The sequence below is a fragment of the Sabethes cyaneus genome, chromosome 2 (genome assembly GCF_943734655.1).
Source record: "Sabethes cyaneus chromosome 2, idSabCyanKW18_F2, whole genome shotgun sequence".
NCBI lineage: Eukaryota > Metazoa > Arthropoda > Insecta > Diptera > Culicidae > Sabethes > Sabethes cyaneus.
This window is the reverse complement of record NC_071354.1, coordinates 214,946,877-215,077,386: the sequence shown is the minus strand read 5'-3', so window position 1 is coordinate 215,077,386 and position 130,510 is coordinate 214,946,877. Positions and strand designations below refer to the sequence as shown.

The 130,510-nt window shown below is 39.8% G+C and overlaps 7 protein-coding genes across 9 annotated transcripts; 3 read left to right on the top strand and 4 right to left on the bottom strand.

The window, feature by feature from the left end:
• Positions 1 to 76,735: 76,735 nt before the first annotated feature.
• On the bottom strand, positions 76,736 to 77,817 carry LOC128737577 (uncharacterized). The gene is made up of 2 exons (XM_053832249.1): positions 77,735 to 77,817; positions 76,736 to 77,675 (listed from the first exon to the last, which is right to left on the bottom strand). The coding sequence occupies exon 2, from the start codon at positions 77,665 to 77,667 to the stop codon at positions 76,933 to 76,935; it is 735 nt and encodes a 244-aa protein (XP_053688224.1). The 5' UTR covers positions 77,668 to 77,675; positions 77,735 to 77,817; the 3' UTR covers positions 76,736 to 76,932.
• A 205-nt stretch (positions 77,818 to 78,022) lies between these two features.
• Positions 78,023 to 82,725, top strand: LOC128734073 (trafficking protein particle complex subunit 8). 2 transcript variants are annotated; one of them, XM_053828074.1, is made up of 8 exons: positions 78,023 to 78,199; positions 78,328 to 78,532; positions 78,596 to 79,049; positions 79,104 to 81,605; positions 81,667 to 81,884; positions 81,949 to 82,363; positions 82,423 to 82,563; positions 82,631 to 82,725. In XM_053828074.1, exons 2-8 carry the CDS (start codon positions 78,367 to 78,369, stop codon positions 82,695 to 82,697), a joined length of 3,963 nt encoding a protein of 1,320 aa, XP_053684049.1. In that variant the 5' UTR covers positions 78,023 to 78,199; positions 78,328 to 78,366; the 3' UTR covers positions 82,698 to 82,725. The 2 variants fall into 2 exon arrangements, with proteins under 2 accessions (XP_053684049.1, XP_053684048.1); XM_053828073.1 differs by having other exon boundaries at positions 78,593 to 79,049.
• Positions 82,726 to 87,488: 4,763 nt separating this feature from the next.
• LOC128736982 (mitochondrial carrier homolog 2) lies at positions 87,489 to 89,248 on the top strand. Its single transcript, XM_053831506.1, has 5 exons — positions 87,489 to 87,786; positions 87,845 to 87,929; positions 87,984 to 88,557; positions 88,622 to 88,732; positions 88,791 to 89,248. The coding sequence occupies exons 1-5, from the start codon at positions 87,658 to 87,660 to the stop codon at positions 88,861 to 88,863; spliced, it is 972 nt and encodes a 323-aa protein (XP_053687481.1). The 5' UTR covers positions 87,489 to 87,657; the 3' UTR covers positions 88,864 to 89,248.
• Positions 89,249 to 89,414: 166 nt separating this feature from the next.
• On the bottom strand, positions 89,415 to 104,634 carry LOC128736382 (multiple inositol polyphosphate phosphatase 1-like). 2 transcript variants are annotated; one of them, XM_053830859.1, is made up of 5 exons: positions 94,169 to 94,244; positions 90,892 to 91,096; positions 90,737 to 90,831; positions 90,436 to 90,672; positions 89,415 to 90,375 (listed from the first exon to the last, which is right to left on the bottom strand). In XM_053830859.1, the coding sequence occupies exons 2-5, from the start codon at positions 91,082 to 91,084 to the stop codon at positions 89,449 to 89,451; spliced, it is 1,452 nt and encodes a 483-aa protein (XP_053686834.1). In that variant the 5' UTR covers positions 91,085 to 91,096; positions 94,169 to 94,244; the 3' UTR covers positions 89,415 to 89,448. The 2 variants fall into 2 exon arrangements, with proteins under 2 accessions (XP_053686834.1, XP_053686833.1); XM_053830858.1 differs by lacking the exon at positions 94,169 to 94,244 and adding an exon at positions 104,195 to 104,634 and having other exon boundaries at positions 89,416 to 90,375.
• Positions 104,635 to 112,747: 8,113 nt separating this feature from the next.
• On the bottom strand, positions 112,748 to 114,374 carry LOC128737062 (multiple inositol polyphosphate phosphatase 1-like). The gene is made up of 4 exons (XM_053831613.1): positions 114,162 to 114,374; positions 114,008 to 114,102; positions 113,712 to 113,942; positions 112,748 to 113,645 (listed from the first exon to the last, which is right to left on the bottom strand). Exons 1-4 carry the CDS (start codon positions 114,346 to 114,348, stop codon positions 112,803 to 112,805), a joined length of 1,356 nt encoding a protein of 451 aa, XP_053687588.1. The 5' UTR covers positions 114,349 to 114,374; the 3' UTR covers positions 112,748 to 112,802.
• Positions 114,375 to 114,768: 394 nt separating this feature from the next.
• On the bottom strand, positions 114,769 to 117,441 carry LOC128737061 (heat shock protein 83). Its single transcript, XM_053831612.1, has 2 exons — positions 117,308 to 117,441; positions 114,769 to 117,152 (listed from the first exon to the last, which is right to left on the bottom strand). Exon 2 carries the CDS (start codon positions 117,150 to 117,152, stop codon positions 115,005 to 115,007), a length of 2,148 nt encoding a protein of 715 aa, XP_053687587.1. The 5' UTR covers positions 117,308 to 117,441; the 3' UTR covers positions 114,769 to 115,004.
• Positions 117,442 to 125,242: 7,801 nt separating this feature from the next.
• Positions 125,243 to 128,912, top strand: LOC128738010 (heat shock protein 83-like). Its single transcript, XM_053832809.1, has 2 exons — positions 125,243 to 125,435; positions 126,471 to 128,912. The coding sequence occupies exon 2, from the start codon at positions 126,471 to 126,473 to the stop codon at positions 128,616 to 128,618; it is 2,148 nt and encodes a 715-aa protein (XP_053688784.1). The 5' UTR covers positions 125,243 to 125,435; the 3' UTR covers positions 128,619 to 128,912.
• The last annotated feature ends 1,598 nt before the right edge of the window (positions 128,913 to 130,510 follow it).

The following is a 130,510-nucleotide window of genomic DNA, read 5'->3' as shown; positions in this document are numbered from 1 at the left end:
CTATTATTTTTCAGTTGACCGATTTCTCGCCGGATCGCTTCGAAATCCCCTGTTCTCGTTTCTAAGCACTCCTAGATCAACTTCCGTTGCGTTTCCTGTTATTTTACCGTTAAGATGCTCATCGAAGAACTGCTTCCAACTATCGACCATCTTGGGTTCGTTTGTGATTAGATCCCCTCGTCCCAACTCATGTCAGGTTTAGGTCTGTCTGTAGCTCTTGCGAGTTTGGTTCACCTTCTCGTCAAACTTGCCCGTGTCATTGGCCGGAATAATTGATCCAGCTCCTCACGATCTCTGTCCTTCCGCATGACGATTAAAATCATTTCAGAATGCGAACTATTTCGTATTTGACAGATTGATAATTGTTTTGCTCAATGAGAGCATATAAGGTGAGGATGAAGATATGTCTCTGTTATAGCGAATTTGTTTATTCAGTCCGGGCTGGAATTGGATGAATTTTTGGTGTTTATTGGCGCCTATTTGATAAATAAAATTCATCTCATTTCAACCCGGATTGAATTAACAAATTCGTTATCCAGCTTTTTACGAGCCATAATGGCGCACGTTCCTTTAGTTTTACTGTGAACGTGCGTGTATTTAGGAAATGTCAACAATGCTGTTCAAATATTACGAACACAGATAATGCGGTCCGCCATTATGGCTCGTAAAAAGCAAGATACGGTAAGCATTCATACATTGGTAAAAAAAAATCCAACGAAAAATCAGTGAAACACATCGAAGCTCTTTTCCTCATCTGTGCATATCTCATTGGCTCTTAGAATAATTATCGAAATGTCAAAAATAACCATGCTTCAGAGTAGGGATATTTTCGACAGAAGGTGAAATAACTGTTGAACTGTTAAATTTTAACTAGAAAGTTAAAATTTTCGCGAAATGGTTCCCAGCCTATGAGAGATGTCGTGTTGTTTCGGACGGGCGGCCTTCGAATTCGTTCTCGTTCTCGGATAGTTTTCGTTGTCGATGCGTTAAACTCACGATGATATCACAGTTTCGCGCGTGTAGTTAAGAGGAGACGCTACTCTGGAAGGTCGAATGAATTTTTGAAAAAAATTTTATGGTGCTGGAACTTATGTGTTGGGATATTCTGGTTATTGGTGACGGTATATTTGACGATATATTTTATATATTTTGAATGCCAAAATAGTGATTGTTATGCTGGTGGCAGCTGGGCGTGTGGATGCCCTCTAGAAAACAGTTCCTTGCTGGCGGTACGTGTCGGCAACCAACGAAGTATCGCGGGCGTTATAATAAAACCGCGCATAGCTTTTGACAGATTACTTTATCCATTAAGATGGATTTTCAGCTAGCACACTCCTTCTACTAGTGCTTGTGAACATGCAGAGGATTTCCTGGTCGTTAGTAGCATCAAATATTCGACTAACATTCCTTTTCATCCCAGCAGGACCCGCATTCGGACGTGGCCGGCGTCGGTATTGATCAGCAGGCAGGGACATGATAAGGTTGCACAACGAGGAATCGGCAAGGCCGCAGTTTGCTCAACTTTCACACAGTACGCCGATAACAGTTAGGCATCTGGATACTCCAAATCATGGACAGTGCTTGGTGCGGAGTTTGACTGGGGCGGTACATCTCCAAAACAATAACGGAAGTGTCGAAAGGTCAGCTCAGTGTGGACAGATACCACAGGCTGAGCATAAGGACAAAAGCTGGCTTGATCCCGATGTTCAGTACATATTTATGTCATCCTGGTCAATAACGGATCACCGGGTTAATGCATACGTAAACTAGCCTGGCAAGTCAATTAATGCATACGGCAGCTAGCATAATGGTCAATAGCCTCGCCAAGACCATAAGTCTCTCGGATTCTATTCGTCATCAAGGTGGCCTCCAATTTCGTCTGTTTTCTGTTAGTGGATGGTGGATGGCCTGCTGATTGCAGGCTATTTGTGGGTGATACGATGAGGGCCAAACACTTCCCACTTTAACATTTTACAATAAATTCTGGACGAAGGCTACCAAAGCTTACACAGTGGTACAATGACAATAGCGTCACTGTGTTTCGCAACGGGTGGAATTCGACCATTACTCCGGAGCTGACGACGGTTGAGAAATACTGGTCGATCGTGAAGGGAAAACTGAAAAATAGAGGGTAAATAGTAAACGACGAGAAGGAGTTCAAACAAAAATCGTATTTGATTAAATGATTACCAAACAAACGGAAAAGCAGCAAAATTTCGAACAGTGGCCTATGGTAAGACAATAGTTTTAAAATAATAGCACATATCGCAGTAATATACAAGGAAAATTAAAACGCATAATTTGACTCCAACGACATTGACGGGTCCGAATTTTTTCGTGTTCAACCTTTCAACCGTAAAGCACTGTCAAAAGTTTTCATTGAGCATACAAGTCCAACACGCTGACAACCGCAGTGCGAGTTCACAAAAAGGTACTAAAACAGAAGAATATGGGAATAATGTCGCACCTAACTCGAACGAATATTTATGAAGCACGGCTTTTCTCTTATCTTGTCTAACTAAGGGACCTTGAAAATGGTGACATCCGGGTTGCTGGCTGCTTTATGTAGTGTTCAAGCCCCTTACCGATGATGTCCAACTTGAGAAGGGTTGAGAAGGCTTTGCGTTTGTACCTCACATTGTGTTAACACTAGATCATAGAAGTTCCATTTGTTATTTGTTGTTTGTATTGAGGCAAATTAGCAAATGCTTGTTCATGGTAAACTTTTGCACTACATGCGGAAGGTAAGTTTGAGACTTCACTTTTTTTTATTTTCATTGAAAAATCCAAGCATCTTCTTGATCTTGAATAGATAGTGAAGTCACCAGAGAAGACTTCAATTTAAAAGTTTTTTTAAGTCAAGAATTCCGTTGAAAACCATTATGCTTTTTTTAAAGTTCGTTATGTAATCGTAGTTATTCAAACTAAACGGCAAAACAGGATTTATAAAAATTTGCGTTATTGCACCTGGCAGCAATTTAACGAGTTCTACGCAAATTCTTTTTTAATAATAATTATCCTGTACTTACTAAATACATTGAAAATATGCTTGTCAAGCAAGGAGGGGTGCAGTGGGGAGTCAATAACGAAAAACTGATGGTTCAAATTGCTAAATTGCAAACATGCGTGGTAAACGCAAAAAATAACCACGCTAATAATTTTCGCGTAGGGCTCTAAATAGGTGGAAACTCCGCAATAATTGTTTGCATTCATGTGTGCTTTCTGTTATATATTCCAAATATCGAGTTCAAAAAATACGCATCTGTTGCACTCCGTGATTGGTTGAACTAATATAAAAGTAAAACTAACTAATGACATGATGTTTGGGGGGAACCTCAACAATGATTAAATTCGTTCGGAAAGAATGACTAAAGTCCGTTTAGCTGAAGCTATAATTGACTCTATGTATCTTTAATACCAGTATTTTACCAGCGTTATTAGAACGATTACCCTCCGGACACGAAATCATACTGTACTGTAATTCATTCAGTGAAGAAGGAGAAAAAACAAACTGTTAGGATAATGGTTCCAACAAAAAATTCCAACGAAAAAAAATTCACCATGACTCGGTCGTTTCAATCGGCAATCCGGTTCGGAACTGGTTCCCAAAGATAGGAACCATTACGCTGCACAAACAACAGCATCCAGTTTATTTTTTCCTCCTTAAAATCTGGCTGGCTTGTTGATGCTTCCTCATTTCATGCATGCACTTGAAGGAGGAAGTTGTTTAGGCTTGTTTTCCGTTCATTCATTGAGCTCTTTTTTGTGGTTTCGCCTGTGAGCCGAGGTGTGAAAAAGAGTACCTAATTGAACAAATTTGTTTGTCAATTATTCTTACACAACCAACATGTGTCGGCTGTCCGCCGAATGAAGCTCTAACCTCACTCACAGCCAAATCGTCATACGTTTAGAGGCTGCTACTGGCATAGATTCTGGTAAAGTGGAAATGGCGCCGATTGCGACATGCATTTTTTGTTCAAACTAATATTCAAACAATTTAGGTACCTACCGGTAGAAGGTTATATTTGGAAAAGATGTATTACCGAGGCATTGCTTACGTTCATGTATTTTGAGGCAAAAGCTTAGCTGATATGTCATACATCTAGCCTTGAAGGGCTGACAATGCGATAGAGTATTATTTGGATTAGCTGACTTCACTGTTAGTTTATCAGCATAAGTTCATAAAATATATGCGGTATCTCCATATATTTACATTGATTTTAATTTGTTTAGAAATTGACTAGTAGACTAGGATCAGAAACGCAGAAGGTCAAACAATGAAATTGTCGCGCTCTTTCAAAGCGAGTTTTAATTTCTTCCAACATACAATTTCCGTTACACTAGTCAATCTATGAAGTCGCTCTTGTATTAGCATAAAACTAACAGCCATCGAACTAATTTGATCATTTTGGACCTTTGCACAAAATGTTATTCGGCTAATGAAATTCACGTTCGTTTTGTTTGTTTGAGATTTGAGTTAATCTTATTGCACTCAGCTTTTGAGTCAAAACAAACTTGTTGCACAAGTTGTCTCATGTTTTCAGAATAATTATGTTTCTTCTCCATCCTGCATTGATTTCCAACAGCGGGGTGCTATCCGTATCTTAACGAACGGTGTTTGACAGTCCACTTAACGAAGGGCGCTATTTCAAAAAATGCAAGAAATAGCGCCCGTCTGACAGGTAGATTTGCTGCCAACCTTTGTCGAGATGTGCTGAGATGTTGGCAACAAAAACATGGCACCCATCGCAAGCCCCTGATTTCCAAGCTAGGTGCATCCAGTGCAGCACAAGAAAAATGATCTTGGTTTTCTGTTCTGACGCGTTTGTTCTGGTAGTTTCCGTCAGAATGAAGGTCACTATTGTTAATAATTATCAGATAAGCAATTGCCCGTCAGTACAGTACAGTGGTGTGATAGGCACACCACATGAACAAAGAGATGAACTTTTGCACTTGCTTATCTTGTTCTCTTGACGTGAGGTTAAGGTCGGCGTAATTCAACGTCCATTGACCGAGCCGAATGGCTACTGCTGGAATATCAATTGACACCGAGTTGATGTGGAAAAGTCCTGCTTTTGATGGTAAATTAATGCTTTCGAAGGCACATGTGGTATAAGCACAGACAATTGTACGTGACTTGTGCTACCACAACCACATGCGTCGGTCGGTGGTGACTCTGTTGTACGCTTAATGAATCACAAGACAAGCGAAGGGACTTGCGCAAATTTTGCGAACTCATAATCATTGGTAAAACCAATTTAATGCAACATGCTGGCCGTGTAGCATTTTTAAATTAAATACTGCTTCGGAATCAATCTGAAAGTTTGTGACGCACGAAGGCAGTCTTGCAAAACGAGTTCGAAAGAAGAAATGCAGTGAATTTTTCCCTAACTTGCTTGACCAGGTCTAGTTTTGCGGCATGTTATTAAAATGACGCCTTGTAGCGCGTCTTTAAAGCATTCTTCGGTGATCCTCATATGGGTATACAGTAGAGTGGTCTACATTATGTAGAAAACCGTAAATCGGTCAAGACTTCAGCGAGCTTGAAGTTAATTTTCTCAGAATATATGCTAGAAAATATTCTGTTTTAAGAAACATGAAAAAATAGTGCTAGTTGTCAAGGAGACCAACTTTTTTTTATTTATTATTACTAGTATTCGATAATATCGCACAGACAGTTCCTAACATATGCTTATTCTAAATTTAAGAGTCACTAATATTAAAATCTTAAGAGTTAGCCACTCATTGAATTCACTATAATACACGTCAATAAGATTGTTCTGGTCACTCTCTGTGCGATGCATTGGAAGTCGAAAGAAAACTGATCGACGGGTAAGCCTAGGTTGTACGTTGAGGTGAAGCCGCTCCAGCAGTACCTTGTAGTCGATATTGTTTCCAATATTGTTCCGATATTGTTTCTGTTTTAATTAGCTTGACTAAATGTCGTATGCATTTTAGCACATGAGATGGATGTTGACTCTCATTACTGATGACTGTGTTTTTTCTGACTTTCCTAACAAATTCCAAGACCACATATGAATAATGCATATACGAACCAGATAGTTACTGTGGATCAATCTTTGTATGTGAAATGATCTACAAAACAGCAAAGAAGTATAACGTGTGGTCTGTGGTGTACTGTTCAGCAACCACTGCAGTTATTGTGCTGAAAATATCGATGTTATCGGCAAAGCAAAGGAACTGACTAGATTTGATATCAGTTCGCATATCCGATTAGCACTCTGTAGCGCTATATTCAGGCTATAGCAAGCTTGACGAAGCACCCTTTGGGAAGAATCGAATAAACTGGGCAATTTATCCGGTTTTCGCACACAGCACTGCATACCATCCATCGTAGCTTTAATAAGTATAATCAGCTTTAAAAGAAACCCGTTCTCGTTCATGATTTTCCACAGCCCTTTGCGACCGATTGCGTCATATGCGGCTTTGAAGTTAATGAACAAATGGTGCATGGGAACTCTGTGCCTTTTTGGAAGATCTGCCGCATCCGTACATATTGTCCGTCGGCCGTACATCCGTCGTGAACCGTCCGTAAACAAAACCGGTTTAATAACTCACCACAAATCTATTCGCAATTTGTGAGAGTCGGTAGAAGATGAATTGGGATTGGAGAGCACTTTGTAGGCAGTATTGAGAGCGGTGTTGTAAAAATTGATGATCGGAGGGCGATTTAGAAATACGCTGCATGTCCGATAGGAGATAGATCATGAAAAACTCTCTATGTAAAAATAATTATTATGTATACATATATATAAAAGTGAACGTGAGAATGTTTGTATGTTCCGTCATAACTTCAGAACGCCTTGACCGGTCCACACCAAACTTTTTTTTTTCCATGTGTGGACTCATTACTGCGACCAGTATAGTTGATCTATTGTAATATTGCCCGGGTGTTTGCTGTATGACCTGCACTGCATTTCTTTTTGCTATAATCGCTATTGAGTGAGCGATATGCTTATTTTAAATTGTATGCGTGCTTGCGTGTATTGGGGTTTACCCTTCCTTCAAAGCTTGATCTACTTTACCCACTTATTCCTCGCTGCCAGCACTATCCCATATTATAGCCGTCCCTGGCGAGGACTCATTCGTACCTCTGACCAGTACACTTAACTATAGGAGGGACATTTGCACTGTCAAGAGGCTTCAGAGGGTAAATATAGAATTCAGCACGAAGGAAGGGTAAATGGAGGGGCCTGAGAATAAACCCATGCTAAAGTCACTTGACATCGAATGGCTTGATTCTACTAAGATTCGAACCCACGACCACTCGCTTGTCAAAGCAGACTCGGTAACCTTGCGGCTACGGAGCCCCCCACACCAAACTTGGTAGACACCTTCCTGGGCATAAGGGGATCAGCAGTGAGGGGATAACCGAAGGGGAATGGTCCCGTTCGAGAGAGGAAGTCCAAATAAGTAAAAGGGGCTGCGTTTCTTTTGTATTTAGACCGTAATCTCTTCCGTTATAGGTATTTTCAAAGAGCAAATAGATACCTAATTGGGATGACAAGAGCTGTTTGAGAAGGAGCTAACAGGGGGGGATAATATTGGTATGTTTCGCCTTAACTCCAAAACGCATGAATGGTTCTTCATCAAATTTGGCCCACATGTTCTTGCATTTAGACCGATTGCAGTTGGAGTTGGTTGCATATGGAAAAAAGCTTTGTTTCACGTGCATTATATGGATTTTCAGAGAGATGCATAATTGGCTACGTGACAGAAGGAGGGTTGATAAAAGGGGTAGGCGGTCGTTTGGGGGAAGGAAGGTTCAAATGGATACAAGAGAGCGTTTCTCTTGCATTTGGAACCACAGAAGTCGTACAAGTGACTGGACGACAAGAGAGGATTTCTTAAAGGGAAGAATAGGGTAGCCATCGACAAGGGGGAAGTCCAAAAATGTAAAAATATACAAAAGGCTTTGTCTCACTTTATACGGATTACCGAAAAGAAGACAGATTTACAAGTGGCTGGTGGACAACAGGATGGGGGAGCTGACAGAGGGTAGATACATTGAAATGAAGAAAAAGGGTTCTGTTTCTTGCATTATGACCATTTTCGTTACAATGGTTGAAAACAGTTTTCAAACAGCTGGCTGAAAGATAAAGGGTCCCGAGTAAGATCAGGCCATCAACCAGTTACTTTTAATTGTTAAAAATATTAAATAAATGTTATTTTAGTTTTAAGCTGCAAAAATAAAAGGCTGCTTTAAAAATCTAGTTCGTTCATGACCCGAGCACAGCCGTCTATCAGCCACGTTAGGTTGGGGTGCACGTTCTCGTTGTTTTGTTGCATCTCACGCATGCTGGCTGAAATCTTACAGCCGCAGACGTACTGGATGAGTTCAAGGAAGGTGTCACTGCGTAGGGTAAAGTGGTGCAGAATGCACCGCTTAAGCAAAACATCACTTTGCAGAGCACCGGCGTGTTTGTTCCACGTTTTTCAACTTCTAGAAGACTTTGGGATCTTTTTTACACTTACTTTTATACTCCTGGTGAAATTTCCTATCAAAAACCAGTATTTTTTGTTATTTTTGACGATTTTCGGCAAGAGTCAAAATCATTATGTGGGGCAGAACGCCAAAGCCCGTGGACAAAACGCACCAAGTTTGCCCAGCTAGGCGTTAAACGCAACCAGAAAATTTACATTTAATCACGTGTTGTATAAACTCCTAAAACTAGGCTGCAGAAATGGCGGAAGCGTTCGTTATAGCATTTGTTGCATACACTTGTTTGCTGGGATATAATGGGTTCATATCTCAACATAATTGGCAATAAAATTTAATCATCTACTTTTTTTTCCAACTGATGTGTGATGAAATATTGTAAGTTAAACAATGTACAATTAGGTTTAAGGCAAATTTTAAGTCCTATACAATACATAATAAAGCTACATTTTTAATAAATAATCCGAAACAAAAGATGTACTCCAAATTAAAAATATTTAATAACTGTTCAATCCCGCAGTGATGCATTCTATCCCTGTTTTGTATTTTGAAGTTTTTTGAAATATATGTGAAAACATGCCTAGTTAATGCCGTTTTTGTGATGAATCATCGAGTATGACCTGTATCAATTAGATAGACTGTATTTATTATGAAATATGCATACCGACTAGTGGTAAAAGCTTAAGAGAAACCCGTGATTTCTTACATGTGGAATGAGATCGCGGATAATCGTTTGATTTTATTGGATGTGGCTGTGTTTGATGCTTTTACATTCTACACAATTATGAATTAGCTTGTTTTACACCAAAATAAAATGCACATTCATAATTTTATAAAATAGTTTCCGCGTTTTTAAACAATTAATAGCATGGGCAATTCTACCCTCCCCCCCCCTCCCCCTGCGTTCTGGATAGTCTTCCCCTACATAATATACCAGTATCCCGGGCGGCCATTAGCCGATGAAACGATAGATGTCAGCATGTTCTTCAGCTCCTGGCCTCGTGATGTTGGTGATCAGCTGTTTTTCCCGTTTAGGCCCGAAATTATTGGAGTAGATCCTCTATTTCAGGTTCGCTCAAAAAAATTCTATCGGTCACAGCTGGTGAACGTTGGGAACCACCACGTGCACCACGTGATACATCTGGATGAAGGCTGCAACTTCCGGTAGGCATTTTGAACTTCCCTTTCTTCCTTGCGTGCAAGCAGAACCGAGTCATTTAGCACATTTGGCACATTGTGTAACGACCCATTCCGCTGCTGCCCGCCTATGTCTTGTCCAGCGGTCACTGTCGAGCCAGGGAAGTGAGTGTTTATTAGAACTTTCAGAGTTTCCCTGGTGGTAACAGTGAGAACCCCATCTTCTTTTTTTAATTGCCCTAGAGCCTAGACCATTGCAGTGGTCCTTGGAAATCGCTTTCTGCAGACACGTAGCCTCTGGCAGAGTTTGAATGCTTTCGCAAAATTTAACTCGTAATTTCCTTTTGACTTTGCATAGCTCAGCGTTGTATTTGGTGAGGGAAGCTCTGTAGTCTTCCCAGTTAGAGGTGATTTTGGCCCTGTCGAACAGACGCCTAGCCTTCCGACGGAGATTGCTAAGCTCATTCCACCAGGGCATATCACGGCAAACTGTTCGCGTGTTTACGGGACAGTTTGTGTTATACGCGTCTGTGATGCTACATTGCAGGTCATTAGCGGCGATATCCAGCTCAACTGGAGTTCGTATATTATTGTGACAAGAGTTACGTGAGGCAATCAGATGTTCCCTAAAGGAACTTCAATTGGGTTTCCTCTGATTCCTGGATTGTTTTCTCGTAAGAGGATTAGCCTCGACGTCGAAAATGAATAATCCCAAGAATAATCCATTTACGATATACACTGCACCAAAGTATGCACAGTTGAATAACGATTCAAAATAACAAGTTCTTTGTAGTTTTATTACATGTGCTGTAGTAGGACTCCTACATTCATAGGAATAGTTGGATCCAAATTTTAGATCAATCAGAACGAAGTACATAGGTATCTCCAAAATCGAATGGAGCAAAGGAAGAAAGGTTCAAAAGTTGAAAATGGTAGAAAACAATAATAAGGCCATATATTCAACCTCTTTATTCACCTTCGTTTGAGCGAAGGTGAATAACAAGTGGAGTCTCTTACTAGAATACAGTAGTAACCCGATTTTGTCACTCCCCGATTTTGTCACTCCCCGATTTTGTCACGTTTTTGACCCGATTTTGTCACGTTTTTTACCCGATTTTGTCACGCTTTTGATTTATCAAAAGATCGCTTATACACTGTGAAAAGAACTGTGTTCAACAAGTTGATTATCGTGGAGTTTCCACAAAAGCTGTTTCTTATCTCCATAACTATAATAGCTAGAAGGTTACTTTCTTTGGAAAAGTTCTTTATAATAATCTTCTCAAAAGTTTTGTAGAACATTGTTTTGCTATATCTCTTAGTGCCTGAAAAATAAATTTTCTATCTTACTCTTAGGGGGGTTAATCAAAGAATCGTTCATACCATAAGAAAGAGCTTTTTACGCTGTGAAATTTCTCTGAACATAGTTAACCAGTATAATCAACCATTTCGGCGCAATTAAAAAACGCATGTTTTCATACCTTTGGGAGTGCTGTGAAAAGGTGACAAATGTCCACAGAGAGGTAGAAGGAAGTGCGACATGTCCTAAAAGTGATCAGAATGAAGTATATGTAGTTTGTTCTAAGTTATCTGCAAAAAAATAAAAATTGAAAAAATACCCGGTTTTGTCACTGCCCCGTTTTTGTCACCCCTAAATTCATCATGGGGGTGACAAAATCGGGTCATTACTGTAATACAACTCATAAAAGGTATGAATCAAAAAGGTATATATGAAAAGGTAACTAATTGTTTTTCCTAAATCAATCTTGGATCAGAGTTGCAGACTTTTTATCAAATTAACCTGATTCAATTTACTCCTTACTGCAAACGAATGCATAAATTATTTCTGACTGACATTTCCAGATTTGCGTCTTAACCTGAAACAAACCCGAAAGAGACTCTATTGGCACTGTTAATTCTGTCCACGGTTCAGAAGATACCTATTAATAGCCAATCCAGAATCTCTCATAATAATAACGGCCTTGAAAGAACGAAACCCGTAAAGACGCAGAACGAGACAACGCGAGTGCACTTAGATTGAGCGACAGACCGTCGTGATCGCAGTCTATTTATCAAGCACGACGGTTTACACTTGATGACCGCCTTTGCGGAAGTAAACTATCGATGGCCAATGAAATTTATAATGTCTTTTTTTTTCGCGGTTCCCAATTCAGTGATTTTTTTACCGTAAAATGGGGTGCATTCATCACTTTGAACTTGTTGATTAGAGCAAATATAGCAAAAGCACGGCATAATTGCGATAAAGTTTATCATTCAGGACGAAAAGTTTTTTATATCGTTTGAAATTTGTTGGACTGTGCTCAAAGTTACCTCAATGAGCAACGGAATAACGATGCATCATTTCGAGGTGCCTAATGGCCATTTACTCTGATTCGGAAATGCCGGCATGTGCATTGAAGGTCGCATTTTTATTACAAATAAGCTGCTCAAAGCTTTTATAATTGAACGCTTGGAGCGTGATCACCATTTGTTTACCAGATCAAATTATTTCAGTTAGGTATTAATGAACACCAAAAATAATTTAAACGATCCGCTTCGGTTGTCTGAAATCAAATTAGAAGCAATGGATTTTGAAATTGTGTTTATTTTTCCATAAACGACATCGCAGTAAAAAATCTTCGCCGCTTTTTCGGCGAAGCCCTTCTTCAGCAAATTATGCTATTGCACAATACGTGCCCAAAAGTCCAGTCGGCGGCACACTTAGGGATGGGTACTAGTTTTCGACAAGTCGGTCAACAGACGGCATGAGTTTACTTGGTCACGTTTAGACCGCGCTTGTGCTCAAAACGATCTTCGTCATAGGTAAATACTGTCCCGAAGTACCTGAGGACTATCACTGCCGTAGTCGTGAAATCTTACGTGGAGGAAAAAAACCATGCGGGGTGGGCACACCAAAACAAACAATTTTGTGTCAAGTGCCGTCCGTCCGTATATTATGCTGGCTAGCTGGCGGGTTTGCTGTGAGTGGTGGCGGACTCTTTTCGGTTTTTTCTGTCTACTGTTATGTGACGACGACTGGAGGCAACACTTGTCGATTCACAGTGAACTCGTGCAATAAGTTTTGCGATCAAAATGGACATGATTTATTCCCTGTCAAATCATAGGCTCTAGATGCATATTTTGTCCCACTGATTTATTCAGCACGTTCTCAAACTGATAATGTTAGTCAGAATTGAATTTTGGACTATATTCTATTCAAGCCTTGCTCCGACTGTTTCCTGATTGTTCACTTCATTTTAAATCTTTATTTTCATTTCCTTTCGATTAATTTACATTTTTTTCTTGAACAGCTGGAATAGTTTTGAACCAATCATACACCAAGTGTACGCTATTGCTATCTACGCTCCTTGCTCGCCAACTGCCACCGGAGTCCATTTCGGTATCGGTTTGCATCTTGCGGCCGGCCGGTCAAGCACCATCACCCGTCGTCCGGCGGTTTTCTTCCTTGTAACGATTGGATTACCGCAGCCGTAGTCCACGAAACCTTTACCGGGTAAGTGATGCATTGGATATTGGAGATACGTACGTCGGTTGTCTAGCGGTAATGTGTGTACCGTAAATCCTCCGTTTTAGGTCTGCGTACTATCACTAAAACTATTACGAAAAGTATAATGTTTCAGGAAGGTGACTTCCTTATCGGAAAAATGGGGTCTTCATTCCAACGCCCATGAAAGTTATAGTTTTGGAACTGATAAAAACTATTTATTCACGCCAAAGATCATTAAATTGTACTTCGACGGTGGATACCGGGTACACAAAATAGACAAGCGTGACGATGAACGGAAAGATGTGGCATATTTGCCCCTTGTTATACACCGGGTATAAAGTTCAGCCGGTTGCCGAAACGTATAGGTTAGGTACGTAGGAACGGCGTGATTTTTCGTTCGCCTTAGATTGACCGGGTGCGGTGCGGCGGAGCCACCCAACAACGGCGATTTGTTTTCTCTCTCCATCGGATGCCGGTTTCGTTTACATTTTCTTTCGCCCAACTACGATCACACGGGGATGTTCATTCGGATCGTTGTTTGAAAGAGTAATATTCAAACAGATTTTTATTACACATAAGTACCGACCAAACGCGGTGACACCCAATAATGGTGGTGACAACGACCAATAACAATAAATAATTCAGTCGTTGCCAAATAACCAATGAGGCGAGAAGGGAGCAAGGGGGGGGGGGGGGACGATGTGGTACTGTGGGAATCGAACCTAGGGAGGCAAATTTGTCTTCGGGGTGTAGATTTTAAGCCGGTGTACCTACTAAATAATTTGTTTCCACCACTGCTGTCTATAAAAACCGCATTGCTTTTACTAAACTCTATCAGTGCTAGCGAAGTGATCAGTGCAATAGCAGGCAGTACACAACATCCTTGGAGGAGTCTATCAGTGAAAATGAAGTTTCTAGCAGTGGTACGTAGGTTTAGTTTTTCAATTGTGCACAATTGTGCAGTGTTATGGAAATTCTTGAGCGTAACGTGATACATCGCCATATTTTATTGGCAGAAGTCATGCGCTAAAAATAAATGAAATGCGAACAGTTAAGAAGGAAATGTGCTAGGAAGTTGGTTGCGTGTTACTTGTGTAGTGATTAGGAAATGTATCAAAATATTAAACTAACCTGTTCTAAATCAACTGCTTCCAAATTCTTCAAACCAATTTGTGGCCGTTCAATTTTAAAACCTTGTACCTCGCTAATTGACATTGTTCTTTTGATTGAAAAAGATGAAAAATGAATTGTTAATATTAACTATCATAAAAGACTTGTTTTATGACAATTTTGGTCATATTCTCAACAGCTCATTGGTTAAAATTTATTGAGAAAGTAAGCTGTGGGGTTGCAACTTGATGCGTCTTAAGTAACTCAGTAATTTTGCACATGATTGCTGTATATTTTCAACGACAACCTCGCCAGCTTACATTTATGGCAGTCCTTTAACGGGAAATTAGCAGTCATTAACTTTTCGTCGCAGAGCCCAAATTCGGAAGCAGTTTTTGGGCCCAAAAGCGGGGTTCTGTTTATAAAAATGTTTTCACTGCATTCTTCTTGCCAATCTGAACACAGCGAATGTATTTTCATGAACAGAATTTTTGTTTCAACCAAAAAAAAAAACACTGCTTTTGAAATTGGCATAATCAATGACGACTAATTTTACCTTAACGGGAAACTAGCCAGCATTAACTTTTCGTCGGAAAGTCCGATTTCGGAAGCAGTTTTTAGGCCCAAAAGCGGGGCTCTGTTTATAGCAATGTATTGACTGCATTCCTCTTGCCAATCTGAACACAGCGAATATATTTTCATGAACAAAATTTTGGTTTCAAACAAAAAAACTGCTTTTGAAATTTGCAGAATCGATGACTGCTAATTTCACCTTAAACTCCCCCATTCGCATCCCTTCCATTTTTACAGTTATCAACATAGTTCCATTGCTTCAGAAAACCAGGGCCACCTACTTACCATAAAATCATTTGGTATAATGCTCTTTGTCAGCACTCAGTTTGGCATAATTCTTTATAAATCATTTTATGTCTTTATTTCAAAGGACGTTATGCCAAATTTCGTTATGCCATACAGATTAGTCCCCAGAAAACCATAAAAAAGTAAAAGTTACTAGAAGTAGGAAGCAACGCAGTGACCGTCGATATACTAGAGAAAAGCGCTTGTCGAATTATCGACATTTTCTTATGAATCCACGGCACTAGTTGTTTACACGTAACCAAGGAAACACTCGTGAATAGGAAGTAATGCTCACCTAAATAATCAGGCAGGAAATTGTCTAGATCGCTATTAAAATAACGATCGTATAGACCATCAACAATATGCTAATAATATTCATTTTCACCGTAAGCTTTTTATATCATGAAAACACTATCAAATCTAATTTGACAGCAAAAATAAATATGTGATATGTGATTGTCTATAAAAGAATAATAAACTTCCCACGTAGCTTTCTAGATGCAAATTTGTAATTTTCAACGCAGCAGAGTAGAAAACGATTCCTTCTCTTATTTATGTCGTTGAGCGGGCAAGGAATCTAGCTTTTTACAAGCTATAATGGTGAACGGCATAATCCCCGTTCGTAATATTGGAATAGCGTTTATGACATTTTCTGTATACATCGCACGTTTTCTTTCCTCTCGTTCCTTTACCCTGAACATGCGGAAAGAAAACGTGCGATGTACACACAAAATGTCAAAAACACTTCAAGTATTACGATCGTGGAGTATACCGTCCTCCATTATGGCTCGTAAAAGGGGCTGGACTTGAACGTTACGCATAGCCAAGAATCTCAATACACAAATGTTCCACCATTCTCATAAATAAGTGAAATTAACAGCTTCTGCCAACTTTCCTCAACTGATCAATGTTACCTCCGATGATCAATGTTACCCCGTTTTACGGTACCCGCTTTTTTCTGTGCAGACTTATTACCGCGATCGGTATCTTGATCTATTGTGATATTACTTGGGTGTATGCTGTATTCCGCACTGCATTTCTGCGATTTTTCGTTATTGAGTACGAAGGCAACATACTCATATTTTATTTTTATGCGTGCTTATGTGAATGAGGGTTTTCCTTTCCTTTGAAGGATTTCTCTACGGGGAGTTACGTGACTTTCAGTTGAACATTATTTTATTTCTACGTAAATGCACGCATACTAATGCAAACTACGTTAAGGGGGCATAGTACTTTTTCAATTTAAAAAAATCGAAATTTTTTTTATTGATTATATCGAAAGATTAACATTTTGACCATATGTGTTTTAAGTAATTTCGATGAATTCCAAAAATTGACAAAGTTACAGTTATTTGTGCCGCGCATGTCTGGAGCGATTACACAGCGAATAAAAACTTCAACGTCGTTTTTCTCGAAACCAGGTTTTCAAAGTCAGTACCATAAATATCTCAAGAACGGCTGAAGCAATTTTCATGATTCTTTTTTTGTTTGCAAGCCAACAAAATTATTTAATGTTTGACCAATCCTTTTTTCGATATTGCAATTTTTGTATTTTTTAGAAATGTTTGAAGTCAATTTTTTCGACTAAAAACCTTACTTTTATGTTTGAATGTCCGCCATTTTGTTATGCGTTCGAATTCAAAAAGAAGGATGGGTCAAACACGAGATAATTTAATATACTTTCATGTCGTTTTGGAATTTTTCAATTCGGATAAGCCCCCTAGCGCCAATCCATGGTACCGCAAATCATGTTTTTTTCGAATGATCATGTTCAAGGAGCCGTAAGGGAAAGAGGTTCACATATGCAAACAAAATTGTCAATATTAGTATAAAGTGCAATGTTTAGAATGCAAAAAACCCGAATCGATTCGCTTTTCGCGTTATCGTGAAAAAATATTTGAAATAAGGCAAAAAATATGGTGTAAAAAGTACTATGCCCCCTTAAGTTCACGTAAATAGAACGGGAAAAGTTGGATGGAAAATATTCACATAACTTTTCCCGTAATTGGACGTGAAAATTGTTTTGAGTGTACTATACTAAGCTTGTTTCGCCTCGTTATATACTGCCCATAAACACATAACAGTCCTATGTGATTTCTCACCTTTTTTTTAGATAAGCCTGGGAATCATATTTAAATTATTTATTCTTTCAATATTTCAAACTAATTTTATTTCCAAAATGTTGAAAAAAAACCAAACTATGTCAGTTCCATGTTACAAATAAACGCATAAGAGTCTCAGTAATAGTGACAATATATCAGTAAACATTTGTTTTCTGGAAATGCCTAAATCGATTTGAACACAACAACTACCAAACGGAAGGTCATAAGGCCCAGAGGAATGCTATTGAAGAAAATTTGGATCGGATGTACGGTTCCAAAGTTATAGCCGGAACAAGTTTCGGAATATATGAAACTGGCACATAGAAGCATCTTGAATCATAACAAACCCATCATACCACACCTCTAAGTACTCGGAATTCAAGATGCCATTGGTCATATCTGAACATGTCCGGGAATGTTCCGGATACATCGACGGCGACGGGGATCAGTTTTTGAATTGAACTAAAATACAACATGTGACATCGCTAAGTACTCGGAATTACAAAACTAGTTCATTTATCGTCATATAAAGTGTCCAAGACATTGGTTACTCCCGGACACATTCTGGGAGCGTTCTGGAAACACCCGGGAGAGCGACCAGTTTCTTAGTAGAAACAAAGAACAAACCCACAATCCTTTATAATATGGCACGCCTCGTTAGTTTGCTAAAGTATTCGACGTTGCCCGAGGCAGCAATCTCGGCCCGCTTACAGCTCAGCGTACAGCTGAATTGATTTTAAATTTTTAATAGGTACTTTCGGTCTAGGTCTAGAACAGGACGTGACATATGGCTTCTTATTCTTCTTTAATTAGATTTTGCGGTGCACTTTCAAAACTTACTACGACAACGATAAGAGTTACTAGGAATATCTGAGTTTCAGCTGCAGTTTATAGTAGGAACCACTTGTTATGTCCTGCTCTAGATCCCTAATTACACAAAAATTGGTCCAATCTCGCCGAATTTTCGTGTCTGTAATCGACGCTTTACGGTTCATTTCAGTATGTCTTATATCAACACGTAACAAACCCCAATAAACCAAGTAATGTTAAAAATTGAAAGTTTCGTGTAGCAAGACTTTTGGGCTTTCCTGGTGAATTAGCATGCCTGAAATCGGCCACGCAATGAAATCGGCTCCTTGTCCGTACGATTTGTACGATTAGACCAGGGCGTGTCTAGTTTTACGCAGATTATTTACGTAGATTTAATTAACCTGGATTTTCCTCTTTCTCTTCATTTCAGACCATTGCACTAATAGTCCTAGCCGTAGCGCTGGTGTCCGCCATGCCCGCCGTCAACGATGAGTCCATCTTCGGCGGTGGTGAAGTGTACGCTGCCGAGCTGGACGACAGCTTTAACCCACAGGACCCGCAGTCGTTCTTTAAGCTGAAGAAGCTGAAGAAATTGCTCTTCCTGGGTTAATCCTGCAACCTTACCGTCCCATTTCCGGTGGTACATAGCCATCCAAAGCCGCCGAAACGCGCCCATTAGCTTTATCGTTGTTGCTGCTGTCTTAGTTTACAAAAACGCTCTGGTTTGGTTTGACCAACCGGGCTAAGGAAATAGGTTAGAACCGGATACACATCAGGTTAACGCAGACACGGATGGAGTTCATTCTAGTTCATTAAAGTTAGTTTTGTTTGTTGAAGAAAAGAACAAAAAACATAGATTGATTCAATGAAATATCGATTGAAACCGAAAACGAATGCTATGGATTTTTCCAGTTTGTCAACATTTCTACAGGACTGTACAACACGTGCTTAATCGGAGTTCGATTGCCAAACCAATTAAACATATCCACTTGTAAATAAATTATACAGTTAGACAAAAAGTTTAGATTTTATTGCATCCCGAAAACAAATCTTTAAGTAAATATGCTTTTATTTTTCAAACATATAACGGGGAATTCCCAGCTGAAAACGACGGGAATTAGGTTAGCGTCTAGCACCTGCACAAAGCTTTATTCGGCCGAATTTTTGCATATATTTACATAAAATTTAAAAAGCAAACATCATCGTGAGACGGATCTAAACCTTTTGGCAAAGTTACTAATTTGCATTCCCGAACGGATCACAATCTGACAATCTGAGCGACAATCTGCAGATTTAACATAAGTTCCATTCCGGTTTAAAGGATTCATGTGTTTCATTGAGCGAACACGCGCTGAAAACATAAGTATTCGCCGAATTTGGTTGTTTACTATTTCGGGAAAGTTAATTTAAATCCGGTGTATCATTTGTTGAGAATGATATACCTCTCTATCACAACCGGCTGAGCTAGCCGGCTACTACTACTCAGAGAATATTTCATAAAAAAAAATGTTTTTTGATTGAAAAAATGAAAAAATATTGATTTTTCTTCATTGAAATAGTTATGAATTCTTCGAATTTACACTTAATTGTCCGGTAAAATAAAAAATTGCTTTGAAAATATGGCATAAATGACGGATTTTACGCCAACTAGGTAGGTCAGCAGTCGACCTTTGAGAAATTAATGAAACTTGGGACCTATACACTTCAGAGTAGTTTTTTTCTTTTTTTTATAAAAGAATATAACTCGCAAATTATAATACCAACAAATCTATGAGAGACGTTTAGAAAACATCATGAATTTTTATAAAAAATACAGGAAAATTAAAATTAAAATCGTTCACTGAAAAAAAAACATCTTAAAAACTAAAAATCAGTTTGCCAAAAAACCAACTCAGATTTTTTCTAAATAGATAACAACATGCCCTACAAGTGGTCCATGCATCGCAAGATATGCACGTATTTAACCCTTAAAAGGCGGTGGCAACTATATTGCCACCAACGAAAAATATTGTTTTTGCTTTTCTAACAATATCGTTTTAGCATATTATGTACTCAATATGTTCTAATAGCCTTTGGCAACATTCTCAATGTTTTTAAATCGCTGAATTTGTAAAAATGGTAATTTACGAACCACTTTTATGAAAACAAATCTGGGTTTTTGAGTGTCAACAGTAAATTTGGTTTAAATTCGTAGAAAAACCATTAAATTGGAAACTTTTTGAATGGTAATATTCAGTTTACGGCGTTTTGTGATAGATTATGCGGATTTATCCAAAAACTTAGAACCAATATTCGAGAACATGTTTTTTGGGCTTAACGGGCAGCGGCAAACTTATTGCCACCAATTTTTTCAAGTTTTTCAGCAATTTTCTTATCAAAAAGAATATAAATGGGTTCTACCGAATGTTAACATTATGTTTCGCTGAAGTTTGTGTTAATTCCACGTGTAGTTACCACGGCCTTATAAAGGGTTAAGCGAAAAAAGGTTTTTGAAACAAAAGTTTTTCATGTTTGCATTGAAAATAAAATAACCTTTTACATTACATCAGTGCAATAAACTTTTGATTTCGCGTCGACATTATACAGCGAAAAAAGGCACTTTATTTTCAGTACATATTGACATTTAAAAATTTTCGTTAGAGGTTTTATTCACTTAAATATGGACATCTCTCGATATGCGGAGAACTTGTAGGCCACATCCTTGTGGTTTGTCTTGAGAAAAAATCAATTCTGAGATGCCAACTTTTATCAAGAAAAATCGACATTTAATTTTTACAACACGTTTTTGCGAAGAATCTCGATGTTATTTTTTTGTATTTTTTATTTGATATTTCCTATGTATTTAATATTTCCTAAAACTCTTCCATAGACCATATAAACGATTATTGCTAAAATTGTCAAAGGTGAATCTGGACCAATTCCGAAAAAAGGGGAACCCCAAATAAAATGCCGTTTCTTAAGACGTTCCGGAAACTTGACAGTTTTTCCATGGGTTTTCTGTCAAATTTGCGGATCGCACTAAAGAAAAAATGCCTAAGATTTGGGCCTTATATCTGTAAAATTGCTTATTTAGGTAAATTCTTTGGTCCACCGAGCTTCATCGGATTATGAGAGGGTGCTGCCAACTCCATTGTCGAATTGCCGTGAAATCCGTCAAATAAGAAAGAAACAACCACTTCACTAGGGGAATGGTAATAAATTTACATTTTGTGCCAAACAAGTTTGAGATGCGGCGGGCGCATCTGTAGGCAGGAACGAACGATGAGATTTAAAACAAATATGTATTGCCAATATCTGCTGGTAGCCGACCACCCTATGGGCTTCCGTCGAGGATGATTTTTCTATATAAGATGACAGAATTCTTTCCTGATGCTTCAGTTTGACGGTGTAACATCAGTAGGAGACGATTAGCTACAGTTTGCAGCAAAAGAAGCGGAAATGAAGTTTGTTGTGACGGTACGTGCGTTTTCTGACAAATTTATAAAAACAAGTAGGCCTAGTAGTGACTGTGTAGTAAAATGGAAACTTCAAGAAAATTATTCACTTTGTTATTGTGTAAATGAAAAATCAAATTTATCACTTTTTGTTAAAAAAATAAAGCAGTGATAATATGTGTGTCTAAACAGCATAGTGCTCTGTTTGGATAACTTTAGTCGGTAGTTAAGATTAATATAAGTAAAATGAACTGATCCTCGCTGATTGATGATCCCGATTAGCAGAACATACCAAAATTATGAAAGGAACTGTTGTTTTGTTACCAACTTTACTAAAAACGGTTGTTATGAATTGGCTGTGAAAAGTGGTTAAAAGAACAAAAATTCTAACTAACCCTCTTTTAATTAAAGGGTTTTAGTAATCAGCATCTTTGGCTCGAGCAGCACATGGTTTTTAGTAAACCATGTGGTAATTATATCTGAAATATAACAAATTGTTTTAAAGACTAGGTATTTGCCGCAATATTCAGATTATCTAAAATAAAGTGATAGTAAACAAATATAAATCAACAAATTTGATATCTGTGAAATGACGTAGTTAGCTTCTAAAATCATAATGGAAATTACAGTGGGTTATTTTACTTGTTAATATAACATAATTCACGACTGTATAATCTAGTTTATTCCTTCGTTCTTGATTTTTAACGTATTTTACAGCCTGAGCGAAGAAGAATGCCAGCAACTGCATTTTTTATTTCTATTCAAATGTAAAAGTTAAGACAATTCCCGAATCATTAGCAATTATGTAAAATTTTTAGGTTTAATAACCCAACTAACCCTTTCTTCTCATTTCCAGCTCGTCTGTCTTGCCGTTCTGGTGTTAGGCCTTGCCTACGCCATGCCTGCTGTAAATGATGAAAGTATCATTGCCGTACCATCCGATGCCGTCCTAATGAGTGAAGCTGAAAATCCACAGGATCCTCAGGGTATCCTGAAGCTGTTGCTGCTTAAAAAGAAACTACTGCTCTTTGGATAGACAGGCGCTCGGTTAGTTTCTATTTTAGTTAGTAGGTACTTATTGAAAAAGAAGGCTTGAATTATAATTTCTGTTCTATGAAATAAAAGTCCACGAAGCCGAAACTTGTGAGTTTTTGTTTGCTGTAAACTAGGGAAAAATTGTACGTTGTTTGGTTTCCGAAAAAAGCTTGGAGTTCTGAAGTTGTATGATTTTAAATGTGTTCACTTCTCCTGGTCCGATCGTGATCATTAGTATCGAAATAAGCGGAAATCTCTACAGAATTGAAATTGGAATCTTCCTAAACAAGCGAAAAGCAACCAGTTTTGATTAGTATGGTATAACTGGTTATTGATCCCTTTCTGATAGCTTGCATGCAGAGCTACTTCATTAGATTGTGATGTAGTGACTTTTGTTCTAGTCCACAATATATAGAGGTAGATGTCTATGTTTTGCATCTAGTGTCATGAATCTTTGTTATTGTAGTCGGATTTATTCTCCTACTATTAATTGATTTTGCATACTAAAAGCTATGACTAGAGTAAATTCTATAAGTTTCAAATTTATTGATTGAAATTTGAAATCAATTAGTTCAACTTCGTTTATTGGTTTATGGATTAATCGATTTAATGGATCAAGAATGCTCGTCGTGAAGTTTAAAAACAGGCCGGTTACAACGAGGATAGCGGGTGAACATAAAACACCGAACAACCATCTAGGCTCCCAAAGCGGATTTATTCTAGCAATTAGCGACGAGACACAAAGACCCGACACGAAAAATGCGGCTTGCTTGTTTTTTCTTTGATGCTGAATCAATTTGTGTGCTCCATTTTTGCAAGATAAGTGGAACGAATTGATAAACAAAATATTATCAATATAGAAATTCAAATTGACTAAAAGCAATGGAAATTCACCTCCAAATCATTAGTTTTGTCATGGTTTGAAAGCTCTAGATCTGGACAGCTAGTTTTTCCTTTAGAATGTCAGACAACTTCCCTGATGGCTACAAGCGATCGATTTGCGGATTTTGGGAATGTTGCTGCAAAAACAGTTCTTCGTCAGAAAACCAAAAGTCGCAAGCAGCGTGCAGCTCAAGCACATATTTACATCTAACTGTTCTAGCTTATTTGTGCTTCGCTATAAAATCATCAATTTTTTGTTTTTTATATGCACGAAGTCCCCAATACAAATTGCTGACATTGAACAAATGTTCTTAAAACCACATCAATGTTTGATACTGCTTATACAAGAATATGACATACGCACCAGTGTCACGTAGCGATAAAATTCTGAACTAACATTGTGCTTATCTGGAAAACCTTGAACTACTGAACAGTTTTGCCGAAGAAATTTCTACACGGCAGATTATTCCATATTGAAACAAACTGAGTTAACTCCAATATGATTTGATGTTGGCTCTAATAACGTCGTTGATCGCCTAAAGGAATCACTCGAGAAACATTCTTACACTGATTTTTCAGCAAAGGCGACAAGCTAGCAGCATGGTTTACACAACGTTGCAAATCGAGAGAGAAGCAAACGATGCCTACCCGTACGTAAGCGAGTATGAGAAGCTAGCATAGCTATCTTCACCGATGCAAGCGTATGACAAACAATCGCTGTGTACTGTGCGCGAGCGCACAGTCTCGTAGCGTTGCTCTGCACAGCCCGCTCACGAAACTTACAGCTTGTTAGCTGTCAACAGTCCGCGAGTATGGCTGCAGATTTTGCATTAGTTTTTCTTTTCTTCTTCACCTTATGCCCCCACCTTACACGTATGAGTGCGGGTCCTCGTGAGCGTTCGGTATCAACTGCTCGGGTTACAATGACGAGCGAGAGCGACGACCGCTGATAGCTAAATACCCACTCGCAAAAACTCGTCGCAGGGCAGCGAGAGTCCGAGGGAGATGCTCATGCCAATGTGTTCGTTAGAACGAGAACCGGCGTGCGTGAGAAAATTAGACCACAATTCCTCAGACACCCAGTACTCTCGTAGTACTCTTGTAGGGTAGTTGTCCGGCATTCGCTATACACGCTATCGTATCCCTCCAGCTTTTGGATAATGGGTTCGCTATAGAGCTGTGCGAGTTCATGGTTCATCCTCCGCCTTCATCCTCCGTTCTCCTGTAAGCCACCGAAGATCGCTCTTAGCACTCGTCTTTCGGAAACTCCGAGCCCTCGCAGGTCCTCCTCGAGCATTGTCCATGCTTCATGCCCGTAGAGAAAAACCGGTCTAATAAGCGTCTTGTGCAGGGTACACTTTGTACGGGGGCTTAGTCTGCTTGACCGAAATTGAAATTGATTGATTGCCTCGGTTCCGCAGGCCAGTATGTACTTTGGTTTAGACGTATTTAACTTTTACCCGATCTTCTGCTTCGCGCTCTAGTCTGGTGTACTGTTCGGCCACTGTCACAGATTTGTTGAAGATATCCGCGTGTTGATATCCGCTCGGTTCATAACACCTTGTAGCGCCATGTTCAACAGCAGGCATGACGCATGAGAGACCATTACCTTGAAGAAGCCCTCTGTGTGATTCGAAATAACTTGACAATCCACCCGGAATCTGAAGAGAGCACTCGTAGATTGAATCAATTTGATGAGCTTTCTGGGGAAGCTCTTCTCGTCCATGATTTTCCATGGCTCTTTCCGGTCGATGGTATCATACGCGGCTTTGAAGTCAACGAACAAATGGTGCGTAAGAACTCTACTCTACCTCACACTCTCGAAGTTTAACACTATGAGCAGGGATGATTCCTCCTCAGAATAAAAAAAGAGAAGAGAAAAATTCACACTTTACTCAGTCGCGAATTATTGTGCTCCGTTTTGTTTTAGCTTTTCTCTTTTTTGCTGACTGCGATTGCTCAGCAACCTGCACACTGATGTTCTACCTTCTCGAAGAGTGAACTGAGCAACAAAACGTTACTACGCTTTTTAGCTGCCCAAGTTATGGGACCGAGTATGGGACACAAAATACTGTTTTGATTTCTCGCAGCGGCAACAGCGCAAAAAATATTGCATAATGACGATAGTGGATGATGGATAAGGCAACATTGGAATTCCCGTGCAGTTGCTTTTTCGCTCAATGAAAAACTAAAGTTTGTTTATATTTCTCTTTATTTTTGGCCTGTTTCGCTTTACGTGGATGGATTTCTCATTTGTAGTAGCAGTACTGCTCATTGTATTGAACAAAAAAGGTGCACTTTTTGCACAATGAGTGAGGAAATAGCAAGACTTCACTTTTAGTAAATAAATATTGGTTGTGCATTTTATGAAAATTGTTACAAAGGTTTTGAAACCAAGGGGTGCACCACCGTTGCTTGAAACTGAAGGTCAAATCTCATCTTTTTTAGGTATATTGAGTGATAACACCTAAAAGTGAATCATAGATAACAAATAGCATCTAGTCAACTGAATCGGTATTAGAAAGCCGATTGTTCCACTCCATGTCCACAAAAGTAGAGTTCAACATATCATAGTGACATGCAGAATAGTCAAGTTTGATCTACTGAAGTTTTTGGAGCGTCTTAGTAGAATACGAAACCTGATTTTTAATTTAATTTCAAGTTTGATCTGTTCGACTTGGTCGTCAGATATTGACGCGTCCATTTCGTCAAGTAGTAAAATGAATGCTGCGTGGTGACAGTCGACAGGGAACAGTGGAGGAGGTAGTGCTAGGTCTAAGAGTCTACCATTCATGTTGACAATATAATTAATCTGTCTCAACCCGTTCGTAAACATTGCGTCTCTAAAGTGTAACTCAATTTCAGCTGAGGCATTCAAAGAAATATACCCGTTAATATCATCTTCGACATACCCCCTCTGAATAATTAAAGTCGCATATTAACAAGATTATGTCCGGTTCTGAGAGAAAATCCACCACAAACGTGTTACGTGAACTGAGTATAGTTCAGTTCTCGAATTGGGCGGAAGATATAAAACGATTGTGTACATCGAGCGATGCTGCATTTTAATACAGACTGCGTTTTGTTTAAGTTTGAAAAAGTTATGGATTCACATTCCAGAGAGTTCTTAATTGCAATCAGCACTCCACCACCCCGTAAGTGATTGCTGGTCATATTCCCTACTAGCACAGTTGTTACAACTCAGTTGTGGCAACCGATTTACGACTGATTTTAGTCATAAATAAGTTTCTGCAACCATAATTGCGAGAAATGTGCTGCTTGGACTCGCACTGCCCATGCTCATATGTGAATGTGAATAAAGAGTGGTTCAAAATCTCTCTATTTCTTGCCCTCTTTGACAAATTCCTATCCTTAATTTATTCATAGACTAAACTTATCCAGGTGGTAGCACCTTACCTTCGTGGCTGCGACATGCTGGTGCGCAAGCTTGTCATATTCACTACTAGATAAGATTAGGTGAAGCTGGGCAAACCTCTGACGTTCCGATAAAATGCAAAAGGCACGTGATCAAGTACAAGCGTCCTTGCGATAGGCACGCCAGAATGCGCCATAACACTGTTTGCCGGCGTACTACGGATGAAAAGTGAACCGCTATCACTATCAGTGAAGCAATTGTCGGGCCAAGAAGCCGAACAGTTAGGACGTAAAGTAATATCAGGTATCGGAAGTTCAGAATAGTGAACTTACGTCAGTCAAGTATTCTGTGGTACTAGAAAGCTGTAAACTTATAGACCTGGTCAAGTGGCCACCCCGCATATTGACTGTCTGTATGCACTTGAAAGCGTTGACATACATGTCAGAATTCGTATCGTGCTCTTTTCTGCACATACATACTGCACGACGACTTACTTACTTACTTAGGTGGCTTGCCGTCCTAAGACAAAGCCTGTTGAACAAAATTTCTCCATGTAACTCGGTTGAGGGCTACCGCTCTCCAATTCCTCGGACACCGAGTACTCTCCGCCAGATCTCGCTCCACCTGGTCTAACCATCTTGCACGCTGCGCTCCTGGTCGTCTTGTTCCTACCGGATTTGAGGCGAACACCATCTTTGCAGGGTAGTTGTCCGGCATTCTTGCAACATGCCCTGCCCATCGCATCCGTCCAGCTTTAGCCACCTTCTGGATACTGGGTTCGCCATAGAGCTGTGCGAGTTCATGGTTCATCATCCGCCTCCATACTCCGTTCTCCTGTACGCCGGCGAAGATCGTTCTTAGCACTCGTCGTTCGAAAACTCCGAGCACTCGCAGGTCCTCCTCGAGCATTGTCCATGTTTCATGCCCGTAGAGAACAACCGGTCTAATAAGCGTCTTGTACAGGGTGCACTTTGTACGGGGACTTAGTCTGCTCGACCGCAATTGCTTGTGGAGCCCATAGTAAGCACGACTTCCGCTGATAATACGCCTCCGAATCTCACGACTGGTATCATTGTCCGCCGTTACCAGTGAGCCAAGGTAGACAAATTCATCGACTACCTCAAACTCATCGCCGTCGATCAATATACTACTGCCCAAGCGGTGTCGTTCGGCCTCGGTTCCGCTGGCCAGCATGTACTTTGTTTTAGACGTATTTACCTTTAACCCAATCTTTTCTGCTTCGCGCTTTAGTCTGGTGTACTGTTCAGTCACCGCCACAGATGTTCTGCCGATAATATCCATGTCATCGGCAAAGCAGACGAATTGACTAGATTTGTTGAATATCGTGCCCCGCGTGTTGATATCCGCTCGGTTCATAACACCTTGTAGCGCTATGTTGAACAGCAGGCATGAAAGACCATCACCTTGACGAAGCCCTCTGTGTGATTCGAATGAACTTGACAATCCACCCGAAATCCGAACACAGCACTGTGTACCATCCATCGTAGATTTAATCAGTTTGATGAGCTTCCTGGCGAAGCTGTTCTCGTCCATGATTTTCCATGGCTCTTTCCGATCGATGGTATCATATGCGGCTTTGAAGTCAACGAATAAATGATGCGTGGGAACTCTGTATTCACGGCCCTTTTGGAGGATTTGCCGCAGTGTAAATATTTGATCCGTTGTAGACCGACCTTCGACGAAGCCGGCTTGATAAGTTCCCACAAATCTATTCGCAATTGGTGATAGACGGCGGAAAATGATTTGGGACAGCACTTTATAAGCGGCATTGAGAACGGTGATCGCTCGATAGTTCTCACAGTCCAACTTGTCGCCCTTTTTGTAGATCGGACAGATAACCCCATCTTTCCACTCCTCCGGTAGGTGTTCCGTATCCCAAATTCTAACAATTAGTCGGTGTAGACAAACGGCCAGCTTTTCTGGTCCCATTTTAATAAGCTCCGCTCCGATGCCATCTTTTCCAGCTGACTTGTTGTTCTTTAGCTGCATGATGGCCTCCTTAACTTCGCCTATCGTTGGGGCTGGTACCCCTTCCCCGTTTGCTGCACCGTCGAAATCGCTTTCCCCGCCGCCATGGTTTTCCGCCTGGGCGCCATTCAGGTGTTCGTCGAAGTGCTGCTTCCACCTATCCGTCACCTCACGATCGTCCGTCAGAATACTGCCAGTCTTATCCCGACACATTTCGGCTCGCGGCACAAAGCCCATACGGGATCCGTTCAGTTTCTGGTAGAACTTCCGCGTTTCCTGAGAACGATGCAGCCGCTCCAACTCCGCATATTCCTGCTCTTCCAGGTTGCGCTTTTTCTCCCGAAAGATTTGGTTTCGCTGCATCTTCTTCTGTTTGTGTCTTTCCACGTTCTGACGTGTGGCACTGCGCATCTTGGCCGCCCGCGCAGCGTTCTCCTCATCCATCACCCTCCTACATTCATCGTCAAACCAATCGTTCCGCTGATTCCGGGTCACATGCCCGATGGAGCTCTCCGCTACACTGCTGATGGCTGTTTTGATAGTGTTCCAACAGTCCTCGAGAGGGGCTTCGTCCAGCTCGTCCTCTTCCGGCAGTGCAGCTTCGAGTGAATGCGCGTAGTTTGCGGCGACGTCTGGCTGCTTCAGCCGCGCGAGATCTAACCGAGGCTGGCGTCGGTACCGAATGTTGTTCACAACGGAGAGTCTTGGGCGCATCTTAACCATCACTAGGTAGTGGTCCGAGTCAACGTTAGCGCTTCGATAGGATCTGACGTCGATAATGTCTGAGAAGTGCCGACTGTCGATCAAAACGTGGTCGATCTGTGATTCTGTCTGGTTTGGTGACCTCCAGGTGTACTTATGGTGGATTCTGTGCTGGAAAAAGGTACTACGTACGGCCATATTCTTGGAGGCGGCAAAGTCGATAAGTCTTAGGCCCATTTCATTGGTTCGCTGGTGCGCACTGAACCTTCCAATCACCGGTTTGTATTCCTCCTCCTGGCCGACCTGAGCATTGAAATCCCCGATGACGATCTTGATATCATGTTTTGGGCAGCGGTCGTATTCACTCTCCAACTGCGCGTAGAATTCATCCTTGTCGTCATCGGTACTTCTGAGGTGAGGGCTGTGCACGTTGATGATGCTTATGTTGAAGAATCGGCCCTTGATTCTCAACCTGCACATTCGAGGATTGATTGGCCACCACCCAATCACCCGTTTCCGCATCTCGCCCATCACTATGAAAGCACGACGCACTATCGACGAATCTACAAAGTCATTTTTTTGCGGAGTTTCCACCTATTCCACCACCTCACGCGAAAATTATTAGCGTGGTTTGAACCATCAGTTTTTCGTTATTGCCTCCCCACTGCAGCCCTCCTTGCTTGACAAACTTGTTTTCAATGTATTTAGTAAGTACAGGATAATTATTATTGAAAAACGAATTTGTGTACGACTCGTGAAATTGCTGCCAGGTGCAATAATAGTTTTTGTTCCAGTTTCGACTTTGACGTTAGCCGAGAACTGCCAAAAAGTCGCTTCTTATCTTGGCATATACTTTTTTGGTTCAGTCTAAGGCTTATTAATATTTTTTGCCAACTAAATCAATTGCAACGCTCACATGAAACGGGAACCAGAAGTTTAATATATCTCTCGAAGATTTATTGTACCGCGAATTAAAATGTTTCGAGATAAGTATGTTGCAGGGTTGCACATTACAAGGGGGCCGAACAAATTGGCCCATTATTATATGCATCCACATCGACGACGCCAGGAGTTGGAATATTTAACACTAGATATACCAGACCAGTCATTTTGACTGGTCGTGCAATTTCAATTTGAAATTTCTACAACATCTAACATTTGATTTTAGAAACAATGTTATGACTTTTGTAGCTATAAGTAGAGAAAACATTTTATGAACTTAATGTTACTTTATATATATTAGTAATAAATATAATTTTTGTTTTTGCCATTTATACCAGAGCCAGTCAAAATGACTGGTGCAAGATTCTATGAAGAAATGTTGCATTTCGGAAGAACGGTGAGTCCGAAGCATGAAATTATTCAGTGAAATGCCGTTCCTAATGGTTCTTGGCCATTTTTGTAGAGTTTTGCCGAGAGTCGGTCCTTTTCGGCGGTTCTATTCTTCAGCTGATCGATTTCTCGCCAGATCTCTTTGAAATCGGAAGTCGAAACGCCCTTAGGCTCTCATACGTTGACTTTTGCTTCATTTCCTTTTGCTATATCAGCAATTGAGATCCCTATCAAAGAACTGCTTCCACTCACCAACCACTATGCGTTCGTTTGTGGCCAAGTTTCCCTGCTCGTTCCTACACATATCAGTCATCGGTGTGTATCTTTTACGAGATTGGTTCACCTTCTCATAGAACTTGCGCAACTCACTAGCCTGAAACAGTGGTTCTAGCTCTCCTTCTGACGTCTTGCGGCCTCACTGATGGACGAACGTATCCTGCTACATGTATCTTCGAGGGTCGAAGCACCTGACCACAGGAGAAGGCGCATAGTATGCACGTAGTTCTCATCACATTCCGGGTTGTCTAATTATCATTTGTTTAACCTAGGGTGGCTTTGTCGTGAGGTATATACCGTCGATGATTTTGAGCGCACGTGTACTGCTACTAGGTAATGATCTGAGTCGATATCCGTACCCCATAGGGAGCGTACGTTGGTGATGTTCGAGAAAACCCGACCTTCGATGAGAATATGGTCGATTAGGTTCACTGTTAGTTGGTCAGGTGATCTCCTGGTGGTTTTGTAGATCTATGCGGAGAAAGAATGTGTTTCTGATCCCCAGGCCTCGGGAAGCTGCAAAGTTGATGCATCGCTATACATTGCTTCCCTGTCGATCTGATCGTTCATGTCCCCAATGACGATGAGCACTCGAGCAGCTATCGTATGTTGCCTCCAGCTGGACATAGAACGCTTTTTTCTCCTCGTCGGGTCTACCTTCGTGTGGATAGTGCACGTTTATGATGGTGAAGTTGAAGAAGCGGCCTGTTATCCTCAACACACATATCCTCTCCCGATCCTGCATTCTGCCCATTACTACGAAGCCCATTCCCAGCTCGTTGGTTGCTCCACCGTTCTGGCAAAATTGGGCCTTGCCGCCACGGATCCCCCAAACCTTCCCGCCTTTGCGACAGATCTCCTATAGTGCCACAATGTCGAACTTTTGCGGTTCTAACTGAACGAGCAACATTCTGTCGCCATCCACGAAATTTGATTTTACAGTTCCAGGTAGGAAGCATCAATTCCAAATCCTTGTTTCATCGCCTGTCCATGCTAAATGTTTCGAGTTGAATTTTCTTGATTTTTCGTAATATTTTAGATATAAAAGGCTTGCTTACTACGGCTATGCTGCCGAGTCTCATGATGGGACTGCCATCGTATAGTGCTGAGACAAGACAGTGCCTCCTTGCCTGTCGGTATACGACCTTAGTTACCACCAGGGTTGGTTACCACATCTCCGCTAAGATTGCTCGTATTCCGGCTGGTAGGGTAATCAACCTATTTTGGACCCCATCTGCAGCTGTACATAATTTGGACACTTACAGCAAAATCAAATGAAAGTGTCCAAATTATGTACAGCTTCAGATGAGGTCCAAAACAGGTTGGTTACCCTACCACGAGGAGGTGGAGATAGAAGTTGCTGGATAAGAGGCTAAGGACCACTATAGGGTCTGTGTTGCACATTATTCAGTCGTTCACCAACCGGTTCTTATCCACCAGTCATTTTGACTGGTTTTGGTATAAATAGGTATATTTAAAATGCTGGTATATCTAGTGTTAAGACCTAGATTAAAAGAACGCGCTACAAATCGTGCGATCTACCTCTTGAATATCCATTACAAAGTGCTCTGCCAAAACATCGTCTATCGACTATCGCTGCTAGCAAATAGATTCGTGGCAAATCTATCAAAGCAGTTTTATCGTAGACGAAAACGGCTTTCCCGGAAGGCTGACTAGACTGATCAAGGTTACGATAGATGTGCAATATATGTGCTCTATCAGGATATCAAGTGGATTGTCGGAATCATTTGAATATCACCGAGATCTTTAGCAAGGTCTCGCTTGCCTGCTGTTAAGCATTGTTGTGTCAGAGGTTGCTACGAGACGAGCGACGTTTAGCATACGGACACCATTTTCAATAGCTCCAGCCAATCAATCTGCTTTGCCGATGACGTGAACTTTGCCACTAGAACATTGGAGGCGCCAACAAAATGTTATACCAGATTAAAATAGGAAGCAGAGAAGATAGAGTTGAAGATTGATGTGTTCAAAACGAACTACATGCCTGCTTGTAATGCGGTTCGTTTAGGCAGTATTGTAGATTTACTCACAGTGCCCTTTCTAAGAGTAAGGATAAAAGGGTTTCTTCCTAATCTTTGAATAGGAATATGATAAGGTGTTTTCCAACTTTCATTAAATTGATGGTTAATAATTCTAACTTCACTAGTCTTGAGCAATAAGTGAAACTATGTTTTAAGAGGAATGTACCTTAAGGCAATATCTGTTTTGTTAAAGTTTCCCCTTACAATTTATCATAATTCAGTCCATTGATCCCATACTTAAAGCTCCGCCGCGAAGGCTAGATTACACCGTTTGCTTAAAACATTAGCAACTATCCATAACTATAGCACAGCCGTGCCACGGCAGTTTTCAACGAATTCATCATTCTAGCAAAGCCGGAATTTCAATTAGCAGTCGATTTTTAGCATTTATGACAAATTTCGACCGGCATTAGTTTGGTCAGACTGGTCGGAGACAAGTTATCAATCAAAAAACTAAAAGGTGCTAGAATAAATTTTCGGGCCATCTGCGGAGTGAATGAACAATCTCCAAGGTGGTCGTACCAATTGTTGGTCAAATAACTCTTTGTCAGCATTCCTGGTCGGGAGGGAATGTTGGTAAATATTGACAAATCGGATTTAATTAAACCTTTAAACCTTTAAATCCAATATTGACTCACTCCGGGATCAACTATCCCACGGTTTTTACCAACGGCGGGCAGTTTTTCGACAATTTGTTTCCCTACCTTTTCTTATCCTGGGTGGTTCTGGTGACATCTTCGGGAATAATTGACACTTGGTCGCGATTTGCCTATAAAAGATGACATTCCGTTGCCGCTGGGTAGCAGTTTCCTCGTACAGCTCCGGTCGAAAAGGTTTTCAGTTTTGTCGTTCGGCAGGATCAATCAACTTCACAAACTAAAAATGAAATTCTTCTTTGCGGTAGGTTTGAGGTGTTAACAGTGTTTTTGGTTATTATGTAATCGGTACGCGCAGCTTTCAACTTTCGCCACATTAGTGCCGGATAATCAAGTGAACTTACATGAGTGTTTGTCATACCTCCTGTAAAAAAAAGAATTTTCGTAATTGAAAGTGATACTTCGGAAAAATACAAAGATCTTTGTCAAAAAGCCATTGTAGGAATCAAAATGGTTGCTTGTGAAGGTTTCTATATGCTAAGTAGGCTGAACGTTACGTTATTTACGTTAATAAGATATGAAACTCTTTCAATGTTTGTCAAACACATTGCAGTTAGCCTTGGCATCTATCGTTGGTTCGACGACTATAAAAATTCCTTAAGAAATTGAAATTCTAGAATATCTGCTCTCCAAATTTTTCTAAAAATGATCCTGTGGATTCTCTAAGGAACGTTGTGTAAACCAAAATAATAGCGCATTTCAAAGTTTATCTTGTTTCGAATTTTGCTGGTTGCAAACTGAAACTTCGGCTGCCAAGAGCGTTACGAACAACGTAAATAATAGCTTCAACATAGCTGATCTACGAATTTAACAGAGAATCAGAGCACTTATCTGTACTCACACAGATGTAAACTTTCAAATGAAAAATCATAGGAAAATCAATCTGGAATTATCGTTTGCTTGTTTGTTGAATAAACTACAGGCGAATAAGATTATTCTTAATTAAGTATTACAAGCAGTTTACTTTCACATAGTTTTTAGCTGACTTCTTACAGTGGATCTCAGACTGGAACGTTCATGTTTTTTCAAGAATCCAAGTCTTGTTTGCATCTAGTGTGAATAGTATAAACAAAAACAGTCAATAATTCTTAATCAACAAATTTGCATTTCCTCGACAGCTCGTTTGCCTGTTTGCTCTGGTGTTGAGTGTCGCCCTGGCCGCGCCAGCCGTCAATGACGAAAGCATCGTAGCGCTTCCTTCGGATGCCGTCCTGATGAACGCGGCCGAAAACCCGCAAGATCCACAGGGTACCTTCGGACTGTTGCTGCTTAAGAAAAAGTTCCTGCTGCTGGGTTGAATCGAGCGACAAAATTTTATTTTAGAAATGCCAACGGACCATACCTCCATACCATACGAACTATTTTTAGCCAAAACCACCAAATAAAAATGACAAACAACATGTGCCAGCAATAACAATAAACCTATACGGATGACTTAAGACCTATTATGATGGTAATGCTTTATTTATGTAGAGCCTTTCGTTTGAATTAATATTTTCTGAATAACTGGTTTGTCTGCTTTTTGTGTTGATAGAAAACTAAAAAACCTATCGGTTTTTCCTATGCAACATGCAAAAGATGTTAGCGGAAAAAACTGAATCGCTCAGTTTTCTTCCAATATCTTTTCTGTGTCAGATGAGAAAAAAATGTGTTTGATAAAATTAAGAAATGAACTATATAGAGCGTATCATATTTACGAAGGCAGAAGATTTCTTCTTCCAATAGCATACAAAAATGAAATGATCTTCTTGTAATACGTCGATTTGTTTGTCATTGATTTTATGATTTCTTCAGTATGACGTCAAACGCGAATCAAAATTCCACCTTCCCGTTAATAACTACATTTATCAATGAAAATACGTCGACGATGGCGTTTCATGTTTTTAAAGTCACTCGCGGAATCACGGAAAAAATCGAATCAAAGTCCAAACAGCTGTTGTTGTAAGGATTAGGAAATTCGATGTTTCTTCCGCCTTTCAATGTCAAGATTATAATAGTTTTATCATATTTTACCCGTTTACCGCAAAGCACACGCGTGCGCGCCCGCGCGGTTTGACCCGATCTGATCTCCGACCGCGACCGACACGCAAGCTATAGCTCATCTGCGTGGGGCTGCGACCCGCGGGTTGTTAATCAATTAGTAATATCTGACAATGGCAATCCATCGTTGGTAAGGGTGCTCTGCGGTGAAGACGACGGCCGACGCGACACTCGCCCGTGAGTTATCGGCTTTGCGGAGGCCTCCTGCTAAACCTTTAAACCACCAACGCATGGTACGGTACCGGTGTGTGAAGTAATCGGAGCTTGCGTGACGAAATTAATTGATTACATAATGACATGTGGTTTTTATCTATTTCAATTTATATTAGATGAGGTATTCCGATGGTTGCATTGAATTGAATATTTTATGCGAATAACGAAATTAATTATTAGGTATGTAAGGAAATAATAAACAAAATCAGGATCTTTGAAAAACTGATGGTTCCTTAGAAATTTACTCTAAATAAAAAAGTATTAACGCTGTATAGAAATTTTTTACAGTATTAGTTGATTTGTGGCAGTCATGGCGATAACAGTTAAGTAACTACGCTCGATACTTTGTTCGTAGTGCCATTGCCACCCCGGAGCGAAGAAATTAAATATTGAGAGGCACTTCGTGTCCTCCGGATGTAGGTCGATCTGGCATTTACAACGTTTTCTCCGTTCCGGAGAGAAGCGCGAGCGTGGAAGGGAAGGCTGATTCCGGCCGCCCAACGGTGCTGCACGAACGTAAAGGACAGTGGAAGACGAAGAGAAAGATCGAGAGCAGGGTGGCCTCATTAATGGACCATTGTGGATTGACGCTTCCGTATAAGAATGTCCATTTTCCAGTACTTCTTCCCCGAGTTAAAGAAAAAAATCCATTTAGTGAGTGTCCTTGCTCTCAATCTTCCTCTTCGGCTTCTGCTGTGCTTGACTTAAACATAATGGGTGGGTTAAAAGCGTGCAAAACGTAACCACTTTTCACTTTACGTTAAAACTAAAACGTTAACTCCTATAAAATAGTTTACTCTCTAATATTGAGGACTTAACGAACTATTTTGGAAAACGGTGAAGTGAAATATGAGGAATCACGCAAAACAAAACAATGGTGCTTACAGTAAGAGACGGATGTAACAGGATCATATAGTAAGATCGTTTATATCCTTTATTTTATTAACATTAGATATCAATTTCAATTTTAGAATTTTCTAGACATTAGTGAATTCAAGAACAACAATGTAGCGATCAACGCAGGAACATCAAAATCGCTCCTGTTATCAAATATAAATTCTGTGGGAGCGGATCTTCCAAACGACGGAGATTCCAGTCAAAGCGAGAACAAAATGAGAAAAGTAAGCAACTTATTCCCGTTTGACGAGTTTCATCCGATCGTGAAATCATGCAAGCAAATCGAAAAGAGATTCGAAACGCTAAAGATGGAAAGCCATAGGTATTTATCTCCACATTCTAGGTTCTAGAACCAACAGGAAGAAAGGCAAGTCAAAACCAGGAATTTTGATGTTTAAATACAGTCACGACCCGGATACACCTTACATTGAGCATTAATTCCCATTTCGAAAATGTTTCATTGTGCCATAATAATAAGTCACCCCATATTAAATTTCAAAATTAAGTTTATTGCAAATTTTTATGGTATAATCAATAGGTTTTTATTCCAGTTTAACATTTTCACACGTTGTTAAATTTAAGACTGATTCAGAAATTATTTTCGGCTTGTGTGAGATATAAAATATCTAAAAACTCAAACGCGGAACCACTGCTGCGTATTCGCAACGGAATAACCATCACTACCGGCATTCTGAAAACGCTTTGCAAGGGAACGACGAAGCATTATAGTTTCAAATTTGCATACCGGTGGAGGTCACAGGTTTCTTCGTGCCGACAGAAGCAGATCCACCGAGGAAAAGTGCGGTCACCGGTCAAACAGGATTTATGTACCCATGCCCATAGACGGCGAGGGGTGCAAATATTTGGTCTTCTTCATGCGTATGTTGACGCACACGGTAATTCGCACCAGTTCATCCGTTTCGGCACGGCAGGCGGGCGGCTGTTTGCGGGAGCTTCGCATTGCGGCATTGAATCATTCATACTTTTTTTTTTGGGGGGGGGGGAGGCGATAGATGGATGGCGGATTTGTACTTCGTCATATTTGCTCTCAATTTGTGCCGCTTATATGATAATTAAACATAGGTGGTTGAATTCAATAACCTTCCACAAATGATTCAAATGCCGAAGTGACCCGGCAACAACGGTCTGTGCAATGTGAATGATAGAAAAAATTGTATTGCAAAAACGGTTGATAACTTTAAACAAGTTCTCAAGGATGCGAATTTGTTAGGTACAATTGAGTGTGCGTTTTACTGTGTAAATTTCCGAAATCGTACTTTCAAAAAAGTGCTTTCTAATTTCGTTTATTAGTGAATTCTACTAAAGACATTTGAAAATAATTTGTTCTACAGGACCAACCTCGTGTTTTGTTGAAACGTTATACAAATTCAATAAGCGTTGCTTCAACTCCGCTCTGTCTCCTTCACGCCTTGTCTCCCCTGAGATACTATCAACGTCTTTGTTTCACTACTTTCTTCTGCCGTCCCCTCCGTCGATTGTAAAAGCTACCGTTATAAAAAAAATGAGGCAAAACAGACAAAAATTTACTGTGGGGTCTCCCGGGATCATAGTCATTGCTTAGAGGTTGCAGCGGAAACTGTACGATTCCGAATAATGTTTACTGTCTGTTGTATCGTGTTCACTATTGCTTTATTACTTTAGAACAGGCTTCATTCTCGGTTTTTTGCTCAGTAGATGCTGCATTTGACTGCAGCGCCTCAATAGAATTCTCTGGCTGTGTTTCGTTTACAAACCTCAAAAGTTATAAAGGTCTTTGCCAAGCTAGTACCAACAAAACAAAAAAAGTTTGTTCCAATACGTTGTGTAGTTTCTGAGAAAAAGGTACATAAAGTTTGCAAATCGTGGTTTTTCAGGAGCGGCGTTTTATTCCGTCGAGGTTGTTCCACGCTGCACTGGAACGCTTATGTGTGTGATCGTTTTTCGGCTACTTCCCGTGGTCGGATCTTTACAAATTTAGCATCAAAATAAGCGGAAAAAACTGGAAAATCAAAATCTGAAATAAAAAAATTTTCTGTCGTTCATGTCCCCTTAATGATGCGAGTTTTTGAGTGACATGACCAGTCTCTCAATTCAGAATTCTAACGAGGTGCGATGCTATGTGGTTCCCAGATGCTTGATATCAAAACTGAGATTTTCGGCAGACGGCTGATCCACACGGCCTTAGTAACAGGTAAGCCTAATATGTTATTTTAATTATTTGTTTCGTTTTAGCTTATAAGGCTTATCTTTGGTCGTAACAAGTTTAGATAATGCACATGGATATCAGAGGAAAAATTAAATTACTTATTACTCTTCGGCTGGTCTGCGGAAACTAAATAATGTTTACATTTTTCTACTCAACCAGCAAACAATCGTAGTGACTTCCATAGCAACCGCAGTAACCGCACCTACATTGAATGCCAAAACCGAACTATACCCTTCAGAAAGCTGTACCTACCAGCCGACATAACCGCTCGTGGAAAGCTGGATAAGAAGAAGTTAGGTGTGGAAAGGTGGCAAAGAACCTTTAAGATAACGGGCAGTACCTAGCATCAGTCAAATAAATCAGTCAAATAAGAACAACGGAACTAGGGACCGAGAGCTGAGGAGCATTAAGACCAATCCTGGCATCTATATCCGGGATATGGCTAGAAATCTTAAGTAACAATTCTAAAGCCACTTGGTTTTACTTGAATTTTATAAAGGTTTTATTGCGGTATTAATCACCTCTGGATTTATTAGTATTAATAAACCACTGGGTTTATTGTGGTATTGAACAATACCAATACCACGATACGAGTCCAAACACACTTATAGCTAGCTAGAAAACCATAATAAACCTGTAATAAAGCAAATTTATTGTGGTTGCTTATATTACCACGTTAAAACTTGTTGGCTGCACCACGTCTCTTATAAACTTACCGTAAGTGTGGCGTGGCAATACAAAATGGCGCACCAATCAAAATTGATCTTATCGCGGCTGCTTGTCAAACTGCAATAATTCTGTTAGTTTTATAGAGCTATTAAAACGGTAACACCCTGACAAAATGGTTTTTTTGCTGCTATTATGAAGAATACCAAAGTTCAAAACCAAAATCATTTTTCTATGCGAAGCTTTATTGCCATATTCTAGCATTTTGTTTAGCTCGCAAACAAAAATTCATCAAAGAAAAGTGTTTTGCAGAAAGAAAGTTATTATCAATCGGTTTTCCTGTCAAAGGAAGCAACTAAAATGATTTTACTAGAAATTGAGATTGACTAACTGAATATTTTCAATTTGTTAAAACAACCAGTTTTCGAAGACTGCAAAATTTCAGTGGCGCGCTGATTTTATCAACCTATCATATCAATATGCACGATGAAATTAAATGTGCACATGGTGCAAACCAACGAAATTGCTTAAAATTTAATAAATATTCTATGGGATATTTTATTCTGATCGCTATAAACCAAATTGTTTAGAACGATCTGTCAGTAAACTTTTCTGCTCACTGATATATTTTCAAGTTGACAAACCTAGCGAACTTATTTAGCTTTTGCCAGAAAAGCGGAAAGCGAAGAGCTTTTTTAAATTATGGCGATGGCTGTCAAGCAGCGATAGCTTAACCGGTTTTATTGTTGCTTTCAGCAGAGCGTGATACGACTACTTGAGCTTATAACCTGATTCTTATAGCGGTTATGAAAACATTTTGAGGAGTGGGCCACTTGGTCAGAAAGCAGTTTTATAGCGGTCATCAGAAAGTTCTGGTGGAGCTCATAGTTTTGTTAGCGGTTTTATTAGATTGGTCATGAAAACCACTATCCAGCTTTCCACGAGCGATAATGGCGGCTATTGAGCACAAGTGGGCACAATCTTTTGACATTTATTGCAGGAGCGTCGAGTTTGCCCTCCATCTTTGTCCATCGTATCCGTCCAGCTTTAGTCACCTTTTAGATACTGGGTCCACTATACAGCAATGAATGTCAAAAGATCCTGCCTAAAGAATCTGAATAAAGAAAAGACATCGAAGCTCAGTCACTCGCGGCCTCCTGTCATCATTAAACCTGATTTGCTCAACGATGATTGTTGTGCGCGACTCTGTTCAATCTTGCTCGAAAAAGTTCTAACAATATTTTTTCGAGTTCAACATTTAGGTGATTTTATGAACTGTACGCTACAAACTTGATTACCTGGTGTTTTCGTTAGGAAGCACGGATCGATTTCGTGATGATACGATGATATTTGTTCCTGTTTGCTTGCAGTCAATATTTTCTCCTGCGTTGATCGACTGATACTCCGCAAGTTTTCGAGCAAAAGATTCAGAAGGTTTTATCGAGATTCATGCGCACTTGGTTTCGACGAAACGAAAATGAGTTACTTTGTCATTTCTTTAGTCAGATTTTTTAAACCTTCCGTTACTCGCGCTGTTGTATTTTGTACAACACATGTAGATTTTTGAATGCCATTTTGTTTTAAAGTAACAGATCGATGTCAAACCAATGCGTATTTTTCAATAAACTTATTATGAACAAAATGACATAATGATTAAATAGATCAATGCTTTAAATTGTTCTGAAAAATAGATCAGCATAAACCGAAATCGCAGAAACGATGCAAGCGCGGTAGGAGGGGTACCGCAATTGGTCCCTACTGGAATTTTCTCTCGTTTCTTCATAAGGGAAAATGGTTTCTGTGTCCACTAATATTAATCATCAGTTGATGATCGTTCCGCAGGTGTGAAAAAGTTCACAATTTCGTGGCTTCAGGCCGCTAGTATATGGGTCAGTTTTCTGACTATGTGTCATTACTGTGTGGAAAACTTTCTAAACATTCTTGCCCAAGCGAATTAAAACGCCACATCAGCCCTACTTTCCAAGATGCCAACAGTAGAAATGATATCATACTACATAGTATGTGAAAAACATCTAAGAAAACATGATAACTTCTAGAAAAAAATCTAGTCAATAGAATGCTTTCTCATTTAGGAACGATAAAATGATCTTTCCGAATGCAACAAGCTGTATATACTGCCGCAATTGTAGAATGTACAATTTGAAGTACATTTCAGCGCCGTCTGGTGACAAACTTATAAAATTCTATCCCCCAACCGAAAGGTCTTGACCTATTGATTAACTTTGCTGAAGACAGTAACTTTCTATATAACCAAGATTTCGAGATATTCTGAGATAAAGAGTGTTGTACAAAATACAACGCGCGAGTATCCGTGTTACAAATGTTGACGCGAGTAACAGAAGGTTATAATCTTGCCCACTTGTGCTCAATAACTGCCATTATCGCTGGTGGGAAGCTGGATACGAACGTAATAAAACTTGGAATTGTTACTTGGGAAGTACGAAGAGGCGCCTCTATGGTTCAAAGGTACAAGTACCAGCGAACCACATGCCCTGGAGGGTGTTGTGGGTTCGAATCCGGTTATAATCTCAGATTACAGCTTGGTTCGACTCATGCACCTTCCAGCATTGGACAAAAGGTAGGAGTCAAAATGACTACTTGTCAAGCATAGCTACCAATACCCCCCCCCCCCCCTTCCTTTCCGCTCTTCCCCCTCCTTCACCAAAAATTTTCATTTCTTTCCCCTACCGTCCCTTCATCAATTGTAGAACCATCGTTTCAAAAAAAAAATATAAACCTATATGAAATTATTCTTTTCAGTTCTAAATGGCGAAAGCGATAAACATTCTGCGGCTGAAGGTCCGTAAAGAGTCACGGAAATGGAAATATTCGGTAGCTGTAGCTTGTGCTGAATGAATCAACCAAATTAAATAAAAATAAAACTATTTTTTGTTCATTTTAACTATTTCTCATTGTTAAACTGATTCAACAATGTATTTTGCAATCTTTTAATATAATTATGAACCCAGTTTTGCTTTTGTTATGTGCTGTCAACATCTTTCTATTACTTATTATGCCAGCCACTGATGTCCGAGAATGCTATGCTAGAGCTATACGACCAGCTTCATAATTTGTGGAATTTCCACCAAATCACATTGTACATTAATTTGTTTCGAGAATAACATTCAGTTCTTTGCAATTATTTATAAATTTTTTCGTATATTGTAACAAAATCGCATTTATTTTGAGAAACCTGGCCAAAATACCTCCGTTACCCTAACAAATGAAGCGGATCTACCTAACTGTCTGGAGATACATCCTGTCGAGTGATATTAAGCTCTCGAGGAGAGAGTTCTCTCAGTGCTTAGTTTAGCTTAGCTTACGTACTTGCGGAGAGTGTTCACCTAGTACTAAATACGATCACAAATAAACAAAATATGTATCCTGGATTAAACTTAGAAGAAAGTGTCATTTTAAAATTTAGGTGTGTATTTACCAGCATTCTAGGTGCGAAAAAATAAATTTCAACCAATTATGCGTCATTTGCGGGAATTTTGACCATCAAGTTTACACAAAATCAACGCTTAAACCGCGTCGGAAGATTGTATAAACCTATGATGAAACACATCGAAACAGGAAAATTCACAACAACACTCTGCGTAAAATCTACGGTAAACAAATGTTTGCTTAACTTCAATGGTGAGACTTCTATCCGTGACTGAACACGTTTAGAATTATTTCTACGCTCATAAAAACGGTAACGAGCGTTCCGGAATGGTGAATCTATTTACTTTTTTGTCTATTTTAAAACGAAAGAATTAATAAACTGTACATTTTCCACACACTTTTTATATACAAAAAAGGCATTAGAAAATAGTTGAGCCATCTAAAATATTTAGTATTTCTAAATCTCTCACGCACCGGCCTTAAGAATAATAGCCATAAAACATAAAAACTGGGAATTATAGAATTGAAATATTTCATGCTGACGACAAATTTGGTACCTAACTACAAACAATCTTTCACAATCTAAAAATTATAGTTTATGTCTTCCAAGTTCTCGCAAATCACTGAGATGAAACGGCAGCAACAAGGCAGTGCTTCATTTTCTTCGTTGCAACGGTTCGCGGCTCCTACTTGTCATGCTGCTGCAGGCTCCCACGTCACGTCCAGCAAAGTTCAGCTTCCACGTGCGACTGAAACCGGCTCGGTTCGTTCGGTTTTCAGCAAACGAAATCAAAAGTAAGCCCGCCGTGCATAAAGAACATATCCTCACTCATCCGTCGATGTTATACCTCAAAACAGCGTGGCAGAATTGAACAAATGAGACACTAAAACTATTGAGCCGCCCGTCCGTCCGTTCGGGGTCTGCCTGCCTGCACTACAAACAACACTTCAACGCCGGCCGATCTGTGGCTGTGAGGCTTGTCAATAGTGTACGCACCGCGTGTGGTTGATTGGCGTCATCGCCTGCTCCGCTCGGGTTTGTATCAATTTATGTAGCTGCGTTCGTTTGCGTCCGAACCGGACAGAAGCGGGACGCGGAAAACGAACCACTTGCCGCAGCTCATTCACCACAACAGAAGACATCACCACGAACTGGGAATATGTTAATGCCGCCGATCGTTGATAGTTGTTATACCTGCGGTGGATCTTGGAGCGATCTAAGTACGCACCCCTCAAGTCGGTATAAATATCCTCACCGTCGTTGGGGTCACTATCAGTCGAGTGTCGTTAATCGATCCAAACACATTGTGCTTCTTTCGTCGTCTACGAACATCCAGTTTACTTAATCGCCAACATGAAATTCCTACTTATGGTATGTTGAGTTTTATAGTGAAAAATTTGTGACCGTGAATAACAAGTGTAGTTTTCGAGAGTGCTAATATTGATCGTTTTGTTCTTATCCTCACCCAAACACAGACCATCTGCCTTGTGGTTCTGGCCTTCGCTCTGGTTTCAGCCGTGCCAGCCGTGAACGACGAAAGCATCTTCGGAGCCGATGGTACTGCGGACGACACCGTTAACCCACAGGACCCGCAGGCAATCCTGCTCAAGAAGCTGCTGCTGAAAAAGAAGCTGCTGCTGTTCGGTTAAGCCGCCAGCAAACACTCTGTACTGGAACCGAGTTCGGGTGGCCGCGGCCAGGTTGATAGGCTGCCAGGAGCAGTTTCAACCGCCAAATGACCACCGGCTCGGGTCAAGTTTAGCGACATAAGAAATGATTTTCTGTTTTTACCTTTTTGGGTTAAATTTTGATAAAACAAAAAATGCCTGATGCCAAGACTAAAATGATAAATAATGAAGGATAGTTTTATTTCCTACTATACTATCGTGTGCCTGGAAGTGAGTGCAATGAATGATATTTTTTCCATTTTACACAACATTAAAACTGCCAGTCAAACATATCGAATGTACAATCAAAATAAAGAATAAGATTTTAATATAACTGAACCTCACAAAGTAAATCTTTCCTATTATCCGAAATGAGCAACACTTTAAATTGATCGAACTACTCATCCTTATTCTGTATTGGTTTGTTAAACAAAAGTGGCTGACATTTTCTTTCCGCCAGCGAAATCAAATCGGCGAAACAACTCGTTCGAAATGAGTCGAACGAAATTCAAATCCGTCGGAATACAGAATAAGGGCGATTTTTAGACAATGGTTATGTAAGCCTAGTTAAAGATGTTGGTTTAGTCTTACCTACTTTACACCAAAAAGGTTAAAAAACCGGAGAGACCCGCTATATAGGTTCTGGAAACATGTTATCTAGACGTGGATGAGCCTCGATCTAGTCAACGCCTGAAGTTTCAGAATGATCCTACAGTATAAAGATAAAAATAATTTTTATTACAAATTATAACTCCTAGATAGACCGACCAAAAATTCAACAAGATTCGAACAGCCGGAGCACCCAGTTATAAACATAAAAGTTGTTATATAAACATTTCGATTTACGTAAAATTATGTAAATAACAAGTATCTGGAGCCTTCTGACGATATTTCAAAAGGAACAGTCCGAAACCCGGTTAATCAATTGAGGTTTAAATACACATTACAATACAAACAATTAACCATCCGTCATCGTCGTTTTTCGGATCCTAATGGAAGTGCCTTGTACTACACGATCTTACCGGTGACTTAAACGCCCAAACAGCTGTGAACCTGTATCCTGTATCGTATTTTCAGATATAGGGCGAATATTAAATTTTGGGACAGTTTACATATGGTACCGATCATTACTCAATGTTCAACGTATGAAACCCTGCTCTATTTATCCAAAGCGACTAGAACAAGTCTAAGTGTCGAAAATGTATTTAGAAAAAAGGCAAACATGTATTTTGGATACCATCTTGACTGTTGAGAAATAAAAAGCAAATTTGATGTCATTTACAGCAGTGAGAATTATTTTGGTAATTTATGGCTTGGCCTAAAATCGCATAAGATAATTAATTTCCCAAAGTTGTATAACGATCAATCCCCCTTACAGTGGCATTACTGTCTTTTTATGATTTACAATAAATATTTTTTACGCTGAAATATCACTGAATATAGAAAAATGCTTTTGTAGTTTCGCTATAACACTGATTTTTAGCTACTAATACCATCCACTATCCTCTTCTTCCATACCGTTTTATACCTCATTTATATTGTTGGGCATCTGCACTTCCCAGATCTGGTGCGAAGAATGATTAATTGGATGAACTGGAAAATTTTCCCACGCTCTTTCGGTTGGTACCCGAATGTTTTACTAACTAAACTACTGTCGCCCGTTATACCAGGTAGTCTAACACCTAATTTTGTTCCATTCTCCAAATTCTATCACTACCCGTATACGCGTCATACACTTCCCCATGCGACGATATTAGTAAAACAATCGGGTACCAACAGAAATAGCGTTAATTTGAACCCCACCCAGAGGTGCAAGATCTGCGGATTTAGGAAATTTCTACGGATCTACGGATTAAGTGCCCATACCTACGGATTTTTGTAACTTTTATGTTAATTTAGTCACAAAAAGCTAGGCTACACACAGTGAATAATATTTCGAAAAGCATAGCTTTCATTTTTCAGAGAGAAAGAAATCTTGTTCTATATGTATTGAGCATGTAGGGCGTCATAATTAAACCACTTATGTCTTTTTACGGCAATGAAAAGATTACTAAAATACGTAGAAAACACAACAAAGCGATGGCGACAAGACAGCAGAAAGATGATGAAAACGTGACGGAAAGATGACGAGCCAGTGATAAGAAGATGGAAAAGATGGAAATATGATTAAAAGTTGACGAAAAAACGACAAAAATATAATGAAAATAACGTAAAAATACAATGAAAAGACAACGAAATAGCCAAATCAGCAGCAACAACGGTAAAGAGACGTTTAAAAAGCGACAAACGACGATCAAAGAACAACAAAAGATGTAAAAGGCAACATTTTAGTTGTGACAACAAACAAGACTAGAGATGATGAAATTATAACAAAAAACGAAGAAAAGGCACCAAAAGAACAACAAAAAACAACAAGAATCCGCCAAAAATAAGCGACCAAAATGCCAAAAGCTGGTTGTTTCCAGATAGCTTGCGTTTTATTTTACTGTGTGAAGAAGCCAGTCCCGTTAGTATCCGGATTACCCTAACGACAATCACGACCCAATGAAAAGACAAAAAAATACGACAGAGGGATGACAAAGAGATGACGAATACTAAGAAAAGGCAACAAAGAGATAATAAAAAGATGGCAAAAAGGCAACGATAATATGACGAAAAGACAACGACAAGATGACAAATAGACGACGAAAAGACTACGTCCAAATAAACGACAAAAAGATGACGAGCAGGCAGTCAATAGACAGCGAAAAGACGATGGAGAAACGACGAAAGACGACAAAAATGCGGCGAAAAGATATAGAAAAACGCCAAAAAATTAAATTAAAGAAATTAAAGATTGTTGTTCCCCCACGTTAAAGGGATTTTACCAATTCAATCCCATTTTATCAACAGCACATTTTTTTGCTACACTTCCAATGAAACGGTAAACATGCGCATCCATACCGAACACTACAGCTGTAGCGTACTTTTCCAACGCAGATATCAAATTCGCCTAGGTTTAATTCGCTATGTAAGCACAAATCGATCTCTTGTACTCTCATGGAACTGCCATATGGAAAGTTTGTGAAGGTTTGGTGCAAAGTTTTGTCTATCCTTTTCACTCTTTAACAAACCTGTGCACAGACTTCACAAATAGAACAAACTTGGAAAGGTGGCAGCACCGTTTCGCACACATAGCGAATTGTCTCGACGTAAGTAATTTGCGATCCGTTGCGATAAAGTGCATGTGTAATTTTTCTGGCACACTTCCCTAACACAGACATCAAATTGGACTAGATTTAATCGCATTCGTAAGGAATTTGTTGGCATGAGAGGGCTTTGTCACTCCTTCTGGCGTACTTCCCAAGCAAGTACATCAAAACGGTCTAGGTGTAATCGCGGTGTTAAGAAATCTTGCTGAGACAAGGAAACTTTGTCTCTTTTTTGCCAAGTCTTCCCAAGCACAGATATCAAATTGGTATATAGGTTTAGATCGTCGTAAAGAATTTTCGACCCGTTCGGACAGGCAGATTTTGTCAAATATGTCATCAGTATTAGTTGTTGAAGAAATTTTCAACCAGTTTGTTGCTAGTAACCACTTCAATAATGTAACTGGTTACGTAATATATGAATATTCATTACGTTATAACTGATCGTAACTAGACACTATCATATTGCTGGCCGAGCTCACTCAGTGATAGGCAAAATGGCTCTTTCATGTGAGCGGCTCTGAACCGTTCATTTTCTGCTGCCAACCGATTCAAATCAGCGGGTCATGGTTTACGGTTCGATTTGTTCGCTAAACATCACTATCGGTCACAGGCTTAGAGCTTAACCATATATACCATAGTGTAGTCCTGTCGATCCAGAACATCACTGCACTGCTCGTATAGGTGTAGCCTATGGAACTTTTTTGAGAAAACTTAATTTGAAATTTGTATGGGAAAATGACTTAATGGAGGCGCATGGTACATGAATATCCTACATATACCCTCAAGTAACAGAACAAAAAGAAAATTATATTGATTGAAAAAGGATGATTTTATTATACAACAAGCGTTTCTAAAATCACTTTTTTGTCCACCTGGAAGTGTTATTAAACTTGTCTTTTACTAATAATTTGTTAATTGCGTTACAAGTTATTCGTTTACGATGCAGGATGGAATTTTCTATCTATTTAAGTAGATACTGTGGCATAATTGGGGCAAACTTCTCTGTTGGCAAACTTTCAACAATGTTTACAATACATTTGCTGCTAGATAACCGAATAAAGCTTTCTTCTTTATTTTTTCTTTGTTACGTATCATGTTGCATAAAACAGTAAGAAACAAAGTTCGTTTGTGTTTCATTAATTATTTGTCAAGATAAGCACATTGCTATGAACGGTTTTCGGTGTTCCCACGAATAGTCCTACGAGTTAGGTAAAAGTCGAACCCAGCTGACACTTGGTTGAAAACTCGTTGTAGCCCGACGATGACCCCATTTGCTGTATAATTTTTCTTTCGTAACGGTACTTAGAGGATTAGATTAGATAGATATTCTGCTACGAAGAGATCGTGGTTAAGCTCGTAAACTAATATGGTAGAAAAGCCATGGGCAATCGGCCCTCGCCATCAGGATATCATCTACAAGGATTGCTCGGCACAGATTTCTCCTGGTTGCTAGGGTGTCCAGTCCAATTAGCATCACGCAAACTTCGTATGTTAGAAACTGGAGCGGATGCTTCCATGACAGGCGACGGAGAGCGAATCGAATGAATTTGCGTTATATTTTCTCTAACCGTTCAACGCCGTTGAGATAATGGGGATTCCAGACCGCCGAGCTATATTCCAGCGTCCAATGGACAAGCGCGCAATGCGAATTTTTTAAGCAATGCATATTGTTGAAGCTTTTCGCAGTTCTCATGATTAGACCAAGACTGCGGGATGCTTTAGCAACGATGTAGCTGATGTGCTGCTTGTAAGTGAGCTGTGAGTCAAGGAGAACTCCCAATTCCTTGAGACAGGAGTCTCTTTTAATCAGTTCGCCGCCTGGACCCTAGATGATAGTTGAAAAGGTAGTAAATGAAAGGAGATTCGTCGTGGTTGAGGAAAAAAAATCTTGTACGATTTTTTTTGCTTTTCGAGACGTTGTCATTGTGAGCTACATTACTGCTTCACTGATTTGCTCGAACATCGGGATAGAAAGGTGTTGTAAAATGTGAGCTTCCTAGTTTACATTGCGGCGATAAACTCCGAATTATTACAAATACAACTAATGCTTCAGAGTCAGAGATTATTTAAATTGATATTGTGCCTGCCAGCCAAATCTGGATTATTTACCCTAATACCAAATGATGTTGTTGCTCTGTATCTTTCTTACGACAGTGACTTCAGTATGTCGCAATTTGGTCACAGTTCTGTGCAGTCTCACTTTCAAACTGTGGAGTCCCGTTTAGCGGAAAGTGCGGAAAGGATATTCATGTACCATGCGCCTCCATTGAGTCATTTTCCCATACAAATTTCAAGTTAAGTTTTCTCAAAAAAGTTCCATAGGCTACACCTATACGAGCAGTGCAGTGATGTTCTGGATCGACAGGACTATACTATGGTGTATATGGTTAAGCTCTAAGCCTGTGACCCATAGTGATGTTTCCTTGTAAGTTGACAGTTCGGTAGATTACGATCCACGAACCAAATTTTTAACGTGTCACCTTCGGGTGCGTTCGAAAAACCGTGGACGGTTCTTTTTCAAGAGCCGTTCATTTGAACGCTCTTTCTTCTTCTTGTGAACGGGTTGAGTTGAACGGCTCGTGAGCGTTCGCCCATCACCTGGGATTTGCAACAACCAATAAACCCTACCCATATTGTCCGCAAATTGATACATAATCTCTATCTAGAAATAAATTAGCACTGCAAAATCGCATCGGTGCATGAAATTTTTAAAAACTTCAAATGAATCGAAACAATTTATATACCTGAATGATCAATTTCGGCTGGATGGTCAGATCTGTATTACCGATTTAATGGTAATGTTCCCAAAAAATAATTAATTAAATTATAAGCCAAATTTCAGACAACGACGAATTTTTCACGCAATGAGTACAAGTATTCCCTAAAGAATATTGAAAAAGAAAGCCGTCTGTACACGAATGCATTATGGATTCAACAGAAAGAATAAATGAATGTGATACAATTGACCTCCCAGTTGGCCTCGAGGTAAGACGCTGGTCTAATAAGCCAGTCGTCGTATGTTCGAATCTTGGCTGGGAGAGGCTGTTAGAGTCAATAGGATCGTAACACTGACCCCACACTGTCCTGTATTCTAACAGCTGGTTGCGAAGTCTGTTGTATAAAAAACAGAAGGTCAAATTTCGATAACGGAATTAGCACCCAGGCTTTGCTTTGCTTTTACAATTGTAAAATTCGAACTTTATAAAAAAGAGAATCGATTTATCAAGGTGAATCCCAATCCAACGAAACCTGCATTACTAACAAAACTTAACTCCTTCCTGTAATCTTTGGGTTATCACGTTCCCTAAAACAACAAAGATTACACTAACATTCCTTCCCACGGGTTCATATCATTCGAGACATTTTGCAGGCCAAGGTTAGAAAAATAGTTTAAAAAATAAGAAAACACAATTTTTAAAACTTCACTAAACCTCAACATTTCTGTAGATAACTTTTGACCTAAATATATCACCAATATGAAATTTCATAGGGACTTAGTTTACAACTTTGGGAAAATGCGAATGACGAATGAAAACTTGTTTCGAAACCCAGAAGCCAAGAAACTTAAGCTTCGCTTTTTAGAGCTTTTATAATGTGCTTTCACGGTCTAACATTAACTCGGACGACTTACTTATATAACCGATGAGCCCACCCCATTGACGAGCATAAACTACTTATGTTTTCAATTGTTTTAAGATTTCTTTTCGATACCTTTTCCTAAGATGTTGTACCTATTCGGATGTTAAAGCTGAACGTTCTCCCCATAGGACTGCCCAATTACAAACAGCAAGAAAACGAGGTCAAATCGTTTGAATGTTTTCACTTCGTGCTTGAAAAGCCTACGCTTAACTGAACTTATGCGTTATGTTGATGCAATGAAAAACGATCTGAATCATGTCACGTACCTACGTGGTTGATCACACTATTAATTTAATTTTCACTGCTGAACCGGCTTTTTGGCAATGCAATATTTCCATTGGCTCTATAAAGCCATGGTAATGTATGTAGAGCTTGAAACATAAAAAGACGACATAAATTAGAGAGAAAAAAATGCTGAAAGTACATCGTGCATTACAATTAGAATTTTTTTAGTCAAGCGACAGAATACAGAAATGAACACTGTGAAACAGTTTCGTCATTTCTGGTGACTGTCGAGTAGAGTAGTTTTAGTAAGATTATCACGAAATACGTGGGATGAATTCACAAGTAAGACTTTTTATTTGAATTGTTTACATCTAAAGAGTAGAAATAAATTTACATTTAGTAGGACACTGGGGCTTTTTAGTGACGATAATCAAACAATTAAATGCATTAAATATGCATTCTTATCAACCAACAAAAAAAGTTGTTTTTTTAAATGTTTTATCGTTCTGTTATTAGTATACAGGACAATTGCTGGGCTAGATCCTACTCATTAGAAATTAGAAATAGATCATCTCAGTTTAAATTCGACCATAGCACATCTGGGTTTTTAGATTAATATCATAAACCGAATTGAGTCATGCCTCCTGGCATAAAAATAATAAAACGGATGAAATCAGTTTTATGCATATGATATAACCGGCAAACCGTAGAGAGTGCTACATTTGTTTAAGCATAAACTGGATACCAACGTTACAAAAGTCACAATATTTGAACAACACACGCAACATAATTACTGAACGCATATGGTCATCGCAAACGGCAAACACGACTTCATTTTAGAGTCAGTTAGGGGACCATCCATCTATCGAGGGCTTGTTGTAAACAACGTTGGGACAACTTCGTAACCGTTTTTATGAGTCGTATTCAGGCACTTAATGTCACAAAGAGCAGTCATAAATCACTCAACTATTTCATATTTAAAACACTCTTCGCGCGCAGTAACCAATCGGGTCAATATTTGAATTTGCATTTTTCTCTCCACTCTGCATTCCAACATCCGCAATGTTGACTGGAAAATTCCCGCAAGCTTCAGACGTTACAACTATTTTGCATACTGAACTGATCCACTATCGGAGCTTAGAAGAACGTGTATTATGATGACACATTGAGTCAGCACAGCAATGTCTTCGGGCCCTGGTACTTGCCAGAGCATTTACTTTATGTGATAAAAGAAACAAACAACATGGTTTGCATCCGGAATTGGATCTTTAAGGCCACTGTCAATTTACGTCAGCTAATAGATGCGAACTTGACCAGAATCGAAGAACAGAACTAAAGCTACTGAATGGCCTTTACCGTTGACACAGGCTCATTGGTTCCACGCAAATTTAAAAATATCGCGAAGATTTCTGAAGGTAAACAACACTGATAAATGTTATGAAAATATGTTTTAAATATGAAACACTCGATAAAAGAGAATCATAGATTGACATCGTGGATACGAAAAGCACGATTTTCTATAGGTAACGTTCTTGTTCGATAATAGTTCAGTTCAGTTCACTGGTTCCTCTCCTTCGGTGAACGGTTGACGATGACTTTGCAACTTTTCTATTTTTCCTTCGGAGATAGTGAACAATCTAGATTAATTTGCATGGATCAAAAACAAAACTAGTTTCAACGGCTGCAGTTATAAGCAGCTTAGGTATTAAGCACAGAAGAATCTTCATTAATCTCCATTACCATTTCCATTTGCTGTCCAAAAAATCAGTTTCAATCACATTTAAGATTTTACTAAGATGCTCAGCATTTTTTCCCACACAAAAGTTTAAAGTTTATTTCTCTATTTTCGATTATAAAATATTTTATGATATTTTGGAGCTGGAATATTAGCAACTAGACAAATCGCTAGGCACGATGACCAAATTTGTACTGTTTTAAGATCAGGTAGAAATGCCTACCATAATAGTTTAGTTTTACTGCTATTAGGCAAAAGCGAACTGTAAGCTGTTAGCTCGTTAAGCAAAACAACCCGAAGATATAGTAATAAACGATCATTTCGATCAGCCAGCAGGGATCACAAACCCAGTTTAATATCGAAGAAAAGCCCCCCACCAAAAATATCCAAAATTGGCGTTGGCTGAATGAAGAAGATTTAGAGATTTTGATCAATGGCATTCACATTTTAGCCAAGGCATAGATTTCGGCGCTACCCAGAGATGGAAGTCATCGCATCAGCAGCAGATGTCACACGGGTGAATGTGAGAAATGAATTCACGGATGCACGCCGCTTGATGATAACCTAAAACCGGTGCGGTGCGTGACAGGACGGACGTCATCGTCCCACCACCTCTCTGTCGTTTGGATACATTTTTATGTTCTCAAGGTGTCCAACCGAGGCATGCATCGATCAAAAACGCACCCCAAAATGCTGATTTGAATTTTAAAATGTGTGGCTTTCGCACTATAAAAACTAACCCAAAACACCTGGGACCCAATCAGTCGTCGTTCGCAGTTATTGAAGGGGTCTTCTTCTTCCTTACCGAAAACCATCCGTCGAAACATTGTTCGAAATGAAATTCTTACTTGTGGTGAGTTTCAGTTCCAGTTACAGCTATGGATAAGCTAGTGAAAACTGATGGTTGTGTTAAGCACAAAATTAGACGTAACAGTTCTTTTGCAGTTCTGAGAAGTGCTGTAATACACGTGATTATAATAGTTTTGTCAGGGATCAAAATAACTTTGATTACCATAACGACAGTGTTATCGTTTGAAAACAAAGCATAAAAGCGGAATTTTCATTGCGTGATACCTGCTATGTAGTATACTGTGGAAAGTGAAATATGTTTGCAATTATTTTCTCAAAACGGTAGTGATAAAATGAATTAATTGGCTTACACTTTGTGGAAAGATAACTATGAATTTGGCAGATTTTTTAAACTATTATGGCTGTGAATCATCACGCGAAAATTTGTGAGCTTTTAGTTAAAATTTAACAGATCATTAGTTATTATCCACACCGGTCAAAAATAACTATCAGCTCTGAGGCATGGTTATTTTCGACAGGTCGATTATTATAATTCATAAGTGTAAGTAATGAGACAAATGTGTTGATAGTGTCTCCAGGGCGAGACAAGGCATGAACGGGAAAGAGCAGAAAAATAGGTAAGGGAGGGTCATTGAAGCAACGCTTATTAATTATGTGAACTCTTCCTCAGCGGATCCCCCAGCTTGGGTAAAGCGAAACGGTACACATAGTTAATAAGCGTTGCCTGAATGACCCACACTTTACCTAATTTTCCACTTTTTCCCTTTCACACCTTTTCTCGCCTTGAGAACACTATCAACCCTATTGATCTTTAGGGTATTTTTTATTTAAATTCTTATCTCTTCTGGAACTTTAATACAATTTTGGCAGTCAATTCAAGTTTGCACTCCTGTAGAATAAAATTTGCAAACTTTTAGATTTATTCAATATTCGTAAGATTCTGATTGACTTTCAAAAAACTGTATGGAATCGAAAAATCGTCATCTATTTTTTTATTTATAAAATCAAAAAAACAATCGATTTGTTGCATGAAAAAGCTGCAAAATAAATTAAAACGTAAAAACTGCGCCAACTGCCCCATCTTCTTTAAAAAATTTAATGTATAAACAATATAATTGCTCAAACTGCACTCGGGAAGTCCGGAGTTGTCAATACAATTGCCTACTATTTTTGTGATAAATTAATTGCGCGAAAATAGATTCAGTTTCAAGCCCAATTTTAACTCTACTCAAATAAAAGCCCATTTTGACATAGGATTACGTCATTGACTTCCACATAGGGGTGCACTTTAGAAAAGCGAACATGTAACGAAAAGTGGTTATAGTTTGCACGCTTATAATTCAGTCATCACTCAATAGATTCTAGAGAGATTGGTAGCAATCGATTGGAAATTTTTCAACGAATCCATTACATGACAGTAGATTGCATGCTTCGCTATCAAACTTTTAAATAATTGGTAAATGTTAGACATTGTGTAACTAAAATCTGTGTTTGGTCATTTCTTAGGACCGCTATAAACGTAGTCTAATTTGATGTCTGAAAGTGAACAGTTATAAAAAAGTGAGCGACCAACCCTATCTTTCGGCCGATTGTATCCATATACTGAAAGAATTTATTCAGAACTGATGTCTTATATGAAAAAGCGGTTGACGGAATATTCATGCATGTGACTTAATGCAGCAATTTTCAAAGCGAGGAAGAATTAGCGACTATCTGATCCGAAAATAAGGTTTGGGCGGGTTTATGTTTTGAGCAAGATCCTTAAACCAGTTAACATTCGTTTCAAGCCAGTTACCCAAAGTTTATTAATGCTACAAGTCACACAAAAATTTTCAAAATGCGACATCGTCGCCATTCACCAGAAGAAGTGTGATTGCGAAACGGATATAACTGATCTACAGAGCACAAGCATTTAGGAAATTTAGACTTGGCTTCTTGCATCAAATTTATAGGAAAGTTCCATACAGTAAATTGACAATTTGCGTGACAAACATTTGCAAAATGACAAGCTTTGTCGTATTGAACCTGCCTTAGTAGTCCTACGTCAGCCCCTCGTTCGTACCCCTAGGCACAGATTTTCGTACTTTGTACGATTTCAATTTTAAATTCAAGTTCAATTTTATGTCCAATTAGATGCCCCATTTTAAGTCCGATTGAATTTCAATTCCGCCTACGATTTCAAGTCTAATTTCAAGTGCAATTTAAAGTCCAATTTTGGACCAATTTCAAATGCATTTGAGGTCCAAATTCACTGTCCCATTTTGGAGCCAAATCCTTGTCTAATATAATTCCAATTTTTCCTTCGATCTAAAGTCCAATTTTAAATGCAATTTCATGTCCATTTCCAGGTCTAATTTAAAATTAAATTTCAAGTTCACTTTCAAGTCAATTTAAATCCAATTTCATTTAAATCCATTTCATCCTGTAACAGCTGGCTGCGAAATCTATCGATTAAAAACATTAGGTTAAATTTCGAAAACATAATGTAAAACCTAGGCTTCGCTTTTATTCCAATTTTACCTCTGATCTCAAGTCAAATATAATGTCCCATTTGAAATCATATTTCATGTTTATTTCAATTGCAATTTGAAATTTAATTAGAAACCTAACTTAAAGTTAAATTTCAAGCCCAATTGAATGTCCCATTTTAAAACCAATGCCAAGTCGAATTTAGTTCCAATTTTAACCCCGATCCAGCAGTTGTTCCAGGCGTTACAGTAGTGGTTCCAGTTGTCCCAATAGTTGTCACGGTAGTCTCGGTAGTAGTCCCAGACGTTTCAGTAGTCGTCTCAGTCGTTCCAGTAGTCGTTCCGGTTGTCCCGGTCATCCTAGTAGTTGTAAAGGCGTTAGACTAATCGTTTCAGTCGTTTCCAGTCGTTCCAATCGTTCTAGTAGTTACCCCAGTTGTCCCAATCGCCCCAGTAGTTATCCCAGTCGTCGCAGTAGTTGTCCCAGTCGTCGCAGTAGTCGTCCCACTCGTCCCAGCAGCCCCGGTAATCGTCTCAGTTGTCCAAGTAGTTTTCCCGGTTGTCCCAGTCGTCATAGTAGTCGTCCCAGTCATCCCAGTAGTCGTCCCAGTACTTGTCCCAGTCGTCATAGTAGTTGTCTCAGGCTTACAGTAGTCGTCGCAGTCGTTACAGTGGTCATCCCAGTAGACGTCCCAGTAATCGTCCAGGTAGTCGTCCCAGTTGTCTCAGTCATCCCAGTCGTAACAGTAGTCTTCCTAGTCATCTTAGTAGTCGTCCCAGTCGTCCAGGTAGTCGTCTCAGTCGTCACGGTTATCCAAGAGGTTTTCCCGGTCATCCCAGTTGTCCCAGTCGTCGTAGTAGTCGTCACAGTCATCCCAGTAGTTCTCTTCGTCGTCCTAGTAGTCCTGATAGTCGTCTCAGTAGTCACAGTTGTCCAAGTAGTTTTCCCGATTCTCTCAGTTGTTCCAGTCGTTATAGTAGTCGTCCCAGCCATCTCACTAGTTATCTCAGTCGTCCTAGTAGTTGTCCCAGGCGTTACAGTTGTCCCGGTCGTCTCAATGGTTGTCCCAATAAGTCTCAGTTGTCTGAGTCGTCCCAGTCGTAACAGTAGTCTTCCCAGTCGTCCTAGTAGTCATCCTGGTAGTCGTTTCAGTCGTCACAGTTGACTCTGTAGTTTTCCTAGTCATCCCAGTTGTGAGCTAAAAAGAGTCAGTGGTCATTTTATTTGTTTCGTAACCGCTGGAACACCAGTAGTTGTCTCAATCGTCCTAGTAGTTGTCCCAGGCGTTACAGTAGTCATTACAATCATTCCAATCGTAACAGTAGTTATCCCAGTTGTCTCGGTCGTCTCAGTAGTTGTCCCAGTAGTCGTCTCAGTCGTCCCGGAAGTCGTCCCAGTTATCTCAATCGTAACAGTAGTCTTCCCAGTCATCCTAATAGTCGTTCCAATTGTAGTAGTCGTTCCAATTGTTCCAGTCGTCCCAGTAGTTGTCTCGGTCGTCCCAGGAGTTGTCCCAGTTGTGCAGGTTATCCCAGTAGTCGTCCGAATTGTTCCAGTACCCGTACCAGTTGTGCCAGTAGTTATCCCAGTCGACACAGTAGTCGTTCCAATCGTCCCAGTCGTCGGCCTAGGCGTGTTTTTACTGATAGCTGAATTATACATCCCAGGTAATCATTTGAGTTTTATTACACTCTTATGATGGCATTTAAGATCAAAATTGGTCACGAGAACCGCTATGAGAGTACAATAAAACTCATATTATTACTTAAATATTATTTGCTTAAAACTATTCGATTAATTCAACGATTATTGCTGGCAGTATTCGATTAAAAATCAATCAAATATTTTGACTTAGGACTACGTCTTAGGGCAAGGTTTGGGATAGGATGTCATTCGAAAAAAAAAATCTGAGCGCAACGAAAAAATGAAAGATTTTAAGCCCTAATAGCTTAGCGGTTTTCCGATCGATTTTTAAGAGTTTTGTACCAATCGATCGGAAAATCTTCTACGCATCTTCTACGCATTCACATCAAACACGTCCTTTCCACGTGAAAAAAAACCCGTAAATTTCTCTTCAGGGAGTTACGTGACTTTCAGTTGAACATTATTGGAAAATACAATAACATCTATCTAATTTCCACGTAAATGCACGCATACTAATGCAAACTGCGTGAAATTCACGTAAATAGGGAAAAGTTGGGTGGAAAATAATCACATAATTCTTCCCGTAATTTCTACGTGAAAATTATTTTGAGTGTACTGATTTTTAAGTGCGCACTATAATTGGAAATAGTAAAGCATCATCAACCTGGAAATCCTCGCTTCGTAATTGGTTGGAAAAGACGCCATCATAGTTTTAACGTGAAAAAAAGTGACAAAACCTCCCCGTCTCAACAAGATTTATTAACACCGCGATTAAACTTTGACCATTTTGATGTCTTTGCTTCGGAAAGTACACCAGAAAGAGCGACAAGGCCCTCACGTTCCAACAAAAATTTTCACGAACGTGATTAAACCTGATCCTATTTGCTGTCTGTGTTAGGGAAGTGTGCCAGAAAAAGTTTAAGTTTACCAAACTTCTCTATAAAATTGTAAAAAAGTCTCCATGGGGGAGCCCCATAGTTTGGAGTTTTTAACTAATCGGTCCGTATTTTTGCGATAAGTAAAGTAATTGTGTGAAAATATCCACCATCCTACGATTAGTTGATATTTTTCAGGCCAAAACATACTTTCGAAAAGTCGGAGCCGTACTTTCTGGTTACATGTGAGACCGTCATCAGTATTTGCAGTTTAGAATGCATATGCAGTTTTATGCATATTTTGAACTTTTGGTACCAAAAACCAAATTGCAACGTAGATTTTGCGATTTCCGGACCTGAAATTTTTTCGTTCTAATTTGCGATAAAAGATTTTTTATGACTGAGGGTTATTTATTTCAATATTACGTGTAAAAATCATAGTTCAACGCATTATATAATGCATCTGTGAAATTGAAACATTTTGCTCAAACCATTAATATAGATAACAAAGATCGTTCGTTCAATTCAAAGCCACTTTTCCAAAAAAATTAAAATTTATCACACCAGCCTTGTTTTTATGCTAAGCTATGAGAATAAAACCTTTATAAAAACGCTAGTCATAGACTAGCGGATATGTTTTCCGAAAAAATAAAAATAATCATACGATAAATCACAAAACATCCTCGGCCCACTTTGGACCGACGATCGCTATTTAATCGACAGATGATCCGACTGAGAATGTTAACAGATGTGTTAGGTATTATGTTAAAAACAACATCCGCAGCCGTACATCAGTTCCGTCAGCGAACTGTCCGTTGGTGCCTAAATCGACTATGCAAATATGGACAGAACAACCCACATTTATTGATAGATTTTATAGTTCACTTTTGTATATTTTATCTATTTCGCAGACCGTCTGCCTTGTGCTGTTGGCCTTCGCTCTGGTAGCGGCCGTTCCCGCCACCCATGACGAGAGCATCCTGGGCTCAGCGGGCGACGCGAGGGATGACACAGTCAATCCGCAGGATCCGCAAGCGTTGCTGCTGAAGAAAATACTGCTACTGAAAAAGTTCCTCTTCTGGGGATAGGGTGCAATGGCCCGATAATGGTTCAATAGCGTCTGTAAGAATAATCTAAGTCAATTTGATCGTAAGCACAACAGCCGCAACATCTTTGGCCGCGTCTAGATTCTACTAGGCACGGATTTTTTACTCTACGAGCAAGAATAAATAAACAAACAAACCTGCAAATGGCAAGTCACGCCACAGTAATTGAATTGTACGAACAACTTCAATAAACGGTTTTTTTTCTCTCTGTACAAGCAAATAGGAAACTGCCTTTCAATTTCCACCTTATTTAATTAACCTTGCTTCACGTTATTTTGGTTCATTACCGATACCGCAACAACAATATCGTCTGCTCTCGTGGTACGGAAAGTTACTGGCTGGTATTACCGAAATTAGTCACACCGACTGGTGCCTTATTTTTTGCCTTCATTAAGATGTGTCCAATTTCTAGCTTGTCCGTGGTGAATTAAACGAGCCCGCGTATGGTCCGGTTGAAACTAGGAGGTTCCTCTTCTCTGGCTGAATAATGGTACGTTGATTTTCATTTCTGCCCATCTTTGACATAAAAAAAGAAGTCCTAAAACCAATTGCTGTTTCGAACAACTGTTAATAATTAGTAGGTAAGAACAAAGAGATTAGTTACTTCTTTTACTTTTTCATGCTTATTTAGAAATAAGACGGTATGAAAATGGAGGGGTGGTAATTATGGTTTAAGCCTGAACCTTAAATCAGATTTCAAATCATCAATATTTATGGGGACATCAAAAGTCAATTTGCGACAGAATTTCAGATAGACTAATTTCGAAAAATTCTTTCACTTAAAAGTTCATTAGCAAAATTCAGAAGTTTGAAATTTAAATGGATTTTTACCAAACAACCTTAAAAATAGTTAATTGTACAACTCTTCGACAACTTTAGAATTTACCGGATACAATGTCACATGGTTCAGCAATAATATCAGTAAATAAATATTAAATCATATGATTAACAACGCTTTTCAGAGCAATAACCACAAAATACCTTAAATGCACACTTGAAACTGAATTGCTTTGAAAACGTGATTTGTCGTGATTCAAAAAAAAAAATAAAAAAGCATCAATGAATGAAATGTTCGGCTCAACTTGACCCTGAAACGTGATAATATACGAATCCTCATGCGGCATATATCTAGCGCATTTTAGGGTCGTGCCGTGCCGTGTTAGATAATCGCGCCCGCTATGACGCAAAGAAAGGTGTTAATTCGAGACGACGAAAGTGAGTCGAGTGGGTTGGTAGTGGGTAGCGGTGGTGGGTCATCGTGGTAAGCGGTCTGCAAACACGGCTCCACCGCGGCTGCTGCTGGAGGCTCACACGAGCGGTAATGGCATTATTCTTCAGATTGTCGACCCGTGAGTGTGCAGATGCTGCGGTAATGTAGCGCTGTCGAAAATGTATGAAATATTTAATATCAAATCCGAACCTTTTTACTTTTTCGTGATACCCAAAATATTGAAGTTATCCATGGAAATTATTTTATACAATTGCTTACATGCAAACAAAATAGTACCAAGTTATCCCGTTCCGCAGCTTCGATCTAGGTTGTCCATCTGGCCATGGAAGTACTGTCGCTGCAGCTCTTTTCTTACCGCAAGTAACTGAATGTTACTGCGAAAGGCAATATGCAAATAGAAATTGTTCACAGCATTCGTTCGTTACAGCAGAAGTAAACATAAATAACCGGTTGTTTATAGTAATGAGCATCATACCGGTCAATTGTCTTTTAGGTGCAAAGGCAAACACACCTAGCTGACCTAACCAATAAAGACGAACGACAATATAACACCCTGATTATCCTGCAGATACTCTACTCCGCTGCTGTTAAGGAGTGTCTTTGCAAGAGAAAATGTCAACGGAATATTTCTAAACTACATTCCGATTGCAGATGGTTTTTATACGTAATCGAATACAAGATACATGCCTGTCTATGTGAACTTGAACTAGAAATGCAATGAGATAATGAGCGAGTACAGCGGCCAGTTACTTGCTGTATCTATCGGTGGAGTGTGGAGTCTGATAAATATATCGATATGTCAGAGTACGAGGATTGAGGATATTGAGGAGATAGTCAGTCTAGTTCCTAAGATTTTTACTGAACAGATTCCCAAAGAATGAAAAAAGTTAAAGGTTACATCAGAGACTCTACCGCCTATTGTCGTAGGACACGCATAACTGTTACTTATAAATATACTTTTACTCCGTTCTTGGGTGCAGTTTATGATAAGAAAAATAAAGTGGACCTTAAGGATCAATTTAACCATTGCATTGGTTATATGGTCGGTTTTAAATCAGACCGTACCAAGTAGCAAAAAAAAATAGTTAATGACAGTAAACGATTAAAAATTTCCTAAGCTACATTTTACTCTAATCAGATTACATAAATGTTGCAAACAGCCAGAGATATGAAATGATTTCAAACGAATGATAGCTTTAAATTACACAGCAGTAGCAAACTTTGATTTCGTTTTTCTCGAAATCAGATTTTTGTCACTTGGTTCGGTCTGACTTAACACCGACCGACCATATAACAACGACATTAGCTCGTTCAAAATTGATTTAGAACGGCCGATTAAACTAATTCTCACTTGATGAGATATTTCTTTACAGCAAAAGGGTTTGCTGAATTTGTTTTACAAATTCACAATACCATACTGCAATTGTATTGAAAATTTTACGGAACGGATCGAGTTTCAAATATATAGTATAACAAAGGTAAAAATATCTAGCAAATTTAAATCAAAATTCGAATCGAATAATTGAAAACTAACTTCTAAATTAAGCTTGGAACACAAACATAAATGAATATTTTTAATTGATTTCGGTGATACCTTTAGAACTTGGTGAGTTAATTTCAGTGAAAAGAAAATTAATTCTAAGATTTCTTCAACCATTATTTAGTGCCTCTTAAAGAGGTTTATTGATGGATGATTTATAAAGCTTTTGCAACATTTACTTAGAATTACCAAATACACAGGTAACCAAGGATGCGATTAGCGGTGACGGGCTTGACCAAGCTTCCTGGATACAGCAGATTTCCAAAGCTTTGACTTTCGGGAGAGGTACTCGTAGAGTGCTCATTGTAGTGCATCAGAGTAGAAGTCTCGGCAGGAGTTCGTTAGAAGATACTCATTTCGTTTGAAGAATTACCAGTTGAAGAGTGGACCTGCTTCAGAACCTTATAAATGTGCATTGTGACATCTTATCCCCCTGGGTTATGTTTTCCCAGCCTAGCGCGACTTTTGCCATTAATTTTTGGCGCTAATCGGCAAAATTCTCGTAGGGTAGATGCTCCAGTAGTAGCGGTAGTACCAGTAGTGGTGGAAACTCGAAATATATCATAATTGTGTTGGATTTCGAGATAAGATTTTCTATTGCTAAATTTATATTTGTCAATAGTTTTATCTGAGTTACACAGTTAAAATTTAAGATGTTGCTGCAAAAATTGCAAGTTCCTTTTGAGCAGACCAAAAAATGCAATTACTTAAGAAATTCGTAACAATCCACAGCATTTTAACAAGCCTACGCTGTTATCCACCTGCTGCCATGCTCACTGCAAGCATTAGAGGAACATTACCTCTACTTTAGGAGCACAGACTAATGTCAGGAAAAGCAATATTTTAGATATATCAATCTGCAGAATGGTATAATTTTGGTATGTATTTAAAGCCAACATTATGGTGCACCATATTATCATGCAGTACAATTGGAAACTGATAAATTGAGCGTTCAAATTGTCTTTAAACACATTCCCCCGACATAATCCCTGTATTATTGGAGCATCTACCCTACTAGGAATAGATTTCAACGTTTCGCAGAAACTAATTATGTAATCAAGTAGATAGTCTCTGTTTCATCAGAACGGGGATTCAAAGTCCGTCCTTTTTCAAATTCTGTCTACGTAACTAAAGGGCGTGGCTTGTCGATGCACTACTAGCAGGCCGCAAATTTGTTACTGTTTTTGCAATACGTAGCAACGCGTTGCAATGCGTAGCAACTGATAGTGTTTTATGTTGCATTTCAGGGTGTCTGGAGGGACTCAGCATAAAAGGAAAAGCTGAGGAATTGAGTTCATAAATATCCAATATTCAATAAAATGGCAATAATTAGACTAAAAGGTTATCTCACATCTATCTAATAAATGCAATGGAAGTATCGATTTCATTCCCGAAAATGCTCAAACGCGATGGCTACTGTGTTACCTGACTCATAACGGATATACGTTATATACGGGGGAGGGCCTCGTAACTCACAAACTTTATGGTTTTTCGTTTAATTGATCATAAACTCGAATAGAGCATACAAATATCAACTATATAACATAAGAAATTACATGTTTACTCAAAAAATCAAAAAAGAGAGCATTCAACGCAAATTCGTCCGTTACGCCCTGAGGAATCTACCTTGGAATGATCCGCACAACTTGCCTTCCTACGAAGATCGCTGTCGTCTGTTGGGCATCAAAACATTAGATCAGCGTCGAAGAGCATCGCAAGCTGTTTTCGTCGTAAAACTGATTACTGCAGAGTACGATGCTCCGGATCTGTTATCGCAAATCGGTTTCTACGCACCTTCTAGAGTCCTGCGAGCAAGAACTATGCTTCAGGTGGAATTCCAGACCACCCAATATGCTGCCTTCTCACCAATCTCAGCAATGGCCCGTCAGTTTAACCAATATGCTGATTTGTTCAGTTTCAATGAAACTTCATCCGTGTATCGTCGTAGATTATTAGAGAGTGGTTTACTATAGTTTGTCTTTGCACGTTAATTTTTTAAAAAATGACAATTTTATGCTATAATAATGTAATAATTATGTAATATAATAATTTTATGTATCAAATGTATTGTGACGCACATTAAAAGACGGTGGGGTTTTATGCGCATTTGAGGAAGATCTTTTGGGACCACCTCAAGTGAGCTTTTCCCCACCCTACACTTCATGTAGACCATTAAAGGTCAGATGAATAGCAAAATAAAATAAAATAAAAATAAAAATAAAATAAAATAAAATAAAAATAAAATAAAAATAAAATAAAAATAAAATAAAAATAAAATAAAAATAAAATAAAAATAAAATAAAAATAAAATAAAAATAAAATAAAAATAAAATAAAAATAAAATAAAAATAAAATAAAAATAAAATAAAATAAAAATAAAATAAAAATAAAATGAAAATAAAATAAAAATAAAATAAAAATAAAATAAAAATAAAATAAAAATAAAATAAAAATAAAATAAAAATAAAATAAAAATAAAATAAAAATAAAATAAAAATAAAATAAAAATAAAATAAAAATAAAATAAAAATAAAATAAAAATAAAATAAAAATAAAATAAAAATAAAATAAAAATAAAATAAAAATAAAATAAAAATAAAATAAAAATAAAATAAAAATAAAATAAAAATAAAATAAAAATAAAATAAAAATAAAATAAAAATAAAATAAAAATAAAATAAAAATAAAATAAAAATAAAATAAAAATAAAATAAAAATAAAATAAAAATAAAATAAAAATAAAATAAAAATAAAATAAAAATAAAATAAAAATAAAATAAAAATAAAATAAAAATAAAATAAAAATAAAATAAAAATAAAATAAAAATAAAATAAAAATAAAATAAAAATAAAATAAAAATAAAATAAAAATAAAATAAAAATAAAATAAAAATAAAATAAAAATAAAATAAAAATAAAATAAAAATAAAATAAAAATAAAATAAAAATAAAATAAAAATAAAATAAAAATAAAATAAAAATAAAATAAAAATAAAATAAAAATAAAATAAAAATAAAATAAAAATAAAATAAAAATAAAATAAAAATAAAATAAAAATAAAATAAAAATAAAATAAAAATAAAATAAAAATAAAATAAAAATAAAATAAAAATAAAATAAAAATAAAATAAAAATAAAATAAAATAAAAATAAAATGAAAATAAAATAAAAATAAAATAAAAATAAAATAAAAATAAAATAAAAATAAAATAAAAATAAAATAAAAATAAAATAAAAATAAAATAAAAATAAAATAAAAATAAAATAAAAATAAAATAAAAATAAAATAAAAATAAAATAAAAATAAAATAAAAATAAAATAAAAATAAAATAAAAATAAAATAAAAATAAAATAAAAATAAAATAAAAATAAAATAAAAATAAAATAAAAATAAAATAAAAATAAAATAAAAATAAAATAAAAATAAAATAAAAATAAAATAAAAATAAAATAAAAATAAAATAAAAATAAAATAAAAATAAAATAAAATAAAATAAAAATAAAATAAAAATAAAATAAAAATAAAATAAAAATAAAATAAAAATAAAATAAAAATAAAATAAAAATAAAATAAAAATAAAATAAAAATAAAATAAAAATAAAATAAAAATAAAATAAAAATAAAATAAAAATAAAATAAAAATAAAATAAAAATAAAATAAAAATAAAATAAAAATAAAATAAAAATAAAATAAAAATAAAATAAAAATAAAATAAAAATAAAATAAAAATAAAATAAAAATAAAATAAAAATAAAATAAAAATAAAATAAAAAGAAAATAAAAATAAAATAAAAATAAAATAAAAATAAAATAAAAATAACATAAAAATAAAATAAAAATAAAATAAAAATAAAATAAAAATAAAATAAAAATAAAATAAAAATAAAATAAAAATAAAATAAAAGTAAAATAAAAATAAAATAAAAGCATGAGAGATTTTAGAATTTCGGAAATAGGGGTTCGTTATGAGTCAGGTAACACAGTAGAAGCTCGTGTAAATTAATCAAAATTGTTCAACTTTATGTGTAAACTTCCAGCATTCAGCTGTGAAAATCCATCTCTTTGTAAAAACCACAGAATAGGCACACGTTTTGTCCAGAACATCCGTCCGTCCGTCCAGAACTGACTGAGTTATTGTCGTTCAAAATCTATCGTTTTTCGTGTCACGTTCATTTTTGTTTTCACAACATGCCACCCTATTAAAGTAAGACGTAGTCCTACGTCAAAAGTATATGGTCTGAATTTATCGGAATTGTAAGAAGATATTTTTCACAGAAAGATTTGGAAATATTGCTTCCGTTCTAGAAAAAAAATAACTTCTGTATGTAAAAAATGTACATATCTAGGAAATGTTGTTTCCAGGTTTTCTCTATGACAAGAGTTGGGAGACGGGTGCGACCTTATGGTTAGAAGCTTCTGTCGACTATCGCGAATGGCCGCATCTTGCTGCGCTTAATTTAGTTTGTAGAATTAAATGTGACATGCGCCTGCTGAATAAACAAAATTTGTGCTGAGTTTGAACTTGGTGATCTATTGGAAGAACAATTAAAGGGGGCGTGTCCTGGATCAAGAAGGATGGCGTCATTCTCGAGTAGTGGTCTGCCGAATGCCAATGTCCCATTGATCTCCGGCGCGACACTGCGTTAAGTAAAGAACCCGTGAAGGAAGTGAATGCAATCAGGACGAAGTATTTCCATAAGCGATCCGGATTAAGGTGGCCTAATGAATAGTACCGAAACCGGTAATACCGGGCAATTTTTTAATACCGTCATATGAAATACAACATATGCGACAGATAGTTCGAAGCGGTCAGTCAAATAATAGAGTCTAGAATCAGTTCAAACTACAGTGTAGTATCTTTGCCGCAAGTCTTTCTCCCTGTAAGAACATTTCAATTCATACCGGAGCAACTTGAAACTGAAAGCTCGGACAGTGCTATCAAAATATATGAAGCTGACAAAAAACGAATCGACACACGACGAGAGGAATACGCTGAGCTTTTAACCTTCTTGGACACCCCAGTCGTCAAAGGATCAAACAGAAAAGACTTCGCTTGGGAAATTCTAATTTGCTGAGCAGTAATTTGAAATCATAAGATCAAGTGACACCATTCCAGCTGGATACAGTAACGATGGCCGTCTTCTACCGTCAAGTCAACGATGCTCCATTCCGGATCGTCTCAAGCAAGCCTGCCTATCCGTGTTCAACACCAGTTAGTACTAAAAATCTTGTTTTTCGTCCGTCCAATCTTATCGCTTTGTTTATTTGTCAATATCTATATCTATATATCAGCATCTTCAAGATTTTGGGTTCACCGTTCGGCTCGAAAAATGTTTGTTCTGATGACAGCACATTTAGTACCTCGAACATCTTCACACTCGTCTCGGGGATATGAACTTTTGCGGTAATTTTGTCCCCAATACGTGCACATATTGCCATCCACCGGACGAATTGCTGAAACCAAGAGTCAAGTTCGACTGAATACCCGAATATCCAGTACAAATGAGCATCTGATGAATTCAAACATCCTCACGTCCACATTCGTTATAATGCCGGTATTGCACCCGGTTCTCGTGGTTCATATGCCTGCGTCAATCTCCGCTTTTCGTTTGTACTCCGCCAAAAATAATCCACAATACCTTTCGTTTAAATACGGCAAATGCACGTATGTCTTCCGTAAACAAAGTTACAGTCTCCAATCTGTAAAAGACTATCGGTCTAGCTAGCATTTTGTACATCGTCAGCTTTGTGCGGCGGCGTATGCTCCTAGATCTCAGCGTCTTCCTTATATAATTGGTTTTCGACGCATTGATTTGTAACCCAATCCCCTTAGCCTACACTTTTAATCTGGCGTGGATTGCCTCCCACGTCCCAAGGTTTCTAGTAACGATGTCGAGGTCGTCTGCGAAGGCCAGGGGTTGGCTAATTTTGCCGAACATCGTTCAGATGCCCACTCGTCGGATCACACCTCCAATAGCGATGTTGATTAACATACAGGACAATCCATCCGCTTGCCGCAACCCTCTGCGCGATTCGAAAGGACTCGAGAGTGCCCCGAATTATGCACGTAGTACATCACTTACCTTAGAGGGGCTTTGACCACTCGCCTTAGTTTGTTTGGAAAACCGTTCTCGTGCATTATTTGCCACAAAGGGTGTCCACGGTAAAATTGCAACACACAAAATTAATTCGCAAAATTAGAGTTTTCATCCGATTGGCATAAAAATTTCAGGGTATTAAATGAAATAATTAAACTTAGTTTTAGCGTCTTTATTTTATTTAATTTCGCCTCCGTGTCCAAATGCACGTACTTTGGTCTTAACCTCGTTAATGAAGTTTTGCATAACCACAAAATCGACATGTTATTGCACAATTACTGTTGCTTTCTTCATTTTTTCAACTGTTTTGTCTATTTTAAGACTGTTGACCAAACTCGTGACTTTAGTCATGACCTTGAAATGCGGTCAGGCATATATTAATATTTTTTTGAAACGATGATTCTACAATTGATGAAGGGACGGTAAGGGAAAGTAATGAAGAAGGATTTTTTCGGGAATGAAGGAGAAGGGTGGAAAGGAAGGGGGGGGGGGTAATAGGTAGCTATGCTTAACAAGTTGTCGTTGTGACTCCTATCTTTTGTCCAATGCTGGAAGGTGCATGGGTCGAACCAAGCTGTAATCAGAGATTATAACCGGATTTGAACCCACAACACCTGCCAGGGCGTGTCGCTCACTGGTACCCGTGTACCTTTGAAGCACCTCTGTGGTTCAAAGGTACACGGGTACCAGTGAGCGACACGCCCTGGCAGGTGTTGTGGGTTCAAATCCGGTTATAATCTCTGATTACAGCTTGGTTCGACCCATGCACCTTCCAGCATTGGACAAAAGATAGGAGTCACAACGACAACTTGTTAAGCATAGCTACCTATTACCCCCCCCCTTCCTTTCCACCCTTCTCCTTCATTCCCGAAAAAATCCTTCTTCATTACTTTCCCTTACCGTCCCTTCATCAATTGTAGAATCATCGTTTCAAAAAAATATTTTAAGACGTTTTAGAAAATTCTACTTCAAAATTGCACGGTTTTTCTCGATTAGCCGCAGCTCCGGTGTATTTGTGGGGTCAAGATCTTTCGATATGAAATCGACATTATTGGCCTTTTACCACTCCAGCACGTCCTTTGCGTAATAGCATGCAACCAAGTCCCGCCAGAAGATCGTAGGATAGTTGTGAGACTCCAGAAGAGGAAAATGTCGCTTTTGGAGACACTCTTTCAAATACACCTGTCCATTCAAGATATCTGTGGTATACTCCGCCTTCTGCATGAACACATTGCTTGTCAAATCAAGAATTTCTTGGCAAACTTCGACATCCTCAGTTTTCGAAGGTTCTCTGGAACGCCAAATTTATCCTTAAATACTGAAATACTAGTTCCCCGGAATCGGGTTGAAGTCCGCTTTTACGGCGGTCTCGTCATTCATAATGCAGCAGTGTAGTTTCGTCAGCTTTTGATCGAATTACTTCCGGGCATGGCTTTTCGTGACCGTATTCTGTTGGGGCCTTCTGAACCTTGAACATGCATAATCCAGCTCGTATTTTGGCCTTCTGCACGAAACTTTTGCTCAGATTTAGTTTTTGCCACATCTCTAACGGAGTAATTTGGTCTCCCGTCGAAGGCCCCAACTACGCGCTTGTGATTCTTAACGGTAGTATACGGACGACTTTTTTCTCCGTATTTTTGCTTCGAATCGACAGTCAGGCGTTCTTCGTACCGTTTTATGACACGAGATTTTGTAGAATTTGGGATTCTCAACTTTCTACCGATGGCATAACGCGATAGATTCTTATTTTGCATATACTAGTGCAGAATTTTTTCGCGAACGAGCTGTTTTTTCGACTCCATTTTTCAGATCTTTGCGCACCTGATGATAAGACTCACATAGTGTAAACAATGTACTTTGAACTTTCTTTATGTAAAATTTCAATTGATTTTCTCCAATGGTTCAAAAGTTAGAGCAATTTAAATGTGTTGCAATTTTACCGTAGACACCCTTTAGCCGTTCGCGTTCGACTGTATCGTATGCTGTCTAGAAATCCATGAAAATGATATGATGTGTAGGCACGTTGTATTTCTAACCCATAAAACCCTTTATTATGTGAGGCCCGATGGAAAAGAAAATTCGAATAAAATTGATTCTATTTACCAAATTTACCTGAAATAAACGTCCTGTGAGTACCGTTGAAAACCTTATAAAAATGTCTGTCTCTGGAAGAAAAAATATTGAATTGCCTTGCAGAACTCAGAGATATTGACTTTTACGTCCGAAAAATTAAAAAAGGTAAAATACCTTTCATCCGGGAGTAGGTTAGTTGCTGAATAAATATAGAATAAATTTTAATTTAATACATTCCAATTTTTGGGTAAAATTAAAATAATATTTATATTTTTATATCATTCCAAAAAAATTTTGGGGACTCTAATCTCTTACATCACCAGCATTTCACCCATTGACCTTCAAAACGAAATGTGGAAATGTTTTGCGAACCTACAAAAGGATCCATCTAAGAATAAAACTCGTTTTAGGACCACCCAAATGGTCATCGTTCGATACCAGGTCACGCATAGTTATGCCAGGGTAGGTTTCGCACTCGGACGCGTCGAATCGTAAGGCTAACTTTTCGCCGAATGTTGCAATACAATAAAGCGTGTTATATTTCAGTCAGAGTTGTAAAGGCAAAGCGCGATCATGTGACGTGACTCAGATCTGACGATGGTGATCATGATGATGGCGATGATGAATACAATGAATGCTCTTCAACGGTTAACCCAAAAATGTGTCGCCGGGTTTTTTTTATCAAGTCAAAACGGCATTTATTATAGCACGTTGGCGGCGGCGGCGGCGGCGGCGGCGGCGGCGGCGATGTCTGACATCGGCACTATAGTGATAATCAGTTTTCCCCCTCAAAGAAAGCTGAAATCGAGCCATCCTTTTATTTCGCGGGGAGGACAACAATAACAATTTTTTTGCTGTTATAAAAAGTGACCCATGCCTTCGGAGGTGCATCAGTATAGTTCAGTTGTGTTACCGAGTGCGACTTATATTAGGCTTTGAAAAAGTGATCACGAGAAATAAAAATCCGTCAGAATGAAATACGTTCTAGTGGTACGTTATGTAAATTTAATAAAAACGGTGGTGAAAAATTAGAGACTGTGAATTAACGTAATGTTGGTTTTATTATTGATCTGAATGTTAAAATGAACAAAAATAATTGCTTCATAGCAAATGTCCATTGAGACGTGTGAAATAAGATAAGTTACATAAGGCAAAATTATTCACCATCCAAAGTCTTAGTTTAGTATTAAAACAGTGTGCAAGAAGTTTTCGTGATTAAAAATACATAGAATGATTTTATGAACTATAACTTCATTCGAATTTTTTTTAAGCTTTTAAGAATGTCACAGAAATGACATTCTCAAGAGTTCACGTTTCAAATTACTTGAAGTTAATTGATTATAAAAACACAAAAAGTGCTTTATGTATTCGTTCCTGAATATTTTTTGTGTCCATATCCTTCTGAATTTGCAATCAGTTGAATCAGTTGAATAACTCTCCTATCTGGAATCTACCAAGTCCGTCAAACATAGCTACTGAATAAGCAGTCAGTGAGCCCAAGTTGTGTAATGTTAAGGAATAAATTAATTGTGCTAAAGCGAATGAAATGCGGGAACGAAAATAAAATATGGTATTATTACTAACGAACATATTTTAAATTTCCGAAGGGATATTACCCAAATTTAAAGAAAATATTAAAATCGGCAAATCTAAATTTTAATCACAAATTTAACTTTTTGAAATAATAACGAAACTGTTTAATAACCAAAATTCAAAAACCATCTCGGATCAAAATTGATCCAAGACTCTGGTCTGGAAACTGATAGGTAATTTTAATTTCAATTTCTTTCCAGACCCTTGCCCTGCTGGCGCTAGTTGTGGCCCTCGTCTCTGCCCTACCGGCCGTTCAGGACGAGTCTCTTATTAGCGATCCGGTTGCCATTCAAGAAGTGGAAGTCATAAACCCACAAGATCCACAGGCCTTCTTTAAGCTGCGAAAACTGAAGCGATTGTTATTCCTCGGTTAAACGAGCGGCCGCAGCAGAATCGCCATCATCATCGTGCCAGTATTAATTGTTAATGTTTGCTTTGCCATCAGCTGTAAAGAGTGTGCCTTTGCGCTATTGCGCATATTTTAGATGTAAGAAACCACAATACCGATGTGAAAACTTTTTCCACATAAAAAGTACACAGTACGATCGACATTTTCCTATGAAAATTTACTGTACAATAAAGATAGTTTTGATGAATACATCACAATACCAATACTGCAATTTATTCCGCACAAAAAAACATTTCTCCTTATCTTTCTGAACTGAGCGATTTTTCTTTATTATTTCTTGTACTTGATTTAATAAGTTATATAAAATATATGAAAAAATTCGCGCTACTCAAAAAAAAATTTTTTTTCAGTTTCGGGCAACTTCGCGCAAACCAGAAAACATTAGGTGAAAGTACTATATTTTCTATAAAAAAATATTTCCATCAGGAGATCTCGAAAGAAATCTCAGAAAAAATCAATTGAAAAATGTGTTATTTTTGTTAAAATTTTTGTGACTTTTGTGACAGCGGAGGCAATCTATGCCAGACTGCAAGCGGGTGTAGAATTGGGCTAAAAATAAATGTGCCGAAGACCAAATACATGAAAGTAAGAGACTCAAAGAAAACAAATGCGTGCCTTCCACGGACGGTAACCGTTGACAGCGACGAATTAAAAGTGGTAGATGAGTTCGTATATTTGGGATCGCTGGTGGCCATGGACAGCACCACTAGTAAGCAAATCCAGCGGCGCATTCAAGTAGGAAATTGTGCTTACTTTGCCTTTGTACGATGCCATTTTCGAGCGGAAGGTACTGTGGACGATATTTGGCGGAGTACAAACTGAAAGCGAAGTATGGCGGAGGCGTATGAAGCACGACCTACAGGCACTGCTTGGAGAGCTCCATTGTACATCTGGTGAGAGTAGGTAGGCTACCGTAGGCCGGACATGCTGTAAGGATTATGACGACGACGACGACTGTATCAGCATATTTGTATACTTGACACAGCTCGTAGCTCATGCGTCTGCGCCACACTCTATTTTCTTTTTTGCCACCGAATATTGATAGCAGTATTTCACGCTTAAAACCCACGCATTCGATGATCAGCTTCCTTCAGCGTCCATGATTTTTGTCAGTAAAGGACCACGATCCGCGTATTAGTGTTCTGTTGGGCACTAGTTTCAGCGCGAACCGGCAAACTACGGGACTCCGACTGGCTCTGCCAGCAGCCATGTTTGTTTCGTTTTGGCGGTGTTAATGGTAAGTTTCAATCTAGCTGCATCCCATTTAGAAAACCTATTCCATTGCCCTACGGTTGATCCATAAGCCATCATCCGCAAGATCAAAAAGCATGTTAAACTTTGTGATGATAGTTTTGTTGCTTGTCATGTTTACTCTTCGCAGTGCACCTTTCAAAGCAATGTTTAATAGTAAGTTAGAGAGCGCATCCTTTCAACATCACGAAAGTGGCTTTCCAACACATGATTTTGCCCCTTCCAGCGTCTCACGAAGCAGCCTAATTGATTTCGCCGGAAAATCAGATTCTAATATTACTTATGTTACAGCTCATTCCATTTGACAAGATCGTACGCTGCCTTAAAATCCACAAACAGATGATGAGTCGGCAAGTTGTACTCCCGGAACTTGTCTAGTAGCTAACGCAGGGTAAATATTTGATCCGTCGCGGAATGACCCTCACGACAACCAGTTTGATATTCGTTGACGATAAACTCCGCTAGCAGTCTTAGCCTAAAGAACTGGTTATTTGATTATTAAATGCAAATAGAAGAGAATTTTTCTTACATTTTTATCTATGTTTAAGAATTTAAGTACGTCTTTCTCGACAATCCCTCGGTTGCCACCGTCAAATAAGAAAAACCCACCATTCTGGCAGCTAATCGTTTATTCCAGAGCGAACTTTAAAACTATTTGTAAATTCATAACTATTATTTTCATTGCGAAACACGTGTTATCAAAAAGGTGCTCACAATTTTAATGATTTTCTTTGTCCTACGGTCTGCTAACGGACTGAATGCAAATGATCTTGTTATTATGACTGTGTTCGGATCCCGGTCCCAGTTCTCTATTTACCAGTGTGCCCTTCGGTACCATACGCATACGCGTATTGGTCGTAACGCCTGCATTCCCAGGCCCGTAATGCTACTCCGAATTCACAACTTTACCTGTATCAGCAACGGCAAGAACTGTTATCTTAGCTACTGGTCTGCGTATAACTTCCAGAGCAGTTTTAATCTCTGCTTGCCTAATGCTCCCATCCTTTCCAAGTATCAACTTCTGTATTGTTCCTCGTATCCACCGCTTTCGTACTCCTTCCTCCAGGATCAATACATCACCTTCCATTCATTTCGTAGACTTTCTTGTATTACCGTTACTTGTTTCACTCCGCTAGAACTGAGCAGAATAAATGATTAGGTGTAAGAGCTTCGTACTGCGGTGGTTCCAATGGCATATACGTCTTAACTGATTTAGCGATTTCATTGCAGACTTAATGGACCTCATCGTTCTTTCCCACGCTCCGCCCATGTGCGGGGATGCTGGTGGAATAAATTTCCACTACGTATCGGCATTTGAAAATGTTGACGTGAGCATATTATTAATCGCCTTGATCTGATCTGCAAGCTCCCGACTAGCGCCTACAAAGAAAGTCCCGTTATCCGTGAAGATCTGCAGAGGCGCACCTCGTCGTGCTACAAATCTTCCTATGGCCAGCTTGCATGATTCCGTTGTCATAGAACTTACAGCCTCTAGATGTATTGCTCTGATCGTTAGGCACGTTAACAATGCCACCCAACGTTTGGTCTGCTTATTACTTATTTTAATCATAAATGAACCAAAGTAATCAACCCCGACGTGGGTGAATGGTCGCACATTTGGAGTCACTCGTTCCTCAGGGAGAGCTGCCATTCATGAAACAAGCGGCTTAGCCTTTTGTATTGCGCAACAGTTACATTGTTTCACGACATTCTGAACGGTTGAGCGAAGTCCAGAAATGTGAAATGTTTGCCGTATTTCATTCACAACTGTTTCTGTGTTTTGATGACCATACTTCCGATGATTCCAGTCGATGATCATCTTCGTATTAGTATGACTCTTTGAGAGAATGATCGGGTATCGGGCCTTGAAACGGCCGACCGCACTGTACAGTAAAACGAGAAACAGCAAACGATGCACAGCGCATAGTAAATGTTCTATTCGTACCACGTGCTGACCAAACTGAACAACCAAATGGTTAAAGCTGTTAAAAATAACTGCGGATTTTCGGACTTTCCACTTGAATTGACTTCGTACTAATTTTAGTTTTATTATAAACGTGGTAAGATACGTATTATTCTACTAATACTCTATTGGATTTGTCGGCAAATAAAGTTAAGTGCGTTATTTTTAAATAAGGAGATAAATTATTATCCCCAAACTCCCTAGCGATTGACTAGATTGCGATTGGATTTGCTTCTTCACGAGCCATCGCTTTAGTACTCCATCGAAAGACCTACACCATAGACCTCTTTCGTCCGCTCTTGCAAAGTGCAAAGTACGTAGCACTAAGCAGAGTAAAAACACTCATTCCAAATGCACCACCGATCGCACCCACCACATTCGGCAGCGGATAGACCTGCCAGGGTCGATCCCAATCCAGTGGAGCCACGACGGAGGCGCCCCAAGCACCCAAGATCACTCCAATGCAATTGTTCTTCAAAAGCGTCAAATAGGAAGCGCTGAGCGGTGTACGCAGCTCAAATGTTTCCGAGAACAGTAGCTGTAAGGTTTCCGAATAACCGATAAACAAAATTATAGGGAAAATGGTCAGCACACTCAAAGTGGCCGCAAGGGCGGCGGTTTCCTCGTACTGCTCTATTGGTGCACCCAAAACCAAGCAGATGAAACCGTAAAATAGGACCGAAAGGGCCATTACGAAAAGTATACCGCCAAATTCCTTCAGTGGGGAAACCCGTTTCGATTGATATTTGCTACCTGAGGGTTTCGTCGATCCGTAAGCTGCTGCCTCCAGCTGTAGAACTTTACGAACGTATTGATGTTTGAGCAGTTCGATTGTAGGCAGCAATAGGATAACGTAGGATGACCAACATTTTCCCACGTCGTACAGTTTTCCGCCGTGGATTAGATAGGAGAAATATGTTGCGTTGAGGGCAATCGATAGAATGCTTACGTTGATGTACAGCTTGGTGGTAGGTAGAAACCTGCTGCTGCTGGACTCCGGCGGCATGGTCACGGCTGAAAGTTTGATGAAGGGCTGGTTTAATGGGTTTAAATTTACTTTGAAGTATATTTACCGATCGGAATGCTATATTTTTGTTAGAAACTTAAATAATCCGACCCTTTTTTTGGAGATAAACTGCAATTGCGGACGGTGGCGTTGACAACTCGCAAACGACGCTTTATCACAAAACAGCTGATTTCGCATTCGCTGATTCAATGAGGTGAACCGAATGAGAGATGAACGCATGAATGTGAGCTGTCATTTGAGTAGAGTTGAACTAATTGGAAGAACCCACCAAAACTTTTTTTATCAATCGACTGTCAAAGTGTCAATGGTTTAGTTTGTTTTGGTTGGATCTTGAGAGTAAAAATTAAAAGTTTGTGATATTTAGCAGTAATTCACAAGAAATGGATACAAAAAACGTTTTGATTGTTGTATAAGGCTTCAATCTAAAACAGTAAGAAGTTTGTAAGAATTTTCAGAAGCTAAAATATAAGATAATTGTAATTCCTTTTTCTTGCTGATCAGACGAGTAAAGGTAGGTGGCTCTATTCATGTTATATGTACACATTTTGCATCGAATTCAGTCTTAATTTTTGTACCAAATAGTTGGATTAGTGCTGACTGCGCAATTCGGTTGTAGTAATGTTTTATTTCTTTCAACAGCTTCGACTTGCGTTTGTTAGAACACCGTAGTGGTTAACCATGATTCATTTAACGGGTCAAAATTTGACCTCAAAGGAAATCATCCAGAACATCTTCTCGCCAATTGTTGGAGCTATAATTTCCACTCAGGCTGACGAGCTATGCCAAAAGAATAATCTTTCTTTCGTAGAGATGCTGCAACCATTTCTACGGCTGTCGTCCGATGGTAAGCATACCGGAGTCTTTGAGACATCAAAAACAACTAATTTGTTCTTCTAATTACTAGCAGCTCACTTCCGAGATACGGCCGGCACCAGTGTGTCGATCAAGGGTCTTCGCGTAAATGTGATCGACGTTAACTGGAGACCACCGCAGACGATCCTAGCGAAGAAAATGCTCAACGAATCGGTCACCAGCGCCGCCGGTGAGAAGCTTAAAGCCGTCAAGCTTGAGGATGGAACTTTCGTGGACATTCCAGTTTCGGAACCTTGGTTCGAGCAGTGGCGCGAAACATTTCTAACGGTTCAGTTTCCTTCGGACCATGAGTTCACTAGACATCTGCTGTGCTCGTTGATTGTCGTTTCCAGCATCGACGTGAATCCTTTGGAAGTTGCCGGTCAGCTAACGAAGAAAATTCAAATGATGCAAAATATTACGCCTCCTCGTTTGCCCAAGTGGTTTTCGACGGATTCTCTCAATTGCTATGTTATGCTGCATGATGGATGCTCAGGGGACATTGGAAAGTAAGTACCTTGGGATAAGTTCGTTCAAATGATTGTTTATAACTTGAATTTTAGAGCTCAACAAGCATTCGAGGGTCTCAAATCAACGTATGGGGATCACAAATGTTTCCTGGTACAGATAAACTCACACCAGGGACCTCCGATGGAGTGTCCCGATCCATGGTTGCGCTATCTGAAGAAACACCAACGGACGGAGCCCACTGCTGCCGAAATCGATAGTGCCCCGAAAACGCCACAAGACATGGGCTCGGTTACATCGATGCCATCTACGTTGATTACAACGTCAGTAACTCCAGGCGGAAGTAGTACGACTTCGGATACACTTTCTGCTACGGGAGTTATCAGCGGAGAAGTAATCGCACATCCGCTGAGTCCGGTTCAGGAAACTGGAATCGAAATTCAAGAAACTTCAAGCCTTACGTCCAGTATAGATAGTTTGTCCCAACAAACCATTAATCCTAACGTGTGGACCGTGGAGAGCGACATTGATATAGCACATGGGACGTTTTTAACTGCGGGAGATCTTGAAAATTTGAAACATTTCGTTCAGGACTTTGCCGTCCGAGCGTTGATTCCCTACGTAGAAAAACTAGTTGGTGTACTGAATGATTCGATTTCTAACAAAAAAGGAGTTAGCCGCTCACTGCTGAGCGCTACTAAGCGGTGGTTTGTAACGAATAAGCCCGGAACCAACACGAACCAAAATGCGGTTGTCTACACTAACGAGTCAACCGAGCTTCAAACTCGAAAGCTAGGAGATCTGTACTTTATGTTTGGACATTATGCTCTGGCTTTCCAAGCATATCATCAAGCGAAAAGAGATTTCAATGCTGATTCAGCTTGGCAGTACTATGCGGGTGCACTGGAAATGGCTGCTTTGGCAGCTTTCATGCAAGGAACGGCTAACCGGAAAACCTACGATTACATGGAGGAAGCTATCGTTACTTACCTAAACAGCTGCAAGATGCCTCAGTTCGCTACCCGTGCCACGTTGCTTTCGCTGGAGTGTCTTAAGGCGACCAAATTTTATAACGAAGCCGCTAAGCAGTTGATTCGAATGACAAGCGAAGATTCGGATCTGCGTTCAGCTTTGCTACTCGAGCAGGCCGCTTACTGCTACCTTTTGGCAACACCTCCGCAATACAGAAAGTATGCCTTTCATTCGGTTCTCGCAGGTCATCGATTTTCCAAATCAGGCCAAAGAAAGCATTCGTTCCGAACCTACAAACAGGCTTATCAGGTTTTTGAAAATCGCGGCTGGAGCCTGGCGGAGGATCACATCCAGTACACCATCGGCAGACAGGCGATCAATTTAAAGAAGCTTGACGAAGCTAGCAATTGCCTTTCTCACTTGCTGAGACCTTCCAGTTTGCAAAGTGCGGCCCAGCAGGCATTTTTCCTTAAAGACTTCCTCGCCACCCAGAAAGCACTGCTTGGTAAAGGCGATGCGAACGACATACTGACTATTTTGCTTCCAAAAATTGTTCAAACATCCACTCGAGTTCTAGTAACATCGCAACCACCGGTTGCGAACCCGCTGTTCATTCCGGCTACCAATTTAACGCTTTCATCCAGTTTAGTGGACGAAAATGTTTGGAACAAAATGGAGGAAATGCTAGTTCAAAGTGCTTCTAAAAAATCTGTCATGATTTTTAAACCAAGCAGAGCACTGTTTACGCAGGAATCTCCAACGGTGGATAATCCCCGCGCTGTGCATGGTGAACCAATAGAGCTCGCTTTTAATTTGGAAAATACGATCAAGCCACCCATCACGTTCGGAGAAATCAACGTGCTGTGGGAGTTTCGCAAGGACAATCAGGAAATTTTCTCGAACAAGCCCCTGTTCCTGGGTGAAATCACCGCCGACGAACGCAAGGAGATTGATAACGTCGTAACGACAACCTCCGTCAGTTCGGTGCAATTCGGAGAGTATGAAGTGAAAACCATTTCCCTAAAGCTAACCCCTAGAAGCACAGGACAGCTGCGAATTCTGGGAGTCGTAGGAAAGATTTCCTCCAACGCAACCGGTGTCACGGATGCTCCGAACATTTGGGGAAAGCAACTTTTCGAAGCGGCAACAATTCGTTCGACAGCGAAAGATAACCGCGCGGCTCAGTTTGATCGAAAGCTTGAAATTGAAGTGCTTCCTCCTGCTCCGGCTTTGCATGTTAGCTTTTCACAGACCCCGGTGGAGGTTTTAGCCGGTGAAGTAATACCTATCAAAATTAATATGACCAACGCCGGTATCAGCGTTCTCAGCGATATCTACATCTGCATCGAGAACCCACGGTACGTGCTAGTCAATCCGGAGGAGAGCGAAATTCCGCTTTCGGTGCTGCGGGATTTGCGTAATTTGAGCAATGAAAATCTAGGCAAAGAGAAAGAGGCCCGAAAGCAGTACGTTTTCAAAGCATTCAAAGAATCGGAAGGTAATTGCATCAATCCAAAAGAAACGAAGGTCAGCACCATTTGGCTGCAGGCACCGTACGCAAAAGGGCAGAAGAATGTCAAGCTGCTCATCTACTACGGTTTACCAGCCGATTATCCCAAATTGAAGTAAGTTCCGTTGGTATTATTCCTACGCTTTTAGTTAATATCCATAACTTTATTTTTATAGACATCGCCTTGTACGGCACACGTGGAGTTTCAATGTAAACGAGTCGCTGCTGGTAGATGCAAACTGTAACGTTAGCAATCCAACAACCAACGAGTTGGGAATCGATTTGAATGTGAAAAACCTAAATCAGGTCCACCATCCATTGATGACCGACATCACCGTCAATGAAATTGTACTATACTGTTCCACCTACCAACTTAATCCGAGAAAAATAATTTGTAAGTTAAAGTTCATTTTAAAACTAACTGTTTTCGTCTATCTGTACGATTGCAAACTTTTCAGACATCAAAAACCCCGGCTATTATAAACACTTTGTCGAAAGCGGTGGTCTCAAAACGAACGAAACGCTTAGCCTACGGTGCAACTTGCAGCGTCGTTCGGGTGAGGTGAAATTCGGTGGAAACATTCGCGAGTACATCAGCGACAAACTGTCGACGGTTTCGATTCGTGCTCCCAGCGAAGATATGATACGATGTTTGCCAAACTTCCATTCGACCGGCAGTTTTCTGATGAAAAACGAAACGAAGTACATTCGCGTCTACGAGAGCACAAACAACGAGGAGTTTAATCAAATCGTATCCACGTTGGATCGTCACATGACGGTCAGCGTGAACTGGAGTGCCAATATCAACGATAACGGATCATCCCGTCCGGCGTATGGGCAGCATTTTGTGCAATTGAGAAATCTGTATGATGCGTAAGTAGGTTACTATTCTATTGAAATCACTCATTAACATTTTTACTTAATTCTAACAGAGTATTTTGTCCCCCTTCGGAGCGGCATCAGCAAGTTACATTCACCCATAACGAAGTGATTTACAGTATCTTCGACGATCTTGATCGGATTTTACCCAAGGAAGATCCTGAATTGGATGAAGGTTGGGGTTTCAACAACAAGTACGTACTGATTTTGAATATACAACCTACCTAGGTAAGCGAAATTAACGTTTTCTTTTACGTGCAGCTTTGTTGCGCAACGATGTTTTCTGGAGGAGATCGGACATCATTCGGAGCAAACAACAAAGGCATAAAGTTTATTCCGTGTTTGACACACCCGTCTTTGTGATTATTTTATTTATATCGAATTGATGTTTACAATTTAGATTTGCATTTTTTGAAGCATTTTCGCGAACTATCCGAAGGATTCTTTAGAATCTCTAATCCCCTCAAACACCAATTGAACGCGCATCGTCCTCGACAGCCCACATCCATCGAGTGCGAGGTCTGCCCCAAAGTCTACGGCCTCTTCCTGGTTCTCTGCTGAAAATAGTTTTGGCTACTCTTTTGTTGGGCATTCTGGCACGCGCCCAGCCTACTGCAGCGTGTCACATTGTACACCTTCTCTATATCGGCATATTTATATAATACTTGATATAGCTTGCGGTTCATGCGTCTGCGTCACACTCCATTTTCCATTTTGCCTCACGGCTTACATCGTTGTCACACCTCACGAACGTGCCAAAGTTCCTATTCTACTTCATATCGTTCCCCATCCAGAACCACCTCGGAACCAAGACCATTTGGATTCCCAGTTTCCCCGCCAGCAACCCTGTACTTGGTTTTGGCGGTGTTCATAGTAAGTCCTAATCTCGCTATTTCCCATTTACAAGCCTTAAGACCTCTTCCACTGCTTTACAAAATCAAGAAGCATGTGAAATTTCGTTATGCTAACCCCGTCCTTTTCCACGTTTGCTCTCCGTATTGCAAATTGTACTCTTCAAGGCAATGTTGAATAGCAAGTTAGAGAGTGCATTCCCTTGCTTTAGTCCATTCAACGTCATGAAAGCGGGTGCGATCTCACCTGCTATTCTGACGCATGATTTTAACCCATCAACGTCGCACGAATCAGCGTAATTTGTTATGTCGGAAAGCCACACTCTAGCATTATCTGCCACAGCTCATTTCGTTTGACTAAATCGTACGTCGCATTAAAGTCCACAAACAGACTATGAGTCTGCAAGTTTTACTCCCGCAACTTGTTTGGTTACTGACACAAGATAAACGCCTGATCCATCGTGGAGCGACCTTCCTAAAAACCAGCTTGATATTCGTCGACGAATGACTCTGTTAACAGTCTCAGTCTACAAAACAGTCGCTGTTGGCGAATCTCTTCTCTGTGCCAATATCACATAGTATCACAATACCAATAATACAGTGACGATAGAGATCGCTCATGCCACGGACACCAACAACAGAAGAATTAAAGGAAGAAAAGACTACACTTTCTGGTACAAATTCACTGACACAGATGCAGACTGATGCACTGAAATCGTAGACGAAATGTGCATCGGTCAGAAGGAAAAAAGTTGCTCCAGTCAGGGATGGTTCGATCACTTTGACTCAATTTTGATTCATTTGACAGTAGCGTCCTAACCGAGCATAACTTAACAAATTGATGTATGGGACATTTGTAGATAATAACTAGATCTACAATTTTGCTGAATAAAGTGTTGCTGTATCTTTTATAGTTACGGTGCTACAATGCTAGTACCTCATTAGTAACTAAATGAACGTTCATTTAGTTACTAAAGAGGTACTAGCATTGTAGTGCCGTAACTACAAAAGTTACAGCAACACTTTATTTAGCAAAATTGTAGATCTAGTTATTATCTACAAATGTCCCATACATCAAATTGACAAATTTTGCTCGGCTGAAACGGTAGTGTCAAATGAATCAAAATTGAGTCAAAGTGATCGAACCATCCCTGGCTCCAGTGATGAAAAATGCATTCATTATAACAAGCTGAAGCAAAATGTCATGGGTGAGGATTGACTGGTCATGCTTCTACGTCCTCGGCTACCCAAATATTCACCCTGCGAACGATATGCTGTGTATTTGATGGAGACTAAGCAGTGTTTTTTTTTATTTATTTACTTATGACAGGACCTGTTCTGATCGACTGTATCGAGATAAATCGATTTCATTTATTAAAAATGTTGTCTTGCATATTGATTGCAGCTCGCTTTATAACCTCTTCAAGCGCAACGTTGAATAGCAGACAGAGAAGACCATCTCTTTGCCAAAGTTCCCTGCAAAATTGGAATATGTCCGATAATCCACTTAAAATTCTCATTCGGCGTCTATCGATGGATTATATCCATCGTAGCCATGATAAATCTAGTAAGCTTCTCTAGAAAATCGTTTTCGTCCAAGATTTTTCCAGTTTTTGTCAGTTTGCACTATCATAGCACATCAAAGCCTAGGTGCTACATTCCGTTATCGAAACTTGAGCTTCTGTTTGTATACGACAGACTTCGCAGTCAGCTGTTGGAGTGCAGGACAATTGCAGGGTCAGTTGCTACGATCCCATTGACTCTAACAGCCTCTTCTAGTCGAGATTCGAACATACGACGACTGGCTTGTTAGGCTAGCGTCATACCTCGTAGCCAACTGGGAGGCAATCACACTTTTCAATTGCACATCATATGCGACTTTAGGGTGGTGGAACAGGTGACGCGTGGGGACTTGGATTTCGCGGTACTTCTAGAGGATCTGCACAGGGTGAAAATTTGGTGCGAAGGTGGTCTGATAACATTCCCCAAATCTATACCCTATTAACAACAGTCGACAATTCAGCTTATCGCCTCACAATCCAGCTTTTCATGTCTCTTGTAGATAGAGACGATCAGCCCGTCTTTCCACTCATTCAGTGGTCATTCCGTATCCCAAATGTTAACTTCATAAATTCCGATCCAACACCATTCGTTTTTGCTGCGCTGTTGTTCTTCAGCCTCTGGATGGATTCTTGAACTTCCCTTATCGATGGGGTGACACATCTTCGTTGCTTGCTGCACCAATGAAGTCACTTTCTCCACTATCATGGTCTTCCGCCTGCACGTCAATTAGGTGTTCATCGTAGTGCTGCTTCCACCTTTCGATCACCGCACAGTCGTCAGTCAAGATACTTCCATCTTTATCTTTGCACATTTCGGTCCGCGGCACAAAACTGCGAGATTCGTTGAGTCTCGGATAAAACTTCCGTGTATCATGAAAGCGATACAGCTGCTCGAGCTCTTCGCACTCCTTCTCCTCTTGCCCAGATAACACAAAATCGTAATAGAAAGTTCACATTAAATCGTTTTCATGTCAATTTCACATTGGAATTGTATAATGATTAGAGTATGTCAAATCGAAGTGAACAATAAGTTGTTTTGCAGTCGTGCGTGTCTTCATATACAATTCATGACTGTGATTTATAAAGCAGGATAGACAATTGCAATATTTGATTATATCTTAATCATATATTCAGGAGTATTTAGTTGCGTGTTATAAAAACTGCGTAAAATAGAATTACAAATAGTTGTCAAAATTTTCGCACGTATATCGCCTCCACTTTGGTACATATATGTTCTAATATGGCGTGAAATAAAACTTTTTCGTTCAGATATGATTTCGTATACCTTAGTTGCAATCGAGATATACAAACCAAATGGTTTACTGGGTGGTGGCGCTTCTTTTCCTGGAAGAGTCGGGTTTGCTGTCTCCGCTTCTGTTTGTATCGCTCCACATTCTAACGGGTGGCTCTACGCAGCATTTGTACCCGCGCTGCGTTCTTCTCAGCCAATATTTGCTGGCACTCCTCGTCAAACCATTCGTTACGTGGATTTGGTGCCACACGGCCTAAGACGTTCTCCGCTACGTTGTTAATAGCTGTTTTGACGGCATTCCAACAGTTTTCAAGTGGAGTGGAGGTTATGCTGTTCTTGCTCGCGGCGAAGTCGACAAGTCTTAGGCCGTTTTCGTTCGTTTGCGGAGCATTACAGACTCCGATGATTAATTTGATATCGTGTGTTGGGCAACGGTCGTATTCACGCTCCATCTGCGCGTAAAATTCGTCTCTGTCCGTCGTCCGAGGTGAGAACTTTGCATGTTAATTATGCTAATATAAAAGAATCGGCCCTTGATTCATAATCTGCTTCTCACCCGCTCCCGCTTCTGCATCTCGCCCATCACTATAAAAGTTGTGCCCAGCTCGTGTGTAAGTTCTGGTAGTTGGTATGACCATCCCTATACTACTAGGCTACTGTTTTACCTGACTCACTGCGAATATGCGTATTATTGAAATAAAACGTAACCATACGTTTTATTCGTTTATAACGCATATGCAGTTAATATCTATAACAAACGATTTTTTATAAGTTGTGCTTTTGTTATTGCATTTAATTTGTAAAAAGTTGCATAAATAACAATTCAGTTTCACAATACAATTATTGCGTACTACTGGCACATGAAATATAACGTTTAAGTACGTTATTTTTAGTGATCAAAATTAACGATATTTTCGATACAAGGGCGATATTTTTCGAAACCTTTCGAACCAACACGATCCCGCGAATACCAACGCATATTCGCAGTGAGTCAGGTAACACAGTAGCAATATTATTTTCAATAGTTTTCAGCGTTATATACTTCGTAAATAACTTAAGCTAAGTTATTTTTTCTGGTCTTTTAAGTTACTTTTTGGTCACTATTTTTCAAATTTTGGCCGCTAACGTCACTATTTTCGATTACCCAGGTCACGTTCAGCCCATGTATTTCTAAAATGCATTCCAGTATTGAAAACAAAAGTGTAGTTCTACGTTAAAAGCAGAAAATTCTTTAAAAATTTACAATTATTTTTAGAATTTCGACGGCCATGTATACTGACAATTATTTCCAGTATAGTGTACGTCTTTCCTCACCATTCTATCAACGAGTGAGTTGACCTCTCTTCGTCGTTTTGCAGAATCCACCTCTCATCATGTTTTTGATAATGTTTTTTCTGCGGTTTTTCTTTTGTCATTCCAAACGTTTGCAATTTGCATCACTGATTTGACAATCATAGCAGCTGTAATCTATACGGAACGGGACCGTTTTCCGAGTGAAAATCCAGCAGGAAAAAAGTTCAATTTTCGGGTTTTCTGCAGCCCACCGACCTTTTCGTGCTTGTTTGCTTCGAGTTTTGAATAGTTGTGTAACTGTAAGTGCCGCTTTTGCGTTCAATAGCCAGGATGCCGACAATGGTGGAACGAGATGATAATGGCAACGATTACGAGGCCAGTGAGTTTGTTCGATTTGCACTGCGTTTCGGTGTGACCACCGCACTGCATCCGTTTGAGTACGCTAAGGTTTTGATGCAGGTAAGTGGATCAGGAATGATATTGAAAGTAGTTTTAAAAATTGTACTGAATTGTATAGATCGGATTTGAGCCAATTCCAGCGGTGCCCGGCAGGACTCTGTTTGGCAAACCAACTTTAGTTCTACCGAACGTGTTTCAGTATGGTAAGTTTGGTAGTATGATTCTTTGAAATCTCGCTGTCATTGACTGTTTTCCAGCGGCTCATATCAAGCGTATCGATGGGTTCTATGGCTGCTTCCGGGGACTGAGTGCCAAAATCATAGGCAATCTGTTGAGTGCACATTACAGCGAGAAACTTGCAGATCATCTAGGCATTGAAAAGGTCAAGCAACCTAAATCCGAAGAGGCGCGCCAGAATGACGAAAATGCAGCCGTAGAGGAAATAGATGAACATTTTAAAAAGTCACTGAAGCGCAATCTAGTTGTTCACACTGCCGGCGTTGTGATTTCGCAACCTTTCCATGTTATTTCGATTCGCATGATGGCCCAATTCGTGGGTCGTGAGCGAATTTACTCCGGTTTGTGGCAGTCGATCAAGGAAATCTGGTCCCAGGATGGTCCGCTCGGTTTCTTTGCCGGCTTTTTGCCCCGTTTGATATGCGATCTCGGGTGCCTGATCATATCCAGCTCGGCAACCTATTTGGTTAGCAAGTATCTGATCCGGGAGCACGAGGGACGGATCTACTTTGCATCGATTTCCCAATTCGTGGCATCCAGCATGTTCTACCCGTATCATGTCGTTTCAACATGCATGATCGTTAACGGATCAAGGTGAGTTTGGCATTCAACTCTGTTTTAGGGTAAATGGTATCAGTAACGATTTGCTGTGTTCCAGGCTAAAAGCCGGCAACTTACCGCATATGGAGCTGTACCGAGATTGGCGCGATTGCTACAGTAAATTGAAGGCATCCGGCAGTCACAAACGAGGAAGTTCATTGTTTTTCAGGTCCGCTATAAATTGTTTTACTTAACGAAATGTTGAAAGCAATCTGCTATGTTTTTAGATATGCCACTCGAAAGTTTCAGTCATCGGCGAACGGAACATTCGCTCCATATCCGGAATTAAAGAAGTATTAAGAGAGTTGAATGTGAACAAATGGCTGTGTGGTAACAAATGACCAATCACCAGTCAATACTTCTTCGGGGGAACGTTCCGTACTTTCGTAAACCCTTCGTTTTTTAATCATTGTTCTAGCATTTTCACTTGTTACAACCAAAAATTTGCATCAGTATATCGAAAGCGACAGTCGTTCGAGAGAAGAGAATAACGTATATGCAGAAAATCGACTTTCAATTTACCTTTTCCGCGTGAAATAAAATACAACTTAATATGCGTATATAAGGCAACGACATGGATAGCATTTTGATCTTACATTTTGCTGTGGCGGTTGGGCTCTCGTTAGCTCTAACCTTTTTTGTGATTATTCTCTGCATTTGTCGGTTGTAAATATATAAATTTCGAAAAACTATATAATGACGACTTTTCGTTATAAGGAAGGTATAAAAAATATTCAAATTTGTGTAGAAGAGAGGTTAGGTTAGGTGCAGACAAAAATTACCTAACCTAAAATTGTAACTTCCGTTGAAGTTATAAGGCTTTTATTTTTTTGGTTTTTCGAATCATTAATTTATAGACAATTTCTATTACAGTTGATAGCAAATTTACTTCGCTAATTTTCCTAACACTAAAGAAGTAATAGTTGCAACGGTTATTACTAACGAAGGTAATTGCCTGGTCGTTGCTGCATTACCTCCACAGTAGAGCCTAGCACAGTCCCCGTCAGTATATCGTTTGAACTGTCGAACCATCTCCGACCAGTTGCACAGCCCTACGTTGCACCAATCAAACATAAGAGCCTTTTCGTTCAGGAAGAATATTACTTTCACCGGTTCTACAGGGTCCGCGCATTGATATTTAACAGCGGCTACATTGGAAGCGAACGGCGTCAGAGCACTGGACCGGAACTTGCGGTTTCGCATGGAGTGAAAGTTATCCGCACGCAGTGCGTCCAGATCCTTCAAGGCACCCAAAGCGCTAAGGAATATCTGAATTTCCGATTCGTGTGTGAAGTAAGCAACAACCTGAGGATTATCTGCCCGGCTGAAGTGCTTCATCATGTCCGCTACGGCGTAGCAGGCAAGGTCTGCGCTCTTCGCGTAACCGTAACTGTTCTGATAATAGTATTTAAGATCTTCTTTGTACTCCAACACGTTGACTTGTTCTTTGGTAAATACACTGCACCACGGACTCAGTTGCTGCAGATGCCACGCCTGTTCATACCGACAGGCATCCCACATGGCTTCTACCTGGTCGCTGCTTAAATTGTAACGGAAACCCAAACGCATGGAAATGTCCGAAAGGGTTTCCAGGAACAGGCGCGACGTAAGGAATTTCTTCACCTCCGATTCAGGCAGGTCATTCTTGTCCTTGTTAGCGTCATACGCCGGACAAAAATCGTACGGCTTCAGCAGTGTATCGTCATTTGGTTCAGGCTCCGCCTTGATTTGGTTATACGCATTGTCCCCGAAGAGACCTTCGACGAATGCTTTAAAACTAGCCTCCGTTCGTTGGGTTGTCGTGTGACGGAACTGTGAAAGTAAACTTATTTAACAACTCTTAACAGTATAAGTATTTCCTCCCATAATTACCAGATAGTGCTCCTTCACGTACGGACCGGTAAAAACTTCATAAAATCGATCCTGCTCACGCTTCGCCAGGAACTTAAGATCATTCCAGCCTTGTGCCGTCAGAAAAGATTCGTAGTCAACCGTAATGTTCCTGTCCCAGCGCCAATTTCGCAAAAGCTCCAAATCATCAGGACACATTCTACCAACATCCGGAGCGGTTCTTCTATTTTCGTAATTATCCAGTATAGAATCACGAAGCTAAAATTGAATAACTACAGTTGTAAATTTGTGGTCAACCAATAAGGTATTAGCTAACACTTACATTGTTTAACGCGCTGGGTAAAAACTCGATATCCTTTTTGCCAGGAAGACGTGTTCCATGGCGACTTAAAAGCCAAAACTTGGATGCTCTGCAATCTGTAAAGAAAACACTTTAGTCTACGGCCAATCGTTACGTGGCTACTATGGGAAACTTACTGGGTACGATGTGCTCCCGGCTGGAGATCGAACCTCGGATGACCTCGTATGCCGTTTTGGTGGCAAAGTGTTTCGACTGGGTTCGATCGTTGTCCTGGCTGTAGCAGTACGTTTCACAGCATCTGCTCTGTGCGTCAACGACGGTTGAGAGGCACAGTAGAAATCCGACGATGAAGCCTCTGAGAGTGGACATTTTCGCTGTAATCTGTTTGAATGAGAGAGAAAGATTAAACAGTTATTCAAGTTCGAACCAAATACTGAGGAAGCTTGCATGCTGGAGGCTGAAGTCCTGCAACGACGGATCTCTGTACTTTGCACGAATTAGAAATTATTGAGAACTAGAGCAGAGGGTCGAAAGCCCCTGAAAGCGGGATGATTGATGATTGAATAGCTGTTATCAATTGTTATCATATAAAAACAGGGATGGACAAATCCCTAACCCAAGACGTTATGCCACTTATGCCGTCAATGAATGGTGGACGAGGCGGACCTAAGAAATACCCAACCACAAACGGAGCCTGTTGAGTACCACCTTTCACAGCATTATGCACTATTTTTTTAATTTATTTACACTATCAACAGACTAATTTTCTGGCCTAATGATATCGAAGTTGATTAAAATTGTTCTCAAATTACGTTTGATTGCTGCCCTGGATAAAGTAACCCTTCGGCAACTTTAGTCCAACTACATATACTACTGCGGATCTCGTAATTCGTTCGTCTGGCTGAAAATTGCAGAAACCCACGGTTTCGTAAAAATCTTCGTTGTAAGCACCTCAGAAGGCGTGCAAGGTGTTGAAGGGCAAGGCGCACAAATCTTCGCTGTACAGCTTCGATTCTGTCAACTCCATTCTGGGAGTAAGCATTCCAAACTTGACAGCAATATTCGAGGATTTAACGCAGCAATAAGCAGTATAAGGACTTCAGGCAGTAGATGTTGCTGAAATCCTTAACGATTCGGAAAACGAGTAAATTCCGAACCAATCTTTTGGATTTGTCGTTAACAATCGATGAATTTTCTACGCATCAACCTTCGCGTTTCTGCGGGCTACAAAAAAGGGTTCCCACAAATGGCAAAGTTTATTCCAGCAAAGTCCGTGGTCAAGGCGATAACAAGGTTGCACTCCGTGATTGGCCGACTTTAAACAGCTGAGAATCCGAGCTACTCAAAAACATCCAAAAGCGTGGCCCAACCACGACGACACTCCTCTAGATATTTAATATTTAATAGTAGGGGAGTGTCGTCGTGGTTGGGCCACGTTTTGCAATTCGCCCATAACTTTCGTTTCAAAAGGAATTTTGGAAATCTAAATACATCGTTGCAAAGGTCTAAGAAAAAGGTATATTTCCGGAAAGTTTTGAACTGATTGCTTGAAAAATCAAAAAGTTATAAGCGTTTACGTGAAGACAAAAAATGTTGTCATAGTCGGGCCTAGTTGTACAGGTTGGGCCACCGCAGAAAATCTAAGACATACGTATTGAAATTCAATATAGACACTTGAAAAGAATGAATTCCGTGAACGACGGCTCATATAGGTACAAATACCCTTTTTTTAATTGCATTTTTGCGAAATTTTGGTGATCTTGTAAAATCAATATTGCTACAATCGCCTTTTCCGAAGTATACAGCTACAATAAAAAAAAACAAAAATCTAGGTTTTCGTCGTATTAATTTTGCTTTATATCATCATATTTTACGTGAATGACATTCTCTAGCGATTATTGCACTTCTGCGCTCAAAATTATGGTGACCCAACCATGACTACTCAAGTGGCCCGACCTTTACAAATAGCGCTTTTCTAGTATTTCACCTTAGTCTTCCCAAACACCTTAGTGGAGGGGATTTTTCTATAGTGTTCGTGTGCAGCACAACACACTTCATGTATTTTCAAAATTTATATCGATAATTGCATTTCATGAATCATTTCTTGAAGAAAAGTTCATTGCGCCTGGAAAACTTTTGTTGTAAGATTTAGTCACTGAATTCAGTACGGGTGTTTTGAATACACGATTGAAACTCACAATATTGTGAAAAGTTAGCTTTCACAGTAAGAAGTTTTACAATGGTTGTATCATAGATATCATGAGTTACTAAAACTGTAAAATCGTGATGGCCCGACCATAACAGTGGCCCGACGATAACGACAATACCCTATATATATTAATATGGATCTCGGAAAATACGGGCAAAGGTTGCATGAGACTTTACTGTCTGATTATAACCATATTATTTTGGAATGGGTGGTAGCTTAACGTTACAAGATACAATCGTGCCAAATATCGTCAGCAGCATCTGCCGCTCAAGCACGGCGCACGCTTGCACTAAAACTCTCTTACGCCAAGAAACAATTTGTACAGGCGAGTCAGCTGCCAATGCTTTCCGCAGTATCAACACAGTATTCAACGAAGATTGAAGCGTCACCCGAAGACTGAAACTATGTAAACGAGTAATACAAAGAGTCCGGGCTCCCGTGATTAATCAATCAACAATATACCAATATATTGATATCTATGCCGAGATGATTTCAAAGCCCGTGACCATGCTCAAGTCGTCCTTCAATCCTGGACTAGATAGAACCTCTACTTTCTCACTGTAAACAATGTCTAAGTGCTGATCAACATGGCTTCACTTCCCAGTGCTCTACCAATACTAATCTGCTATGTTTTACATCATACATAACGGAAGTTATGGCCCAACGAGCTAAAACCGATTTTTTATATATCGACCTGTTGGCAGCCTTTGACAAGATAAACCACGCCAAAATTGCAAAATTACATAGACAGGGTTCATGGTTCGCGATAACCTTTTGCAATGGTTTCGCTCATATCTCACCGATCGACAGTTCAGCACCGATTTCTTAGCTTCGCTTTGCGATAGCTGCCATGAAGAAACCCGTTCCGTCTTCCCAGCTATGAAAGCCACTGCTAACTGATCGATCTTGAACTCCTCCGTGTTCGTAGTGCTAGCTCCAGAGCACTGTTTATTGCGGATAGCCTGCAGGGTAGAATTGACTCCCGCGCGGTGTTGAGATAGATTAACATAAATGTTCAACCACGAGCGCTGCGGAACAATGCAATGTTGAGGTTAGCACCTCATCGCACTAATTACAGCGGTCTGCAGCGGGCCTTTAATCAAGTATCGTCGTTATTCAACCTCCATCTGCTATGACGGATACTACTTGGAAGATTTGCTTGCTTTTTTCGGAAAAGCTAAACCACGAAGAAGAAACATTTATTTTAAGATCTGTTTGTAACACGTTTGTAACAATTTACTCACTTGACTATTTATACGGTAACCTGGCAATCATTGGAGCTTATTTGAGTATGCTGATTATTGAACAAAAATAATGTCGTCCATGCGCAGCGTCACAGCTTCAAACCCATTGAGGACTACCAATCCAACAGGAGTTTTGCAAATTGCAGGTAATGGTTGCACCCAAAACATTCCATTGTGATTTGTGAACATTGTGAGTTGCGTTGAGACTGATGCTTTATTCAAAGTATATACGTTACAAAGGTAATGACTTACATGAGAGGTGCTGTTCAACACGTTAAGATTAGCTTATTCAAAGTTACTACATTACATCTCCCTTTTTTTAAAAGAATACTAATAATACACAAAATCTTTAAGCTTCAATGGTTTAGGCATACGGCCACTACGAGTTGTTTGTTGCTGGTTATTAAGAGTGCCATTTTCACCTGGTTGGACGATTTCTAAACTGTCTGGAACGTCTTCCGCAGTTGCTAATTGATTTTCCGATACAGGTGGTGGCTTCAACACTCCTTCATTTTCGTTTTGCACTGCCTTAACTGGGCGTATATGGTGAGCATTTCTTCTGAGTGTTGTTTCCCCGTCAGTTACTGCATACGATCTTCTTCCATCGACACAGTGCACCACTGTTGCTGGTGTCCATGACTTAGTGTTTTGATTCTGAACAAGTACTGGCTCTCCAGGTTGATATTGTTTCGATTCCACTGTTCCTCTATCAGCATACTGCTTCTGTAGCTTTCTCTCTTCCGACAATGCTTCTGGAACACCCGAAATCAGCTTGGGTTGCAAAGTTTTGTCTGTGATTGGCAAATTTGTACGAAGAAGCCTTCCCATAAGTCTTTCACTAGAAGCAGGTAAACCAATGCATCTCGGTGTATTTCGGGCGTGTAGCAGAGCTAGTTGGATATCAGACTTATCTTCGGTGCATTTCTTTAGAATATTTTTAGCTGTCTGAACGTAGCGTTCAGCTAATCCATTAGCTCTTGGAAAACATGGACTGGAAGTGCTATGATCAAAACTCCACTCCCTTGCAAACACCTTGAACTCTTCTGAAGAATACTGAGGTCCGTTATCTGATTCAAGCACTCGTGGGATCCCATGTACCGCAAACCATTCCTTGAGTTTTGTGACTATTGTCCGTGATGATAAATCTGTCAGCTTTTTAAAATCAAAGAAACTCGAATAGCTATCCACGATAAGTATATAATCATTTCCTTTGAGGTGGAATAAGTCCGTCGCTACTCTCTCAAATGGCAAACTTGGAATTTCTTTCGACACGATACTTTGTTTAACATTATCATGTTGATGTTTCTGGCAAATTCTACAGGCATCAACCGTCTCCTGTATATCTGAAGTCATATTTATCCAAAACAACGACTGTTTCGCTCGTTTTATGCAGCTGTGCAGGCCGGAGTGTCCACTATGGATAGCGGTAAGCATTTTCTTCCGCAGCGATTGCGGTACAACTACTTGATTAGCTTTGAACAAAATTCCTTCGTATACAGCAAGCTCATCTCTGAAACACCAATATTTTCGCAAGATAGGATTTACTTCATCCCTACGATCCGGCCAACCAGTTATTATCGTTTGTTTCAATAGCTGCATCTCATCATCCACCACGATATGATCTCGAAGCTCGCCTGCTGCTCGCTTCGACATCTGTAATACTATATGAACCTCCAATTCATCCTCAAACTCATCTTTTTGGTGATTCAGAACATCCCGACTAAGTATGTCTGGAATTGGTATGTCCTTGCCTCGTACGTAGATAACACGTGGATTATACTGTGAAACGTCGAGCCTAATCCTCTTGAGCCGTGGTGGGCAACGATCCAATGGTTTTCGAAAAATGGATTCTAGTGGCTTATGGTCACTTTCGACAATCAGTTCTTTGCCGTATACGTACTGATGAAACTTTTGACAAGCAAAACGAATTGCAGCAGCCTCTTTCTCTATTTGCGGATAATTGAGCTCTGCTGCATTCAACGATTTCGAAGCATAAGCGACTGGCTTACCACTTTGCATCAATACAGCTCCAAATGCTTTTGAGCTGGCATCCACTGACAGCGTGACTGGTGCGTTGACGTCGTAGAAAGCTAGTATGGGAGGAGAAATCATCATGTTTTTTATTTTCAAAAAGGCATCTTGTTGTTCTGCATTCCATTCCCACATTACGTTCTTCGACAAGAGCATTCGAAGCGGGTTTGTTATATCTGATAAATTTTTAATGAACTTACCGAGATAAGTAATCATGCCAAGGGCTCTTTGCAGTTGCTGTTTATTAGTCGGCACCTGAAGTTTCCGTATTGCGTCAAGTTTATCGTCATCCGCCTTTACCCCTTCGGCTGAAAGGATGTGTCCTAGGAACTTAACTGATGGCTGGTCAAACAAACATTTCTCCCGGTTTAATTTTAATCCCGCTGCAGTGATTCGCTTTAATACGCCATCTGTAATTTGGTGCAACTCCGCTGAACTCCTAGCATGAATTAATATATAGTCCATCGAGCATTCAACGCCATCTATATCGCCAAGCAGCTGCTGCATAACATTTTGAAATATTTCGGGAGCTGATGCAAGGCCAAATGGGAGCCGCTTACAACAATAACGACCCCACGGTGTTCCAAAGGTAAGATACTTCGATGTTCGGTCGGTCACTTTAATCTGCCAGAATCCTTTTTTACAATCCAAAATTGTAAACCGTGTAGAGTGCTTAAGGCGTGCTGCTATTTCCTCAATTGTCGTGAGGGGGTGGTGCCTTCTTAACAGGTTCTGATTAACCTGCGATGGGTCTATGCAGATACGTATTTTTCCTTTCTTTCGAACAATAACCATAGCATTAACAACTGGGGTAGGCTCATGTATCTTAGCGATCACTCCCAGCCTTTCCATGTTCGATAGTTCTTTCTTAACATCTTCTCTGATGCTATGGGGTACGTTTCTCGATGGGCGGATTTCCCATTTTGGATCGCCGATTAGATCGATATCATAAATATAGTTCCGCAAACATCCTAAGCCATCGTACAGGACGGCTTCGTTTACCTCGACTGTGTGAATTCTAGTAATCAATTCGAGAGAACTACAAGTTTTGCGGCCTAGCACTGGTGTGACATCTTCCTTCACGACTTTAAACGTAATTGGACTGGACCTACCTTTGACGATGCAATTAACTGAAACTTCCCCGATGACTGGAATTTTCTGTCCATTGTACGTTACGAGATTTCTCGTCCTAGACGGCTTGACAGCTGCTGAAGTATCCTGAAGAATCCTTATGGGAAGTACGTTACACTGAGCACCGGTATCCAACTTGGCTGAAACACGTTTACCTTGAAACTCGACGACTTCGAACCAATCATCTTCATTGCTATTATCTACGACATGTACGTAAAATTCTTCTGCATCGGATTCTTCATATTCGCTCACTCGCTGTATAACCTCATTCACTTTTCTATCAGATTTTGTTTTCATTCTGCACATAACCGCGAAATGACCTTTAAGTCCACAAGAGTTGCACGTTTTTCCAAACGCCGGACAGCCACCCTTTTTGTGCTTTCGTCCACATCGATTGCAGTCGAACACTTCTTCTTTCCACTTTTTTGGTTCTTCTCGCTTTGCTGATCTTAACACTTCTATTTTTTCTTCCTTATTTAACTCTCTCGTTTGTATCGATGTTAGCTCGTAGTTGCGACAGATTTCGACTGTTTTCTGAAGTGTGAGCTCGTCATCTAGCAATTTGGAAACTAGTTTCGTATACCGCATTCCAATAATCAATTTGTCTTTTATAAGCGAATCATGTAGGATACTAAAAGCACATTTTTTAGCTTGCTCCCGGACGCGAGTTACAAACACATCGAAAGGTTCTTCTTCTTTCTGCTCGATTCGGTTGAAATGGTAACGCTCATATGTGATGCATGATTTGGGAGAAAAGTACTCATTAAACTTTTGCACTATCACATTAATATCCTCTTCTTGCTCGGGGTGTAAACCAAAAGTGTCAAAAATACGTATACAGTCGACACCGATTGCACTTAATAACGTTGCTGCCTGTACTTCTTTTGGTTTCACATCTAACTGCGTCGCGATAGAGAACCATTTAAACTGGCGGTACCAGCTTCGCCACTGTTCCGCCATATTATCACCTAGCACTAGCGGCTTTGGGGGCTTCAGCCCTCCCGTTGCAGAAGCCGGTGACTCAACATGCGCCATTTTATTTTCTGCGATTATGCAACACTCGATTTTCTACGTATATCAAAACAATTATTTCACTTATGTGCGCGATTTGTGCGTTCGAGACGAAAGGCTGACTATTTTTCACTTTTTCTTAACGTTTCTCAACGTTTTCATGGCGGGTTTAATCAGAAACTCCGCGCTTTCCCAAAATACCACTTCTGACACCATGTGAGTTGCGTTGAGACTGATGCTTTATTCAAAGTATATACGTTACAAAGGTAATGACTTACATGAGAGGTGCTGTTCAACACGTTAAGATTAGCTTATTCAAAGTTACTACATTACAAACATCATTTGTTACCGTCGCCAGCCTCAATTAAATGATAAACAGAACGAGACTTGGAATGCCAACAAAGCAGCCATTGGCACTGTAGCGGCAAGTATTATCGGGCACGTGGTACGGAATCAATGGAACGACTGGCATGATGGCGAATGCGGAGGGTAATGGATGATGAGAAAGTTGGGCGGGCGGCAAAGATGCGCGGTGCCATACATCAAAACATGGAAAGGTGTCCAGGATTATGCGGAGTTGGAGCTGCTGCATCATTCTCAGGAAACGCGAAAGATCTACCAGAAACTGAACACATCCCGAAAATTATTTGTGCCACGAGCCGAAAATGTGTCGGGTATTTTGACGGACGATCGTAAGGTGACCGAAAAAGTTGGAAGCAGAATGGCGCCCAGGCAGACAACTATGGCGCTCTCAACGATGAGCGAAGTTAAGGCGGCCGTCATGTAGCAACATGATGCAAGAACAATAAATCCGCTGAAAAAGATCACCGTTCCCAATGTCGCCTACAAAGTGCTGTTCCAAATCGTTTTCCTACGGTTATTATCAATTGTGAACAGATTGTTGGGGGAATATCAAGCCGGACGCATTGAAGGACAACCAACAATGCATCTAGTATTAATATTGCAGCAGATCGTCCCTTTGGAGGCCGTAAATACAGAGTTCTCACGCATCATTTGTTTGTTGGCTTCAAAGCTGAGTATGATTCCATCGACCGAAAAAAGAGATGAAAAATAATGTGCGAGTGCGGCGTTCCCAGGAAGCTGATGAAACCGATTCAATCTATGATGGACAGCAGATAGTGCTGTGTTCGGATTTCGGGTGGATTGTCGAGTTCATTCGTCGAGTCACACAGGGGGTTTCCCCAACCTGGCGTTCAACATAGTGCTACAAGGTGGTACAAATTGGGTGGATATCAAAACGCATCTGTTTTGCAGATGACACGGATATTATCGACAGAAGATCTACGGCGGTGGCTGAACAGCACACTAGACTAAAGCGCGAAGCAGAAAAGATTGGGTTAAAGGTAAATACGTCTAAAACAAAGTACATGCTGGCCAGCGGAACCGAGGACGAACGACGCTGCTTGGGCAGTAGTATATTGATCGACGGCAACGAGTTTGAGGTAGTTGACGAATTTGTCTACCTTGGCTCACTGCGAACAATGATACCAGCCTTGAGAGTCGGAGGCGTATTATCCGGAAGTCGTGCTAACTATGGACTTCACAAGCATTTGCGGTCGAGCAGACTAAATCCCCGTACAAAGTGCACTCTGTACAAGACGCTTATTAGACCGGTTATTCTCTACGGGCATGAAACATGGACAATGCTTGAGGAGGTCCTGCGAGTGCTTGGAGTTTTCGAACGACGAGTGCTAAGAACGATCTTCGGCGGCGTACAGGAGAACGTAGTATGGAGGCGGAGGATGAACCATGAACTCGCATAGCTCTATGGCGAACGCAGTATTCAAAAGTTGGCTAAAGCTGGACGGGTACGATGTGCTGGGTATGTTGCAAGAACGCCCTGCAAAGATGGTGTTTGCTTCAAATCAGATAGGAACAAGACGGCCAATAGTGCAAGGAGCAAGATAGAGTGACCAGGTGGAGGGAGATCTAGCCGACAGTACATGATGTACAAGGAATTCTCTGCTTGAATGTGCCGCTAGGGTTCCTTCCCGTGTTGATATTCCCGGCCAGCAACGAAAAAGTTATATTAATTTAATTATGTCGGTTAGTAAAAGACGTTCCAAGTGGACACGAAAAACATTACATTGTGACAAAACATTGGGTACGGGAGGGTATTCCCAGCACGCTACTAAATTCGGCATACATTACCTTTTTTGGCTACACTTTCCCAAATAAAAACTTTGTCGCTATATAACAATACTGAAATGAATGCAGTACTCATAGGCTTTAATGTGTTATTACTATTTTCATAAAAATGTAAGTAATTTGCTAAATTTTATTCAATAAACATCAAAACCACTGTTTTTCCACTGCCGCGTAATCAGGCTGAAAAAACCAGTAGCAATCGCTTATGCGTATCCGCTCTTGATGATGGTTTGGAAAACACAATTATGATCACGTTTACTTATTCTAGAAACTAAACAGCTGTGAATATGCTATTACAGAACAATTCTACTTCTTTTTATCATGGAAGAACACAAAAATTCCGCTCTGATATGAAAATATAAATCAATTTTCAATCACTAGCCATTAGCAGCATTTTGTTTTTAATTCCAGCATATGGTGCGTTATTTACACTACACTCAAAAAAATAATCACTTACGTTTCAAGTGCAAAACCATATAAATATTTTCCATAATACTTTTCACCTAAATATCATGTGTTCGTCACGTAAGTATTCACATTGATATGATGGTTAGGTGCACATATAAGTTACGTGAAATTCAGGTACCTTGTATGTGAACTTCATTTAACTTCTGTTTGAAAGTCACATACATCTTATGTGCCTCATGCGAAATGGTCAATTTCATAATTAATATTAATAGTTTATTTTGAGGTTTATTAGGAACAATATACAAATCACAAGATAATTTCGACGATCTAAAATTTATTTAAAACTTCTATTCTAGACACAAGATACAATATGTCACATATCTGCTATATATAGCTGCACTTACACATTAAACCCGATACTCAGCATAGACAATGGTGGTTTAACGGGAATGTTGGTGTGGCAACCGTGGCAACGCGGTACTTAGGAAAAGCTACAATATTCCTGAAAAAATGTAACGTAATATACTTTAGTTGTTCGAAATACAGAATTGTTTGGCTTACAGTCGTTGTGTTGGCTGCAATCGTCGTAGGTTTGCAATTCAATCATTGTAATCCGACCCTCAGATGTCTGCAGCATAACTTCTCTCCTAACTAAATATTTTGCGATGATTCTAACAAAGTCCTGAAATGGTCAAAGTTGATTTATTTATTTCAATCTTTATGTGAATTGCAATTTATATTTACCTCTAAGCACTTGCGGTGAATTGCCTGAGTCGAAATTCAAAAGCAATTCGTTTGCCTTACTCTCCCTTGACGCCATGTTGCTGTTTGTTTTGCATATCAGTCAGTCACGTGACAACTATGTTCAAGGCACATAAAAATTACGTTGAATCACCTTTTTGCATATCTGATTATCATGTGACAACTATGTGATTGGCACATAAAAATTACGTTGCTTCACCTATTTATTTTCGATATCTGATTATCACGTAACAGCTATATGATCGGTAAATGAAAATTAGTTTACGTCATTTATTTATTTTGCATACCTGACAGTCATGTGTCAGCTATGTGAATGGCACATAAAAATTACATTACACCATCTATTTTGCATACCTGACTTCCAAGTAATAGCTATGTGATCGGCACATGAAAATTGCGTTACATCACCTATTTATTTTACATATTTGACAGTCATGTGAAAGCTATGTAAACGGCATATGAAAATTACGTTGCATCACCTATTTATTTTGCACACCTGACAATCACATGACAGTTATGTGAATGGCATTTGAAAATTATGTAAAGGTATGTAAAATGTATATGTTGTCCATTTGAATCCTAACATTTTTCCATCTAAATATTATATGATGGATATAAAACAAATATGAACGCTAATTTTTCAAAAGTATGTGCATTTACACATAAGATATAAGTGGTCTTTTGGTTGAGTGTACTACCAATATGTGAGGCATGAAACGCCTGAAAAGCTTCTATCGTGTTGACATAGCTAGTATTTGGGTGACAACCACTTGCTTTTGGTGCTAAAGTATATGAACGATTCAACGATACACTAGGGCCAGCAGCAAGCTGTTGTCACCGCAAAACTAGTTATCTACAATGAGCCCGGAATGTAGGCAATAGCGACACGTTATCCATCGGTCTCGTTTTTGATCTGTTTTTGCAAAGCATCTAATCCCTGTGCAGGCTATTTCGGCCGGTCGGTTTAATAAAAAACAGACACCACTATAGAAAATGGGCCCAATTTAGCCGCAGCGACTTCTCCATTTCTCGCGACAATTCAGTAGCGTTACATTAACACCAAAATACACACCGATATTCAGTAAATATTATTCTATCAACTGGTATAGAAATCGTCTCTCGAATAAATATAGTTTCAACGTAATTCCTGAATATTGTTCAGGCTACCGCTTAATGGGCTGGAAATACCCTCCCGTATCCTATTTGGTTCGCAAGGTTTGCACTACACCTTAGCAATAAAGTCCAGGAATTTGCAAATTGCGCTAAATCAGTACAAAAATAATAAATTGGACACTAGTCTTAAACTCCACGTTGACAAAACTGTCTATCACAGGGTTCAAGGTTATTTTAACATTGAAATTCCTGAACTGAAATGTGATTCGCCAAAATTTAATAACTCCATTATTACTGCGTACAATTGTTTCGTTCCACTTTGCGTTCGATTAATATGCACAGATAAAAGTCGGTTATTTTAGAGATTTATATACCTCCTAACATTACATTTACATCCGTCCCAACTGCTCGTGTATATGAAGGTATTCAAATTTTGCACTTTTCATATCTGCGAAAGCGATAATTCAGAGTCGTTCCACATTGATTGAAAACAAATTCGATTCTCAGTACCGAATGACGAAACTTTACACCGCTTAAATCTTCCATTGAGGATGCGCCACACGCAAAAGGAGATAATTGACGATAGAAATTTAAGTGTCTGTCATGTGGTACTTATTTACCTACATGAACGCGTGGTCTCGTTCAATTAAACAATGACAATGGCGTTGCTTTGGTCTATATTATATATATTTTCCCTTATATAGTCACGATATTCCTTATTTAGTTTGATTACGATTAATGAAGAACCAATTTTCTGAATTATTGTCTCACCCGTTTGTGTGTGGTGGAGTTCATACCAATTATCACTTTCGCCTTCTCGCATCGATAAAGAAAAAACACGCTGCAGGCACCGAATGCCATTAAGAAAATCTTGTTCTTTTCTTCTATGGAAGAAAACTGTCGTTTATTGCCCTGTCTCAACGGTTCTTGGTTTATGTTATGTTGAAAGAAATGCTAGACCAGCAGAGACCGGTTTATTTTTATTTTCATTCCATCCATACCTACATATGATCCTATGCTGTGATATGGTGTGTAGCTAGAAGGGTTGGGCTACGACGGTCATGAACGGTGAGACATGCGCGAGCCCTTGAAATAAGCAGGTTTCCGAAGAAGCTGTTAATCCCCGGCAACTTATCGGCCACCTACTTCAATTTAAGAATTATTGAACCGAACTCAATTCCTTATCTTGAACAATCAATCATCAAGATGCGAGTAGTTTCTTCGCACATTTTTTTTCTTGAGCACAACTGATGACATAATAGTTACAAATAATATGCCGCTTTAAGAGACTGCAGTTGCGTTTTACTACGTTACGTCCCCAAAACAATGCAGTCCGGTGCAGTGGCAGCGCGCTTCAGAGGTTATTTTACACGCCGTTGACTACATACAATACTCACTCACCTATCTCTGTTAGCGGTTAGAAACAGTTCCTCCGTACGTGCACTAGCAGCCTCCCCCGGTTGATAAGTACTTTGGCTTGAACTTGAAGAATGACGACGATGATGACAATGCCGCCGACCGATGCCGATGCGAAGATATAACCTGTTACGTCGAAAAGCCTCCGCCCATCAATGGAGGTTCGTTGTACAACTCTATCGCGACGCGATAGATCAACTCTTCAAACTGTTGTAGCAATAAACTTGTCACAAATTTTCCGAATCAGATTTTAAGAACTGAAAAATTAAGTGTAATGCTGATGACACCAACTTAAAGGGCGTTTAAATCCCTAGCTTATAGTTTCTTCCCACTAGTGACCTGCGGTCGTTTACTAAAAGGCCATTATCTAATAGACGCACTCGCTGCACTCGTAGATACACGCATAACTAACAACTGCCGCGAGAGAAGTTCCAATAGCGACTGACGCGATGATCAAACCGCTTAAGTTATATTACTGTAGGTATAGGTAACGTATAAATAATATGACATGAGAGAATGCTCGACGTGTGAAGAGGAAATCTAAAAATCGCATTCAACATTTAAAAGCGAAGTTGGAAAATAGGTGTGCTCATGTGTTTGCTGTCGAGAAAATGCAATATTTTTCTTTCTTTCCCATTCTATACTTAGAAAAACCGAAGATTCCATTGCTAAAAAGAACAATAAGGTTCATTGGACAACTGTACGCTCTTAGCGCTTTTATTCCAAACAGCTGGGCTTATACGGAATAAGCCACGAAAACTTGTAAATCAGTTTGCCAGGTTGAACGCAGGTTCGATTCCTGAAGCACACGTGCTTCAAAAGGAATTTAGTTAGACAAAATTTAAATTCTGCATTGTTTGAAAATATAAGGAAAAGATTAGGTTTGCATTCAAATATTTTCGTCTAAGTTTTCATCAGCTCCCACTCTCATAAAAAACGTTAGGAGGCCTGAAAAACGAAACTGAAGACTTTGTTTGGACTTATTTTTCAAAACAGTCCAACAAATAAAAAAGACATTTAATTTATTAATAGACTACTTTATGTGGAGTAGTAGCTTAGTAGTTTCAAAATTCAGTTAGGTAGTATTTTTCCAAGAACACTGAAAAATTTAGCCTAAATTTTTGAAAAAATCAGTCCCTGTTTCAAATTTAATGATGCAAGTCATAGACCAAATTGATATCTGTTAAAACAATGAACAAAAATTGATTTAAAAGTATCTTCCATAAGGTCCTCTTCTAGCAGTTCAGCGAGCCAGGGTAGCGCGTGCTGTATCAAGAACTTCAAGTATATCTAGTTATCAAACTCAGGTATAACCAAGTATTAAGCTCATGTATATTTCCCTCTGCTTGGAAATCCGCTTACATCCGCAACTACAGATTTATTTCTGCTTTATGTGCTTTATCGAAACTCTTTGAGTTCGTTATCAATGTGTCAATCTCTTCGTTCATCCAACAGTCATCGCCGATCAGCACTATGTATTCATGCCCGAGCGCTCAAAGTCCATTAATATAAATTGCATCTGTTGTGTCCGTCGTACAGAATTCCACAAGGCAGCCGTCTGGGGCTGTTTTTTTTTTGTTTTCCTTATTTGTTGCAACGACCTCAAGCTCAAGTCAAGTCAACGACGTTTGCTGGTTAGTGCAATAACAACGTCGTGTACGTTCTGTCAATGATCTTGGGGTACTGCTCGACTCTAAATTGATATTCAAACAGCATGTCTGGTTCGTTGTCGGCAAGGCTTGCAGGAACCTGGGATTCATTATGCGTATCGCCAACGATATCTATTGCAAGAAATCGCTGTTCGATCCAATCTCGAATACCCGTATGGAGTCCGTATTACCAAAACGGGATCAGCTGAATCGAAGCGGTGCAGCGGAGATTCATTCGCTTTGCCATCTGAACGTTCAGGTATCAGCATCTTTGGCTCGAGCAGCACGTTCCTCACAATCATGTGGAAGATTTGAACCATGTTTGTTACCATGAAATGACGCGCTTCGGTTACCCACCTACCACCTACGAACAACGCTGCAGATTAATCGACCTGGACATTCCGCAAACGTAATCGGGACGTCATTAGAACTGCGTTCATATGAAATATTTTGACGTGCCGGATCGACTGTCCTTGGATCTTAGAAGATTCAACATCTTAGCTCGGCCTCGCTTAACACGGAACAATAAGGAATTTCATCCCGCATATACCGCCCCAGAGAAATAATTACATCGCATGCAATACTATAACCGGATTACAACGCTTTTTACTAATAAACTAATAAACTTGGCTCTATTGTACTCAATCATGGGCTACGCGTCTCAATGTCGCCTCTATTCTACATACCGATCGGAGGCGGATCCGATCAGAAATTGCGCTTTGATCAGAATACAACGTATACTATAACACACGTCGATCAGGACGTCTCTGTTCGGAACAGGCCCGATCAGAATGTAGAATCGAGGCGACTTTTAAGGGGACATAAAGGACTAAAAATTTTGAAAATATCATTATTTTTTTATTTCAGATTTTGATTTTGAAGTCTTTTCCGCTTATTTCGATACTAAATTTGCAATGATCCGGCCACGGGAAGTGGCCGAAAAACGATCATACACATGAGCATTCCAGTGCGGCGTGGAACAACTTCGACGGAATAAAACGCCTCTCCTGAGAAACCACGATTTTCAAACTTTATGTTCCTTTTTCTCAGAAACTACACAACGTATTGGAACAAACTTTTTTTTTATTTTGTTGGTAGTAGCTTGACAAAGGCTTTTATAACTTTTCAGTTTCGTAAACAAAACACAGCTTGAGAAAAACGAAAAAGAAGACTAAATTTTATTTTTTCAGGTATCTATTTTTCTTCTTTTTCGTTTTTCTCAAGCTGTGTTTTGTTTACGAAACTGAAAAGTTATAAAAGCCTTTGCCAAGCTACTATCAACAAAATAAAAAAAAGTTTGTTCTAATACGTTGTGTAGTTTCTGAGGAAAAGGTACATAAAGTTTTAAAATCATGGTCCTGAACGATAGCTCCAATCCCCACGAACACCAGCTGAACGTACATCGTCTTCGACAGCATACACTCACCGGGTGCGGGGTCTGCCTCGGAGTCTACGGCCTTTTCCTGGTTCTCTGCTACAAATAGTTTTGGCTACTCTTTCGTCGGGCATTCTGGCCACATGCCCAGCCCACCGAAGCCTGCCACATTGCACTACCTTCACTATATCAGCATATTTGTATACTTGGTACAGCTCGTAATTCATGCGTCCGCGCCACACTCCATTTTCCATTTTGCCACCAAGTATAGATCGCAGAATTTTACGCTCAAAAACCCCAAGCACTCGTCGATCAACTTCCTTTAGCCTCCATGATTCGTGTCCGTAAAGGGCCACCGGGAGTATTAGTGTTCTGTAGAGCGCCAGTTTTGTGCGAATTTGCAAACTACGGGACTTCAGCTGGCTACGTAATCCGTAGAAAGCCCGATCCGCGGCTGCAACTCGTCGTTTGACTTCGCGGCTTACATCGTTGTCACATGTTACGAGTGTACCAAGGTATATAAATTCCTCCACTACTTCATATCGTTCCCCATCTAACTCCACCTCGGCACCAACACCACTTGGCTCCCACGTTCCCTACCAGCGACCATGTACTTCGTTTTGGCGGTGTTAATGGTAAGCCCCAATCTCGCCGCTTCCGATGATATCGACGTCAACCGCAAAACCAAGAAGCATGCGAGATTTCGTGATGATAGTTCCATTCCTTTCCACGTTTGCCCTTCGTAATGCACCTTCCAAGGTAATGTTGAATAGCAGGTTAGAGAGTGCATTCCCTTGCTTCAATCCATCCAACGTCACGAAACCAGCTGCGGTCTCACCCGCTTTAACTCCTGATTTGGATCCGTCCAGCGTCGCACGAATCAGCGTAACTAGTTTCGTCAGAAGACCATGTTCTAGCATTATCTGCCACAGCTCATTTCGTTTAACTGAATCGTACGCCGCTTTAAAGTCCACAAACAAATGGTGTGTCTGCAAGTTGTACTCCCGGAACGTGTCTAGTAACTGACGCAGGGTAAACATTTGATCCGTAGTGGAGCGACCCTCACGGAAATCAGCTTGGTACTCGCCGACGAAGGACTCCGCTAACGGGGTTCGAATCCGGTTATAATCTCAGATTATAGCTTGGTTCGACCCATGCACCTTCCAGCTTTGGACAAAAGGTAGGGGTCAAAATGACTGCTTGTCAAGCGTAGCTACCAATATCCCCCCCTCCTTTCCTTTCCGCTCTTCCCCTCCTTCACCAAAAAAATTTTCGTTTCTTTCCCCTACCGTCCCTTCATCAATTGTAGAACCATCGTTTCAAAAAATATTAATATATATGTATAACCGCATTTCAAGGTCAAGACTAAAAACCTGAGATTAGTCTAACCAGTTTTTGAAAATTGCAAAATTTCAGTGGCGCGTTTATTTTGTCCACCTATCATATCAATATGCACGATAAAATTAATTACGCATATGCTGCATACCAACGAAGATTGCTCGAAATTCATTAACTATTCTATATTTTATTATGGTCGATATAAACCAAATCGATCAGGATGATCTGGCAGTGAGCAGAAAAGTTAATCTACTCACGGATGTATGCTCAAGTTGACGAACTGATTTAGCTTTTTACCGAAGCGAAAACCTTTATTAAATTATGGCGGTGGCTGTCAAGTAGCGAAAGCCTAATCGGTTTTATGGCTACTTTTAGCAGAGCGTAATACGAATAGTTGAGTTTACAACCTGATTCATAACGAGGTTATAAAAACCTTCTAAAGAGTGGGCCATTTGGTCGACAGGCAGTTTTATAGTGGTCATCAGAAAGTTCTGGTGGAGCTCAAAGTTTTATTGGCGGTTTTATGAATTTGGTCATGAAAACCACTAGAGGAACGTAATAAAACTTCGAATTGTTACTTGGGGTTTTCAGTTCTTTCGTGGCCTTGGCGATCAGCTGCTTATCCGTTCTGGCGGTCTTCGGTGCAACGTTTATCTTAGCTGGTCCCTCTGCTCCAGTTATCTCTTGGCATGAGAGGCCGTGAACAAATCCGGCTAAAAGACCATATATCCTTCTTCGCGTGATACTTTCTGATAAAGGCGGCAACTTCCGGCAGGCATTTCATACTGTATATCTCTGCGTTCACCGCGAGTCTCATAGGCGAGCCTCGTCAGCCACAGAAGGACCTTCATCGGGAGCTTAACGTGGAAGATCTATTTGATGTCATCACTTACCCCCTCGGTGGGGAATATGAACTAACCGGTTTCCTGCCCTTCGTTGCCGTCCAGCGCAAGTAGGTCTCGTCATTCATTATGACCATGACGTGGTGCCTCGACGGAAAGATGTTTTCCACCGTGCCTTAAGCTGCTTCTTCTGGATGATTACCTGCTGCTAAAACACGGCCGGATTCGACGGACGCATCCGCATAAAATGTCCATTTTGAAGGTTTTTCTTCACCAGTACCGGAACGGAACGCGGAAAGATGAGGCCACCTTGCTTTCGGTCTTCAGCTTCTGCAGCACTTTACGATCGCGCAGTACCGTTGGAAGCACCAGGGGTGACATTGCGCATCTCGTTTCGAGTGATTTTGGTTCGAGACGCCCATTTGTTTAACGTGGTCGAAACGAACCAAAATCACTCGAAATGAGATGCGCAATGTCATCCCAGGGTTCCGTTCGATGCGCTTGTCTCGGGAGAGGACGTTGTAAATGCCGGATCTGCTATATCCGCCGTACACGAAGTGCCTCACGATATCTAACTACTTCACTCCGTGATAGAAACGGCGTCGCGTGGCTCAAGCTACATCAAGAATTTTTTGAGTTGAATTAATTCCTCTACACTGTATACGGTCGTGCGCTACTCGTTGCCAATTCGTTGAGCGTCTCGACATTTCGACTTCAACCTGGTTGAGCCATCTAGCACGTTAGCTGTCTCTTGAATTGAACAGTACAGATTGCACTGCACAATCGTCCGGCATCCTTGCGACATCACCGGCCCATCGTAGTCTTCCAACTTTCGCCAGGTGTAGAATGGGAATCTTTCTAAGTAGTACCTGCAGCCTGTGGTTCATAAAGACAGTCCCAGAAAGTATGGATGCAGTAAAAAACCGCTGCGATTTCGCAATCGTTTATTTTTATATTTTTTAGCAGGTGCGTCCAGTGGTTTACTTTCATCTATGAGCACCTGTGCTGTGGTATATTTTTCCATCAGTGTTTTTACAAAATGCGTGGACTTTTAACAGAAAGGCGTTGAAAATTTTTGCATAAATTGCGCTGTCAATTGTCACTAAGAAAACCAAAGAAAAAACGGAATATATAAATGAGAAAGCCGAGCGACCTGCGATCAGGAACTTCAGTCACCGTGCGTCCTCGGCATGCCCCTTGTGGTAGGAACTGGAATCATTAGACTTTTAGGAAAACAGTAACTAGAGACCTAAAGCTGAATGGGTATAGGCTACAAGTCTTCCAGAGCCAGGAAACATCCGAATCGACACTTGTAGCAGAATTTAGTAGCTAAGAAGCGTGCGTTTGTACGAGCAAGTTTTGACGAAATTCAACGATGTATTTTAATGGACGACGAAACCTGAAGTGAAATTTCAAGCAGCTTCCCTGTCAAAAATTTTACTGTGGCTGTGTCAGGCAAGTGTAATTCCGTGTTTGATGATAAATTCGCAAAGAAAGCCATCATCTGGCAAGGAACATTTCCTCAACAATGACATCAAGTTTATATACTATGGAAGAATGCTTAAAGAAACGGGTTTGGCCATTCATTCGTAAACGTAAACGTAAGGGCAACGTTAAATTCTGGCCTGATTTAGCTAACGGGTGGCAATTGAAATTTTGGAATTTTTTCGTGGCCCCTATACTCAACAACAAACGAGCTCTGAGAGAAATGGGAGTATGTATGTCTTAGAGTTCTCTCTCCCCTTTTTGTCGATATTTTTTGTTTTGTTTATGCTTTCGGTAAGCATCAGAAATCTCGGCAAAAAGTATACGGTACAACATTTAAAAAGCGAATATGTTGCGGCTCTGACTGTTTATCATATCCTAAGATGCGTAACAACTGGAAGTATGAGACCAGCCAAAATTATGGACGCAGAAGAACGAAAAAGTCGCAGAAGATCGAAAAAGTCGACGGATCCCGATTTGCGTTCACCTCGTTGCGCAATATCTACTCATGGGTCATGGAATACTGTGTTCAGCCGACTGGATTACTTGAGAGCTCTTCCATATCGCGAAGTACCCACTTGTGCTCCTCAGACCGTAGCCTAAAAGAGCGTTTACTATCTTTTCGTATTCTGTTTCTCAGGTTTCGTAACTCAGGGGTCCACCAAGGTTGGCCGAATTGCACGCGGGGAAGTCTTACGCAAGGTTGGCAAGGTTACTTTGCATACCATTATTTCAACACAATGTTTGTACATTGGGTATGTTAATTACTTTGAATACGTCGTTCTATTTAATATACTAAGCAAACTAGCCTTTTGAGTTTCATGAAGTCACGCTGCATTTGCCCTGGTGGCTAGTTTTGATAGTAAAACATCAAACATCATTAAAAACCCGTATGACCGATTTCTCTTTGCCCGACTTTACATTAACATATAGACTCTGGATGCAGCTACAAATGACAGGTAGGGCCTCTTTCAACACTCAGCATGCGCGCGCAATTCTCGGTAACTTACTGGTTGTATAATAGCCGATTCTTTCTAGCCGACCGTTTGAGAACGTTTGTTAATAGTATTTGAGAAAAAGTAGTGGTAAATAGTGAAATAGATAATAGCAGGGTCATTTTAGACCAATGGGTGGCTACGCTTAACTAGTAGTCGTTGTGACTCCTACCTTTTGTCCAATGCTGGAAGGTGCATGGGTCGAGGCAAGTTATAATCTGAGATTATAACCGGATTTGAACCCACAACACCCGCCAGGGTATGTGGCTCGATGGTACCCATGTACCTTTGAACCGCAGAGTTGTTGGACAAAAGGAGACTGCAAAACGCCTTTATTGAGATAGTGGCGTATCTGGTAGGGTTCGCGATTCTCAGAGCGGGTTTTCGGAGAAAGGCTCCGTTCCTATGAAATAGACCAAATTTGTGTTTTTAGTCTTTGACCTTGACATGCGATCAGGCATTAATATTTTTTTTTTTGAAACGGTGGTTCTACAATTGATGGAGGGACGATAGGGGAAAGTAATGAATTTTTTTTGTATGGAGGGTAAAGAGCGGGAAGGTGAGAGGGAGGGGGGTCATTGGTAGCTACGCTTAACAAGTAGTCGTTGTGACTCCTACCTTTTGTAGAACCACCGTTTCAAAAAAATATTAATAGGGTCATCTTGCCTTCAGATTCGCGAGTTAAAACCGGGTTATCATTCAAGCCGATTAAAACAGGATTCGAACCCAATGGACTATCCAGGAAACAGTTTGGTTGCATAAGAACGTATCGAACGCTTGTTCCACTGATATTAGCTGTGTGCTCACAGCGCACTGCCTTTAGGAGCTATGAGTTGAGGGAAACGCCTTTTGCTAAACACCGTCCGGTTGAAAACATTTTCTCCAGTTATGAAATTTCTTTTTTATTTCTCAACGGCAATACAACACAGAGCAGTCTCCGTTAATGGACCGCTTGTAACGTTGCACAACCTTATGCCAACTGCATAGCCGGCCACGACACCAATCCAACCTTAAAGGTTGTTCATTAAGAAAGAATCCAATTTTTACCGAAGAGTCTCCATGTTCTCGGCAGTCGTACTTTACAGCGATCACGTTAGCAGCAAATGGTGTCCAAATGCTGGATTTGAATTGACGTTTGCCCATTGACCTAAAATTGTTTGCTTTCAATGGAGTTCTATCTTTGAGTGCTCCCAAAGCAGTCAAGAAAATTTGAATCTCCGATTCATGGGTAAAATAAGCTACAACCCTAGGATCGTTTTTAGGTTCAAAATTCCGTATCATATCCGCCACAGTGAAGCAAGCCAAATCAGCACTTTTCGCATATCCGTAACTGTTCTGATAGTAGTACTTGAGGTCTTCCTTGTATTCCAACACTTCAACCTGCCTTCTGTTGAATACACCGCACCAAGGACTCGATTGTCGTGGCTGCCATGCTTGCTCGTACCGACAGGCATCCCACATGGCTTCGATCTGGCTGGAGCTCAGATTGGAGGCAAAACCAAGCTGAGTGGAAATGTCTGACACGGTTTGCAAATACACGCGTGATCGAAGAAACCTATTCAACTCCGAGTCGGTTTTCTTGATTCGGTTCTCGTTATGCTGGTACGCCGGACACGAGTCGTACGGTTTCAGAAGTGTGTCTTCATTTGGTTCACATTCTGCCTTAATGGAACCGTCAGCATCTGGGCCGAATAGGCCCTCAATGAATGCTTTGAAACTGGCTTCCGTGCGTTGGGTGTTTGTATGCCGGAACTAGAGCGGGGTAACTTTCGTTAGTGATGAACTACCTAATCTAGATTTACCAGCATTAAAACTAACCAGATAATTTGCTTGAGAATATCGCTTGGAGAAAATTTTAGGAAAACGTTTCTTCATCCGTTTGGCCAGTGACTTGAGATCGTTCCATCCTTGCTCCGTTAGATATGATTCGCGATCAAGAGTTATGCTACTATTCCATTGCCAAGTTTCCAATCGTTTCAAATAGGATGGGCATATCGTGTGTGAATCAACTTTGGAAAGCTCTATATTTTCCAGAATTGAATCCCGTAGCTAACCCGGAATAGAAAAATAAATAAATTATAATATTTAAGGGTGAAAAAGGAATGATACTTTACGCCACTCAGTTCACTAGACATAACTCTGATATCCTTTTTTCCGGGTAGCCGTGTTCCGTGTCGACTAAGCAGCCAAATCTTTTGAGGTTTGCAGCCTACAAATAAAAAGGTACGGATTTTCGTAGATAATCTAAACCTTCTACTTGAAAACTACCTCGATGGCTGAGCTCTCGATTTCCGAAGTGAGGCCGCATCACTTCGTAGGCTGTTTTCGATGCGTAATGTGAACGATGACTTCGCTCGTCATTGTAGCAATTTGTTTGGTTTCCACTATTGCTTAGCGCCTTTACTACAGACAGTAGCGTGCAGGCGATGATTACCAGTTTAAGCTGGAACTCCATTTTACATCTGTTCCGGATGCTGATTGTGGCCCTTTTTCTTACAGTGGGTTGCTTTTATAGTAATCCAACCGAACCAAAGATTATTACAGCTGTGTGAATATTTACGTTCAATTGTTTGTCATGTCCGTCTATTATTGAATATTTTAGAGTTACGAAACGTACTTTTCATTCTGGATTGCTAGCAATGCTAACTTGATCGACGAAATTATAATACACGTGATGATTCGATATTTTATTCAGCAAAGTTGGCTTAACCAAATATGCCAGCAACCAAACGAGCCACTGATTTGAATCTAGTAAAACTTGATTTGGTGGAATTAAATGAGGGTGAAAACTTTAATTTTATCAAGACTGTGACGACCTTGGTAGAATGCTATGAATGTGATATTAGTCTTTTAATTATACACGTATGCATTTTTATGACGATTTTCTCTATTTCAAGTACTGCTTGCAAAAATTATGCATGTTTTGAACATAAGTGTAAGTATAACCCAGTACAACCAAGCTTAAAGGTACTGTCTTTGTTAAATGAAATGAGCCACCGGCTCAGAAATATCTAAAAGCGTTTTCTTTAAAGTATAAACCACCGTTAAAACACGGCGCGAAGGCCAGGAAAGAAAAAAAAACTAGCAGCCTTATGCACGAACGCTCGTCCCTTAATCAACCTCCTCCATGTGGGAAGCATCCTCGCTATCGTCCACTAGCGGTGGTGCATCACCGCCGGCACCAGCAGCAGCAGTTTCCTCTACAGTGCTCACTTCATCGTCATCGATTCCTAGACCCAACTTAACCATACGGTAAATGCGCGAGGCATGTACTCCGGGTTCATCTAGCGAGAAGCCGGACGAAAGCAGAGCAGTCTCGAAGAGTAGGATAACCAAATCTTTGACAGCCTTGTCGTTCTTGTCGGCCTCAGCCCGCTGCCGGAGCGTTTCGATGATCGAATGGTCGGGGTTAATTTCCATATGCTTCTTGCCGGCCATGTAGCCCATAGCGGATGAGTCACGAAGAGCCTGGGCCTTCATGATACGTTCCATGTTGGCAGACCAACCATACTGGGAAGTAACGATACAGCAGGGTGAGTCAACTAGACGGTTCGAAACAACCACCTTCTCGACTTTGCTGTCCAGAACCGACTTCATGACCTTGCACAGGTTTTCGAACTTAGCCTTATCTTCTTCACGTTTCTTCTTCTCGTCTTCATCCTCTGGCAATTCCAGGCCTTCCTTGGTTACAGATACCAGCTGCTTTCCTTGGTACTCCTTCAACTGCTGGATGACATACTCATCGATAGCCTCTGTCATGTAGATGACTTCAAAGCCACGTTTCTTAACTCGCTCCACGAAAGCAGAGTTCTTAACTTGGTCGATGCTTTCTCCGGTAATGTAATAAATATGCTTCTGGCTCTCCTTCATACGTCCAACGTAATCAGTTAACGAACAATATTCATCGCCGGAGGCGGATGTGTTGAATCGAAGCAAGTCAGCCAGCTTCTGACGATTCTGGCTATCCTCGTGGACTCCCAGCTTCAGATTCTTACTGAACTGATCGTAGAACTTCTTGTAAGTTTCCTTATCTTCCGACAGCTCTTCGAACAGTTCCAAGCATTTCTTGACCAGATTCTTGCGGATGACCTTAAGGATTTTGTTCTGCTGCAACATTTCACGAGAGATGTTCAGCGGCAGATCTTCCGAATCGACGACACCCTTAATGAAGTTCAGGTAGTCCGGAATCAATTCCTCGCAGTTGTCCATAATGAAGACACGACGGACGTACAACTTAATGTTGTTCTTCTTCTTCTTGTTTTCAAACAGATCGAACGGCATACGACGAGGCACGAAGAGCAGCGCACGGAAGTCCAGTTGACCTTCAACCGAGAAATGCTTCACGGCCAAATGGTCTTCCCAATCGTTAGTCAGCGATTTGTAGAACTCTCCGTACTCTTCCTGTGAGATGTCGTCAGCATTGCGAGTCCAAATCGGTTTCGTCTTATTCAGTTCCTCGTCCTCGGTGTACTTAACCTTTACGGTCTTCTTTTTCTTGTCCTTCTTGTCTTCATCATCCTCGACATCCTCAATCTTTGGTTCGTCATCCTTCTTTTCCTCTTCCTTTTTGTCTTCCTTCTCCTCTTCGGCTTCATCATCGCTGACTTCCTTCTCGCGTTCCTTTTCGACCAACAGCTTGATCGGATAGCCAATGAACTGCGAGTGCTTGTTCACAATGGTTTTGATTTTGCTTTCCTCAAGGTACTCCAGTTGGTCTTCCTTGATGTGCAACACAATCTTGGTACCGCGTCCCATTGGCTCTCCGGCGTCGGTACGGACGGTGAACGAACCTCCAGCCGACGATTCCCACACGTACTGCTCATCATCGTTGCTCTTTGAAGTGACGACAACCTTATCGGCAACCAAATAAGCAGAATAGAAACCCACACCGAACTGACCGATCATACTGATATCAGCACCGGCTTGCAGGGCCTCCATGAAAGCCTTCGTACCGGACTTGGCGATCGTACCGAGATTGTTGACCAGGTCAGCTTTCGTCATACCGATACCGGTATCAATCAGAGTCAACGTGCCGGCTTCCTTGTTCGGGATGATCTTAATGAACAGCTCCTTACCGCTGTCCAGTTTTGAGGGATCCGTTAACGATTCATAGCGGATCTTGTCCAGGGCATCGGACGAGTTGGAGATCAACTCACGCAGGAAGATTTCCTTGTTCGAGTAGAACGTGTTAATGATCAGCGACATCAGCTGAGCAATCTCAGCCTGAAAGGCAAAAGTTTCAACCTCGGCTTCCGGCATCTGAAAATCGAAATCAATCGTTTAGTTTGCGATAGAAGCTCTAATTTCATATTTTAATTCATTATGAACCGATAAACGTGGTTTGCACATTTTTCCACATGTAACGCCATCATTACTCATTGGCATGAGTCATATTACAAAATTACCGTACTCACCTTTATTGTTTATGCTAAAACCAAATTTCTAGATCAAGAAAAACGGTAGAACTTCCTAATTACACTTTAACTAGTACTCTAGAATTTTCCCGAATTTTCTTAAATCGATGTCGCTTTCCTATCAACGAAATCAACTTCCGCGCACAACCGGCTAGAGAAAAGTGAAGAATAAAACGGTTTGTTGAGTGAGTTTCGTCTCTTGTACCGCTCTGTTGAACCGATTCGAACAAGCACACAAACAAAAGCAACGAACGTAAAATAAGGGGAGAGAGGGGATAGAATGAACACAGTTCACAATGGTGTATTGGTGTGTGTGTGTGCTATTCCTGGAGGATTTAGGCGTGAAGGTCGAATGTTTGTTTCATGTGCTAATAAATAAATATCGTTTTAAATAAATAGGTAAAATTTTTAATATTTGTTTTAATTGAAGGGAACTGCTACCCTTCTACAAATATGTACTAGAGAATGTAACGGTACAGACGATTTCTACCTATCCTGCTGCTCGTAAAACTTCTGCTTGGATTGCTGATTTCATGCTAAAATGTTTCGTGATGCCTGAATCAGGCATCATGTGAAATTTGATTTTAATTTTTTTTAATTCAGAAGCTTTCTGCCTGCGGTAGGTATATGAAATTGAAATTACAATTGGTTTTTTGCTAAAGCATCAAGTTGGTGAATAAAAGTGCAGCAAATCGAATCTTTAGAATGGCGTAACCCGTCGTCACTTCTTCGGGAATAAGAAAAAATGCTATCATCGAATATTTACCACTGAAAAAACAAGAAAAACAAATAGTTTTGAAAAATTTCAGGGATAAGAACATAATTTTTCGTTCACAAATTCTTCACTAGAAAAGAAAAAAAAATCAGAGGGGTTGTGTACAAAACACGACCGCATATCTAGGTGACGCAGGACTACGTAAGTCTCTTTGTAGTGATAGTAGCATGTATTCATGCTTGTAATCATTCGATTCTTCATGTATACATGCTGTATGCAACATATATACATGCTACATGCGTTGTATGTAACATTTATCACAGTAGTAACATTGCATACGTTCCATTCTCAAAAGATTGTGCATTTGAAAACAATTTAACAAAATCAAGAACACAAACTATTGCTTTCCTGCTACCTTACTGAAATTAAAGATTGTTTTTATTACCTATGGTTCCCCACGTTGAAGGGATTTTACCAATTCAATCCTATTTTATCAACAGCACATCTTTTCACTACACTTCTAATGAAACGGCAAGCATGCGTATTCATACAGAGTCGTATTATAACCGTACACTACAGCTGTAGCTCATTTTTCCAACACAGATATCAAATTCGCCTAGGTTTAATCGTCTCGCAGTAAAGAATTGCGATCTGTTGGGACAACGAACTGGTGTCATATTTTCTGGCACACTTCCCTAACACAGACATCAAATTGGACTAGGTTTAATCGCGTTCGTAAGAAATCTGTTGGCACGAGGGGCTTTGCAACTCTTTCTGGCGTACTTCCCAAGCAAGGACATCAAAATGGTCTAGGTTTAACCACAGAGAACAGACATTCAAGCAAAAGGTCCCCACTTGGATAAAACTTATGTCAAATTAGTTGGGAAACTATAGTGATGATGTCGCTGAAGGCGCATAAAATTCTACACTAAACTCACAACAGCTAGCTTCTGGCGCTAGCATAACGCTTATAGTCCATATAAACTAGCGCCAGAGGAGCCAAAGGTTGTCAGTGTGCAAATCAAAAGAATCATTTAGTTGGGAAACTATAGTGGTGGTGACGCTAGCATATTAGGTGATTTTAATTTGAAATTTTATCCAACAATTCCCAAAAAAATTTGTTCGTGAATGGATGTCTGTTCTCTGTGGTTTAACCGCGGTGGTAAGAAATCTTGTTGAAATGAGGAAACTTTGTTACTTGTTTTGGCTTACTTCCCAAGCACAGATATCAAATTGGTATAGGTTTAGATCATCGTAAAGGATCTTCCAACCAATCACGAAACGAGAATTCTGGTAAAACATAGGTTCATTATTTTCAATTTTTCAATAGTTCAACATCAAGAATCCATACTTTTCTTCATTTGGGTCAATTCTTAGAAGATTTTCCGATCAATTGGTGTAAGAATATGGAAAATCGATCGGAAAACCGCTGAGCTATTAGCTCTCAAAACCTTTCATTTTTCGTGACGCTCGCATTTTTCGATTTTTTGGAATGACACCCTATCTCAAAACTTGCCGTGAGACGTAGTCCTACGTCAAAACGCCGGCATCTGACTAGTGCGAGCAAACGCAGCAAAGCAAGCAAACAAAACGTCCACAATTCATTCTGGTATAGAACTGTTCCGTAATGACTTTTGCTGTAAAAGACACAAATTGTTACATTCTGCCACCTAGGCTTTCAAACAAGACAACAGTTTTGATCAAATTTTAATAGCATCTCAATGAAATCGGCCAAAAAAAGAGGAGATTGTGTACTTTTGACAATGCCGTTTACTTTAAGGACATCACCTTGATCTAAATTCCATCAGTGAAACAAACGACTCCAGATGGAACAGATTGCACGCTTGTCACTTTTTTCTGGTATCGACGTGAACGAAATAGAAAGCGTACAAAACTGTCGTCACGACGTATAAATCATATAAAACTGTTAACGTTATCATGCACAAAATAACTATTAGCGTTCGCAATCTCACAATTTCGTGTCGCTGACCTGAATTAAACCTCCTAAGGTAAAACGTAGTTTTACGTAGAAACTATTGGTGATTAAAATCTCTCATTCCAAAGTTACAGTCTTATTTTTATCTCCACAAAGCGCTACCCTGTCTTATTTTTTACATAGACTAATCTCAAGTTTTTAGTCTTGACCTTGAAATGCGGTCATACATACATATTAATATTTTTTGAAACGATGGTTCTACAATTGATGAAGGGACGGTAGGAAAAAGAAATGAATTTTTTTTTCCGTTCTGCCAGTAAAAACCAGCGGGGTGGTGTGGCTGTCAAACTACATACATTGTCCATGTCCCACTCATTGGTTTTGGTACTTTTGGTTCTGGTGCCTCTTAAAGGTTTATTCATTTTAAGACTACTGGAACTAATTAGAAAGCAGTTAAACACAGCCTGTTAACTACAATTCAACTAATATTAGCTGTTATTTTCGGTATACTGGCTGGTTCCAAGTTGTTGCCGTCCATGGTTGTTTAGTCCGCAAAATTTTGACAATTTCACACCCCTGGTAAAAACCAGTGAGATTTAAACTTCTCGCTCGGTGGTAATCTGCAATAGATGAAGGAAGAGGCACAATATGTGTCGATAACCCAACCAAACGCGACGCTATCTTGATAAGTGGATTTTGCAGTCTCCTTTGGTCCAGCACCAGCGCCTCTATGGTTCAAAGGTACAAGTACCAGCGAACCACATGCCCTGGCGGGTGTTGCGGGTTCGAATCCGGTTATAATCTCACATTAAAGCTTGGTTCGACTCATGCATCTTCCAGCATTACACAAAAGGTAGAAGTCAAAATGACTACTTGTCAAGCGTACCCCCCTCCTTTCCCTTCCGCTCTTCCCCTCTTTCACCAAAATTTTTTTATTTCTTTCCCCTACCGTCCCTTCATCAATTGTAGAACCATCGTTTCAAAAAATATTATTTTTTACTACAAATACGTAATCCTACGTCAAAAAATCTTCTATTTGGCACAAGGGTAAGTCGCTGAGAACATTCCGTGCACCTCATTCATAGAAATTTTGTTCAGTCTGTGCCTTACTGTGCCGCTGAGGTGCTGATCGTGTGAAACCTGTCAAACTCGCCTGCGCCCAGCCAGGCTGTTTTGATCGTTTTGACAATAACAAACATTGGCAGGGCTGCCAATTTCTAACATTTCAAAATTTTAATGTCAAAAAGGTGGGCCACAGTGTGCCATGAACTGTGAAATGAATGTACCGCAATTGTGATCAATGAGGTTAGCTATTTCCTAAATGGAGCCAGCAACAATGTTCTAAGCGACTTACCCTAGGTTCAAAATCTGTGTCCGTCTTTCCCTACCGTTGGGTGTCCGTCTTTCCCGACTTGGATACCATTTTTCAAACTTCAATAACTTTTTACTGAATATTCAAAAATTCACCAGGCCTACAATGAATATTCAGTGAAGGATCAAACTAACGCAATGTCGTCGGTTTAGCATGAATATGTTGTTATTCAACGATTTACCAGCTATTTTCTTCACACAAAATTTTTTCTTTGTTTTGCTTATAAATTTGACAGCTGCGCTGGTTAAAATCGGCAGTTTAATTCAAAAGTGTTCATTTAGTCTATAGAAACATTTCCTATCACTGATTTGCTTCAAAAAATTATTGTTTATGAAATATGACAAGTGTCCGTCTTTACCGCCCTTCCCCTATATTGTTTCAAATAGAATCGAAAGAATTGAAATATTTTATTGGTTACCGAAAATGGTAGATGATTACCTACAATCGGGTAAATATATAAACAGGTTCGTGTCAATATAAAGAAGCATTGTAAGAATTTATTTTCAGTACATACCCCACCTTTTACGAACTGTGATTCTTTCAACTCTAAACCTGAATTCAATATTCTACAGCAATATTAGGATGAACTCACGAATTAAATCGCCTAAGCGCGGTCATAATAATCAATCGCCAAGTTCGATTTCACCGCCCGCGAAACGGCAACAAATAGATAAACTCAATGATAGTCCGTGTAGTTCAATTGACGTTGATTGCATGTCGGATATGTATATTGAAGAAGAGATTAAAGATTTTGCTGGAGATAACTGTGACGCTGAAACGTGTTGCTATGATTCAGATATGGAAATCGAAGCGTTTGACGATCAATCAGGGGAGCACATTGCAGTACTTCAAGATGACACAACTTGCTCAGAGGTAAGTTCAGAATTCCGACTTGACATCACTCAGTTTGTAGCTACTTAAGCTTGTTACTAGAAAAAACACAGCTAATTTTTTATTGTCAATATTTTATTTTCAGAAATCGATTTCGCACGATTTTGTTAAGGGCCTATGCGAGATCTATTCATCAAACGGCGAAGAAATACACGAAATATTCAGCGCGTTAGATGAGTATGAAGAACTTCAACTATTGCACATGTTGGAGGATGAGAGCGATGATGACGAGAAGTCGGATACAATTAATATAAGATACTTGAAATCGGGAAATTTTAGTGGTAAACCGTGCACCATAACTAGTTCATCCAGCCAACCGACACACCTTGATATGAGCCAGACTGTCGAACCTAGCCATGAAATGCTGCGAAAGTATTTCAGAACCTTGGATGGATCGTCTGAATGTACTAAGGAAAATACTTCAATTAGTAAGAGTCAAATAGTAAAACTACCAGCCAAAGTTAGAAAGGCCCTTTTCCGACGTGCCTTACACGAGAAAAATGGAGTGTGATCGTATGTAAATCTCTCAGTTGGCCTCGAGGTGCGACACTAGTCACATCACCAAGCGCCATTGTAAGTTCGAATCTCGACAGCGACCCGCTGTAAAAATCAATCAGGTACTAGCACTAGCTCTGCTAGTGCTGTAATCTCTACAGCCTGAGCAAAAACAGAAAGTCAAATTCCGTAATCGGAACCAAAGTTTTGCTTTTATTGAATGTAAGATAAAAAAAGAAGAAATAAAAAAGGTTTATACCAGAAAAGTTTTGTTTGTTGTATGTAGTATGTTTGTTGTATGTTGTATACTAAAAAAATCCGCAGATCACTGAGAATATTTTCTATTACTGCTGACTGCCCGAAGGATCAGATTCGTTCGGACAGTCTTGTAAAAAGAGCACTTTGACTCTTTAACTGAAAACTACACCTCTCTGAACTGAAAAACTTTATTCTGCGACTTTAACGAAAGCGAATGTACTTATCGCTAAGGTTTGGTTTGAACTAACTCGTACTAGATCTCGATTGTGTTGGGAGCGTTCAATTAGTTTTGTAGATAGTTGATGCAACTATTTTTTTTCAAAAGCGTGTTTCACTCCAGTCGGCACGACCGTACACTTGATCTACTCTGACGAAACAGTATGATCGATTTTTGGTGATCGTTCAGAGTGAATTTATGTTATAAGCTTTGCTCTTTACAACATTTAACCAATCTGATATCGGAGAAATGCAGCTTAAGGAGTCGTTTGATGTCATTCCCTCGGTTTTTTACCATAAAACTACGTTTTTGTTTTCTCTATTGAGGAGCATTCTAGAAGTACGAGAAATGAACATGTAATGAAGGAAGGGGCCTATCACGGCGTAGTGGTTAGCATTCTCGCCTCTCACGCTGAGGACCCGGGTTAAAATCCCAACCCCGCAGAAGTCACGAATTACGTAACCTGTTAAAGTGACTATAATCAAAACAAAAAAAACATGTAATGAAAAGTGGCTACGTTTTGCACGTTTATAATAGCCACGTTTTATTGATTTTAGAGATACTTGCATAAATCGATCAGATATTTGTCTAACCATTGATTAATATAGCAAATATAATAGAAATTGGTCGAATTTACTATTGAAATAAGCATAAATATCAATCAGTGTCAAAAGTTAACGAATCAACCAATGAAAGTAATCAAAAAGCAAAGTGTCCAGAAATCTTCTTCTAAGCTGCAGAGGACATTAGCTAATTGATGATCTTTTAACTAGCATAATAATGAAAGATGGTTTCAGCTATTTCCGAAGAAATTGATAAATGAGAATCAATTTTCTTGTTATTTTTGTTTAACCAAAAGTTGTGCGTCCAATGACTAATTTGTTTATGTTTTCCTCAAGACAGTTAACAAATACCGTTTGTGATCTGCAGTATGCTCCGGTTTAATTAGTGGACCTGTGTACTTTGAAAACAAGCAGTTGATGCAAGTGATATGCAAATTGATAAAAATGATATTTCAAGTTATTTGTTGATAATACAGTATAGTCCGTGTCCGTAGCACAGACCTTCAAAGTTTTTTCGACTTGATTCGACCTTACTTAAAGAAGCAAAGCTTATAAAATTATCCACTGTTGGACCCATTCATTGTTAGATATAAAAAAAATTGCATATTTCAGAAAAGTTTGAAGTGAAATTTATCTACCAAAAACTGATTTTTGGAAAAAGGAAGGGTCAAACGGGAGATTATTTAATATACTTCTATGCCTTTTATGTCATTTTGTAAATTTTCATTTCGGATTAGCCCTGACCGCCAATCTATGGGCCGCTTTTTAAGTTTTTTTAACGATCATCTTCAAGGAGCCGTAGAGGCTTGCTAATATTTGTCTAAAGTACAATGTTTGGAATGTGAAAACCCCGATTCGATTAGCCTTTCGTGTTATCGAAAAAAACATATTTAAAAATAAGACGAATGAAATAGCATTGAGCGCCTACCTAAGCGTTTTGTATTTCGTCGAAATTGCTGATTCGATCTGGAGGTAAATTCCTTCTTCTCCTTATACACCGTCGCAAACACACACACGCGCACGCAGCATATTTTACCTGTACTCAAGCCTGCACGCGGTAGCGGTAATGCAAATGAACGCGTACGCGATAGCGATACGATGTAAACACAAACGAAAATTACCCGAACGACTCTATACACGAACACGAAGCAAACCAGGACAACGCGAGAAAGAGCATAACGGGCGAGCGTTTGTTCGGCTTCGAGCGAACCGGTTCGTTTGCTTCGGGAAATCTCTCGAAGCGTCTAGAAAATTCGCGACCGTTCTGTCTATCTGTTTCCGTTTTCGTTCTCTTACATGCGCACAGTTCGGATTTCGGAACCGTCGCGGCGCTAAGCAGTGCGAATGCGAAGGGTTGATTTGTTCGCGAATGTACTGCTGCATGCCTGCCTGCTTGGGTGTTTGCCGGCAAAGAAAGTTCTAGCATTCAGCGGTGTTTTGATAAAAACTAGCTGCAGTAGCCGCTGACAGCATCAGTCGTTTGAAAGCTATCGAATCAAAAAGTGAGTGCTAAACAGCCAATAAGCAAGCATTTAAAGGGAAATCCCTCTGATTAAAAAACTATCGATCAATAAGTGAGCTATAATCTAATAGTGAGTTTGTTGTAAAAGTTTTTTTTGGTGGAAATAACAGTGAATAAGTGCCAGTTTCTTTTCCTGTGAAAAACATAACATCACTCAAGGTATGTTTTTCTTTGTTCTTGGAAAATTGTTTAATCATCATTTCGAAAAAATAGTAACTAGGTCATTTAAAACACATCGAATTCTGGAATTTTCCTGATTGTTTTGCAAACCGACTTTTGTGTTCTTAAATATTTTTGTGTTATTGAATAATTTTTGTACCTACTTTAGTAATTTTAAAAATACATAGGTAATGCAAAAATGTTTTTTCATAAAAAATGTAATGATTTTTGTGGGTTTTTAATTGCATTTAAAATACAAATAAACCACATATTTTATCAGTAAACATAATAGGTGACGTATTTGTTTCATGTTTCATCAATTTCTTTTACCTATTATTGATTTTCTGCTTTATTTAATAACTTTATGAACGGATGAACGAATTGGACGTTTTTGGTATTCTTGAAACTCGATTTTTTGACGACTAATTTCACCGTAAAGGTTAGCTAAGTGTACTTCATGAAATCACGTGACTTCATATTTTAATTTCTCTTTTTCCCGAAATCTTAAAGAAATTAAAGAAAATGCCATTTTGGTGGCAGCGTTTCTGATTTTTTATTCATTTTTCATAAGGATTAATACACCATTTAATGTATGCTACAACATACTACAAATTACCAAATTAAATTGATTCAGAAATAAAAAACGTGGTAATTACTATATACCATGTAAGCACCATATTCAAAACAGTGCCTAATTCTAGACAAATGCAAAATTGACATTGACAAAATTTTAGTTATTTAAACAATTTAATCACTACATCTGATGATTTCATATGATTAAAATGGTTTAAATAGGTAGCTAGAATTTTGTCAATATTTAAGAAAAATCTGCCACTGTCATAAATTAGGCACTGTTTCGAATATGGTGCTAGAACGGTATTATCATTCATTACCTTACCACTGAGCGTGGCGCGATGCATTTATAGTTTGTGGTCGTCACCCTTATCGACTAACGAAATCATAATTTATCAAACAACTCGTTGCAAATTCATTATCGACGTTTACTTATCAAGCGTATCCTCTGTCGATTTTCAGATGCCGGAAGCCGAGGTTGAAACTTTTGCGTTCCAGGCTGAGATCGCTCAGCTGATGTCGCTGATCATCAACACGTTCTACTCGAACAAGGAAATCTTCCTGCGTGAGTTGATCTCCAATTCGTCCGATGCCCTGGACAAGATCCGCTATGAATCGTTAACGGATCCCTCAAAACTGGACAGCGGTAAAGAGCTGTTCATTAAGATCATCCCGAACAAGGAAGCCGGCACGTTGACTCTGATTGATACCGGTATCGGTATGACGAAAGCTGACCTGGTCAACAATCTCGGTACGATCGCCAAGTCCGGTACGAAGGCTTTCATGGAGGCTCTGCAAGCCGGTGCTGATATCAGCATGATCGGTCAGTTCGGTGTGGGTTTCTATTCTGCTTATCTGGTTGCCGACAAGGTCGTCGTCACTTCCAAGAGCAACGATGATGAGCAGTACGTGTGGGAATCGTCGGCTGGAGGTTCGTTTACTGTTCGTACTGACGCCGGTGAGCCACTGGGACGCGGTACCAAGATTGTGTTGCACATCAAGGAAGACCAACTGGAGTACCTTGAGGAAAGCAAAATCAAAACCATCGTGAACAAGCACTCGCAGTTCATTGGCTATCCGATTAAGCTATTGGTCGAAAAGGAACGCGAGAAGGAAGTCAGCGATGATGAAGCTGAAGAGGAGAAGGAAGACAAAAAAGAAGAGGAAAAGAAAGACGACGAACCAAAGATTGAAGACGTCGAGGATGATGAAGACAAGAAGGACAAGAAAAAGAAGACCGTAAAGGTTAAGTACACCGAGGACGAGGAATTGAATAAGACGAAACCAATTTGGACTCGCAATGCTGACGACATCTCACAGGAAGAGTACGGAGAGTTCTACAAATCGCTGACTAACGATTGGGAAGACCATTTGGCCGTGAAGCATTTCTCGGTTGAAGGTCAATTGGACTTCCGTGCGCTGCTCTTCGTGCCTCGTCGCATGCCGTTCGACCTTTTCGAGAATAAGAAGAAGAAGAACAACATTAAGTTGTACGTCCGTCGTGTCTTCATTATGGACAACTGCGAGGAATTGATTCCGGACTACCTGAACTTCATTAAGGGTGTTGTCGATTCGGAAGATCTTCCACTGAACATCTCTCGTGAAATGTTGCAGCAGAATAAAATTCTTAAGGTCATCCGCAAGAATCTGGTGAAGAAATGCTTGGAGCTGTTCGAAGAGCTGTCCGAGGATAAGGAAACCTACAAGAAGTTCTATGATCAGTTCAGCAAGAATCTCAAGTTGGGAGTTCACGAGGATAGCCAGAATCGTCAGAAGTTGGCTGACTTGCTTCGATTCAACACATCCGCCTCAGGCGATGAATATTGTTCATTAGCTGATTACGTCGGACGCATGAAGGAGAACCAGAAGCACATTTACTTCATCACTGGTGAAAGCATTGAACAGGTCAAGAACTCTGCTTTCGTAGAACGAGTTAAGAAACGTGGCTTTGAAGTACTTTACATGACCGAAGCCATCGATGAATATGTCATCCAGCAGCTGAAGGAATACCAAGGCAAACAGCTGGTCTGTGTTACCAAGGAAGGACTTGAGCTGCCGGAGGATGAAGCCGAAAAGAAAAAGCGTGAAGAAGATAAGGCTAAGTTCGAAAACCTATGCAAGGTCATGAAGTCGGTTCTGGACAGCAAAGTCGAGAAAGTGGTCGTTTCGAACCGTCTAGTTGACTCGCCCTGCTGTATCGTCACGTCCCAGTACGGTTGGTCTGCCAACATGGAACGTATCATGAAGGCCCAGGCTCTGCGTGATTCATCTGCCATGGGCTACATGGCCGGTAAGAAACACCTGGAAATCAACCCGGATCATTCGATCATTGAAACCCTTCGGCAGCGGGCTGAGGCCGATAAGAACGACAAGGCCGTCAAGGATCTGGTTATCCTTCTGTTCGAAACTGCCCTACTTTCGTCTGGTTTCTCCCTGGACGAGCCCGGAGTACACGCCTCCCGCATTTACCGCATGATCAAATTGGGTCTCGGTATCGACGAGGACGATACGACGATGAGCACGGAAGAGTCTGCTCCAGCTGCCGGCGGTGATGCCCCACCGCTAGTGGACGATTCGGAAGATGCTTCGCACATGGAGGAGGTCGACTAATTTAATCGCGAAACCATCGTTTAGCGTTGAGCTCGAAAAACTGACTTACAAATTAATTTTAGCTTAGCCACTCATCTATTCCAAAAATTCAGTTCGTTTTATATCTCAAGAGCGTTTAGTTTGCAAAATCCCGCTTAGATTCTAACGGTTTTTGTTCCGCGTTGTAGCGGTAACGGAAGTTTGCTGTACATTCTGGTCATTTATTTTTAATTCTACACGTTTCGAACTGATTACATTTATAGATTTGAAGTAAGTGATACATTAAAAGGTGTATTTAATAAATAACAGTTGAATATTAAACTTGCCCCTTTTTTGGTATATCCGAAACCACTAGCGTGTCCAGACGTATACAAAGGATGAGGCACCCAAACTTTCAGAAGAATGTGTTGGATTGGAAAATCGAGCAGTCATATAGGATCGCGAATCTATTACTTAACTCATCACGGGACTACCGGCCCGCCGATTTGGTTAAAAACTCCGAAGTTTCGGGTGAAGTTGGATTAAAATCAAGAATTTGACTTAGAAGTGGACTACAAATTAGTTTTGAAATGGGACTGGACATTTGAATTGACATAGAATATTTAATTAGACTTGAATTTGGACTAATTTGTGTCACGAAGTTTGAAATTGAAACTGATTGAAATTGATTGACATATTTCATTTTACTCTCTCACGCGTTTTTATCTATTTTTCTGTTCTATTTTTTTCTTTTCCAATCCCGTTTTTCCACTCTGTTCATTTTCTGTCTTACTTTCCCATTTCGTCCCATCTTTTCTCTTTAACCTTTTTTCCTCTATTTGTCTCGTTTTTCCGTTTTCCGCATTTTCCGCTGTTTTCTCTTTCTCTTTTTTTCCTGTCCCGTTTTTCACCACTTCCTCTGATTTTCCTTTTGTTTGGGTCCTATTCTCACAGTCACCTGACTCACCTGACTTCTCTCAAAGGGCCTTATTCATACAGTCACCTTACCTAACCTTACAGGTTTTTTGTTTTAGTCTATTCTGTCCCTGCTATTGCTCCTTTTTTGTTCTGTTTTTTATCCCGTTTGCCTTCCATTTTCATTTTTTCTCTCCATTTTGCTTTTTCTTATTTCGTTTCTCAATTTTTTGACTCTTTTCCTCCTTTTCTATCCTGTTTTTTGTTTCATTTTTCTCCTTTTCTGTCCAGTTTGTTCTCATTCTTTTTCTCAATTTCTTCATCGATTTCTGTTCTTTTATTTTCCTCTTTTTTTCGTTCTTTTCTTTTTATGTCCAAACCAAAGCAAAGCCTTGGATTAAAATGTCTTTCTAAGACTTGACGCTTCTTTATCGACAGACTTCACAAACGGCTGTTAAGGACCACAGAATGCTGCGTCAACGCATCCTTATTCAGCCGAGAGCCGGGGTGGCCCTTGCCGTATCAAGAAATCCTCTCCATTGTACACGGTCCTGGGCTACTCGTCGCCAATTCGTTGCGCGTCTCGAGACACGCAAGTCGGCTTCAACCTGGAAACGTCTTGCGAAGGGAAAAGTAGGCTCGATTTCCAGCTTGAATGCGTCGTTGGATCTCCTTACTCGTATTACTGTCGGGCGTCAGCGCATCCATCAGCGTCAATTTGCCAGTAAACCAATGGGAAAACTGCCTGATTAACGCTGACGGACGCGTTAACGCAGCATACTGTTTGGCCCTTCCCAGATAACACAAAATCGTAATAGAAAGTTCACATTAAATCGTGTTCATGTCAGTTTCACATTGGAATTGTATAATGATTAGAGTATGTCGAATCGAAGTAAACAATAAGTTGTCTTGCAGTCGTGCGTGTCTTCATATACAATTCATGACTGTGAATTATAAAGCAGTATAGACGATTGCAATATTTGATTATATCTTAATCATATATTCAGGAGTATTGAGTT

What these genes read in the sequence shown, in the direction of transcription:
- LOC128737577 (XM_053832249.1), bottom strand. Translation starts at nt 77,667, where the DNA reads ATGCCGCCGGAGTCCAGCAGCAGCAGGTTTCTACCTACCACCAAGCTG.
- LOC128734073 (XM_053828073.1), top strand. Translation starts at nt 78,367, where the DNA reads ATGATTCATTTAACGGGTCAAAATTTGACCTCAAAGGAAATCATCCAG. An exon ending in TAATCCGAGAAAAATAATTT is followed by an intron (nt 81,885 to 81,948) that starts GTAAGTTAAAGT and finishes CAAACTTTTCAG; the next exon opens with ACATCAAAAACCCCGGCTAT. An exon ending in GGTTGGGGTTTCAACAACAA is followed by an intron (nt 82,564 to 82,630) that starts GTACGTACTGAT and finishes TTTTACGTGCAG; the next exon opens with CTTTGTTGCGCAACGATGTT.
- LOC128738010 (XM_053832809.1), top strand. Translation starts at nt 126,471, where the DNA reads ATGCCGGAAGCCGAGGTTGAAACTTTTGCGTTCCAGGCTGAGATCGCT.
- LOC128736982 (XM_053831506.1), top strand. Translation starts at nt 87,658, where the DNA reads ATGCCGACAATGGTGGAACGAGATGATAATGGCAACGATTACGAGGCC. An exon ending in ACGCTAAGGTTTTGATGCAG is followed by an intron (nt 87,787 to 87,844) that starts GTAAGTGGATCA and finishes TGAATTGTATAG; the next exon opens with ATCGGATTTGAGCCAATTCC. An exon ending in ATGATCGTTAACGGATCAAG is followed by an intron (nt 88,558 to 88,621) that starts GTGAGTTTGGCA and finishes GCTGTGTTCCAG; the next exon opens with GCTAAAAGCCGGCAACTTAC.
- LOC128736382 (XM_053830858.1), bottom strand. Translation starts at nt 91,084, where the DNA reads ATGTCCACTCTCAGAGGCTTCATCGTCGGATTTCTACTGTGCCTCTCA. An exon ending in CCGGGAGCACATCGTACCCA is followed by an intron (nt 90,832 to 90,891) that starts GTAAGTTTCCCA and finishes TTTTCTTTACAG; the next exon opens with ATTGCAGAGCATCCAAGTTT. An exon ending in ACGTGAAGGAGCACTATCTG is followed by an intron (nt 90,376 to 90,435) that starts GTAATTATGGGA and finishes TTACTTTCACAG; the next exon opens with TTCCGTCACACGACAACCCA.
- LOC128737062 (XM_053831613.1), bottom strand. Translation starts at nt 114,348, where the DNA reads ATGGAGTTCCAGCTTAAACTGGTAATCATCGCCTGCACGCTACTGTCT. An exon ending in TCGAGAGCTCAGCCATCGAG is followed by an intron (nt 114,103 to 114,161) that starts GTAGTTTTCAAG and finishes TTTTATTTGTAG; the next exon opens with GCTGCAAACCTCAAAAGATT. An exon ending in TGTCTAGTGAACTGAGTGGC is followed by an intron (nt 113,943 to 114,007) that starts GTAAAGTATCAT and finishes ATTCCGGGTTAG; the next exon opens with CTACGGGATTCAATTCTGGA.
- LOC128737061 (XM_053831612.1), bottom strand. Translation starts at nt 117,152, where the DNA reads ATGCCGGAAGCCGAGGTTGAAACTTTTGCCTTTCAGGCTGAGATTGCT.